The sequence below is a fragment of the Dermacentor andersoni genome, chromosome 1 (assembly GCF_023375885.2).
Source record: "Dermacentor andersoni chromosome 1, qqDerAnde1_hic_scaffold, whole genome shotgun sequence".
In the NCBI taxonomy this organism is placed as follows: Eukaryota; Metazoa; Arthropoda; class Arachnida; order Ixodida; family Ixodidae; genus Dermacentor; species Dermacentor andersoni.
In genome coordinates, this window is record NC_092814.1 from 113965433 (window position 1) to 114080191 (window position 114759).

The 114759-nt window shown below is 47.5% G+C and overlaps 1 protein-coding gene and 1 long non-coding RNA gene across 7 annotated transcripts; one reads left to right on the top strand and one right to left on the bottom strand.

Moving 5' to 3' along the window:
• Positions 1–8466: 8466 nt before the first annotated feature.
• LOC126545698 (calcitonin gene-related peptide type 1 receptor-like) lies at positions 8467–76831 on the top strand. 6 transcript variants are annotated; one of them, XM_050193646.3, is made up of 15 exons: positions 8469–8900; positions 31680–31948; positions 33012–33208; positions 40745–40962; positions 41601–41723; positions 51069–51172; positions 54762–54853; positions 56916–57066; positions 58397–58547; positions 59917–59977; positions 64451–64514; positions 68805–68890; positions 69226–69361; positions 73298–73339; positions 73413–73634. In XM_050193646.3, exons 2-15 carry the CDS (start codon positions 31880–31882, stop codon positions 73533–73535), a joined length of 1617 nt encoding a protein of 538 aa, XP_050049603.1. In that variant the 5' UTR covers positions 8469–8900; positions 31680–31879; the 3' UTR covers positions 73536–73634. The 6 variants fall into 6 exon arrangements, with proteins under 6 accessions (XP_050049605.1, XP_054917901.2, XP_050049603.1 ...); XM_050193647.3 differs by having other exon boundaries at positions 51069–51163; XM_055061926.2 differs by lacking the exon at positions 68805–68890 and having other exon boundaries at positions 8468–8900; positions 51069–51163; positions 73413–76831.
• Positions 76832–91773: 14942 nt separating this feature from the next.
• Positions 91774–95524, bottom strand: LOC129388221 (uncharacterized). The gene is made up of 3 exons (XR_011892186.1): positions 94534–95524; positions 93032–93268; positions 91774–91874 (listed from the first exon to the last, which is right to left on the bottom strand). It is a non-coding gene; the product is annotated as an uncharacterized lncRNA (long non-coding RNA).
• Positions 95525–114759: the final 19235 nt, after the last annotated feature.

The window sequence follows — 114759 nt, forward strand, 5'->3', positions numbered from 1 at the left end:
TTGAGTTAATAATGCGACTTTGGGTCCTCAATTCCCGAATTTGCGCTATAATTGCTAATTAAGCAGTTATTTAAGATATCCTAATGAATTATCTGCCATATTTTGCACGATGCCGAGTTCCTAGTGGTCACATAACCTGATAGAATATCGGGAAATATTATCACAAAATTCACGTTTCTTTAAAACTCCGTGCAGCTGAAACAAGGCACTGTATTTCTGATATGAAGCCAAACAACAACAACAAAATGATAAAGAGACGATTAGCTAGAACTAGGAGACAGTGTTTTTGTTCAACACCGCGAAACTGATTCAAAACCAATACAAACGATACAAAACTGATAAATGGAACACTGTATACATGGTGTCCCAGCTAACTTTAGGCAGAGCTTTAAAATATGCAAACGCCACGTAGCTGGACAGAATCAAGCTAATATTGTAACGGTAATATGTGAATTCCACGTAGTTGGACAGAACCAAGCTAATATTGTAACGATTAATTGTAATGGTAACGTAGTGTTGTAAGGTAACGCAAAGTGCATCGAGCGGCCAGTCGCGCGGCAATTTTGCTTGTATTCGCGGGCTTCTTTCACGCTCGGATAAACGCTTTTATGTAGCACGTATTGAGCAACAGAAAGCTATATCGAGATTTTTTCTGTTTGCTCTACAATTTTCTCATTGACACTTTTCATATAATCATAATATTTAAGAAGTTGATTAATTAACCAGACTAACTGTCTAATTAGGCGGAATTAATATAATAATTTGAGTATCTCCAAGCGACGGCAAACATTACCTTGATTCTGTCCAGCTACGTGGCATTCGCATATTTTTTAAACTCTGGCTAAAGTTAGCTGGGACACCCTGTATATACTGACGACACACAAACCATGAGTGCACCGCACGAGCACATGAAGCGTTCCGCGAAGGCGAGTAGTGTAGCGACCACTAAGCCAATTAAGATTTTTAGCCCGCACATTCGTGCAGCTATTACGTAGAATGTCAATAAAGCTGCAGCCGACAATTCAGCGTCACTACACATCTGGTACACGAGCTCGGGATGCTTGTTACTGGAGAATGCTTTACCATTTATGTGTAGTCAAGCTGGCTGAAAGAGGGTCGTCTTGAGACATATGTGACACCCCCCCCCCCCCCAAACTGGTACCCGGCATCCCCATCCCACCCCCCTGTTACTACGCCCTAGGAGATAACGAAACTCCGAATGACGGTAAGCTTGCCTTAAAGTGTGGCTTCACGGCAGTGTGACACGCGTTGCCGTGAAGCCATACTTCAATGTGAATTGCGCATATAACTCGCACCCCCACTTTACTGTTAATCTTTCGGAAAATTGAGTGCGAGTTATACGCGCAAAAATACGGTACGTTGTGCAGCTAGGTGAATGCTTCGCATTAGCATAGACTCCAAGATGGCGTGGGATCTCTATAATTACGGTATAAAGCGTCGATACCTCGACAGTGAAACAAATAATTATATCGCATTTTAATGCGACTCTTGCAACGCCAAGTGCAACAAAGTTCGGTATGGTGCACCTCCGCTCGGGCAGGACACGACGAAGATCATTCAGGCATTCAGGTATGATGGACGCCGCTTCTCCTACAAGTGGTAAGAGTGATCCTATACAAGCGCGTTGATGGAAGAATGCCGAGGTATGCGACGAAGAGTCAAGCATGACTCAACATTCCGCGCACAACGGGAACGCACGAAAGGGGCGACATAGGGGAAAGCTAATGTTAACGCATTACTATCATATGAATCCCATTGATTTCCAAACATTTTCTTTAAAAAGCCTACAAATTTTATCTGAATTCTCTCAAGGTGGTCTTCCAAAAGCCCTCAAGGTATCTAATAGGGAGGAGTTCAGCATTCTTAGGAAATATATCAAATTCAACGCTTACAGTAAGAGCCGGTACATATGAGAAAACAACGCCACGGTTTAATAACCGTAAAGTTTCCGAGATCCTCTGCACAATAATTACCTGGGGACAATGTAGCACAGACCACTGATTCTAAAAAAAAAAGAAAGAAAGAATGCGGCCAGTTCACAAATGAACACATAGTAAGAGCGTCTCGGGGTAGAATCATAGATGTTCCGAAATATTTGGACAGTCGCTTTACGAAACCGAGTTTGAAGAGACGGCAAGCGTGTTTCATGATAGATAATTTTATTGGCTGGAAATTTTAAAAGGGCAAAGCCCTTTCCTAGATCCGCTTGTACCCAACATCATCCTCCTTCTCCTCGCTAAAGGCATACAAAGCGTTAGAGAGAGATTTTATTTGGAGGAAGGCACGGAGGTCAGCCTCAGCTAGCGCTCTAGCCTGTTACTCTGCACAGGCGGAGGAGGAACGGGGACATAAAGGTGTGTGAGGGAAGATGACACAGAAAGAGGGATGCACAAGGATGAAGGCAAGGACCGATTCCTACGGTTATCAACAAAGTACAAAAAAGTCATTTAGAAATGTCATCCGCCTTCCAGAGCATAGATGGTATCACTAATCGCATTGAAACTTCATAAAAACGCGTAACGAAGGAGCTTGTGTGTGGGCTTCCCGTGCGTGAGCAGTGCAGGTATCAAGCAAGGTCTGTGCAGTATGTAAAGAGCTGCGATAAGCGGCTCCTGAGAGAGAGAGAGAGAGAGAGAGAATAATTTTATTGATTGTCCAGAATGGGGTCGGGGGGGGGGGGGGAAGGTTGGAAGTCCGTTCCCTTCCCTCTCAGCCATCGGCCAGGAGCGCCTGCTCCTTGACGGCGGCCTCGGCCATCCGTATAGCCGGGACTGAGTCTCGGCGTCCAAGCTGCGCAGTATTGTCTCCCACTGCTCCGTCGTAGTTATCATTCTTTTTTTTTTCTTTGTCTGCGGTGATGATTGCAGGGCAGGTCCACAGCATGTGTTTGAGGTCCGCCCTTGCTGTGCAGTTTTTACATCTGTCGCTGCGTAGTTCTGGGTAGTAATGACTATATAGTACCGGGTTGTGGTACATCCCTGTCTGTAGTGGTCTCCATGCAACGGATTGTCTTGTGTCTAGTGTTCTGTGTGCCTCTCCAATCGATAATAATCTATGAGCTCTCTGTAAGTCACCGTACGGTCACTACCGGTTCTTCGCGACGACGGCTGCTCTGGTGTATTTCTCACGCTAGCTCGGTCGGTTAATTCCCGAACTAGGTTGTGAGCGTCCCCGTCACCGCGTAGGGCTGTGTGAGCTAGTTCCCATATTATTTGTACACTTCCGAGCCTTGCTCCACTAAACCCCTTCATGATCTTCAGTGCTTCAGTCTAGATGCGTCCTCTCGCGAAGTTTCTGACTGTCGTATTGGAGTCGCTTATTATATGTCTTGCTTGGGCTGGTGCTAACGCCATGGCAATGGCATCTTCTTCCCCAGTCTCAGATGTATACTTGTACGAACCGCGCCTGAGGTTGTCAGGCGGACGTGTTGATTAAAAGTGGCTCCAGGGCCGCTATCTTGTACACGTTCGAAAAGCCGACGTTCAATTTCGCCTCACGCTATTGGACTAGATTGGCCTATAGGCGGAGATATCGGCACAGCCTGGACAATCGCGCGAGGCGAAATCGAACGTCGGCTTTTCGAACGTGTACAAGATAGCGGCCCAGTATACTGCGACGACCTGCACGGCGCTTTTAGCGGCCGGAGCCTGGAGACCACAGAGAATCACGCGGATTGATTCTAGCAGTAGCTTCAGCGTTTTCTCAACGCTTTTAATTCTTTTCACCTCCCTGCTTGTCCGGCTTTAGAAGCACTAGAATTTGCTCCTTGACGTAGAGGAACACTATGGCACAGGGGTCTAGAGGACAGCAAAGAACACACTGTCTTTGCCAGGGGCGACGAATATTTTCCCTATGCTCTGAGCGACCCTGAATTTGCAGTAAGCGTGGTTATCGTCCTCGATGCCGACGCAGGCAGAGGTTGACCACACATTGAGCAGCCTCTCTATGGGTTTGTCTTGCTATTTTTCGGAGAATACGAACTCCCTGTTGCCTCTTCGGGCAATCCTTCGACGTTGCTTCGTGAGAGCCAGGACAGTTGGGACATTTAAACGAAGGTGCCTCACAGTCGGCGGTATTATGTTGTCCGCCGCAACGCTGGCAGGTCGCTTGATTTCTGCACACAGCGCTTACAACCTTGTACTTGTACTTGACTTGTACTTTCTGCACAACGACTGTACATGAAGTACAGTCGCTCTCTTGAGACACATCCGACACTGCAGAGACCTCGGGACGAATGGTCGGACGCGGTGTATCACGTACTCCACTTTGACAGACGCTGGCAAAGCGAATATTAACTTGATGCACTAAGATTTTTTCAAGCGGTGAATCTCAAGAATGCGCACCGATGAACTCGGTAGATTCTTGAGGTCCGCATACTTGATTTCAAGGTCGACATTAAAAATTACACCAGTCGTTGACTCCTTCCCGTAAGTATTAAAGGAACGAACATGAATTGTGCTTAATGTCGGAATAGTTCTTAACAAAATTCTTAACAAAACATCGTTTTATGCATTCGAGCACAAAAGTAGCTGGAACGCCAATGCATTTCACCGCAAAGTTCGGGAATTAATATCTTGAAACTGGTGTCATCCTGAGAATTCGTCCCATGTGGATCCGCCTTGCAAACTCCACGGCTAGAATTTGTAAATTGCTATAGGGGCCATAAGGTAATTAACTATAAAATCAATTAGTGAATTGCTGTTAATTAGTCCATTATGCATTTCATTTTTTTGTGCAAGTAGTGTCCGCCGCTTCAAGTAGGTCAGCTCATGAACTAGAATTGTGCTATCTGCCACAGGCAACCTTTAAGAATTTTTGAAAGTGTTCGCTGAAACATTTTGTATGTCAAACGATGATCTTACGCGTTCTGCCCATTCTGCCGATTCACTTCTAAGGCAGATGTAACAAAAGTTACAGAGCAACCTTTTCTGTTCATGCACTGCGTTGTGGTGGAGTAGCCTGGGTCATTCGTCTTTATAATGTTCTCAACTTGGGAGTCTTGGTTAAGGTGTTTGGGGAAAGCAAGTCATTCGTCTTATGACTACAGCCGGGTTACGACTAAACAGAAAAGGAAGGGGGTAGGGGAGGTTACCGAAATCCGATGCTCTTGGGTGGGATTCCCTCCCCCCTGCCCGAAACTGAACAGGGCTCAGGCTGTTACTTTCAAGCTTTTACAGACGAGATCGTACCTCACCCCGAGAGCGCTTAGTTGGATAGACCCGAACTTTCCGCAATCGTGCTCCAAATGCGGTCACGCGTGCTGCTCCTTCGACCACATGCTCTGGCTGTGCGCGTACAACGCGAGCTCCGACTTTCATAACAAGTCCAAGTGGGACGCCTTGCTGAAGAGCTCGGATTTCCCAAATCAACTACAGGCCGTCCAGAGGGCCCGCGACGTCGCGGAGAGTCACCATCTCCCTGTCCCGTCGTGGGCGGAGCCACCAACTTGATCGGGGAGCCTTCGGTTCCCCCCAATCAAGTTCCTCAGGACACTCTAATAAAGTTCTTGTCACTGTCTTGGGTGGGATAGCAAGCACTGACAGTGATGGGATTTTCGGCGTCCCGAGGAAAGGGGGAGGGAGGGGAGGGGACGGTATTCTTTATGTGGAGCATCCATACTTACAGTCACTCGTGAACCGGTTACCAGTTCCATCGTCCGAAATATTACCAGGTTTCTGTGCAGGCGACTGTCACTCCACTTCAAATTTCCGGAAAATGATAGCATATCGACTGTACGAAACGTTTAAGGACGTCAAGCGCTGTCCCTTTTCAGTAGTTGTCTTTACAGCTATGTGGATTCTTCACAACAGCCCACTTGGTGGTACGGCATACGGGATATTTTAGGGCAGAACACAAAAGCTAAGCACGAAAAAGACAGAAAGTAATCAGCGCATACAGTCGCTAATTAGCAACACATTTTCCTGCCGAGGATAGCTTATGCTTGTTAGCTGTCGCTATACTCATAAAACAAGACACACATTATTTACACAGTATAGCGCAAAAAGCGCACATGTCGATGGAACTTTCGCTACCGCTAGCTAGGCAGACACAGCCACGGCTCTAGCTGATGAGGTATATGCGGTTTCTTTTCAGCAGAATACGACATCCCGTACTGATATGGTGCGTAGTATGCAACAACTGCTCGGATCCATAGTGCATGCGGGGTCAGAAAGGCTTCAATCGACCTGAACAGCCAAATGACGGCCAGAGAAATTCAAGGTTTGTCGGCAGCACGTATGACCGGGTTTGAACAAGAAGACAAGCTCTCTTGTGGGACCCGAAATGTCTCTTTAGTCTTGCGTTACTTATGGTCTGCACGTACGTTATTTTTTAATTATTATTCTTGCCTCCAGAAAGAGCGCAGATTATGTGGATCGCGTGTTCGCATAGTTTTCCGACAGCTCCACGAAGCGCGACCAGTTACGCCTCCATTGTAAGACAGCACCCACAAAACTGGTAACGTGTACTTTGTTAGCCTTCAAGGGAAAGTCTTTTTTCGGTACGAGTAGCGTAGGACATGGCTTTTCTGTTCCTTGAAGAAAGCAGAAGTCAAGGCTAAGGGAAAGCAGAATCTGTCTTTTCACTTATATGGAAGTGTACCGGTGTTACACTCACGTGAAGGGGGGGGGGGGGGGGGGGGGTGCACTATAGATTAAGAAAATTCACGATATTCGTATATTCAGAGCACACATAGAGTTTGCTCGCTACACTTGGTGCTTACATCGCATTTGCCTGGAATGCGATTAATGTGCTTATAAAGTTAGCTAATTATGCAGTAATTTAATATGTATTGTACTATACGCAATGCTAATTTCAGTTATCCTATACTGGGTGATCATTTTTATGTTTTACGGAATTTTTAAAAATAGCCTGTTGCAGCTAACATAATTCTAGTACTTGAGCTGGATTATTTAGAGAGACGGACATTACTCGCACGAGAACTCGAGACACCCATTCAACTAATGAACAAAAATTCACTAATTATCTTCTGAATTCATTATCTTACTGCGCATATTGCAATTGAAGAACTGTAACCAGCGAGTTTGCAAGGCGCATCCACTTGGAATAAACTTTCAGAATGATGCCAGTTGGGAAATATGCGCCATCAAACTCGCCAGTAAAAATGCACTATTGTTCCATTTACTTTTTTAACAAAACGCTCGTTTATGCATTGAAGCACAAAAGTAACTGGAACGCCCATGTATTTCATCCCACGCTTTGAGAAATAATATCTCGAGACTGGTGTCATCCTGGAAATTCATTTTAAGTGGATACGTCCTGAAAGCTCAACGGCTACAATTTGTAAATTGCAATATGGCCCGTAAGGTAATTAATAAAGCGGTTAATTATTGAGTTTTTGTTAATTGGTTGAATATGTGATTCGATTTCTCGTGCCAGTAGTGTCCTTAAATGATCCAGCTCATGGACAAGAATTATGCTACCTACCATAGGAGACTTTTCAAGATGCCATGAAACATAAAAATGATCTCCCCCGTATATCGTATGTATCTTCGAAGCATACGCACGCAGGACGCGTTCCGGCATGACTGACTGCAACTTTCTGAGCAAGTGCTTTTTTAGAAGCCCCGAACGGAGAGCGTCTTTATAAAACGGGCCTTAATTACGTATTGCAATCCATTCTTGAAAGCACAGGCACATACTACGAGTAGGTTCCGTGACTTGGTGCATGGGAGAAAAGCACAATTGTCTTGTCCCTACTTCGGTTGGGTATGTACTATCGAAGCTTGCGTTCCTTCTTTTCAGTTCAGAGTGCTGCCAGACGCTTGTTTTCCTGCTAGTTTTTTCTTGTGTGATAGATGCAACGCCTCTTGACGTTCACCCTATACATTTTGCGTTTCCTCTTGGTAATTGTAGGCTCTGTAGTGCAAGTTGAGAAGTAAGAAGCTAACAAACTCCTTTGTGAAGTTCGTTGCTGCAGTTCACTAAGCGCGTGAAATCGGGGAAAAGCGGGCCCAAATTTCCAATTGTGCCCCCTCGAATTAGTCATCGTGCTGCCTGTCTTGCGAGTGATTACCGTTTCGATTAATGTCCGCAGCAACGCTGAACGACGCCCAGCGTTCAGTTTGTGTCATTTATTTTTCGCTACTCGCCACGTTATACACACGCACCGCATTCGGAGCCTTCGAGCGCGGTGAGGCTTCATGCCACTGCACGCGGTGTTCCAATCCATTGATATTTCCGTGTTTCTTCGCTGCATTAGCCGTAATCACGTAATTCGCGACTCTGCCAGCGATCTCGATGCGTCGTGGTTCTGATGATCACTCGCGTGAGGGATTTGATGTACGTCTTCTCAACGATGGATGCCGTGTCGGTGCTAAAACACCGTTCCTTATCGTTCTTAAGAGTTGCAAGACGCCGGTGCGTACCGGCCCGGCGCCGTACCTCTATCGGCGCGCTATCGTCGGGCAAGAGCTTATCGCAGACCGTGGCAAGGTGCGTGTCGCGGGCGAATCCGGCCGAGCCCAGCGAGGACTCCCGAAGCTGGTCCCGCACCTGCGTCAGCGTGGGAGCGTCCAAACGACGTTCCCGGACGCCGGCTAGTCTCCTCGCGCGTAGCCCCGGCGACTGTGTGCCTCAACGGTGAGCTGCGGCTTTCTCAGTCATCGACGCAACGTCCGCACGTAATCTTTAACTGCTGTAGTAGCGTTCGCTGGAGCGAAGTCAGTCGACGTCCAAAAGAGCGCCTACCGCGATCCACTGCGGCTCGAAGGCACAGAGCCCCTCGCCGACTGACAAGACTCGACCTCTTTGTAACCGCACAGGGTGACCCACAATCGGGAAACAACCAGGAAGCAGCAGTCGGCCCCGACGACCTGACTGACACCGTTAAACCGCCACGGTATAACAAGGACGTAGAGGTGAGCGCGTTATTTTCTCCCCGCTTTCGGTGGCATCGAGAAGCGTTGAACCTAACTGCGCACAATGAATTTGGAAAAGCCCCAACCTTTATTTGGCCCTCCAACGTTGCTCTCATACCGCCGCATTATACTCAAGTCGGGTTTTAGTTTTCGCGGTTTAATAGCTGTGCCGCGGCGGTATAATCATATACCTTCAAGTTTGAGAGCACGCTTGTATTATAGTATATACGAAGGAGCCGACGCACCAGGACATCCACCATCTCCCAGTACTTGCTGCGTATGGAAGCAGCCCAGTGAGCGATCCGCCACAATAGTGTTGCAATGTTTACCTCGGAAAGGCCCGAGTGTCTCGTTGTAAGGATAGCCCGTCCAGGGCGCAGTTGACACAGGCGAATGTAACTGCACCGTGAACCGCATCCTATCAGTAAACCTATCAGCGGTTAGCGAAAGCCAGAGGAAATCGCGAGATTCTCTTCGTACGCTCTCGTACAACGTTAAACATGAAAGTTGGCGACTCTAGGCGCTCACAATGATAAGTTGGTGAGGTCTTCATTGACCCAAGAAACCCATCTTTGATTTTTGTGTCGTAACTATCCCAAACTCGGCACTCGTCCATCTGTGATTATTCTGAAAAAAGAAAAAGAAAGCGTATATTCAAGCGTATACTGTACAAATATGCTACTCAATAATGTATTTGGCGAAAAAAAAAAATTGGCAGTTTCGCCTGAAGGGCGAAGCACTGACTGCGATAGCAAGGTTTGCTTGGTCGCGGCATCGAATCCCGGCCACGGCGGCCGCATTTCGATGTGATCGAAAAGCGAAAACACCCGTGTACTTACATTTAGGTGCACGTTAAAGAACCCCAGGTGGTCCAAATTTCCGGAGTCCCCCACTACGGCGTGCCTCACAATCAGAAAGTGGTTTTGGCACGTAAAACCCCATATTTTTCATTTAATTAAGGTTTGCTTGAACTTCTCAGACGGTGTTCTAACTATACGCGGGTCCCTATAACGCGGACGCGACAAACGCGCGTGCGGCAAAATTTATTGCACCCCGAAAAGCTTTAACGCGTAAGGCCTGTAATATCTGGGCACAGGCGCTCCTACGTTGCCCGTAAAGAGCCAAACCAGCAAAACTACATCAATTTCAGGTTTGAGCACTGATATTGCTTTGCCCTGTTAGTATGTATAGCCCGAGAAGACTTGATAAAAGGCGCTCTTTGTGATTGTTACGTTTTAAGGCATGTGTTTGTGGGCTGGCATCCTCAAAATTCTGAGGAATAATTTAGTAAATAATAATAATAATAATAATAATAATAATAATCTTTATTACATCCAGTCATGTCATGGTTACAGATCCAGCCCGCATAAGCAACATTGCTTGTGTGCGAGGCTGGGCAGTCAGCTGGTAGTACTGATATGTGTACAAATAAATAAATTAATAAAAAGAATATAGGAAAAAAATGATATTGCAAAAGTGAACAAAAGATATTATTTGAACAAAAGATATTATTGCATCAACAGGGAAAAAAAATACACATTGACATTAGAGATGACTTCGCAATCAGGTTCGCACGCTTCAAATCCCGAAGAAAACATCAAAGAATATGGACATTACGTATCACCCATGACCTTAAATGTGATTTTATCTGTTTAAATGTTCCCGCGATATCATTCTCATTCAATTTATTGAAATTAGCCGGCACGTAGAAAGCACGAGTTCTCTTGCCGTAGTTTGTGTACACACGAGGTACCACATATTTTTTCTGTCTGACGTAAGCTGCGAGATTTCACGTTCAAGTCTTTGAATTTAGTAGAAAAATAACTTTTACACATGGCGTCGAACAAAACTTGTTGCTCTACAAACAACATGTCTGACTGGTACATGCTCAGCAAGAGATCTTCCCCGTGACCAAGTGTGCCATACGAGAGGCTGTAGGCAATTTTTTTTAGGATGCGGTTAATTATCTTAAGTCTACTAGAGGAAGCAAAGCCATAAATTGTTATTCCGTACTTTATGATCGATTCCCCAAGTGCCTTGTAAACCATTTTACGAATATTTACATCACAGAAAGATTTTAGGGCATACAAATGAGCGCACACAGCACGTAAGCGCTTTGCGAGCTCTTGAATGTGGACATTCCATGACAATGTGTCGTCGAAGTGTAGCCCCAGGTATTTTGTGCTATTTACCAGAGCTACCGGAGGACATGAGCATGCAAGACAGTCACTGGTGTGGAGATAAACAGGGGAAATATCCGTGACTGCTTTATATGGGCTGTGAAAACACATATTAGTCTTCGATTTATTAATGAACATTTTGTTATCAATGAACCAATCAAGTAGTTTACAGACATCATACTGTAACACTCTAGCGGCTTCGTAAGAAGCCGCTAGAGTGCTAAAGCACGCTCTAATGCGAAGACGTGGGATCGTTCCTCATCTGCGGCAAGTTGTTTTTTCATCCACTTTCATCGCCATTAATTTATAATTTCTTTAATTCAATTAGTAAGTACAAGTAATATCCCCTATGTTCTCCTTGGTGTCTTTATCTGTTGGCTTCTCTCGGTGAGGGAGCCATTACTTCTACGAGAAATAGAAAGGTCTAATTTAGTAATTAACATAATCACGCTAATTAACTGTATAATTAATTACTTTACGGCACATATTTCATTTACGAAACGTAGCCGGTGAGTTCGGAAGGCGTATGCACTTGGAATGAATACTCAGGAATGCACCAGTTTCGAGATATTAATTTTCAAAGTGTCCGGCGAAATTCATTGGCGTTCCAGTTACTTTTGTGCTTTAATGCATAAAACAGCTTTCTCCTAAAAGAATTTAGTGGAACAACACCGCATTTTTACCACACCTTTGACGACGCACATCTCGAAACCCGATGCTATCCTCACAATTCGTTATAAGTCGACAAGCCTTACATACTCACTAGCTATATACTATTCGAAGTATATGTGCCGTAAAGTAATTAATCAGAAAGTTCATTAGTGCAATTGTGCTAATTATTCAATTGTGCATTTTGACTTCTCTTAAATGTAATGGCCCCATCAACTAGTAATTTAGATCAAGGAAGGGGTAAACAGCACGTAAGACGAGGACAAGTGAAAGAACGACAACATAAGCGCTGACTTATTTAAAAACGTTGTCTTTATTGCAACAAGGCAATATATAGAAACCAGGCACAGCTATCCCGCATGCACCAAGCATATCGTGAATGATAAAAGGTATTGATTAAACTTTTTGTGTAGAAAGGATGAATCATCATCATTGTGGAAAATGTGGCTGCGAACCGAATTTCCGTGCGTGTAGGTTATCGGCAGATACCGACAGACTCACGCCCGTTCGATAGCCCAAGCACACGCTGTTCACAAATAAGGCAATGTATGCGTGAGCACTGCTTCGATAGCTTTACGCAAAATAGAAATCGCATTTTTAGACCACTCCCGAGGAACAATGACCTTTCTAAATTGATTATTCATGCTTTCTATAGGCACAAAAACTTTAATCAATGCCTTTTTGGCAATATGCTCGGCGCATGCGGGGCAGCTGTGCCTGGTTTCACCTGCTTGTCCTTTCCTTCTTTTTTTAATAAATGTTTTTCCTCCTCCTGCTCTATATATTTCCTTGTTTCAATAAACACAACGTTGACAGTCAGCACTTGTGTTGTCGTTCCTTCAAGTATAATCGTCTTACGCGCTGTTTACCACGTCCAAATATGCAACACCAACTAGCCCAACGTCGATCCCTCATTTAGATCAAGGGTTAGAATTTCGCTATCTGCTGCAGACCATTTTTAAAAATTCGGTGCAACTAAAAAAAAAAAAAAGAGAACACCCTGTATAAGACATTCCAAAATTTCCACGTAGAAAGCTGCAGTGACAGTTCGACCTTCGATTATGAATTCGTGGTGCACAATTATGTGGCAGTCAAAAAACAAGATCAACATGACTGATTTTGCTTTGCTTATCTTCGCTTTCTTTCATTAATTCTTTGCGGGGCGTCCTGACATATTGCGTCATTACTGTAGCCTTCTCGGCCTTCCCGAAAACGCTGGACCCATTTGAACACATTTATTTCGTTTAGGGCTTCTTTTTCACACGCCTTTCGCAACATTTGATTAATTTCTGCACCATTCGTGATTAATTTCACTAGAAACTTGATATCAATCCTGTGTTCCGTCTGTTTGTCGATCTGCGTTACGACAAGACCAAAAATGGGCTGCACAAAAAAAAAAAAAATGCGTGCATAAAATTCTGGCTTACAGTTAGTACAGCTTGCACAGAAGGTCACTGGGGTATTCTCGAGTGGGTAGATCGAGAAAGCAGAGCACCCACCCATTTTCCCCAATTCTTTGCTGACTCACTGCAAGAATTTTTGGGACGACCTATAGTCTGTATAGGGTCCTCAATGATTCGTAAATTCGATTTTTCATATTTCGCAATTATGGTGTACGCTTATATTAGAAACTTGATTTGACACTTCTAAGGCGTTTTTTTTTTTCTTTAATTCTGGGATTTCACGTGCCAGAACCACGATTTGATTATGAGGCACGCTGTAGTGGGGGACTCCGGATTAACCTTGACCACCAAGGGATCTTTAACGTGCCCCCCAATGCACGGGACACGGGCGTTTTTGCATTTCGCCCCCATCGAAATGCGGCCGCCGCGGCCTGGATTTGATCCAGCCACCACGGCGGGCCTCTAAAGTGGTCGTGCTCGGAGATATTCACCATCAAATTTAACGCTCAGTACGGTAATTTCGCACTGAGCGACGAGAGTCTCGATACAAAGACGAAACTCCAACATGTGACGTAGCCGATTGAGGGATAAATGGAGAAGTCAGTCTTCTTTTCGCCAGCTGAGAGCAGCACCGCAGTTGGTACCAGCTCCGCCCGATCTCTAGAAGTATACTTTACATGGGCTGATGAGGGGGTCATTGTTGAGGGGGTTATAGATTGTTGTCGAGGGCCTTGACATAAAAGAAAATGATGCGTGACTAAGTGTCAAGAACCCTTACAACAACATGACAACGCTCAGAGGGTGGCACAAGAGAAGGGAGAAATAATAGCCATAAACAAACCAATAAACAAACCAATCATCATCCAGAATCGGAAGGCACACCTTCATTTTCTCCTTCTCCCTTCTTTCACTTTTTTTTTACTTTTTACCTCATTATAATATTGGAGAAGTTGATTAATTCAAACTAACTATGTAAATAGGCGGAATGCAAAAAATAATCTGAGTATCTCCAAGCGACGGCAAACAACATTACCTTGTTCATCTTGTAAAACGGGGTTTACTCCGCTATAAACACACGGACAACAGAAGTAGAAATGGACACGACGCGCGCAGACTCACAGCTGAATTTTATTGGATGAAAGATGACATACATCTACAATGATCAAAATCAAGACATGATGATGATGATGATGATGATGATGATGAAACAAACCAATTGCCAACACAAACAATTGGAGAGTGATGACAATACACGAGTGAATGAAAGGGCAGTGCGATCAAAGGAATCTGAGAATGAGAAAAAAAACGCGACATGCAGTACATAAGAAAGCTTAGCGCTAGCCAAGGACCAGCAGTTATGTATTCAGATGCTTGCTGAAAGAATCAAGTGATACACTTTTCTTAATCAATGACATAATTGTAGGGCGGCGATTAAGAAGATCGGGAATTTGGTAATTTAGCCTTTGAGTGCCATAATTTGTGCGTTTTTTTTTTGTTTTGTTTTTTTCAGGAACATGGTGTGTCGCAAGTGATAGCTCTAATCTCTTTGAAGATAACTCCAGAAAAGTATATCCAATTCAGTTTTTGTTTGTTGAAAGATATAAACCTGCCAATTTTTTCCTAGTGATGTCTTCAATGCGCAGTACAGGATTTTTGCAAAAATAGGTGTAGTATGGTTTAGATATGGTGCATTCTTAATCAGACGGACAACTTTTTTTTTTTAATAGAAACAAATTTGACATGTTAGTTCGTGTTGTGAATACCCAAACAAACAGGAAGTAATGAATGGAGGAGTGTATCGAATACTGTCTACGTGTGGCGACCAGCTTAGATTTTCCTGGAACAGGACACCAAGAAAGCTGTGTGTGGAAACGCACTCAATAGTGTCGATCGATCTCTATGAAATGGTATGAGCATATTATGCTTAAGGGACTCTTTTCGCGGATGGAAAATGACGTACTTGGTTTTTTCATGTTTATTTCCATTTCATTCGCCTGTACCCATAACGCAAGACCTTGCAGCGAGTCATTAGTTTCTTTTTGGAGAATAACCAAATTTGTACTAGAGAAGAATACATTATTGTGTCATCGGCATATAGTATAATCGATGGTGCGTTGGGTATGTTAACAATGTCATTAATATACAGGGTGTCCCACCTATCACGCACCGATAATTAAAAATATGCAAACGTCACGTAGCTGGACAGAAACAAGGTAATGTTGTAGAGCAGTAGAGCGGCAGGTTGGGCTAGTTGGTAGAAGTTCATCTTATAAAACGGGGTTTACTGCGGACGGGGTTTACTGTGGTATAAACACACGGACAACAGAAGTGAAAAGTGAAAAAGAGACAAAGAAGGTGTGCCTTCCGCTTCTGGAAAAAAACAAAAATTTTATACCGTCATAGGGATCGTCGTACACGGGAGCTGTTCGAGGCCTATGTTATAAAGAAGAAAGCGCGTGTACGTGTTAGCGATCCTTTCATTGTGCTTGCTGATTGTGAGGTGCAATTTCTGGACGCAAGATTGTGACGGCAGCGATTTTGGATGGCCTATCAGCATGATGACGTCATTTTGATAATTTTATATATATGTCATCTTTCACCCAATAAAATTCAGTTGTGAGTCTGCGCGCGTCCTGTCCATATTTACTTCTCTTGTCCGTGTGTTTATAGCGAAGTAAATTAACCCTGTCTTACAAGATTAACAAAGTAATGTTGTTTACCGGCGCTTGGAGATAATCGGATTATTTTTTGCATTCCGCCTATTTACATAAATAGTCTTAATTAATCAACTTCGCAAATATTATAATGAGGTGAAAAGTGTCAAAGAGAAAATTGTAGAGCAACATGAAAAACTCCCGATACAGCTTTCTGTTGCTCAGCTCGTGCTACATAAAAGTGTTTTTCCGAGCGCGAAAGAAGTCCGCAAATACACGCAAAGTGTCTCGATCGGCCAGTGGCGCGGCTATTGTAAGTAAACGTTGTGTATAATATGTGGCTCTTGCCTGTTTAGTATCTCAACCTAGTTTCTTAAATTCTGCCAAATAATCTGGACATTTAGTTTCGACAAATGTGGCCAACAGCTTGTTCCTATACCTCATTCTCTTTAATAGGGAATTGTCGATCCATTGTTTCCGGCATTTACTGTTTTTAATTACTTAGATAGGTAACGCATTCATATACGTTTCTGTAATTTTGTGCGTAAATAACGCATATGCAGTGGTCGAGTCATTAGATTGAAGTAGATCCTCCTAGTCAACTGTCGCGATCAAGTTTAGAAGAACTGCAATTGTGTCTGGATTAATTTGGGGGTATGTCACCGTTTGTAGATGCACACATACTTTTGGGGGCAAAATTAAAGATGAGTAAGTGGTCACTAGCTAATGACACTTGTTAGAACACCGGCGGATCCGCCGCGGTGGCTTAGCGGCTATGGTGCTGCGATGCTAAGCACGAGGTCGCCCGTGTTCCGTGCGTTGGGGGGGCACGTTAACGATCCCACCTGGTGGTCACAATTATTCCGGCGTCCGCCATTACGGCGTGCCTCGTAATCAAATCGTGGTGTTTGCACGTAAAACCCCAGAATTCAATTCATGACACATGGTTAACATCTTGGTTCGTAAAACACAGGTCAAGCAAAGTCTTGCTAGTTTCCGTTACTCCTGTCGGTACACGCATTTCGTTCTCGTAATCAAATGACTCAAAAAGATCAAGGAGCTTTTGCTTGTTTGGGCTCAGTGACATCATATCCATGTTCCAATCACCACAAAAGAAAACAGGAATATGAAGCAAAGCACAATATTCTAATACATGTTCTAAAGATTCCAAAGCATCGCATTGCTCAGCAATGTTAGTTCAGCATAGCTCAGCATAGTTTCCAGCCCGCTGCACTTTCATAGTTACCTTTCTTTTTTGTCGCTTTTCATTGTTGTGGCGCGACACGTACAAAAAAGGAACAAAATGGGAAGTGAGCGCACGCCCACCTCGCGAGCGGTACAGCAACGAAAGGAATTTCGAACTGATTTGTCCAAATGGCTCACTTTAGCTCGAAGTCGCGGTTTTGATACTCATGGTGGCGGCCGCATTCGGACGGCGACGGTATGCGCTCGTGTACCGCGCATCGGGTGCACGTTGAAGAACCCCGGGTGGCCGAAATCAACCCGGTATCTCTCGCTACGCCGTGCCTCATGATCACGTCATGGTTTTGGCGTGCAAAACCCCAGGATTACTAGTTTATAAGGTTGACCTGGAGAACATGTAAAAGCGACAAGGCGTTGTTGTAATCATTGGGTGTTGCTAAAGGGAAACAGCCGTGTGACACTGTATAAGCTAGACCAGTGCCTCCCAGCTTAGCACAGTGATAAACAGTAGGATTTCTCTTGGCAGCTTTTAACAACTGAGCTGACGGCTTGTCGCTTTCGCTCGGTCGCCGAGTCCGTTATAGACAAGTTTGTTTGAGGCACCCTTGGAGATTGCTGCTACCGCGCAGGCGTGAAGCGCGAGCACGCGCTCATTTGGCTCTTGCGCATCGCCGCAGAAATAATTATTTGCGCTAATTATATTCGGATAATTATCCGACTAAACAATAGAAATAAATGCTAAATTTGCGGAAGACGACGGCAAACAGAAATACGCCAGTCCTGCAAGCAGCGGGTCTGCACATGGCATAGCCCTGTCGAGAACCGCTACACAATGACTTACAAGAAATCAATAAAAACCCAAGCCGGAAAAGTCTAAGCGTTGGTTTGAGGATTATTATGCAAAACACTAAACTAATGTTAAATAGCCCGGAATAGCCTGGCAAGGGAACAACCAGTTCGCAATTCGAAATCAACCTCGCGAAGGTGAGAAAGATTGCATTTATCTACGTATATAAGCCAAGTAGCCAACGGAGACCCGGATACGTCTTTACAATTGCTAGGCAGCACAGCGGGGCGTGGCACGAGACGGTCATTTCAGGAAGCGGCCGACATTTGTGCGCAGCTAGCTAGTTCGAGTAAGAGCGGGTGCGAGCGAGAAAATGTGGCGGCTTTTGCTCCTTGAATATCTGACTTAGACTATAGGTTTTTTTATTGGGTTTTACGTGCCGAAACCACTTTCTGATCATGAGGCACGCCGTAGTGGAGGACTCCGGAAATTTGGACCACCTGGGGTTCCTTAACGTGCACCTGAATCTAAGTACATGGGTGTTTTCGCATTTCACACCCATCGAAATGCGGCCGCCGTGGCCAGGATTCGATCCCGCGACCTCGTGCTTAGCAGCCCAACACCATAGCCACTAAGCAACTACGGCGGGCACTTAGCCTATAGGTACTACGGAGAAGTTCCGTTACTCGTTTTGTATGCGTTTGACCCTATAGGCGTGCCGGTATTGCGGCGTAAGGTCGCGCGCTGGCCATGTCCATGGGGCGCGAGTTTGTTTACGCTCCGACACTGGTTGCCGGAGCAGCGAACCAGGTGAAGCAGTGGCGCGGACACCCCATGTGGTTATCGCTGTGTCTAAAGGTACGTCGAATGGACGCGAATCCCAGAAGCTAAAGGTACACCGGGCAGACTTTCGAGCGCCGCTCGTGCTGAGTCATTCATGCCGTATAATACCATTCTCGCGCCCAACAGCGCTCCCTACTTTCTAAATAACATCACTGATTTTCCCGGGGGAGCAGTAGCGGCCGTACTAAACACCGGGCCTGATCTGAAGAACGCTTTTCAAAATTCACGGAAAGCAGCATACGAAACGCCTGGCACGGGCTAAGATACTGCTCCAGGAGAGCAGGCCCTGTCTCTACTACGGCTCCTACTGCTCCCCCGGGAAAATCACTGATGTTATTTTAAAGGTACAGCGCCGTATGGCACTAGAAAGATTTAATCAGGCATGACAGACTCAGCACCAGCGCCACAGGCGCGAGAGAGTCTGTCAGGTATACCTTTAGCTTCTGGGAGTCGCGTACGTGCGACGCACCTTTCGACATAGCGATCACCAAATGGGGCGTCCGTGCCCACTGATTAGCCTGCTTCACCGCGCCAGCAGCCAGCGTCGGAGCGTAAACAAACTCGACCTCACTCCGCAGTGCCGGCACGCCTAGGCGCAAACTCGTACAAAACGAGCAAAGAAACCTCTCCTAGGCTAACAAGGAGCAAAAGCCCCCACATTTTCTCTCTCGCACCCGCTCTTACTCGTGCTTGCGCACAAACGTCGGGCGATTACTGAAATGCCCGTCTCGTGCACGCCCCGCTGCGCTGCCTAGCGATTGTAAAGTCCCGACCCGGATCACGAGAAGGAAGTTTGCAGACGAACAGCATTGAGTGTGAACACATATGACACCAGGCCATGTCCTGCAGCTTACCGATATTCTTCAAAATAAAAGTATACGTTTACGCTTAACGAAGCCCACATCTATATATATACTCACAGCCTCATCGCAGTTAAGAATCTCAAACAAGCAACGAAAACGTTGCGTATTCGTGAGCAGACACACAAAATTCATAATTCTACACGTATTAACGTTACTGTCCACTGGGTGCAGGCGCGTGGTCATGACCACAGCAATGATCTTGTGGACCGCGCTGCTCGCTCTTTCTAGACACCCGTAACTCCTCCTCTTTCCCTTCCGTTTGACACCCGCTCTGTTTTCATGGCCCGAAAATCCATCCTCTGGCGTGACACATGTTGGCGTGACACGCGTGCCCTCATCCCCCCAGCGTGTCTGCTCCCTCCCCCACAATCTTTCTCGGATGGAGCAAGGCTCTCTCCGGAGACTTCTGGCCGGGGCGCTCCTCACACCAGCCTGCGTCTGCAGTGGACGCCCGCCATCAACTTTGGACGTGTCCTGGGAGAAAGACAATTCGCGAAAGTGTGCTCGAAAATGTAAAATTGAACAGGGATCAAGCTGAAGACTATATGAAACATGGACTATGGACAACACATTTTATAAGCCATTGTAGCAGTATCTCTAAAAACGGGCCTGCACGCTTATGTCTAGCTTTATTATGACGTTATGCCGCGTGGGAAAACAAGCGCAAAAAAATCATAAATAAATAAATGAATAAACGTATTAAATTCAATTCAGCTTTATTCAACGTCCGTCAGATGTTTGGAGCACGGACAAAAGCCTGAAAAGGTTTGACTTGGTCTATAATCGGTGCATCCTATACCAGTACCCGTCCAAGCATGCAGCCGTCGTCCCGACATCGTTATGACATCAGGCCACCTTCAGAGCTTCACCCTCACCATATGGGGAAAGAAAGATAACCGCCACTGGGGATAGAACTTACGTTCCTGCGACAATGTACAGCTGGGAGACAGACGCGCTGACTGTGCGTGAGATATTGCGTAATAATGTTCTTGGCCATTGGTGCGGGGTTTTGTGCGCCATGTAGATTCTGACAGTGGTGGCCGTCTGTGCGTGTATTGCAAATTCCGCAGTAGGCTATACTACTGCGGATGAATACGACATTGTGCACATCGCAACGAACTTGTCCTCGGGATATATATATATATATATATATATATATATATATATATATATATATATATATATATATATATATATGTATATAATACTGCCGACGCAATACATGAGGTCGGATCCGGAGGTATACAGCTGATTGCTGATTTAGCACGTTATAGGAAATTTATAGTATACTATAGCATATTTATAGCATATCTTTATATTTGTGACATTCCGCGTATTATGGCTTGACGGTCGGATGCGCTGCTCTGAGCAGCTTTTTTGCCCCAGGAAAAGCGCCGCCTTGCAGATCCATATCGTACCAAGCGTTAGATCGGAAACAGTCAGGTAAGTAGAAGGAAATGCTCTGATATGCGGAGCCGACAGATAATTCCGGCTCGACGGTCCGGTAGATCGCAGCGCACGCGGCCGTGCCGACACCGCGGGGCGCGCCTTGCACGCTCTCCCATGACGGACGGTCACGCGCGTGGTTGCAACTCGCCTGAAACAACATCGACAGACGAGCCGTCGTTAAGAGGAGCGTGGCTATCACTTTTTTCTCACAGCTGCGTCCGCTCACATATACATTCGGCTTATTTTTTTTAACTTCGGGCACCGAACTTCGTCGGCTGCCTGGCATTTATAGTTGTTTTTGTCGCGTCTTCTTTAGCGTGTCCTTCAAGTTTGCATGGGGATACAATGTGTTGCATTTTGCTGTTTAGCGAGTCTGCTCGAGCCTTACTGTACGAAAATGTGCACTAGTGCGGTGTTTTGCCGTTGTTCTATATTCCTTGCAAATTCGAGAGACTGTAGCTGCTGCTCAAGTTATTCGAGGTCGGGGTTGAAGTCGGGGGTCTCGCAAAAAAGGGGTCACTATAAGTGGCCCACGCCGCTACATGAGCCATACACAGGGACACGCCAACGCGTCTCAAAAGGGTAGCTGGCCTATACTCGCAACTTTTCAGGCGACTCAAAGGTCTTTAGCTGGTCCTCGCCATCGTCGTCCATCTCTTCGTGTTGAGAATGGACTACTGATAAGGAGTTGCTGGGTGCTAGGGGGAACGAAAAGCAAAGGAAGGATATATTTACATCATTACAGGAGTTCTGAGCTTCAACTAAGCTATCATGGTGGCTACTAGAATCGCGTCGTTGTCGCTGTGTCACGCTATAAAGCTTCGTCAACTAGTCTGCGCTTGGAGAACTGCCCTTGTAACACTTCCTTAGGTTAAATAAAGCTCATGAGGTCAATGTCAGAATGACTGGATATTTCAGCCAGACATCAAGCTGAAATAAAGAGTGCCTAGTGGTGACAGTGTGGCGATTTCTTTGTGCGGATAGCCTATAAAACTGAGCGGCCGAACAGAAGTGTCGCGGAGAAAGGTTATATGCCGCGTGCACTAAGAAACAGAGCAAAAAGATAAAAAAAGAAAACAGTGTGGAGTGACATAAGTGGATGAAATGGTGGCAGAATAAAAGAAAGCGATAACAATTGATCGTTTTTTTTATTTATTTATTTGTTATACCCTCAAGGTACATAGTTGAACATTGCAGAGGGAAGGGGCGAGAACACATTCCAAGAGTAAAAAATACAGAATTAGTTCTAGGAAATAATTCACAGTGCAAGGAACAAAATATATATGAAAAAACTAGTAATGTATTCATAACAACCAAAAAGAGACTTATATGATATGAAAAGTACAGAAATAGTACACTTTACCAAGCAGACAATGTTCACGAATAAGCACGTAATTATGCCATTTGCCGCCATACATTATTTTATGTTGATTAGTGCGTTCTTAAATATAGTGGGGTCACTGATGCTTACTAATGATGTAGGTAGATTATTCCAGTCGATTGAAGCCCTAGGAAGGAATGATTGTGAGCACGCGACGGTGTTATGGCGGGGTACGTTAACTTTATGTACGTGATCACGACGAGCCGAATAATAAAGCGATCGGTTCTGAAATACTTGGGCCACACCTAAACCGTGAGAGACACAGCTAGTAAGTAGTACAGTGCTGTGAATAAAGCTTGACCACCTGGAGTGCTTTAACGTGCACCTAAATAGGCATGGACGTTCTGCTATAAGCAGCGCCGTCCACTGTATATTTTGAACACTATACACTTTGACTTTTTGGGCACTTTCGGCGATTTTCGTTTTGGACTCATTAGGGTGTCTCGAAAAATAGAACTTCGAGAGAGAGAGAGAGAGAGAGAGGGAGGGAGGGAGGGAGGGAGGGAAGAAGGAAAGGCAGGGAGGTTAACCAGACTGAGTCCAGTTTGCTACCCTACACGTGGGGAGGGGAATGGGGAGTGAAAGAGAGAGGGAGAGAGAGAACTTAAGCGTAGGATGTCTATAGTCGGGCACTCAAGTCTGTTGCCTTCAGGTTGTGAAAAAGCGCTCGAACTGCTTTCTGGGCTAACGAACTGTGAGGCCAGGCTCCCAAGATCTTCGCTTCCGTAAATGGCCTGTCATCCAGTCTATTCAAGGCACACTGGAGAGTCTCACGTTGATTATCGAAGCCAGAACAGTGGCACAGAAGATGACTGATGGTCTCTTCACAGTTGCACTTAGCGCACATTGGAGAAACCGCCATTCCAATACGATAGCTGTAGGAGTTGGTGAATGCTACTCCTACCCACAGCCGACACAGCAGTGTTGCATCACGTCGTGGAAGGTTCGCTGGTAATTTAAGTTGCAGTGATGGGTCGAGGCTGCATAAACGACACTTGGAGTTCTGTGGTGTATGCCAGTAACTTAACGTGATGGTACGAGCGAGACTGCGAAGCTCTCTTGCAGCGTCGACTCTCGATAAAGGTATAAGGAGTGTCGGTGCGCCAGCCTGGGCACGTCGGGCAGCGTCATCGGCGAGGTGATTACCAACGACGCCACAATATCTCGGCAGCCACTGAAATATGATATCATGTCCTCGTTCAGAAGTGCAATGGCAGGTTTCGTTGATTTGTGACACCAGCTGTTCGAGAGAAGTTACTGTCGAAATTGGCCTCTAGTTTCAAATCGAACAATACAATTTGGGCCCACTTGTCTGCACAAATTTTAGATGACAGCTGTAGCGAAAATTCAAGCGTATTGTGTCCGGTTGCATGATTTTATGCTCCGACTGCCAGGAGGGGGATTCTTCGCCGAGGCAACGAACTTTGGTACCTGCTCTAGAGCGCGCGTTGCTTTGATTCTCATGGTTCAGTAGTGCCAAGTGCCATTTCAATTTCGTTTAGTTCACTCCATTTTATTAGTATTTTGACAATGTGTTTTCAACGTATTATCGGAAATCCTTCCCGTCGTGTGAAATGTTTATACTCAGGCGTCAGCGCATGCAGTCAGCTTCAGTCCGGCCGTCCGCAGTCATTTGTCTAGCGATTTGATCCCTTTGGCTCCGTAACAAACCCCGTGCACCCAGCCCTAGCCTTTATGAGACATGTCGAACACAACACCCGGAAGCTCTGACACTACAACTCAATGCGCCTTGCTAGCCCAGCTTTCTTTCAGGGAGAGGCTGATGAAGCACGTTCACTTAAGCACGAGAAAGTTAGCGTTCCCCGCGTCGACAGCGATTGCTTCGAAAGCCTAATCTGAATGCAGAAAATCGGGAACCAGGAGATTGCTACAAGGAGTCAACAGAAATGTTTTCTGCGCTGCTTTCCCATATGACATCAATCCAAGAAGTCCGCATACATTATTTTTCTGCAAGAAAAATAATGTATGCCAAAGCAAGAAACCACGGGCAATGTATGCCAAAGCAAGAAACCACGGGCAAGGACTATGTTTTATGCCGTGTGTTTCAGCGACGACTCTCTCTAATTATAAAAATAGCGGCTTCGAGACACAATAATACTTTTTGCAGCAGAATTTTCGCAACAAAGGCGCACAAAGGAAACTCCCTGTAGGATCACATGGCAACTTAATTGACTAATATTCGTTAATCAACTTTTTTATTTATCATCGTATAAGGCCGGGAATGCCGACTGGATGTTTATAGTAAATGGCGAACTCATGAGGAATCAGCTTTTCAAACGAATGTAGTGTCCTTATCACTTTTGCACGAAGAGTTCAGACTCGTGTTCTGCGCTAAACCAAAACCGAGCGCGTCAGAAACACGCATCATCACACCCTTAAGGCACGTCACGCGGTTTCTGCTTGTCACCCAGAAAAGGAAACGAGCAGTAATTGGTGCTGGTCGTCAGGAGGCAGGAATGTTTTCCAGCCAACGGTATCGAGCCGAAATGTTTTCTTGCTTTTGTTTTTGTGGCGTTCGGTTTCGGCTTCAGGCTGAAAATGAGTCGGAACTGTTCATTCGTACCGGCGTGCTTTAAAAAATGGATTTTGATTCGTCGATATTAAAAGCCGTTTTGTTATGAGCTCGCCATTACCTATATAAACGTCCAAATGGTATTGTCGGCTTACAACGTTGATACGTGGAAAGCTATAGATAATCAGCGAACTTTGGTTAAATTGACAGCTATATGACCAGAGAGGGAGTTTTATTATGTCCGTCTTTGTTGCGAAGCTTGTTCTGCAAAAAAGTATCATTATGTCTCGTTTCCCATATCTTTAATGCTTAGAGGCGGTCATCGTTGAAACGCCCGGTATATTAATTGGATATATTCTGTCCGAATGTGACATTCTGGCTTCTTCCTTTGTGCGTTTGCGGCTAACGCAGTGCGACTGAAACGCAGTCGTGGGCTCTGCTAGGATGGAGGTCCGCTTACCTCCTACACCATTCAGCTCATTCTGCAAACACCGGTGGCACAGGGGGCAAAGGGACTGTGTTATCGGCGCCGCGAGAGCAGGTCTCCGTACCGACAGTTGAAAAACCCATTAGCACCGCAAGGGATAAGATTTGCCGAGTAAACCCCACGCATGTTTCAGTGCAGAGTATCATTGTCCTTTAACAGCGCCTTCCAACTGCTGGAAGCGTGAAAACAAAATAAATGTAACCCAGAGAATGTGTCCGAGCTCCTGGCACATCTGCAAGGGGGATCGGCTTTGCAAGAAGTGCCGGTTGACGCCGGATTTCCCCTGAAGTTCGTTAAGGGCGTAGCGATTTTTCAACGACCCCTTCCGCTCGTTTCTGCGCCACTGTTGTCAGCCACCGTTCAAAGCCGCCTGATCCCATTGATAACGTGGGCGGGGCGTCGCCCTGACCACTGACAAAGCGCGAAGGGCGGCGCGAGAAGGAACAGCACCTGATAAGGTATTGCTATACAAAAATCACAGCCCCGTGGCCCTGCATTCTATCGGCCCGTGCTATCGTAAGTGTAGCAAGATTTTTTCCTTTTTCGTTTCTTTATGCTTGAGTTATTCATATAGACAGCAGTGCTTCATTTGTTAGACAGCAAGATTTGTGCACGCAGGGCCTTAAATAAATTTAGAAGCCGATATCACAAAGTCCCGTTACGTAACGCAAGCGCAGATTTGCTTGTCATCCGTACAACTGGAAGGAAAGCTTTAGTGCTTAGAATGTGTTGGCTTGCTTCAGCATGCTTTTTCTTGTTCTTTGTTTACTGATTGTTCTCAAATGTTCTGTCTCCCAACTTTAGATGCACGACCTTTAGAACAGCGGTATGTGCTCGGAAAGAATAGAGTGTACGTTTAAATATTGGAGGGACTTGCGTATGCTTAAAACGGTAGCGGAACATTACAATACACGAACTGCGTACGTGAGCAGCACCGGTGCAGGCCTCACGACGGTCCGGTGTACTCATCGTCACGCGATAAGAACTCTGAGGACAACGCTCTCTGGCTGGCACTCAGAACTACCGCGCACTATATTTACGAAATGTTCGTTGCAAGATGATATGATGCTAAGCCTTACACTAAAAGAAAGCCGGTTGTGAACGGTAATAATAAGAGTGGTATGCCACTCGCGGAAGGCATCGCTACAAAATCGCCACCATGTACATAGCTTCCATCGTGCCTCGCTTGTAATAATATCTGCAAACCTTTCACCGCATCCGTCGCGGGCAATATAGTCGCTCCTGCATTTAAAGCCATGATAAATATTAGGTTATAAACGTTTTATACTCGTATCTACATATACACTACTTATAACATTGACAGTATTCAGACGAACGAGCGAGCGAACGAACCTCTCGCAGCGTCTGGTCACTCATTGATGAGAACCAAGGAACAAGGCGCCCAAGCCCTAAACGTGATGTCACTGCTCTTTTCGAAATCTTCCGTGAGAACATGGCCCACGAGTGCACTGCAAGCACTGTAAGCGCCCTCGAGGAGCTTTCTAGAAATACCTTCACTGTTACACGATGCGCGAGAGCCCGCGTTGGTTAGCGTTATGGCTTGTGTATGTATGTATATAGTGCAAGCGCGGGCGACGACGATGTACTACACGCTTATCAAAAATTGTGTACGAATTCCGCATAAATTCGTATACAGGGAGATGTGCTTCCTGTTTTGAGAAGCCAACTCTTACCAGCTCCACACGTGCACTGCACTTGTGCCTGATCTTTCTGTCTTGTGTCGCATCGCATGAAGAAAAATAAACCGTGGTTTAATCTTGAACTGCGTTCTTGAATCTTGAAATCCGGAAAGCTAGAAGCGCGTACAAAAAATGCTGTAATAATAACGCTTCACTCAACCGCCAACACTTAAAGAATGCAAACTGGACGCTGAAACTGGGAATCAAGAAAGCGAAGTCAAATATTTTTCGCCCGATTAAACGCAAACCTGAAATAAAAAAAAACCTAAAGCTTTTTGTAAATATATAAAAACAAGTAGAACCCATGACATTTCAGTTCCCGCCTTAAAGTCGAACGGCATTACTATAACGACAGACGCTGAAAAGGTAGATTTGTTTAATCTATATTTTAAATCGTTGTTTTCGGAGCAACCAGTGACTGACGCGACCACATCACTTTCTCCGAACTAAGACTCTGACCATTTCATGCCTGAAATAAACATCGATGTACATGGTATCGACTGTCTTCTGCGGGAATTGGACACCTCTAAATCAATAGGTCCTGATAGAATTCCATCCTGTATTCTAAAGAAATGTCACGGCATTGTTGCACAATAACTCTGTATCATATTTTAAATCTCGTACGGGACTGGTCTGGTTCCACAGGACTGGAAAATTGCGGCTGTTAATCTCATCTTTAAATCAGGAGACAAGAAACTGGTCAAAAATTACAGGCCTATATATCTTTAACTTCAGTATCCTGCATTGCAAGGTTTCTGAGCGTATATTGTATAGTCAGTTATTCCAATGCCTTGAACCTACTAACTTTTTTACTCCCTCACAGCATAGTTTTCGTAACGGTTACTCGTGTAACACACTGTTAGTTGAATTCCAACACTTTATAGCTAACTCTCTTGATTAGAATAAACACGTAGATGCGCTATTTTTTTACTTTAAAAAAGCGTTTGACACAGTATCTCATCACTTGCTGAATATTAAGTTAACGTCTTTGGACTTACATAATGAAACGCGAAACTGTATTTGTAACTATCTAAATGGTCGTAAACAGTACGTGGTTCTTAATGGGTGTACTTCATCACACATAACAGTATATTCAGGAGTGCCCCAGGGCAGCGTTCTTGGACCACTATTATTTTTCACATATATTTATGACATTGTAGATGACATACAGTCCCCCTTGAAATTATTTGCAGATGACTGTGTCCTTTACAGAGAAATAAATTCACCATCAGATCTAACGATCTTGCAGAGGGACCTTGATAAAATAGCAAATTGGTGTCTACGCTGGCAAATGAATCTGAATATTAAGAAGTGCAATCACGTCCGTTTTTCCAATAAAAAATTCGAACCTCAAACACCGTACAAAGCTGAAAATACAACAATAAAGACTGTCTCAGAGTGCAAGTACCGTGGCGTTTGCTTCACGCCGAAACTTAAATGGAACGTACACATCCAGCAGTCAGTATCTAAGGCAAGTAAAACGTGGTTCTTCATTCGTAGAAATTTCAAATCAGCGTCCAAGGAAGTTAAAGAAACACTTTGCTTTTTGCATGTCAGTTCTATCTTCGATCATGCCTCTATGATTTGGGACCCATATCAGGACTATTTCATGCAAGTAATAGAAAAACTTCAAAATCAGGCTGCATGCTTCGTCTCCAATAATTACAACCCTTTCGAAAGTATCACTGAAATAAAAGCAATGCTGATCTGGGAAAAGTTAATCCCCGGAAGAAAAAATGCTAAACTGAAATTCTCCCACCGTATTTTCTACAATCAGACGGGTATTTATAGCCGCAACTTCCTGTTGAAGCCAACTTATGTCTCGAATCGACTCGACCACTCAAAGGAGGTGCGAGAATACAGCTGTAATACGCACCGTTTTGCCAAATCCCTTTTTTCCACAAACTGTGACAGGCTGAAATTCGTTACCGGAGGAATGTGTTTCAATATCTGATAATCACGATTTTTATTCTTACCTGTGTTTGTGACAATGCATTACTGTCTTAATTTTGTTTTAATATTTTGTTGCGCTTGAAAATGTTCACTTATTGTGTGCTCCCATCTTGATGTTACATTATACATTCTTTACTTATTTCTGTGAATGCTTTACTACATCTTTATTTTTTTACTGTCCCCCCTGCGATAATGCCTTCGAGGCGACGCAGGTATTCTGTAAATAAATAAAATAAATAACCAAAACGAGCGCATGATCAATGTCGCCTATAAGCAGCCAGCAAAACCTCTTATTTACGTTTAAATAAAGATTAGTCATTGCAAGTGTTGCATTCCCAATGATGGAGGTTGCCGGCATGTTGCTATATCTATATATATACGCGTATATCTACCTAAATTTTGTGCTTTATTGGGACCCGGTGAGCATCCGGCGATCTATTCTTTTTTTTTTTGTCACGTCCGCCCGAGTTTAGTGATAAAACAAATGCTTATGCGTAAATTTATGACAGTTCGAAAGGCGACATGCCAACAGCATCCTCTAAAGTGACATTGTCTGCGAGAGTTCAAAATTCAGCAACTCATGCAATAATAATCCAGTGTCATTGAGCATAAGCGCTGTGCTGCTGCTATGCGGGCAGCTTAAGTGCTGATGTCGCTAGTTCTGATAAAACAAAAACTCTTCCTGAGGGCCGCCCCCATCGAAGGTTTCGTATTCCGGACCATGATACGCTCTGCGTGTGCCTGTGAAACAAAATGAGCGCCCAGTGGAAGCGTGCATTGCTGCATATCGAGGACACAGCGAAAGGTGCGGGCCCAATGGAGGCCCGCCAAGCGCAGAGCAATCTGATTCCGCCAGCCCTCAGGCGGGATCCCCTCGGTTGCACTCGGCCCGCAGACGCGTCTGCGTGTGTACCCTCGCGATCTTTATCTTTGTAGCTCACTTTTCTTTCTTCGACCCTGTCAATTAGTACTGTATAAGCTCGCCTCTCCTTGATATGCTGCAAGCTTTCCCATGGCCGTTCTGTCCAAGCGGCATTACCACAATTAGGGCAAGAATCTTATGCACCATAGCTCGACTCACAGTCCCTCTCTTCAGGTGTAAATGAAGTTGTGTTTGCGCTGTTTAGCTCGTGTGCGTAGTTGAAATAGTGTAGCTGACCTCCAGATAAATACTGTTGCGGCTGGGGTGGCGTTCAGGGCATGGAATCCACCAAGCCCATCGACTACTACTACGCCATGTTGTGGAAAATGAAGGAAAAGGGGTTTATTTAGCTTAGTTACACGGCTCCAGTACGGAAGCCCACTCCATGCAGGAAGGAGCAAGTTAAACGTCCAAGTTCGCATCAGGACCCTCTGTCCTCACTCTAGAAAAGTCTCCGCTTTAATTACTGTCGTTTTCCCTAGGTTAGTCGACTAGTGAATCTGAAGACTGTCCAGCAGCAAATCACCTTCGTCGACTCCGGGTGATACCACGCCCATGCTCACAATAAACCCGCAGTAACTCCGCCTCCGAAGAGGAGCCTCCTTCGATACGCCGCAGCTCCGTCTTTACGACCATCATCATCGCCCCCACGCCTTCCAAACGGGTCCTTGCGATAATTAGCTTCAGCTTGGGGAATAAAGAAATAGTTACAGGGGACAGGACCAGGAGAATAGGGAGATTCTTTTTGGATGGCGATGTTTCTTTCGGCCAGGATCAGCTGGGTACCGAAGGCGTTGTGACTTGTCTTGTCCCGATGCAGCAGCCGCGATTTGTTCTGCCCCAACACCCGCCTCTTCTCACCCACTGACCAACGCAAACGCCGAGGGATCTTGTTGTCGACTTGCTGGATTATTGGCTGCCCCTTTGGCAAGAACTCACTGCGTATGATACCTTGCTCGTTCGAGGTTACCAACAACTCTGTTTGTTGAAGGTTTCCCGCTCCTGGAGTCATTTTCCACTTCCTCGCGCCCCTCTCTGAACCTCTTGTGTTGCTCAAACACATGTGTGCTTGACATGGCATAATATCTATGCACTTGCCGAGACATGTGAAGTACATGTGATGGAGTCTTCCTCAACCGGACAACAAATTTTAGGTTGATTTGTTGCTTCATATTCATGGTTCATTTCTCATTCCTCGCAGCGGAACACCGTGCAAAGACGAGGCTGTAAATGAATGTATCTTATAAACATATAACGGTTTCCAGCAAGTACGGACACGATCACAAGAAGTAGAAACGGACAGGACAACGCTGGACTTACAACTGAAGTCCTGTCCGTGTCTACTTCTCGTGCTCGCGTCCGTACTTGCTGGAAACCGTTATATGTTCACCATGCACCAACTGGCCCAGCAAACTACTCTACTAAACTACGTATCTTATAAAATGACGAATGGTTGCAGAAGGCTGAAATTATACACTACCAAGACATCATATTACTATAGGTTACATAAGAATCGTACGATTATTTTACACATAGTTCACAAAACAGACCTCGTTTTTTGTTTTCGTTTTTCAGACAGACCTCGTAGCATCAATCCGCTTGTGGTGTTTCACGGTGTTTATGGTCTAGCTGTCCGGTTGAGGCAGGGTTCGATCAGTTAGTCTCCGTCACAAACGGCTGGTGTCTAATTTCCGACTGTTTTATGTGCACATTGATCTCTTTCTGACTACTGCAATTACCTCGTCATTGCAGTGCGGGCAAGGTATCTCCGCTCAGGATCCAGTGGCCGAGGAAGACACGTCATACCTTGGTGCACAGCGTCGAACAAAGCTACGCGCCAAAGGCAACCATGAACGCGTGGCATCAGAGACCGGCGTGGACGTTTTGGTTCCGTTTGCCCTGATGCGCAGCATCACTGGCCGACCACGGGCCATCCTTTCACTTGTGCCGACATGTCTTACCACTCGTCGCGTTGGTGGGCGTACTGCCTCATCTTCGCGTTCGCCTGCCAGGTGTTCCTTGTGAGTATACCAGCGCCATTTTACAAGCACTGCACTACAACGGTTTCCGAATATGTTATTTAGTATTTATATATAGTATCACCGCAAACGTGTTTGGAAAGGAAGGGCCATCTACGCAACGCCCCTGCTTGCTAGTCGTACAACAACCTGATTTGAACGAACCCAAACAGTGCAATGACACGCAGAAAAGACGCATACTGCGCCGACTTCCAACCACACACACACACACACACACACACACACACACACACACACACACACACACACACGCGCGCGCACACACACACACACACACACACACACATATATATATATATATATATATATATATATATATATATATATATATATATATATGTATATGTATATCGGAAAGTATCTGTGCGTGCGCGTGCGCGCTCTTCTCGCATATCATAGTCGCACGCGCACACATTGTTACGTATTCGACGGCTAGACGCTAGACGCCCTCGGCGTCTAGCCGTCGAATACGTAACAACATACACGCATACAATACGGGAAAAGTGACTAGTCTGTGGTCATGTGGCATCCTTCCCACCATTTCCATATATATAGAGAAATAGTTGTTGGAAGTCAGCACTGCGCGTCGTTCTTTGTGTCCTATCCTATTTGGCGTTGTTCAATTCTAATATGTTCATTCAAAAGCCCGCAGTTCTTTATTCTGGTGATAAAGTGGTGCCATGGTTATCACTATATTTGCACCATCGGCTAAGCGAAAGAGACAGAAGCCGAATAAAAACACAGGAATGCGCGAGCTTTGCAATGATTTCCCGCAAAGGACAAGTGCATCTTGAGGTTACTGCACGAGGCTCTTCCAAACCTCGGGCAAAACACATATATCTGTAACACGTGCGTTATTCGCCCTCTACAACTACAACATACTTTTATTAATTAATTGAAACTATCGGCCTGTCTCCTGAAGTTTATTCTCTGTGAAGCTCTTTCTTGCCGCGCATGCTCCATGCGAAAGAACGTAGCGCCTCTGCATCCAGAAGCTGGGTGCTATGACGCTTTGTGACTCCTCGTTCCATTGGCGCGCCTACAGGCGCTGCCCGGTACGCCGCTGGAGTTTCAGGGTCTCCACCTGGCCCACGCGCCAGTGGGCGAGCGCAGTGAGAAGCACGAGAACAATGGGACGTGCACCTTCCGCGGAGACCCCTACGCTGTGGACAAGTTCATCGAGAAGGCCGCCGTGGAATGCTACATGTATACCAACGGACTCCGCGAAGAGTACCAAAAAAAGTAAGACTTCCCGAGCCAGCGCTAGCTAGTACGCAGCGGGAAAATGCCCTATAAACGCGTGCACATACCGCGCGAGGAGACACGCGGTGTGACACGCGCGCTGCGTAGCGTCAATACGTGTGCGTTTTTCATTGCACTTGCATATCATTACACCAGGTAGAACGACATGTAGCAGATGTACATGCAGCGGTACAAGGCAGTTAAGGAAGGTTTGAGGAAGAAAAAGAAGTTTAAGGAGATGTATACACACAAGAATGCTAGAAAAAATATACATTATGTACCTGATTAAATCAAGCTGGCTAGGTGACTGTGTCACCGCCGCGTTCCACAGGGGATGACAATAAATCAACATCATCATCATGAGCATCGTAACATACCACTTGCCTTACAATGTGAGATTCGAGGCGCGTAGCGTCGATACGTGCGCCTTTTGCATTGCAGTTGCATATTATTACATCAGGTAGCACGCCATGTAGCAGCTGCATAGGTAGCGGTGCAAGGTACATAGAGAAGTCTCTAGGAGGGAGAAGAAGAAAAGAAGAACGTACCGTGCCACGGGTCAAGGGATGTGGTATGTGCATCATGTAGTCTAGATACCTGTGTTTACTCTTCGGTACGCGTTATGGCGTCTTCTCGAAAAGGACTAACCTGAAGAAACGATTCGTAGAGCTACGCGCATGGCTGCAGCCAGGCAACATCGGACTCAGTATACCGCTGTGCAGCGTATACGCCGGGCGGACAGTTAGATCGCTCTCGGGAAAACGATGCGAGGGTACTTCGCCGCGAAGACCAGTAGTGCGTGGTGCCGAAAATGGAGCTCCAATGTAGCCGCGCCTCCAGCTTATACGCTGTGACTGTGCTGCGTGTGCCGTGCAGGCGTGCGACGTTTTATTTCATTATTTATTGGGATAGCAATTATATGGACACTCGATACAGACGCATTTCTGCCGTCACCGTGACGTTCCGTATAATGTACGTGGGCGATAAAACCGTCGCCACGGGCCGCGTATTCTGTCTTTGCAAGTGGATGCGTGCGAGGGTGAGCCGGCGATCGCAGCACAATCTCCTGCACGCAAGCGAGAAAAGCGGGGAGGAAGCGCCTCTTCTTCCGTCGCGCGCAAGGCTCCCGGGCGGTATCTTGAAAGCCATCTGCGACCGGGACACAGTCCGCCGCGCGCTTTGTTTTCGTGGTTTGGTTCGCGTTGATGCGAGACGCCGCACGAAGGTCAGTTCGCTCGCTGCTGCTGCCGCGCTTCCTCCAGCGTTTTGACTGAGAGTTTCCGCGGTCATCGAGTGAGATGTGTGCATGTTTACTTGTGCGCGCGTGACACAAGCTTGTTAATTTAGTAAGTATGCCTATGCTTACAAGTTTATACGGCCGATAAACTGCTATCCTTACTTCGTATAGCTAGCTATCCCCTAATTTGCTATCGCAATCGATGCACACTGCCAGGGGAAGTTATAATGCGCTGGAACAAAGCAAAGTGCGCCTGTACGACTCCTTGGCTGTTAGTGGACTGCCATCCACACAACCGTCGCGTAAAGAAGCGCCATTCGCCAACTGGGAGGCATGGCGTTCGGCGAAGATGTTGTACTGCTGAAGCGACCGAGTGCAGCAAGAAGCTGCACACTACATACAGTGCTAATAACTTGGAGTACAAGTCACTTGAGGTGAAGGGCTTTCGCATTTGCCTGTTATCGCATTTGAGCGCGCTTCCTTGAATACACGGAGCACTGCGCGAAAAACGTGGTGGAGAAAGCGTTGAAAGCCGTGGGGAGGCTATGGCCGTTCAAGCTATCTCGTCGCAATGTGGGCCCGTGTGTTTGTTTGCGAACCCTGAGACGTCATACACCTTTAAGTGAAAGTTGCAGTCGTTTCTGGTTCTTATTGACGTCGCTACATGCTTGACGTCTCTGTTGCAGTTTAAGAAGTGACATTTGCCATCGCCGCGTTTCGTGTAAGCGCGATGGGAATATTTATCCTTCACAAGTAAACGCGTCTTTGGATACTATGGAAAGGGCTCGAGACATTTTAAGCACCGCACAGGCTGAGACAGAGCGTGAGCAAACAGTATGCTTGCGTGCATGTATCCAAAGGCAATTAAACATGACAGCTCTGTCGACGATGCTTAATTACGCTGTTGCAGTGAATGCACCATTGCTCGAACGCAGTTTCCCTGCATAACACATTTGCGCATGTCACCGTATATGGTGGTAGGTAAAGGTACGAGGGTGAATCAGAAAGTCTTTGTCCCTCTTTATTTTTTACCAAATTACGGCTGTAAATGCGAAGTCAACATATTGTAAGGATTGGGAGGTCAATCTCACCGTTCGTAACCAGTTGTCAAGATAGGAATCGGGCATGAATTAGATGGTAGCTGGCCCATGCCGTCGTCCAACTTATCCACGCCGAGGACGTTGTTGAAGGGAAGAACTGCTTCTCATCGAGAACGAGGAATATGGGTTTATTTACAGTATCTACATAAGTACGTTGCAGTTCATCAGTCTAGCAGGACTGCGAGAGAAAGTACACTGAACAGCCGCACAACAGCGGTTTATAAACACTCGGTCCTCCCTCGATCCCAAAGTGAGGGAAACGTTCGACCAGGCACCGTAGACGAGCCGCCTCTCTGCGGGAGGGCTTACACACACACACACTTCCGCACAGGTTCACGGTCCCCACCGACGTCAGACGGTCCTCGCAGAACTCGGGGCTTACGTCAGGAAAGGCGCATCTTATACCTCGAGCTGACCCCCGCAGCGCGGCCACCGGTTCTCCATTGTCTTACGTCTTGAAAGGCGCGTGGGAAGGGGCCTCCAAATACGTTCCCTCGGCAACTCCCCCGCTCGCGGCAGGCCAGGTCGGCGGTGGCGCGAGTCATAAAACCTGGTTCGTCGAACTCATCTCGGCAATCCCGCGACGCAGAGTGGCGGACGTGACGCATTGTCCTGCGGACACAGTAGACTTAGTGACGCCGTTTGGCTAGAGGGTGACGGTTGCTTTCCAAGAAAAGTTGACGCCGCTGTCGCAACTGGCTGGCAAAACTTGCACCTCAGCCAGCCGTTCTTGACAATATCCATTCCCAGCGGTGGACCTTTCTTGGACCGGCCATGCCTTATCTCCCGGTAGCGCCGCGGCACAGCGCTGCTGTCAGTTGTTGAAGATGTCGGTTGTGCTTCACACGTCCACGGCATACGAGCAACGAAGTGTGGTTCGTTTTCTATGAAGCAAGGGACGAACGTCCATCGAAATACGCAGAGAAGTGCAGCTCAAGGATGGGGAAAGGTGTCTCGCTTTGAGAAGTGTGTGATGGCGATGTTGTGAGTGGCATGACAATGGGCGTTCGGGGAGGCCGCGTGCATCGCCAACTGACGACAACATGGCACAGGGGTATCTCAAGTTTAGTGCTGCGATGTGACAGATGTCTGAACTGGTGTGGGGACCATGTGCAAAAATAGTGTACGGTAAGTGGTAAGTACGTATATTTGTAATTACCTGCGTGTACATTATTTTACCCAATAAAAAATGGGGGCATAGCCTTTATGATTCGCCTTCGTATAAAGTGCCAACGGCTTCAGCCCACCTTGTAGAAGCGGAGGGCGCAGACATTTTCGCAGACCTAAAGGCCCGAGTACATGGTAACTGAACAGTGCGTATGGGGAACGGGCATACGCTGTCGATGTTCAAGGCATTTCTGTAGACATTCCAGAAGGCCTTTTGACCAGTGCCGGGATGCTTTTATCAGTTCGAATAGCGAAAATCGCCATGATCTCCTCATCTACGGCATGACGAGAGAAAGAGCGCATGAGAGCAGGAATGGCAGGGAGGTCAGGCAGACACCAGATGCACTTCCGGTTTGCCATGCCCTTCAATGAGATGTGGTTTAAGGGAATAAAGAGCAAGATATAAAGAGCAAGGGAGGCGAGCACTAGGCGTCCGCCCACGCCTAGTGCTCTTCTGCAAACGGTCACTTAGGCCAGTCGATTTTAGAAATCAGAGCAATGCAAAAATGTCGGGGCTAGAATATACGAGCGCTGTGAACGCCGCCAGCGATTTGGTAAAGTTGTTATCCATTCACCAGCTGACTACTGTCCCCGTTATCTGCAGTAGACTCCCGTAAACACGAACTCGAAGTCACCATGAAAATGTGTTCCTTTTATCAGAAGTTCGTCTTAAAGAAGCGATCCACAGAAATCAAATTATACTACTGTATAAACTCGTGTAAAGGGGCCGCACCTCCACCTTTGCAGCTCAAATTTTGGGGAAAAAATTTCCAGCGAAGAAGCAATTGCGTTCGGTGCCCCATGCCACGCGGGCGCATTGGCGAATTTTCGCGCGCTGCGTACTTCCACGTGCCGCTACTAGATGGCGAGAGCTGCGCGTTCACCTCTGATGCAACGGTACGTCCGGCAATCCGGGCTGTGTACAAGTCGCCAGCTGCGACGGCACCATTTTGACCAAAAGGTTTGGTCCCGTGTAAGGACCAGAGCTCTTCAGAATTGTGGAAAAAAAAGTGCGGCCCTTACACGAGTGTATACAGCACTCCTTCTGCACCAAAATATCCACGACATAAAGCGAGAACTGACAACGAAACGGTACCAAAGCCAGAAGGCAGGCGCCAAAAATAGACATTTGTTAGGATTCCATCCTACAAACCACTGTTTTCTGCACTTTTACTTAAAGCCATTGAGTAAAGTGTTGCTTGCCTGCGCTGTGCATACCTGCGCGATGTCGCAAAAGCTAATATTTCACCTGGCTTATTTGCTTACAAATTGTTCAGTGCCCTCACCTTGTTGAAAAAACAATACAGCATTGTGATTAGTATACTATCAGCTGCATCAAATTTGAACTCAAGTTATTCTTGTGGCTCCTGAGCAGTGTCCCCAACATCATTACCAGCCTTCAGAGGCAACTCGAGGTCCTCCTCAATTAATGTTTCTATGTGAAGTCAGCCCCCGAGGTTCCTACGGTGTTTCCTTATGTTTATATGGTATCAGCCCCTTAATGCGTGCGTAATCTTTTATAATCACTGGTACTGTGTTTTTGGCAACATACTTTCGAGCAGTCTTGCTGGAACTTGTTAGCACTCACCTCATCCAGTATCTCGGCCGCTTTCGAATACTTGAGGGGCGGTCGTGTAAGAATGATAGCCATGGCCACACAGTGGTAAACGCAGGAGTATTCCAACAACGCCGACACATACATTTCGTATCCGCACAACTACACCGATCAGAACAATTGACCATGCAGACAATACAACTGCCTCTCGACAAAATGACGTGGTCAGATTTCGTTTTCCTTTTTTTTTTAAACCAGGAGCATGGCCATTCGATGAACAAAACGACAACAATGTCGCCAAACCACGGTGTGCGCCAAAAAAAAAAACAATGCACATGAACCGTTCGCCAGCGTCAACTACAAAAAGTCGCAGTTTCGCCCGAAATGCGAAGCATGGCTTGCGACAGCAAATTAATAGACAGCTATACGATAGTAGCTTTATCGGCCGTATAAGCTCGTAAACATTCGCTTACCAACGAAACATTAAGTGTCGACAGCTGGGCTAGTTGGTTGTGAATATCATTATGAAACATTTTTTCAACTGATTTTTATTCACGAGAACAGGGCTTTATGTAGATGTCCGTGTTTACTTGTGCGCTGGAACCATGTTCCATAATGATAAATTAACAAGCATGGTGTCACGCTTGCATAAGCAAACATGAACACATCTCACTCGATGGCCACGGAAACTCGCTGTCAAAACGCTGGAGTGTGAAAGCGCGGCAGCAGCAGCGAGCGAATTGGCCTTCGTGCTGCCTCTCGCTTCAACGCGAACTAAGCCGCGAAAGCAACGCACAAGAAGCTATCAGCATTCAGCACATTGTCTCAATTGCAGATCGCTCTCAATTGAGATAGAGCCAGTGCCGCCGCGCGCGGCCACGCCATAAGCATCATGCAACCGCCGGAGTATAACGCCCCGCCTCCACTCCCCCCGGTCCCTTGCGCGCGACGGAAGACGGCGCGCTTTCTCCTCGTTTTCCTCCCTTGAGCGCGCGAGATTGAGCCGCCATCGTAGGCTCACCCTCGCACGCTTTCACTAGCACATACAGCCTACGGCGCGCGGCGACGATGTTATCGCCTTTGTATCTTATACGGAACATCACGGTGACGACGCCGGTGGTGACGACGGCAGAAATGCGCCTGTAGTGTGCATATAATTTCTATCGCAATAATAGAACAAAAACGTCGCAGTTTCGATTGAAAGGCGAAGCACTGATTGAGATGGCAAATTAGTGGAAAGCTATAAGAAGTAAGGTTAGTAGTTATATCAGCCGTATAAACTTATAAGCATATGTAGGCATATTAACTAAATTAACAAGCATGGTGTCATGCGCCCACAAGCGAACATGAACACATCTCAATCGATAACCGCGTAAACTCGTTGTCAGAACGCTGGAGTGAGGAAGCGCGGCAGCAGCAGCGAGCGAATTGACATTCGTGTTGCGGCTCGCATCAACGCGAACTAAGCCGCGAAAAAACAGCGCGCGGCGGACTGTGTCTCCGTCGCAGATGACTTTCAAGATACAGCGGCCCGGCCTTAGGGTCGCTCGGAGTAGAGCGCCCCCCTCCCACCCGCCATCCTAACCTGCCCCCGGAGCGTCGCGCGTGACGGAAGACGGCGCGGCGCGCTTCCTTCCCGCTTCCCTCCCTTGCGTGCGCGAGATTGAGCCGCGAACGCCGGTTCACTCGCGCACGCTTTCACTGGCACATGCAGCGCGGTGCGCGGCGACGATTTTATCACCCTTGGACTTCATACGGAACCACGCGGCGACTGCGACGGCAGATATACGCCTGGAGTGTCCGTAGAATTCCTATCGCAATAAAATGGTGTGGAGGCGTCTGTTATCTCTTCTAAGCATGCAGCAGATTAGAAAGGCGCACGACCACCCAATATATCTGTCAGGTTACCAACGCCAAGACCGCATTATTGGCTCACTGTCCATGATTGAATCGAACACGCGCTTTCCCAATATGTTTGGGTTAAATGACCACTTGCACACTAAAGTGCGGCCCATGTGGCTCCACAAAAGTTGGTTTTTGTTCCCGCTAGCTTTGAGAGAGAGAGTGTGTGTGTGGGTGTGTGTTTGTGTAATGATACCTCGAGTGGTTATCCTCGCGGTAAGCCTTGCATGCTATTTCAGTTGATATGGTGAGGGATGAAATAAAAGGAGCGAGATGAAAAACACAGCGCACATAAACAACGCACACTTACATAAGCACGAATAAAAATGCACTAACACAAATTTACAGGTTTGTATTGAGGCCTGTATCCCGCAGGCCTTGAGCAGTTTTTGAATTGTGAAGCCTTGAAGGAAAGCGAACAAATAATCACAAATTGTTCGTCATATCCGAAAATTCCGCCTAACCGGGTTTGTATTAACGGAAGCCTACTGTGTTTGCCTCCGCTGTCTTAATGCGTGTATTTAACCGCTGGATTTGTGCCCTCGGTGAAATCAGAATAAGGCGCGACTGCGCAGGGTGTGCTACAAAGTCGGCTTCCCCAAGATCTGCTTGAACTGCACTACTGATGCGCGACCGCCGAACGAAGAGGACTGCCACTTACCCGACATCAATGACGAGAACAGCCCGCTCTTCTTGGCCTTCCGCACCAAAGCCATCGGACGACTCTGGGCAAACTGCGTCCGTGAGGCCATCGCCTGCTGTCATTACATGCTGGACACACCGCGGAGGACGGGTGAGCCTGCCTGCCGGCCTCCGTACGCGAGCTTTCGTGGTGGGCACGCGCTCGGTCGACTGCTATCGCACAGATGCGCGTGCTGAAAGGGTTTTTTGCGCGCTTTATTCGGGTCTTCTGGCGCACTATTTTCAGCTAAAGTCGGCGGGTAATAAGTGTTACATGCACTGCGAGTTGGTGACGCTCTAATCTAGCTTCGAATGTTTTACTCGCTTAATTCGGACCACCCGCGTTGTGCACATTGGAGCCATATGTAACAAGGTGGTTGTCGTGCGGTACAAAATGAACGCGCTTATGCCGGGCGGCACCGCGCTGGCCCACGAAAATACATTCCATGGTTTGCGCAGCAAATTCTGGAGCCGTCACGTCAACGTGCACCCTGGCGTCGTGTTTCGGGAGACGCGAGTTTCTTTATTTGCCGAACACTGCAGCCTAAAGCAAGCAAGGCTAGTTCGGAATTATGCATACGCCGCAGTGTACATATTAAAGGAATGGTGCCAGGAGACAGAGAAGCGCAGGTTTATATCAAAGTAATGGCGAGGTTACTTTAGTTTTCGATGGCCGACAGAAAGTAGCGTGCCACGTAGAAAATTATTGTAGGTGTTTTTCTGACTTCTATTTCTTTTCTTTTTTTCCAGACGGAATATTTTGCAATCGCACGTGGGATGGCCTCACGTGCTACGAAGATACCGACGTTAACAGGAACGTGTCAAAGGTCTGCCCACGGGTTCTCTACATCTACTCGAAACCTCACTGCGAATGTAAGTCCAAGCGTATAGAGGGCGCCTCACCCAGTACAACATAGTAATTCCCGTGGTGTTACTTCCCGAAACCACAGCTTGGCTATTAGGAACGCTGTAGTTGGGAGCTCTGAATTGAGTGTATTGGACGGCATTGGAACCGCAACTTTGCCTCACACAAACACACACACACGCACACACGCACACACACACACACACACACACACACACACACACACACACACACACACACACACACACACACACACACACACACACACACACGCACGCGCACGCACACACACAGTCGAGCCTCGATATAACGAAGTTATACTTGTAGCAAGAAATTTCTTTAAATCGCGAATTTCGTTAATTCAATGTTTTAATGTTTCAGCCGCGAATACAAGCAAAATTGCCGCGAGATTGGCCGCTTGAGGCACTTTGCGTGTATTCGCGCGTTTCTTTCGCGCTCGGAAAAACACTTTTATGTAGCACGTATTGGGCAACAGAAAGCTGCATCGGAATTATTTCATATTGTTCTACAATTCTTTCAGTGACACTTTTATGTAATTATAATAATTGAGAAGCTAATTAAGTAATTAAGACTAATTATGTAATTAGGCGGAACGTAAAAAATAATCTGAGTACCTTCAAGCGACGGCAAACAACGTTACCTTGGTTCAGTCCAGCTACGTGGCACTTGCGTGCTTTATGCGTTGCATATTGCAGTCACTCAGTTCAGCCCTTGGGCGCGGCCGGGCAGCCACCATTGGGGGTATGAGCCATCATAGTGGCTCATACCCCTACACTAGAGTTTTATGCGTTGCATATTGCAATCACTCAGTTCAGCCCTTGGGCGCGGCCGGGCAGCCACCATTGACCTTTAGCGCAACCACGTGACGTGACGTCACGACAGCCGGAGGAAAAGCTGGGCCCCAACTCGCGCGCAATATGCAACGCATTCTTGGCTTAACCAAGCTAAGCCTGGCCATTTTTTTTAAATCTTGATGCATGATAGTGGGGACACCCCGCATACAACCGTACAGCAGCCGCCGTAGACCTCTGGATGCACACCTCCGTTGGTACAAAGCGCGTGCTCGAGGTCTTCGACGGCTTGGCTGCCAACTTCACTATATTGCCACCTGGTGTTTTGAGCCAGCGTTGCGTGCCAAGCAAAAAACGGCGATTGAAGACGACGAAGTCAAGGATCTTGCGCCAGCTGGAGAACCGTCCTTCTTGTGTCTGACATTTCCGTGTCTGGCTGCTGATACTGCTGCTTACTCTTGCCTTAGCGCGTGACAAACTGGTGGAGGTGCGGGTTAATCCAATATATGCACCAAACCCCTCCGGGCAGCAGGAGCTCCAGCCCCGTACCGGTGGTTACGCCTGTACACCGCGCCAGCAGAAGGATCCGTGGACAAGCCCTTGAGTTTGGACTCCTTCCAGAGAAAATGGCAGCTCCGACCACCCCAACCGGTATGGAAGGCACAACGCCGATTCATTGTACGCTACTCAATCCGCGAACGCCGAATCCCTTCGACGGCGCCATACATGAGGACGTTGAAGATTGGCTGGTGCACTATGAACGTGTTGCCGCGTTCAACAAGTGGGATGACGCAGACAAACTGAAAAACGTATATGTCAGCCTTAACGATGGCGCACTTGTTTGTTATGAGAACCGTGCAGATGCCTTAACTTCATGGGCAGAATTCAAACGCCGGATTCTTGAGACGTATGCGAGCCCTGATCGCCGAGAGCGAGCTGAGCGTGATCTCCAGTCCCGTATACAAATGCCGAACGAGGGTGTCGCAATGTACGTTGAGGACATGACGCGTCTCTTTCGACGAGCCGACCCCAGCATGTCGGAAGAAAAGAAGGTGCGGTACCTGATGCGCGGAGTGAAAGAACAGCTGTTCGGCGGTCTCGTGCGCAGTCCTCCCAAGACTGTGTCAGAATTTCTTTCCGAGGCCATCACCATGGAGCAGACTCTTCGCCAGCGGACACCATCATACGAACGCCAAGTGAACACTGTCTCACCTACGGACTTCTTCGGAGCTCTCGGGGGTCACGTCGATTTCTTTCGAGAGCTCATTCGTTCCGTGATACGCGAAGAACTCCAGAAACTGTCGGTACCTTCACAGCCGACGCTCAGCTCCTTGTCCAGCGTTCTCCGTGACGAAGTCCAGCATGCGCTAAGAGAACCACCCTTCAACACAGAAGCTCGACCGCTAAGAAATGACAGCCCACATCTGTCATATTCGCAAGCCTTGAGGCAACCTGCCCCACCTCCCTCCCCGCTTCGCGCCGCGCGCCCGGCCATGCTAGAGCCCGTCCAAGCTGCCTCGTATTACCAGGACCACCGACAGGCCCCAAGGAAATCAGACGTGTGGCGGGCACCTGGTCGCCGTCCCCTTTGCTTTCACTGTGGCGAAGCTGGGCATGTCTACCGACAGTGCTCCTATCGAGAGCTCGGACTACGCGGATTCTCAGCGAACTCGCCGCGACCTCGGTTCGGCTAGCGTCCTCCTGAAATTGAAGAATACGTTGCCCAGCAGCGCGGATCTCCATCAGCTCGACACCAGTCACGCTCCCCTTCGCCGCGGCGGTTTTCTCCGACTCGCCGTACGTATTCAAGCGTGGTGCAGGGTCGGTCGCCCAGCCCACGACGGGAAAACTAACCACAGCGACCTTTGGGGGCGAGGCCGCTCAGTCTGGACGTGCTCAAGGGCCCCTACTGACGCGTACGCGTCAGTAGGGGTCCTTGAGCACGTCCAGACTGAGCGAGCCGGTCCTGAGAACGTCGGTCCGCGTACGTACGCGGACCGACGATACATCGACGACGACAGTACCTCCTGATTACGGAAGAATTTCTTTGGACATTCCTGTACTGCTTGACGGTCGTGAATTGACTGCTTTAGTGGACACTGGAGCGGATTATTCTATAATCAGCGAAAAACTGGCCACCCTTCTGAAGAAAGTGACCACGCCTTGGAATCAAACGCCAGTTCGTACAGCTGGCGGGCACATCGTCACGCCACTCGGCATGTGCACGGCACGAATACAGATTCGCGGCTCTACGTTTGTTGCCAGTTTGAGCATTCTCCCTCAGTGTTCTCGAGACCTAATCATCGGCATGGACTTTCTCAGGGAGCACGGAGCTATCATCAACGTTCGACAACGCCTCGTCACTTTCTCGACAAAGAGCGCCACAGCGACGACCAACACCATCCACCCTCGAGCATCTCTTCGTGTCATCGATGACGCTGTCACGTTACCACCGCGTGCAAGTGTCGTGGTTAAAGTGGCATGTGACAGGCTCATACACGGTGAAGCGGTCGCAGAAAGCAATCGCTCTCTCCTGCTTTCTCATGGTGTTTGCGTAGCAAGAAGCCTTGTCGATCTCCACGATGGCCACTGTGAGGTTCTTGTCACAAACTTCAGCTACGAACACCGGCACCTTTTCCCCGGTACTGTCATCGCCTACGCCGACCCGATCGCCGATGTCACTGAGTGTTTTGTTTCCGAGGCAATCGGCACTGCTGAAGCACCTCTACGCAACGTCGATATTAGTCCAACGCTTCCTGAAGAGAACACACAACCCCTGCGCGAGCTGTTGCTTGAGTTCCACTCTTGCTTTGCACGGTCGTCGAAGGTTCGTCAAACATTGATTACTAAACACCGTATCATCACCTATGACGACGTGCCCCCCATACGGCAACAGCCTTATCGTGTTTCCCCGACCGAACGAAGCGATTCAAACGCAGGTGAAGGAAATGCTTCAAGACGGCGTAATCCAGCCTTCATGCAGTCCCTGGTCATCGCCAGTCGTTCTTGTTAAAAAGAAAGATGGCACGCTTCGATTTTGTGTTGACTACCGGAAGCTAAACAACGTCACAAAGAAAGACGTGTACCCGTTGCCTCGTGTCGACGATTCTCTGGACAGCCTGAGGCACGCGAAGTATTTCTCCTCTATCGATCTGAAAAGTGGCTACTGGCAAATTGAAGTAGATGAGCGTGACCGCGAGAAAACTGCTTTCGTAACTCCGGACGGCCTTTACGAATTTAGAGTACTCCCTTTCGGCCTCTGTTCCGCTCCAGCCACATTCCAGCGAATGATGGATACCGTTCTCGGTGACCTCAAATGGAAAAGCTGCCTCGTCTATCTCGATGATGTCGTTGTCTTTTCAGAAACTTTTGACGAGCACCTTCGACGCCTTCGGAATGTACTCGAAGCCATTCGATCGGCTGACCTTACACTCAAGCCAGAGAAATGCCATTTCGGTTACGAGGAACTGAAGTTCCTTGATCACGTCGTAAGCGCGGCAGGTGTTCGGCCCGATCCCGAGAAGACTACTGCCGTAGCAGCTTTCCCCGCTCCAACCGATAAGAAAAGTGTGCGACGATTTTTGGGCTTGTGTGCATATTATCGGCGCTTCATTGAAAATTTTTCGAAGATTGCAGATCCTGTATTTCGCCTTACGCGTGACGACACGCCATTCCTCTGGACTGATGAACAACAGACCGCCTTTGCGGAGCTACAACGTCGATTGTCTTCTCCTCCCGTGCTCGGTCATTTTGATGAGGACGCTGACACAGAAGTACGCACTGACGCCAGCAATATCGGTCTCGGAGCTATCCTGGTGCAACGGCAAGACGGGACTGAACGAGTTACCGCCTACGCGAGCCGCACTCTGTCACGCGCAGAGTCCAATTGTTCCACCACAGAGAAGGAGTGCCTCGCGGTTATTTGGGCTACCACAAAGTTTAGGCCGTATCCCTACGGGCGGCCATTTAATGTTGTGACCGACCATCACGCTTTGTGCTGGTTAACCAATCTCCGAGACCCTTCTGGACGATTGGCACGTTGGAGTCTGCGACTCCAGGAATTTAACATCACCATCGTGTACAAGTCAGGCAGGAAACATGAAGATGCTGGCACGTTATCACGGGCACCTGTTGAATCTCAGAATCCTGACGAGGAAGACGACAGCGCCTTTCTGGGAGCCCTCAGCGGGCCGGATCTTCTCGCTAAACAGCGATCGGACGCTGAGTTAAGACCCGTCATCGATCACTTAGAAGGCGGCATCACGTCCATTCCTCGCCCATTCCTCGCCCTATTTTGCCTACGAGGGGGCATCTTATACAAAAGAAACACAGATGCCGGCGACAGACCACTTCTGCTAGTAGTACCTCAAGCCCTTCGCGACGACATCCTATTAGCCTGCCACGACGAGCCGACATCTGGTCACTTGGGCTACTCAAGGACTCTGGACAGGGTACGGCAACTGTACTACTGGCCTAGACTGACTGCTTGCGTCAAATGCTACGTGAAAGGATGCCGTGAATGTCAGCGCCGCAAGTCACCACCCTTCAAGCCTGCAGGCCTTCTACAACCCTTCGACCCTCCGCGTACGCCGTTTGATCAAGTTGGAATGGACCTTCTTGGACCATTTCCCTTGTCTTCCTCCGGCAATAAGTGGATCATTGTCGCAACCGACTACTTGACGCGTTACGCTGAGACGAAGGCACTACCACGCGGGACAGCATCTGAAGTTGCCCAGTTTTTTATGCATAACATTGTGCTTCGGCATGGCGCACCGTCATTCATCATCACTGACCGGGGGACGGCATTTACGGCGAAGCTTCTGGACGACATCTTCAAGCTGAGTTACACGAGTCATCGAAAGGCCACTGCATACCACCCTCAGACTAACGGCTTGACAGAAAGACTAAACAAAACACTGGCAGACATGATCGCTATGTACGTGGATGTGCAGCCCAAAACGTGGGACGAAATCCTACCGTACGTAACGTTTGCGTACAACACTGCCACGCAAGAAACTACACGCTTCACGCCATTCCGCCTCGTTTATGGTCGAGATGTCCAAACTATGCTAGACGCCGTGATTCCATATGAAGATACCGACCAGCTCGACCAGTTAGCTCCTGACGTCGAGGAGTACATTCAGCACTCCGGGAAAGCGCGTCAACCGGCCCGCGTGCACATAAGACAGCAGCAGTGTACAGATGCAATAAGGTACAATCTTCACCATCGACAAGTTACCTATGAGGCTGGTGACCAAGTTTGCGTTTGGACACCCATTTGACGGCGATGCATCAGCGAGAAACTCCTCAGCAAGTACTTCGGACCATACACAGTACTAAGGCGTGTAAGCGACGTGAACTATGAAGTGATTCCAGACGGAGACCTGCCATCGCCCAAACGCTGTTTACCACGCGCAGAGACTGTACATGTCGTCCGCCTCAAGCCGTATTTTACACGGTGAAGTGTACTAGTGAAACAACCTTTTTTTTTTTTTTTGCTGTCGTCGCGTCTTCCTCCAAAGAACTGCGAAGCGTTTTTTTTTTTTTGTTCCCGACCACAGAACACATTTTTCCGTGTGCATTTCCGTATGTGTGCTAGCGCGTTCCCCCCCCCCCCCTTTCTTCTTGTCTTACCTAATTTGTGTAGTTTCCATGTACGTTTTGTGTTTGAGCATCGAGTCGATGCTCCATTGGGAGGGGGAATAATGCCACCTGGTGTTTTGAGCCAGCGTTGCATGCCCAGCAAAAAGCGGCGATTGAAGACGACGAAGTCGGATCTTGCGCCATCTGGAGAACCGTCCTCCTTGTGTCTGACATTTTCGTGTCTGGCTGCTGATACTGCTGCTTACTCTTGCCTTAGCGCGTGACAAACGCTAGCCACCAAGTATGCCAGCGACACAAAGGAAAGGAAGCTATTTTTCCACCCGCCGCGGTGGCTTAGCGGCTATATAGTGTTGCGCTGCTAAGCGTGAGGTCGCGAGATCAAATCCCAGCCGCGGCGGTAGCATTTCAATGGGGACGAAGTGCAAGAACGTCCGTGTTCCGTGCGTTGGTGGCACGTTAAAGATCCCTTGGTGGTCAAAATTAACCTGGAGACCCCCACTACTGCGTGCCTCATAATCAAATCGTGATGTTGGCTCGTAAAATCCCAGAATTAAATTCAGGGACGGTTCTTTAGGGCTCTCCTTCACCGCTACCGCCATGCCCCGCTTGCCACACAATTAGCCCTCTACTGAGGGTTGTGTAATAATCTAACGAGCGCTGAACACGCATTACAAGCGCTGCGTCCCACGTTTCGAAGCATTTCATGCAAGGCGAACACAGACGTTCGATGTCCTGTTAATGCAATTGGTTTAGCGCCGATCTCAGAATGGAGAGGCCCCTCGTTCGATCCCGACTCAGGCACCGCGTTTGTTTTTTAACCACACTTGCCGTTTCTGTGGTAACCTTCTAGGCTACGCGCACATACGCGCACATGTGATCGCCTGTACATTCAATGCACAGACGATCGAAGGTGTACAATGAAAGAGGGATAAATGAAGTGTACTTCTCACGACTCTTGCTGTGCAAAGGCCGACTTATCGACGCGTTCTTTCAGCGAACTGGGAACAAGTTCACGCGATGACAACTGTGTAGGGGCGTCATAAGTATGATAAACAAGGGAACAGAATAAAAGACGGGATAAGCGAGAGGCAAACACACACACACCAGAACGCTGTTCCCTTGCACCGTTCCCACCAAAAGATTCCGCCTTGCTATAGAGCTAGCTCGGATTGAGACCTTAATGCTTTCCTCGCGCACCTGTAAGAAATGAATAACATATAGAAACCACTAAGCGCGTGAACATAACTTTAAAGGTTCGGAAGCGGAATTGTGAAGGTGTTCACATGCATGTACGTTATGCAGACTCTTCAGAGAAGCGCCATAGCAGCTGCGCAAAATGCATCTGTGCCGCTACATTCTTCTGGATCGTGAGAATAACTACAAGTTTCATTGTGATGGTTCCAGCAGGTAGAGAACCGAGCACTTAGAAAAAAGGAGCGCACAGGACAACGTGATGACATCACACTGTCATCATGTACCAAATGGCCCCGAAACACCACCCTACTCAACTACAAGTGTAAGCGTCACAAAAAATATGAATAAGTACCTAAACTGCAACAGTAATCATTATTTAGAGACTTGGGACCAATTGGCTGACCAAAGGCGAGGACCATGCAAAAGGGCAGAGGATATTCGGTGAGGCCCGGCTAGCGCAGTGAAAGTAGATAACCGGATGAGGAAAGTGGTGCCGGTGTCTCCGACTGCATGGCCCGCTTCTTGGTTAGCTTTCGGTGTCTCGTAGAAACTCGCGGAGGCGTGCAACGGTAGGGTAAAACTGCAGCTAAAACGGATACTCAACGAAGAAGAGTTGGCAGAGCGATGTCGTGTACGTGCTAAAAGGGCTCGACAACGTTATACTGCCACGCAAAAATGTTTATTATACGCAAATAAATCCATTCTTCCTGGTAGATCCGAGTAGTCAGTGCCTGAGCAATCGGCGGGCAGCCATCTTCTATTCATTTCGGAACGGGCTATTCCGAAAAAATAAATCAGTTATGTTCGGCATATTAATGCATCTTTACTGCGTACACGTCACTTTGACGCGGTGAGCTTTCACGGTTTTGTGACGCTGCGGGACAGACAGGCGAAGTGGGCGCAGCCCGAAAGGTTTTGACCATTTGCGGATAGCTGGTGGCGAAAGAGGCGTAGAATCAAAAAGAATTATTTTTATTTTGTTCGGTCTAATAATGCATAATCAGAAAGTCATATCAGATGTGGAGCTCTGGCGGTTTTCCTGACGTCGCGTGACAGACAAGCGAAGTGGGGGTGGCTCGACAAAATTTGGACCAATCGTGGAAGGCTGATTGCAGAAATGATGGAATAGAAAAGTTTGGAATAGCTTTACGTTATAGCGCCCCTGGTCTGACCATGCCAAGAATGCGATTCGCATTAAAGGGTTAAGGGGTTTAATGCCCCAAAGCAACACACGGGCTGAGAGACGCCGTAGTGGGAGAGGGGGGAGGAATATTAATTTCGACCCGACTGTGGTTCTTTCACTTGCTCCCAATGCACGGTATACGCGGTTATCGGGGAGCACGCACGCCTATACGCCAGCGCTTGAGCGCATATATGCACGCATGAAGGCTCCCTAACGAGCATTTTTATAACATCTCGAGGTGTCACCATCTGTCAACATTTAGCATGGAGACACTGTGTATACATTCTGTTCCCTACATTACAGATTGCTACTCACTGCTGACTTATACGCAGTCTATAGGAATAAAAGAAAATGTACTGGGCCTGGATAACATAGAACTATCCCACTCTGTTTTTATTCCCGTTGTGCCATTAGACCTCCGTAATTCCTCAAAATGGCTCGGGCCCCGCCTGGAATATTTTTACGTTATCCCGGCCCTAGAGGCAAGTCTCTCTCTCTCCCTTTCTTCTTTCTTCACATTTTTTTTTTTTTCCTGACGCATGCTTTACGTTTTCGTGCAGACTACTCGACAAGGTGGTGCCATGAAAACGGCTCCTGGTACCGGTTGATGAACGTTCAGCGGACCTTCTACACAAGCTGTGCCCCCAAGCCGTGGGTCAGTGGGGTCTGTGGCCAGTTTGGTTCCTCCGCCTACACACACTGTAATTACACGACGCTGCTCTAGACGCTGGCATGCCCGCAGGCTATTGCGTGGCTTTCTTCATTTCGTGTGTTTGTTTGTTTGTTTTTTGTTTGTTTGTTTGTTTGTTTGTTTGTTTGTTTGTTTGTTTGTTTGTTTGTTTGTTTGTTTGTTTGTTTGTTTGTTTGTTTGTTTGTTTGTTTGTTTGTTTGTTTGTTTGTTTGTTTGTCAATATGTGCAGTCGTTTCTCCGACATGTGGAACTCACGATCAGCTCACGTGTGAAATCGTGGAAGTTGTCCACCACTTGAGAGAAAAAGGCCATGACATCTTATTTCAATGGATACCAGGTCATTGCGGTATCATTGGAAATGATGACGCAGATAAGGTCGCTCGGACGTCAAACAAAGAAGACCGCTGCGTCCCCATTCCTCTCTCAAGGACCAACGCTGCGAGACAACTTCGCATCGTAGCACACACGCTCTCCTTAGCGGAGAGCGTGTGTGCTACGATGCACATACAATACAATACCGCACATACAAGGCGCACCAGACTGCACAGACTAAACCCTTCACTGCAACTCAGACCTCCGGCCGGACTACACCGACGCGATGCATCTCTTCTGTGTCGGTTGTGGGTGAGAGTTGCCTTCACGAAAGCTTACTCAGCATTAATTAGAATAACTGATAGTCCTGCATGTGATGTTTGCGGATGCGAGGAGAACATTGACCACTTATTGTGCCACTGTCCCCGATTTCAAGCACAAAGACAATCTTTGTCCAACAGATTAAGGAAACGAGATGGTCGTCCTCTGAGTGAACGGACAGTACTAGAGCACAGTCCCCACCGATCATCGGCTCAGAAGGCAATGAAGGCACTTTTGTGCTTTCTGAGAACGTCTGGTTTGCACGAGTGGATTTGACTCAATGACTGTCTGTGCGCCTCTCTATACCCTCTCTCTATCTTCCTTCTCTCTCTTCCCCTTCTCCCTTCCCCCAGCGTAGGGTAGCCAACAACTCTTGACGTGTTAACATCCATGCCTTCCTTATATTCCTCTCTCCCTTTCTCTCTCTATCTTGTTTGCTTGTTTGTTTGTTTGTTTGTTTGTTTGTTTGTTTGTTTGTTTGTTTGTTTGTTTGTTTGTTTGTTTCAGCTGCGTATTTTGTCGCACGGAAATTCGTTATGACACCCCACTCTTGGTTAAGTATTGCGTGCTTCGGTTGTGCACCCAACGCATGTCTGTCTGGTAACACGTATCACCATCGTGGTGTTTACGTTTTTGCTTGTAAATAATTTCAAGTCAACGCGCGATGTCTGTGCTTCGGTTGATACACATACTTTTACCGACTACAACGTGCACGCAGGCCAGATGAATCAAGAGCGAGTGCAAGGACACCAACCGCGGGACGTGCATTAGCCAATACTTCTTGACGAGGAACATTCCCTTTTTGTGGCAGCTATCCAAGCCCTTCAACATATTATACATGTATAACAGCGTCATTTTTCCTCCCCCCTTCAAGCTCCTCCAAACGCCACAGTTACTATAACGAACGCCAACTTGCAAACGCATCACACAGCTGTCGATGGAGATAAGCATGAGTTGTTGAACTTGCTGTGCAAGTACGTGAGTAACATGTGTGAACTATTCGAAATTTCTAGTGCCTAGTCTTTGCATTCGTTTCAATTCGTTTTTATTTGTCCGGTTGTTTTCTTCCTCGTTCGCGTGGGCAATACGAAGTGTTCACATCTCTTCTGCCCGCGCTTCCTCTTTCTTTCAGTTTGCGCATCATTTTGCGTATCATCGCGTTTCATCGTCTTATTGAACTTCCTGTTCTACTTCCATGTTCACAGTTATACGCTGATTTCGCTGCGCACGCTTCTGTTTATTCTGGCCAGCCTTTGTCGTTGCAATGAGCCCGAGCACTATCAGCCCGAATCACCTGCATGTCCGTTTAAAAGCGGCGATGGCGCGTGGATCTTCACATCCGCCTACTTTGCATGCCACGCGCTACACTTCAGTCCCGTCATCCCGAAAAAATGCCTCGGCGCGGCGCACTCTTCAAATGTGCAGTGACGTCACGGGCTGTCCGGCAGAAGCACACCCTCTATAAACAGCTGAAGTTGTGGAAGAAAAAAATCAATCAAGAGAGTCATCTAAAAAGAACGATACCTTATCGATATGCTACAACAAAGACATGCTATCGCTTTACCTTTTACTCCTTCGACTGATGTGAAACGCCCTATATATAAGAACCAGCTCAATGCTGTTCTTCGCTCTTACGATAAACTGGGTCAGGAGAAATAGCACCCGGAGTCATTAAACGCGCGGCCACGAGGCAGTCATAAGTACCATCATGGACAAATGAAACGAAAACAGGGAAATACAAAGTAGAACAGCTCTTACGAATGATAACTCTTAGGGTGCGAGTGCTCACCGTGACGTATCCGGCACACCTGCTCTTCTTGCACCGTTTGCAGACGCCATTCGACACGAACGAACGGAAGAGCAAATAGCGCGAATCAAGATTTTGCTTGTGTTTGACGACGCCCCTTATCGCCTCAAGTCTGACCAAAGTGTTCAGTGGTGCCGTCATGCAAGCGTGACAATAAATATCTTCGATGCTGGAATCAGGCGTCGGCCAACGTCGGCGCGGTAGCTCCAAGCATGTCTTTTGCTCAAGTACACTGTACTTTTTCCAGGCTCTAGAGGTTTAACTTAAAATTCTCTCGTGGAAGATAGCGTACCTAGGCAATATTTCTCAGAGGTAGATATTAATTATCAAGCAGGTCACAATGAGCCATTGAATTCATCAGATTAAAAAAAAAAAGATATTTTACTTTTTGGATGATCTGCTGCAACTGCGGAATCGAATTCTAGCTGTAATGAACTTAATTAAGTCTGCTAAAATGCGATCTTGAGGCTTAGAACCAGTTTGGAGATATTCGCCCACGATGCGTGCGGCAAAGTACACTTATGGCGGACAAGTGAAGGTCAGGGAGCCAATGCTGACAACGGCCGACTGGCGTTCACATTTTCTTTTTTTTTTTCTTTTTTTTTTTTCTATAGAGTGTGCATTCGTGTACCACGTTATTACATTGCCGAGACGCTTTCCTAGCCACCGTGGGATAAGACTCAGTGTCACGCCAACGTATTTCGTTGCAGATTTCATGGAAATAATATCTGGAAACTGATGCTAGACGGTATTCCTATTGCATAGACATGACTTGAGTACTCCTCGGCATCAGTGGTGTAATTGCAATACGGGTGCTACAGTAATGAACTAAACTAACTAGTGTGGTGGGATTTTGTTATTGAGCTAATCGCAAGTAGTGGTTTGTCGTCAAAGTGATGTCCGCTTTTTCAATAATGCCATTTGAAATGCCTGCCATAGGTTATCTTCTCCAGTTCGCATTGGCAAGGATAACAGGAAAAAGAAAAGCTGAAGTAGTGCACTATTGTTATTCTGTTGTATAGTTGCTCGAGATGTGCCGTTAAATCCTAATCAACTTTGCATGTGTACAGAAAGTCCGTTAAAATGACCGCGCACGCCAGCTGCCTCATCGTCTGATTGCAGGAGTACGTCGGCGTGTACCACTACTCCATCGGTCTTTTCACGCTGTCGGTGTTGTCACTGATACCGGCATTGTTCATCTTCAACTGGTACAAGTGAGTCCACTTTACGCATGCAAAATTAGCTCGGGCCGTCGTGCTTGAGCCGTTTCCCAAACTGTTGCAGAGTTCTCAACCGGGGTTAGTTTGTTAGAAATGTGCGCAGATCCTGTGGTGATTCACATGCAGGGTCTTTCGGTTTGCCGACTTCCCCATTCTTCGACGGAGTTTTAAATCTATACGGTCCGTTAGCTGGTAGTTCTTAGGACTAACATTTAATTTAAAATGGATTGATATTGTTAACCTACATGGCGTACGTACAGGGCCAGATGCTTGTTTCATAAAATTATACGGGCCACTCCTCTACAAGCGTCACAGACGTGACACCAAATTTGCTCGATGGCATGACGTGGCACATCCTCTAAAGAAGGACAGCGGTGCTAAAACGTTTCGCCAAATAAGCCGCCCGCTAGACGCGCCTGTTCACACATCGACTACTTCTGGAGGTCAAAGCCTCCAGCTATCTCGGTTCACGAGGTGTCGACGTGTCGTTGGCTGAAATAACTACAGGCGGTGGTGCGGGGTATTTTGCTGCTCGGTGACGACGGTACACAACACCGGCGCCCTATTGGCCTGCTTCGAGCCGCTCCGCTTAACCTTGACACTGCCTGTCGAGAGGCCGTCGTATCGTGTCGCTGGTTATCAGAAATTGATTTTTAATGCCCTCGAGCGCAAACAAGTCGAGCCTCGCAACTTGTCGAGGGAGATAAGCCGCGCGGAACGCAGGCCCGGCGTCTTGAAAGACGTCGGGAGGCTGCCTCGCCTCCCCACATCGGCTCGAGCAAGTATTCACTGGAGAAGTGTGGCCCAGACTGCACGGAGCATTTTTATCTCTGGCCGACGCCGCGGCCCCGATCGACGATAAAGGGCGTCCTCGTAAACGCCAGCTCGACCATCGCGCCGTGATAAGCCTCCCGCATGTAAAGTGACCCTGCTCGCTTCACCGCCGACAGTTGGAGGTGCGTGACTGCCTTGACATTTCGCGCACCTGCATAAACTGTCAAACCACTAACGACATGTGGCCGCGTTCGCGCGAGAAGAATAAAATAAACCCCAGTCTTCCAGTCTCCACTTTGTAATCTAAATCTCTATTAACCTCAACGCAATCAAGCGTTGGAAGGAAGCAGTAACCCTATACTAGTTTTCCTGATATTCCTCATGAATAATAATGGATAAGCCGGTTTCGCCGTTAGGCACTCTGCCAACCTAGAGCCAATTTCTTGAGGCGCGTACTACGCGCTAAACTGTAGTGAGTTTTATGTGATTGAAGACGTGACTCCCACGGTGAAATTGCACGCAGCAGCCGAGTGCTAGCACTCGCCATTCGTGCTTCGTCTGAACAACGTCCAAAGCCCACACCGAGTGCAATGTGGAGAAGCGCACTTGCGAAATTAAAAAGATGAGCCTGTTGCACCCGCGGTACATCTTAGAGGTTATGCGGGTGTACATGGTTCTAAGAAATGTCATTTAGCTTTCTTTCATTTTTAAAGGACTATTTATGGATTCCTCCTAGTCGCGCACCAACTTCCTGCGCCGCAAATGTCCGTCAAGCGCATATGGTCACACAACTTTTCTGAGCGCGTATTCACAAAAAAAAAAAAAAAAAGTTATTCCACTAGAGCTATTCGTAATAGCAGACTCGGACATATCATTGGCGAAGGCGACCTGCAGCTAATGGCAAGGCGCACTTAAATACGCACAGCTTCGTGAATTTAGCCCTCCCTAGGGCCGAATAAAGATGTTCGTTAGTAAGTGTTGTTTGTCATTGAACGGCCCCTTTCGCTAAAATATCCAGCATCAGTATTGGCTAGAATTTGCTCTAACGAGTAATTCTAGCGTAAGAGCATTTTTTTTTTTTTAAACACGAGCTTTCTTTCTATGAACGTTCGAACGTTCAATCTGCTAGTACTTGGTGCTAACGATTATACTATAGAACACGGCTCAAAGATAACCAAGACATTTTCTTCGGCGCTTAACAGTTGAGAAGCACCCGCGATACCTGTCGATATGTCTCTGTGTATCCAATGCCATTCCTCTAAAAAAGCGAACGACCTTTCAGATCATTACAGGTACCTCGCATTATGATCCACAAGCATCTCTGCCTTGCGGTTATGATGTGTGGAGTTATGTATATCATCGACCATTCGGTCTTCACGCTGGATGACGTCAAGCCGACCAAGTACACCAAGAACCTTACTCACTCGAACACGGTGCGTATGTCCGCGAAATTCTGGCTCTATTTGTGCCTCAAGAAGCTGAAAGTGAGCCTTCGTTCTGCATTTGATTAAACGTGCGCGTAAAATGTAGGATGTACGATCCTCGCGCAAGCCACTGCCATCCGCTATTAACAAAAATAAGAAATCAGAATAAGCACAGAGGCGATGAGTACAATCTTCTCATGGAAATGCCCCATAAAAATTAAAAAAAAAGATACAGGGTTGGTGAATTTGCATGACTTGCTCGATTACCCTCCCCCTGTCCCAATCCATCATATTACGAAATTTGTCTCTGTTGTACAGTGTTATCAGTGAGGTCCTCAGTTTATCCAAAAATCGCGTTACTTTGCCGGTGCGCAGCTGGAGGTGGAAGGGCGAAATAGTAGTAGTAGTAATAATAATAATAATAATAATAATAATAATAAATAAGAGTCATGTGTAAACAGAGTCTAGCGACTGAACTTGCAAAAATATATATAAAAGAAAAACGATTAATTTTGCTTTGATTTACTTTCGGGTCTTTTTTTCAGAAGGCATTCAGATAGCACTTCAGCCTGTAACGTGCAACTTTTGCGAGTTCAAAGCACACCATGCGCGGAACTAAGCTTGAGGGGGACGGGGGGTGGGGAAGGCCTCACTGCAGGTCCCCCGTTCCTGCAATTCCCCTTTCAGTGCTCGCTTTCTCTCTTTATCAGCTAGGTGAAAAGCTATCAAACCTGTTTGAGCAAGCCACTTCTTTCTAGAATACTTGTTCCATGGCATCACGCTGACGACACTGGCGCCGCCGTTTGGGCGCGAAATTCGAAGAGGAAAATTTGGTGTTCGTTTTCTACGCTAGTAATATTCTCGTTCTTTATTAGTGTTTTTTGCACGGTATTAGATTTAAGAAAAAAAATTGTCTACCAGTTTAAACTGACCTACTGTTCCTATTTAGTGTATCTTGAACTGCGCCGATACACAATGAACCGTACCGCACTAATTCCATTTTCTTTCTCCGTAAACGTTTATGGCTATCAAACGCTACAAGTTCGAGGAACAACGCCCTCCCTTCTTTTTTTCGCCGATGCGTCTATGTTTTAGTATAATAGGGAATTCGAATTGTGGCTATAGGAGAGCATCATGCATCAGGAGAGCAATCGTGCATGCGAATGGTCAGTGTCCTCTGCTCATTTCCGTGCGCCAGACGAAGTCTCGCGTACTACAGTGCCACACTATCTCGAAATGAAGCGCGCACACGCGCATGTTGCCACGGCGCCAGAGGCTGCGCGTCATCAATTATATACGCTATTTTCGTTCTGACTCGACGCTCGGCGCTCCGACGCAGTGGTGGTGCAAGCTGCTGTCGGTGCTCAACCGCTACTTCATGGTGAGCCAGTACACCTGGATGCTCTGCGAAGGCTACTACCTACACCGACTCGTGGCCCAGGCCTTCTCCAAACAGATGAATCTCAAATTTTGCTACACCTTCGGCTGGGGTAAGCGGGCCAGCATGCCGCCGGGTGCATGCAGACACGGCGTCGCGGAGTGCTGGCACACGCCTCGCAGATCGACCGTCCGGCAGGGGGCGCCGCAGTGCCGCTCCCGTTGAGCAATAGACATTAGTAAGAGGCGACTGGAGGATTGGTGGAAGAAAAGTAGGGAAACGACAAAAGACGGAGACGTACAAAAGCACAGTTCGCAATAGGGGATCAGAAAATTTGGGCGTGGTAATTCAGAGTGTTTTTTTTTCTTTTTTCATTGTTTAACTTAGGTAGGATATTAGGCAGTATAATAGCAAGAGCTTGGTGGCGCAACCCACCGCCCCGTTCCAAAGGGGACGCTCATAATATCCATCCGTTGAGCGACAGTTTTGCAGCAGCGGTCTGGGGCCGTGCGCCGCCATCAGCAAACGTGTGATATCCGGCACATGGCCTACGCAGTCCACTTTGTAACGTTTAATAAACGCGTGAAATAATAGTTTCGCATTATATGGGCAAAATCGGGACGTCTATACGCTACAAACCTAATACGCAAGAACATACCTGCCTCTTGCACAAAACGAGCTTTCTTTTAACAACAGCTCAGTGGACGAGGAAGTCACGCTAGGTCAAATTTATATTTATTTGCGACTGGCGGGCTTGCCAGTCGCAAATAAATAAAAGCTGCGCAGGTGAGACGCCTGTGTCGGAACCGCGAGAACGCGAAGCTTTCGAGGCGCGTCCGCGGACGTTGTTTCCTGACGCTGATGCTTGACGTTGTTTGCTGCAAAGCGCTGACGTTCTCTTCCGGCTTTCCGCTTCTTCGGAGCTAGGTCAGCCTATGGGCATCTTTGGTGGTCTCGTCCCACCACCACAACTCGAATTTATGCCACTTGACTGCCCCGTAAACACTTCCATGTGAGTGCATGCTGCTTGGCGTGATCGATGCGTTGATGCTAGAAGCCTATTGTGTTTGACTTGGCGCTTTGCGCGATGAGTGAGCAGTGTGCGCTGTGTGCGCTCGAGCCAACGTTTCGACAACGGACTTGTGTTCGTCTGACGAACGCAGGGTCCCTTGTGGAGACGTTGGCTCCGGCCTGATGTGCGTCCCTCATTCGGCCACTCTTCAAGTCTCTCCATCTTCCTGTGAAACCAGAGCCGCTTCGTTGTAACTTGCCTTCCGAAGTTACCGAACAGTAATGCGCAATTTTAACTAGAAGGGTAATCTTTCTAAGACTAGGGGACTCGCGGCCACTCTTCTTCAGTGCCTTCACATCGCGTTGAACTGTTTCTACGATGCGGTCATCGTGCGTTCAGCGCGATTTGTCTCGTACTATAAAGCTCTCAGCGCTGCATTCGCGCTAAGTCGTTCTTGTCTTCTACGCAGGCCTGCCAGCTCTTCTTGTCATTATTTACAGCATACTTCGTGCCACGCAGTCTGACGACAGGTGAGCCGACTCCTCGTGTTCGACTAAATAAGGAAAACTGGTGACGGCATTAAAGTGGGTGACAAGTCCAAGATGAAGGAGGCCTCTCCCCCCCCCCCCCCCCTAAAAAAAAAAAAAAAACATAACGCGTATGCCCGGCGTCCCTCCGCGCTTCAAAAAAAAAAAAATAGTTCATTCGTAGCTGCCACTGGCGCGAAAAGGCGGTGCCCCGCTTGTTCAGCAGCAAAGAGCACGCCGCGGGCACGCATCAGATGCACGAACGTTTAATATCTTCAGGTGTGGGGACGAAGAACACAGCTCGCAGGACAAACGGGCAGTTTGAAAAGGGATTAGTAGAGACACTTCTGTGACCTGCCGTATAGAGTGCTTCTTCGCCAACACTATGTCGGAAATTGCAAATTATTTGGGACATAGTATAGCAGTGTTCAACTTCATTTATAAGCAATCTAAGCATCCCCTGCCCCCCTCCTGCTCCTCAGTCTTGCCGCCCTCATTGTTAGCGCGCGAAATAAAAAATTTTGTGCGCGAATGTAAGCAAGAGTTTTCTTTCGAAGGATGGCTGTCGATATTCTATTCGATGTCATGGCAAAATCATTTAGCTCTTTGAATGTAGCCACCGTTCCGTAGCTGGCTCTTTATCGGTTTTTTTTTTTTTTTTTTTTTTTTTTAGTGTGCGTGTGCGTGCGCGCGTGTGGGAGGGTTGGGGCAATGACTTTCTTTTTTTGTAATCAATGCGCGGTATTTCTTTAATCTTGTTCCTTCCACTTATCAACGGCCATAACATTCGTTCTTAAGGAATGTTTGTCATTGGCTGGCCACATTCTGCAGCGATTATATGCTTACGAACAATTTTTGTGTATGAAACGCTTTTTAATTACAAGCCCTATTTTACAGTGTTTAACTAGGACTTTAGGGAACCATTCCAGCATGGCAGTTACATGCGTTCAACACCTTCGTTCCAATCATAAACTTCGACTGTATTTTTTAGGATATCCACTTTTTTCATAGAAGCAAGCTGGTGTGCCGGAAAGAATCAACGCTACATGACAAGGAGCTTATTGTGAAATCATTTACAGTTCGTTATCCGATACCGCGAGCAGCGGAATCAAAACTAGAACGTCAGCACGGAGCACTAATATGTCGATTGAAAGCGCCTGTTGGCAAACATAAAGAAATACGTTGATGACCAGTAGTCATTTAGGCTAATCGATAATCATATTTCCTGCGTTTGATCGAAGTAAACAGGATTTGTTTAGTTTTTGAGTTTTTGCATAACATCACAATAATTATTGAGTATAGAGATCTTTCGTGCTGGAAATATTTTAGTAGGTTTCAGCGTTCTCAATTTCTATTTTCGCAAAATTTGACATATTTTTTCGGTGAATATATTCTTCTGTGTAAACTTTCACTGGCCTTTTTCGGTGGTTGATAATCTTTCGCGGCAAGCTTACCGTTTTTCTTCTTCTTTTTTCTTCTGTTTTTTTTTTCTTTTTTTTTTCAGTGAGTGTTTGGTTCAATAACTTTCTTGACGCTGAAACGTGCTGTACGACTGCAGATTTAACCAGTAATCACTGCAGTTACATCCAATACACGGGGTAACAAAGTTTTTGAGAAGCAGCCTCTCGTAAGGCCGCACCTTCACACGGCGATGTGACTGTGCAGAAATTAAAAGTGAGTGCATTTGATATTCGGGCACAAATAGAACGATACTTATCTTGTAACATTACGTGGGCATAAAGCTCCACTGAATAATGCACACACACACACACACACACACACACACGCACACGCACACGCACACACACACACACACACACACACACACACACACACACACACACACAATGAACTTGGTAGATAGGACCCCGCGTCGGAATCAGTGAACTTGCCCAGTTTATCCACCGCACTTCATCCACCCACCAGCCTCTCGTTTTCGTTGCAGTGACAGGCAAAACGGAAGCAAATAAGGAGAGAGAAAAAAAGTAGTAAAGATTGCTGGTGCGGCCAGGTGTATTGATGTATTCGGGTTATTTGCATCGGAGCGGATGTTGCCTCGAAGCTGTGCGCGTACCGCCGTCTAACAGCTCTCTGGTAAGCTTGCTTCCGCTAACCCTTTTCGGTAAAAACCGAATTCCCGAACAAAAGAAAAATATCGGCGTGCTCTTTGCACATTCGTCCCCCCCCCCCCCCCCCCCCGCCTCCCAGGGTTAAAACCGAAAACGCTCAACCCTATATCTATAAGGTGTTAATGTCTCGAAACTGTGCACTCGCCCTCACATCGATCGTGATTTACTTAAAAAACTGTGCTATAGATTTCAGAAAATACAGTAATTCCTAATTTCAGTTATACACCATCGGCACACTAAAAGCAACACATACTGTTGTAATGTGCTGAATCCGCTAGATTCCGTGAAGGAAGTTCGCAATTAATTGAACCACAAGATAAAGTCATAAGTAGCTAATTAACTGTACATAATTAGTCATAGATGGACAATTAGTTATTGACTACATATTCCTGGATTTTCAAGAAGAGTTCGACGCGGTATCTCATAGTATTCTGGTATCGAAACTACACAGATATAAACTCAATGGGAATGTAATTGCATGTATAGCAGAATAGCCAACCTTAAGAGAACAGCCAGTGGTGCTCAATGGCCATTCGTCAGAATATGCTGGAATTACATGTGGAGTACCGCAAAGGTTCTCTGCTGAGGCCACTGATGTTCCTGCTATAGATTTGTGATATTACCACAGGCATAGAGTCCATTTTCCGAATATTCGCAGATGATTGCGTAATATATAGAATTATGAATAATGTGCATCATTCTGAGAACTTACGTAGTCATTTGGATTTAGTTGTTGATTAGTATACACGATGGGATATGTCGCTGAACGTAAAAAAAAAAATCTGCACACGTCCCATTTGAAATAAAACGTTCATTTAGTAAGTTTACATACAGCATAGAAAAATAAATGTCTAGGTACAGTCCGTAAATTCAAATACTTGGGTATAGTTCTCACACCATATTTTAGGTAGAATACTGATGTTGATTACATTTCTAGCAAAGTGGCTTCCACTCTTAAGTTCTTGCAGAAAAACTTTAAACACTTCCCAAGTAGCCTTAAGCAACAGCTGTACTTTACGCACGTCCGTTCAATCCTTGAATATGCCTGCAAATGTTGGGACTCGCACACATCTAGACTTCTAAACAAGTTAGAGAAAATTCAAAACAGCCCTGTGCGCTTCTTAACTGGTAACTATAACAGGACATTGAGCATGACAGCTAGTAAACAACAATTGCAATGGAAACCGCTTAACTATCGCAGAAGGAACCTGAGGTTGAAGTTGTTTCCCAGCATTTATCGCTCTGAGACAGAAATAGACCGTGAAGAGTGCATTGGGCCGCCACATTACGTGTCAAGTACCAGCCTTTGACATTTCGTGAAATTCCTTTTAGAGGTGATGCTTTTCGTTATTATATTCTTCGTACCATTCAAGACTGGAACTTTCTTGCCCAAGATTTTGTTTGTAATACACCAAATCAGATCGGCTTAAAAGGCGATGCAGGTAACTAATACACAAAATAATAAATAATAAACATCAATAGTCTCACAGCCGGTTACTGCTGTTGATTGCAAACTTTCTTGGGCAACTGCCATCTAAAACCTATTTCTAAATTTCAGTAAATTCAACTTCATAAGGTTGTGTTATGTGGTGTCTCATATATAACCTCAACCGAACTTTTTTTAATAAGAAAGAGTAGTTATTCGTAGACTGGTGATGGACTGGTAGACAGGCGAAGAAAGGTTTTTTCAATCACTTTGCTTCTCAGCACGCTTTACAATTTTGTTTTGTTTCTTGAAGTACAACTTATGTCATGAAACGTGTGTGTGTGTTTTCATAATTCATTTTTACTAACTAGACAACGACTAAGCATGCTCAGAACGAGTGCGAAAAACGTACTGTCGGTCTCAAATGTGTAGTAGTATAGCGTTTCTCTTTTACTTATGTTCTAGAGCTTGGTTCAAGTTGAGCACACATTATACTTCTCAAACCCTTATTCTTATACTTAGCCTTCGTTATCAATTTGTTACTTTTTCTATAGTTAATAATTTCCTAGATGCATTTTTTTTTTCGGTTTCGTCAAAATGGGGTGCACTACGGATAACATAGTAGAGCTGCTGTACTCAACCGCCGCAGTGGTCCAGTTGCAATGGCGTTCTGCTGCTGCGCACAAGGTCGCGGGTTCGACTCCCGGCCGCGGCAGCCGCATTCCGAAAGGGGCGAAATGCATTAAAAAAAGAGAAAAGCTCGTGTAATGAGTACATGGGTGTACGTCAGAGAACCCCACGAGGTCATAACTGATGTGGAGCACCCGCTAGACGGCGTGGCTGGGTGTGCAGTATCCGCGGGACGTGATAAGCCCCGCAGTTACTCTTGCTGACAACCAACATTCTGCCGTGCGTCCACAGGTGCTGGCGGAACATCGTGGTCTACGACTACGCGTTCACCGGTCCCATACTGACTTGCCTTGCTGTAAGTTGCATGCGAGCAATACCCTCCGAACGAGCTTGCCCTGCTTGTGTCAACCGCATTCGTTTGATACTTCAATGTTTTACTGTGAACAGCATAATCACAAGCTAGGAAACCGGCTGGTCGAGTTCGTCCATTCGTCGCACTTTGGTTCAGCCACGGCGCGACGTAACCTAAAGAGAGAGAGAGAGCAGAGATCTTCAAGCCATACAGTTTCATACAATGACTAGAGGGAACTGCAGCGCTAGTGTCTACGGGAGCTGCATGCAGGGCGGTGCAATCAGCGTGGGAATGATAGTCAGTATACGTGGATTTGCCTAAACCTCGTGCATCTGGCTTTATCTTAGATTTGTCTGATCCTCGTGTTTGTGTCTGATCCTCGTGGCTTCGTGGCTTTGTAAATTGGTTATTTTCGAGAAAGTTCTGCGTTATAAATGATAAAATAAACATTACTAAAATTGTCCGACGGCAGGATTCGAAGACAGGATCTCTAGCGCAGCAGTCCGGTTATTGAAACCATTACGCCACTGGCACATGGACAAGCGGAACCACTGAAATTAGCAGCGATTAGGCGTATTCGAAGAGTCTCATTGCTTTCTGATTAAAAAAAAAGTTTGCTTTGATGGCATTGAAGTTTAGGCCAATCAGGGCGGATAAAACGTAATACACGAAGCCACAAACACGAGGATCAGACAAATCTATGTACTAACCATCATTCCCACGGTAGCTGAACGATCGCAGCGCCATAGCTTCCTCTAGTAACTATTCTAGAAAACTCTATGTACCAACCCGAGCGTTCCAACCACTACGCCGATTTACGCAAGCGAGCCGCTTTGTAGCACTTACATCGTTAGATCGTGCTCCCACCTACGAAGTATGTCCAGAAGGACCAACGTTTATAGTAGAGAGTTTTGGATTAGGGGGACGCAAGCGTTGGGGCCCCAAGCGCTAGGGGCCCCCCTAATCTAAAACTCTCTAGTGTCCTGAGTTTAATCTGCATGCAAGTCGCGTGCTTCTTAATCCGAACTAACAGTTGGGCGAGATTGCGTAACTTCTTGAAGGACACAGCGCAATAAAACGGAGACCAACAATGAAAAAATTGACGCGACCGGGCGCTGGACTCGCGAATTCGGGACATTACAGGAAGCAATCGAATATTTATGCGCACAATCAAGCTGTGTCACTCTGTGTCAATCGAACTGTGTCAAACTCGAAGCGAAAAAAAATGCGCACAGTGCACTCGGAATTATCGTGCTAGAACCAAAAGCATCGAAATACGAGTATAAAATATACCCTTCATGGACGCGTGTGCATACAATGGACGTCACAAACAAACACACAAGGTAAGGTCGGGTCTGATCTTTTAAAGCAATGTCGAGACATTTCCTTGTTGTTGTCGTTTCCGCGCTGTGTTACTCAGGATGGTGCTTCTTTAGATCACACGGAAGCCTGATAGCGTTGTCCAAGGTTTCTTTGACCTATTCGGGAAGCACTAGAGCTCTCTTAGCTATATTCAAGGAGTACCACGCGTGTTACTTTCAAGATCACGTTGGGAGTCTCTAAAACGTTTAGAGCCTCATAACTGGTACCTGCAGTAACTCAGTTAAATAAATCAGAGGCACTGGAGTGCGCGGACTATTTTTTTTTTTTTTTTTTTTAGATTTAGGTGCGCGCTAAAGAACCCCAGGTGGTCGAAATTTCCAGAGACCTCCACTACGGCGTGCCTCATAATCAGAAAGTGGTTTTGGCACGTTAAAACCTCTAATTTAATTTAGTTGGGGGATTTTTATTTCTTTTAGCTAGCGAAGTTATCAAATAAGCTATAGCTAATGTGTAGTGAACCACTTAAGATGAGCATAGTTAAAGCCGTATCGAAGCTGCCTCTGCCATCTCCAGTCGCGAAAAATAAAATTTATGCGCGTGCTTGACCACCTTTACGCGGATCGCCTCTGCTTCTTTTCTCCTACGCCAAGTTTCGGCTGAGTTGGGTGGTTGTTTTCGATCCAACGGAAATCAGCGGCACCGACGGAGCTTGCAGCGCCTGTGCTCCGTTTGCCGCCCTTTAGTCTGTTCGGTCGTGCGCGGCCACGCAGTATCTCGTATGTAAGAGAGCATGGAGTGCTTCTACTTGCAGCTTAAGCATTTCCTGTATGGCAGTCGAGGACGGCGGTGCACATGACAAGCGAAAAGGAAGCACCGCGTTCGGACAGAAGGGCTCAGCAAGTGTAGCATACTCACCGCGAAGGAATGAGCACGCTTCGTTAGTGGACTTGCGAATACGTGACACCGGGATCAGGGCTGAATCTGAACGCTGACAAGAGTTTTCGCATACAGGCCACAACCGCTGAGTAACCACTCAAACAGCTATTAAATGGTATTACAGGTGTTCGCACAGCGCACCACACCGAGCACGGAAGCGATCAACATAATTTACGCGCTCCATCAGGGGACGCGCCGGAGCGTACAGGCAGTCAGAAATGGGGCAAATACGCGTACTAGAAATGGCAAACGCAAGAGCCATAGGCCTGCTCGCTGAGCCCATTCTCAGCTCACTTGGCGAATACGAACACACGGCTCTATAGCGATTGAGGGAATCGTCTCTCGGCGTGGCCATTTTTGTTTGCAGTCTGCACCGACTCAGCGAAACGTTTGCTACGATGGGGTAAGATGCGGAGGAGAGGCTTGGGTAAAGATTCTGTAGCGAACAGAATAAACCGCCAGTAGAGACCAGGGCCTGCATTCACAAAATGCTTTCACGCTAGAATTGCTCATAAGAACAAATTCCAACGAACCGTGATGTGGCACATATTATTGGCGAAGGTGGCGCCGGCTAATGGCAAGAAGAAGAAGTAGTTTAATGATTGGAAAACGTAGAGAGGTCGGCGGGAAAACTGAGCATCTGGCCTGCTACTTACGTAAGGGAAGGGGAAGAAGGGAAGACTAAGGGTCACAATGGGGGATGATAATGGGAGGAACGAGGTGAAGAACATATTGCGTAACTGTTATCACAAGCGTGAGTCCAGGCCCGTGTCGCCTAAGAAACGTGAAAGAGCACGCATTGTCTCTATCATCTGCCAACTCTGTGGCCATGCGCCTAGCAAGAGGTCCTCCGACAGTGGTCTATTGTATAAATGTATCAAATACGAACGTAAAGCTTTGTGAATAGGGGCCCAGAGTAGCATGAGTGCGAATATATGCGATGCTGATGTCCGGAGGTCTCCATCTGGTCGAGGTTGATTGTGAGGCGAAAAAGGGTCTGCTTTGCTGCCTCATTACGTTGAGCAACCTCCTCGCTAGGCCGCCAGCGTGTCGGCGCTTGTATTCACTCATATATGTCACTACTGCACAATGTGTTTCCCCATCTCATGTTTGACTATTCGGCATCGTAGAACACAGGACATATCTGGCTATGTGCAAGGTGGTATTAGGTGCGTAGAAGTGTTGATGGTCTCAATCTGCTGACAATTAAATGTTTCTCTCTGCGTCTTCGCGGTAAAGCAAGACTACAGCAACTGACCAATTCAGAGATGACAGTGAGACCTAAAGGTCCCATTTTTATTCCTAACTCGCAAACCTATAGGCTTCTTTTTTTCTTCTTTTCTTGCAGTAAAGCGGACATGACCTGTTGGTATTTACGAGTTGACGTAACGAGCACGACTAAGGGGCTGGACTCAAATGCATTTACCGTCAAATTTATTTATAAAGAAGCGCATGGTGCCTCCAAATTCCTTCGTTATATACGCCACTTCGTTGTAAAGATCGCACACCGCACCACTCGCAACAGAGCAGGCTAAGCACGCTCGACAAAAGAAATCTTTTATTTAGCACAGATTCAACTTCGCTAGACTTCGTCAGACGGAGTGTGCGACTGCGGCGAAGTTCGTGCTATTGCCGTTCGTCAGTGTTCGCCGTTTTATTATTTGTTTAAGATTATTTTATTTTATTTTTATTTATTTTTTTGTCAGAGATGAAAGCTGCACAGGTGCTGCGGAGTCCGTACCTTTCCTGGGTGTGTCTTGTGGTGTCGACCGGCGCCCCCTATACATGCGCACAGTGGCGCTTGCGGCGCCGCCGTTACGTGCGTTCATTGTTCAGGCCGTTAAAGACGCCTGAGTCCTTTCGCTGTAGAGGCGTTCACAATAAGAACGAAAGATCCCAATTCGGCCAAGACGTAAAGAATTCCTTCGTCATACGGGACATTTCATTGTACAGGTGTGCGACTGTATGAACATATCCAGTCCCGCAGCAAAACCGTTTTTTTTCGCATCTCGTTCTTGTCTTTTTCTCTCGCAGATTAATATTTTTTTCATGATCCACGTCATCTACATCCTGGTAACCAAGCTCCGACAGCGGAATGTCAACGACAGCGAAAACTTTAGGTAAAGTACGTATAGCCCCCATATTTGATGTTCTGTTTCTTTTCAGTGACATAAAAGAGATCCACGCTGGTCACAGAAATAGCGGTTATTAAAAGGCTTGCAGGAAGACCTCATGTATGCATAAACATGTAAGAGCTACATGATCGCACGCTTTGCTCGTGCCGTAGGAGAGAGGGAACGATAGCACGTCGGTAGATTCGAAAGTTGATAGTTTTAACATGTAAGATTGTATCGTTCGTGATCTTAGAATAAGAATATATTGCAGAGTGCGTCTGATCGGTTTCATAAAGCACCGAGCTTGGTGAACGCCACGGCAAACTCTGTTCTGTTTGCAGGAAGATTCTGCGCGCCGTGGTGATACTGATCCCTGTTTTCGGTGTCCACTTCGTGTTGACTACGTTTGTGAGCCCAGCATCATGCAGCGCTTACATCAAGAAGCTCTACGCAGAATGGAGCATCGTTGGCTTGCAGGTATACGTAGAAGAGCGCTACAGCGCAGACAATTTGTTAACAAATTGCTGTAACATCAATCATGAGCACTCCTCATTAAACTCACCAACAAACACTGACGCCAAGGACAACATAGGGGAAATTACTTGTGCGTAATAAATGAAATGTTTATTTCATTCATTTCAATTTATTTCATTTATTACGCACAAGTAATTTCCCCTATGTTGTCCTTGGTGTCAGTATTTGTTGGCTTCTTATGATATGACTAATAAAAACAGGCCCCTCGGTTAACCCCCTTCCTTTTTTTTTATTACATCACGAGGGTCTTTAATAACTGGTTGCCTTGGTGCCTTGCCTCCCACTTGAATTGCTGCCTCTGGGGCTAGCCTAGTTACGGTTTCATTCGTTACCTCTATGTCATCTTCATCTTTCTCTTCTAAGGTTACATATTTATTTGCAAGTACCAACCTGAATTTGTCTGCTTGTACCCTTACTGACTCTAGGTTGGCCTGTTTCTTCTTGACCAATTTTACTTTTTCTCTCTTCAAATTGAGGTGAATCCTAGCCCTCACTAACCTATGATCACTGCACTTTAGCCTACCTAACAGTTCTACATCCTGCACTGTGCTGGAATCGGCAGAAAGTATGAAATCAATTTCATCTCTTGTTTCATCATTAGGGCTTTTCCAGGTCTACTTTCTGTTGCTACGCTTCCTGAAGAAAGTGTTCATTATTCGCAGATTATTCCTTTCTGCGAATTCTACCAGCATCTCTCCTCTAGCGTTCCTAGAATCGGCGCCGTAGTTGCCAATTGCTTGTTCACCAGCCTGCTTTTTCCCCACTTTTACATTGAAGTCGCCCATTAATACAGTTTACTGAGTTTGAACTTTTCTCATCGCTAATTCAACATATCCATAAATCTGATCTACTTCATCATCGTGACCGGACGTTGGAGCGTAGGCTTGTACTACCTTTAATCTATACCTCTTATTAAGTTTGATTACAACTACTGCTACCCTCTCTCTCGCTAATGCTGTAGAATTTGTCAATGTTGCCCACTATGTCCTTATGGATTAGGAATCCTACCCCATATTGCTTCTTATCTGGGAGACCTCTACAGCAGAGGACATGGCCGTTAGTCAGCATTGTGTAAGCCTCTCCAGTTCTTCTAATCTGACTAAGGCCGATGACATCCCAAACAATGTCTGATAGTTCCTCGAAGAGTCCTGCTAAGCTAGCCTCACTCGACGGAGTTCGGGTGTTAAAGGTTGACAGGGTCAGTTTCCATTGGCGGCCTGTCCGGACCCAGATATTCTTAGCACCCTCTGCTGCGTTACAAGTCTTACCGCCGTCTTGGTCAGGTGCTCGGCAGCTTCTGGGCACTGAGGGCCATGACTTAATTGTAGGAATCATTCGGGAGGTAGTGGTCGAATGCTGCACCAGGGAGGCCAATTCCTGTTCTGGTGAGGGAGTGTCTTGTTGAATCTTAGTGGGCGTTCCTAATCTGGTTTTAGCTGGCTAAGTATAGCCCCACTCGCTCTCGGCATCTTCTGCCGGTGTCAGGCGCCACTCCAAGCCTGGATATATATATATATGCAGGGCGTCCCAACTATCAAGCATCAAGATTTAAAGATATGATGGAAATGCCACGTAGCTGCACAGAACCAAGGTAATGTTGTTTGCCGTCGCTTGGAGACACTCAGATTACTTTTCTTGCATTCTTCCTCATTACATAATTAATCTTAATTAATTAATTAACTCCACAAATATTATAATTAGATTAGAAGTGTCAATTCTGTTGCCCAAGACTTGCTACATAAAAGTGTTTTTCCGAGCCTGAAAGAAGCCCTCGAATACAAGCAAAATTGCCGAGCGACTGGCTGCTCGAGGCACTTGATTAATTAATTATTTGGGCTATTTATGACTAAATATTTATTAAGAGTAATTGTCTAATTAGGCAGAATGCACAAAAATATAATCTGAGCATCCCTAAGGAACGGCAAACAACATTACCTTTGTTCTCTCCGGCTACGTGACATTTGCATATCTTTAAATCTTGGTGCATGAGGTGCTCGATGTTTGTTAATCATGACCACACAAAGCCAACAGACAATGAAGCCAAGGAAAGCATCGGGGAAATTACCTGTGGTTGAAACTGAAATGTCGAAAATGATCAAGAAAAGGGAAAGCGGACGAAAATATAACGTGGTCGCCGGTGGGAGCCGAACCCACAACCTCCGCATTACGCGTGCGTTTCGCTTCCAGTTGTGCTACGGCGACGGCTACAAATACGTCCACTAACTTGGGGCATTTGTGTTTACTATGTCTAGCACTGAGAGTGTTAGCCAGCGCCACTCAAGCCATCGTGGGCGGATGTGAAATAACATTGTTTGCCCGATGGCGCCGCCACGTAACACGTGAACTTAGGAGGGCAGGCACGTGGCTAAAATGCCCTTCGTATGCCACCTAATGACATCAAAGCTGCAAGATTCGAGGCCCAGATCGGGATCTCGAATCTTGCAATTGCCGCGCGACTGGCCGCTCGAGGTACTTTGTGTGTATTCGCGGGCTTCGTTCACGCTCAGAAAAACACTTTTATGTAGCGAGTATTGAGCAACAAAAAGCTGTATCGGGAGTTTTTCATGTCGCTGTACAATTTTCTCATTGACACTTTTCATCTAATTATGATAATTGAGAAGTTTATTAATTATTTAAAACTAATTATTTAAGTAGGCGGAATGAAAAAAGTAGTTTGGGTATCTCCAAGCGACGGCAAACAACATTACCTTCGATCTCTCTAGCTAGGTCGCATTTGCATATTTTAAAACTCTGGCTAAATTTAGCAGGGAAACCTACTCTTTCTCTCTCTCTCTCTCTCTCTCTCTCTCTATATATATATATATATATATATATATATATATATATATATAGTCAGATCATAAGAACGTTCGTGTTATCTGACTAATAATTTTCTTCGGTGCGGGTCGCTATCTGATTGTTTATTTTCTGCCTAATTGCTCGCTGGTGTGCATGCTCACATGCGATAGATGTATTCTTGCCGCGCATAAGGACTTGGAACGTAGATGTTCTGAACCTTGTAATAGCTGGCAGCAAAGACGTGTTATCGCTAGTGAGTCACTTACTCCTGTGGACCGTAGCAAAACGTTCAGCTTCTAACATTTGTGTGCTGTCAGGGTAGTCCGTCACCAATGCTTCGGCGCATTGATTCAAGAGTACGCCCATTCACTTATTCCCGATAGGTTGGCGAAAGCGCAAATTTGAGTGTGAGTTGGGGTGGATGTGTGCAATAACGTGCGAGAAACTTACTATGCCAGGAAGCGGCACTACTGCCTTTGTCGCTCTGTATAACGAGCGGTGCTCTCTTGCCGACGTTCCGGGGTTGCAGTCCCTTCTTTGGAGGTTAGAAATACAATAGTGGCGGATGAGTAATTTTTTTTTATCCTCGAGGTAAGCCGTTCATACGTAACGAAGGGCCCGCAACACAGGCAGTGCCTGTTTACAGCAGCGATCCGTGAACTTAGCCACACAGATTCATTCCATTCCTAATATGCCAGTTACTATTTTTACAGCCAACTACTGGACACGTCTTCCCTCTACTGTTCCATATGTTGCAGCATAAATGGAGCACAGTGCGTTAGCGATCACCCAGTTGCATTTCCGACAATTAATCAGACCGTAGCAGTTTATAGAAGCGGTAAATGGCGCGACATTTGTGCGCATTCCCTTGTGGCAACATGCGGCTCTCCGCCGAAAGTACCATCTCTTTCCTCTAGAACATTTTGCTCCGTGAGAAGGGTATACAGTGTTTTCTGTGTAGGACCCTTACAAGTGCGAGCGTCGGCTTCTCTTTCACATAACTGCACTTTTTTTTCCTTTCCCTTTCGATGAGCACAGTGAAACAAAATGGTCTTTTCACCGTTCTTTCCTTCCACGCAGGGATTCTTCGTCTCCCTCATATTCTGCTACCTCAACGGCGAAGTAAGTACACACGAGATCACTGGAGCCCAGTGCCTGCGCACCCAGTACACGCTCCGTTTTGCTGCTTACGCAGATACAGAGCCTGGTGAGACGCTCGTACAGCCGCTACAAGAACGACCGCAGCATAAGCAGGAGGCATCGGCCGAGCGTGCCGCAGACCACCACTACCACGACGACGGCCACAACTCCCATGTGATGCGCTTGATGCAGCGCGCACAGAGAGCACCTTTGCGGCTCCTCGTGCGCTCTATCTTGACAAACAAAGAAAGGACGCTTCCAAGGCACAAAGTCTGGTATCGTCGTATGGACTTCCTTCGATATACTTCCCGGTTCTGTGTGCACCAACGCCCTGCGCCAGGATTTCAACCACGAGTGCTTCCGCCTGGAACTGTTCCTTCTTTCGTGTGTGTGCGTGCCCTCCATATGCTCTGCAAGCAATTTCGGTTAACATTGTGGTGCAGTGTACCCCACCGCTGCCATAAACGCTGCACAATGGCTGTCGTATTCCGCTTCCAACCAATGGGGAGGAGGGCGGGGAGAAACTACTGCGCCGAAACCGTACGATTGCTTAAAGTGCAGACATAAAAGCCACGGGTGTGCTATTCTGGACTGTCAAATTCCGCCCGACGGCGTTTTGAGCCAACCAGAGAGGCCGCAGCAGCCTTGTGGGCCAATCAGAGCTGGCAAGATGGCGAAGTCGACAATATGGTGAAATTTAATAGTATCCAGAATAGCACCCGGGGTGTGGGAGAGATATATTTAATTGTGTTCCCAGTCCCAGAACCATGGAGGAAAGAAAAAAAGCTTAGGAATGAGCAATAACGTCAGGCACTCAGCCTTCTCAAGGCAGCCTCCTTTGAAGTCATTCTCTCCATGCGTCGGTACCGCGCGGCTTGCCAACACGTGTTCTTCCCATGGAACCTCCTTAGTAAGGTTTTCTGTATTTATGACGAGGCTTCAAGGTTGTCATCACGTGACGACTCCCCCCTCCAAACATTTCTTATTCTTTCCTGCACGCCTAGAGCTACCGTAACTAAGGGCATGGGCACGTTTGCCTAAAGAGCTATAACGGCTCATCCGAGTTCTAGCTCGCTGTATCCGAGCGCAGGGTAGCCAGCCGGTTCTTGCAGTGGCTAAATCCCCTGCGTGTCTTCTCTCATTTTTCTCTCACGCAGAGAGCCGTTCTCACGCTGTGTAGAAGGAATATTATAGTCTCAACGTATCTGTGATATATCAAATTGTAGCTTGATTATTCGCGCTTTGAAAGAAAGCGACGCCGAACTAGGAAACCAAATATTGTTAACTATTTATCTGTGAAATCTGTAGCAATCGCAAAGAAAAGTACACACCAGAAGAATCGTTCGTAGTTTTACCGAAATCTACAGCAATAACACAGAAAGCAAGGCTGCATATTGATGGTTTCACCATCTATACTTTAAACATGCTAAAACGTTCCTAACTTTAGGTGAGTAGCGAAGTTTCATGTTGTGATGGCCGTGCCTTGCAATGAAGGATGTGGCTCTACGAAGGCGACAAAGAGATATATGCATTTCTGATCGCGCAGAATACGTTTGACTCAACTGTTACCCTTCCGCTTTCCATGGCTTGTACCACCTTTTAACAGGTTTTTCAAACGGCTGTAACAGATAGTGATGTTGCGTTTATTCAGGTGCATTTATTAAAGAGGCGAAAATTATCTGCATAAGATATCGGAATGTGTTAGATTAGTAAAGATATTTACTAATTTACTTTTCAATGATCCACTTTAGGGCATTTGGTTGAATTTGGGAGACTGACACCGAGCTGTAGTGAAGGCCATGTTTGCTTAGCAGAAATCGTTAAGACTAGCCCCACTTTCGAGATAGCCGGCCTTAAAGTGTGCTACGTAATTCATTGGCGTTCCTGCTAACAGTTTCCTAAACGCGTTCGTCAATGGTGATCTTAGCTGTAACGCCACCGTATATTGCCGCACACGTGGTTTTTGTCGAGGTCCACCGCAGACATCCGTTGCGTGGTTGCAACGAATATTACGTCATACTCTGACATAGCGGCAGCTGGCCTGTCTAGGCCTGCCTGGTTCAGGCCGAACGAGTAGCCGCTCCTAACCGCCGTTCGAGGCAAGTGAATGATGCTGCAGACTTTCGCTACGCATTATCTCACCTCGGCAACAAAGTTCGGGCGTCATATCGGCTCTCTTCTTGAGAGTGTGTCCCTATATCGATCAATGAAAGCCTGCCCTACAGTCACACACAGGCAGCGCGCGATGTCACTGCAACGGAACAGTGGCGCGATCTATCACCGCTACGGCAAGACAAGCCGAGCGGTGACAGATGGCGCCATCGGTCACCGCTCGGCCGATTTCTATGCCGATTTCTCTGCATGTTGCAGAGAAATCGGCATCTATTTAGCCACGCCGCCGATAGGTGCTAGCCATTGCCTTGGATAGGCGTTGCTTCAAGCAGCATACGCCAGAGTATATGCTCCCTTTGCTCGTGCATCAAAGCTCGGACACGTCAAATCGGTTTTATAAACATCTCGTATGACTCGTAAACGCATCCTACATGCGTGAGCTTCTCGAGGATATACCTCACTTTATGCTTCAATGATATGGGTGGCAACCCTGCACATCTCCGTCAGGAGTGATGGCTGCATCGGCGGCAAAGAATTCGACGGATCGCTCTTTAGGCGGCTCCTTCAGAAGCGTGTGTATGAGTAGGACCTTCCAAACGAGCAAGAAACGCTGGGACACAAACGGCACAATGCGCTTGTTCCAACATTTAGTATCATGAGGGCGGTTCTGTGAAGCGACTCTGGATTGCAATACCCAAAGACAAAGCCCGACTCCTTCCTAAAGCTTAAACTTATTTTATGGGTAATACACGTTTCAACGCCGTATATTTGCAAACCTATCTTCAACTGCTTTCACTATTCCTATGGTACTCGGCGGCCACAGCTTCTGCGGTAACCTGCTTGGGTTCAGAAATCAAACAATTCAAAAATCTTTAGCAGATGTTGTGGACGGATATCTCGAAAGGGTGCGCTAGTTTTATAAGATGCCTGCTAAGCAGACATGGCATCGCTACTGCTCGGCTTCAATTTCGCAATTGGAGCATGTGCCATAAAGTGAATAACTAAAGGTTTAATTAGTGCGTGCATATTTTAAGTACCTGGATATCGCGATTTCTCGCACCTCTTCAAGTAGCCCGCATCAACAGGCCGAATTGTGTTATATGCCCCCTGCGATTTTCTGAAGTTTTCTTCGAAAAGAGAAACGATGATCTAGATGACAGTTCGTTTTGTCCTTTAGAAATTTATACCTTACTTTTTGTGACGCTGTGTTTATGAGAGCAGAAAACGTGGACAACCTTTCACGTGACTGAAGCATATGGGACCTTGCGAGAACAGGCCGATCTGGTGAAGTGCTTTGAGTCTGTGGAAGAGTTTCCCCGCCCGGTGTCTAGCGCGTCTAATAAAGGTTAAGGTTCCTTGTTACATGGTCAGTGTGCACGCACATAGACAACATATAGGTCTCCTCCGATTTCACTTAATCGCTACGTTTTTGTCTTTGAATGAACCGCAGAAGTGCACAGACGGGGCGTTTAAAGCAGAAAGGCGGGTACAATATTTCCCAGCGGTAGAAATATTGAGAGAAAGACTCTGCAAGAGCCCAGGAAAGGACACCATGTACTATAAAGTACCGTATTAATGCGTTCGCATTCTTACGGTACTTGACGCACTTTCCGGGGGCTGTATATCGATGTTTTTTATAGGTGTGCACCGCTCTTCAAAGAGCGTATTTGACGCCAACTTGAGTGGGTGCCACTGAACATGTGCCGCTCTACAATGACGATTTTTCCCGGCGCTGAGCGGAATCGAACCCACGTCACAGGGCCTTCTCAAGGACAGCAACCCGACGCTTTAGCAGGCTGCGACACAAATGCGCTCTGTATATGCGCTGCTTTTTCAATGAACGTCTTTCACGCCAACGCTTTAGCGAGCTGCGCCGTGAATGCACTACTATGTGCCGCACTTGAATGTACGTCTCGCCAACTTGGGTCGCTGAGTATGTGCCACTGAATAAGAATAGCGATGTGGGCGAGTTGGTTTAGGTCCACGGTGAAATTTCTGCAGCGCGAAGCACTGAAGTACGAAAAGAAAGGTAAAAAAAAAAACGACGAAGGAATGCAAGATGACAAACACCTTCCTTCTTCCTTCGTTCTTTCTTGCCTTTCTTTCCGCACTTCAGTGCTTCGTGATGCAGAAATTTACACCATTGAGCATGTGCCAGTATTGCCCGCCACCATAAATTGCTCTACCCGGGCCCGACCCGCGGCCCATGTCCAAGCAGTACTCTACTGTGTATGTGACACTAGGTCTATTAGATTCAGCCAAGTTTCTCTGCACCTTCTGCACCTATTCACGGTGCACTGCACCTAGGCTTTCGATTCCCCGAGGTGCAGCGGTGCACCCTGCACCCCCCCGTGCTTTATTGAACGTGGTGCAATGCAAGGTGCCGCCGCGGTGCAGTGCACCCTTGAACCTTGCAGCGAGTGGGTGCAGCCCGGCACACTATAACTGGCACACTCTGTACCCTTTCGTTTGTGGTGCCGTTCACCTTTTTCTGAATCGAACAAACCTACTTGGTGTGCGGCAAGAAAGGGAACGATGCTAAGCGATACCGGCGCGCCGCGCTTCTCGTCCCGGAGGCCATGTGCGGACTTCTCGGCAGCGCCACTAGATTTCGCGGCGTGTCCAGAAAGACGCAGCGTGCCCGGTGCCAGAGGTTGAAAGGTAGGGGTATGCAATTGAAAGGGTAGTGCTTGCAGAAAACAAGAAAATTTGGATGCTATAGCTAAGGCAATGGATTTTACGGTCACTGACATCAACCGAGATGTCCACTAAGAAGGCCGCGAAGGCGCTTTTGTGCGTTACGGGATACATTTTAGCGATAGTGTAGCAACACCGGTTGGACGTCGATTCGCGGCACGGGCAGTGGCTTTTTTATGCAGGCCCCAGGCAATCAGGAAGGAAGATAAAGTAGTTAATGTAGCGACACACCAGCAAGGAGCAGAATTAGGCCACAAAGAGTAAAGAAAAGACGCACAAAGGATACGTATAGAGAGACTAAAATTTGTTACACAAACATGCAGGGTGGTCGCAAGCAGTAAAAGTGGCTGAAAATGAAAACGCAGCTGAACGACGAAGCTTTTACGAGATTTGGAGCAGCCGCTTGTTATTTACAATTTTGTATGGGAGGGGTGCAACAGAATGACTGGGTAAAGGAAAGGCGGAAGCATAGGCATGCTAATAAGGCGACGTATGAAGTTGCACAGGGTAAAACAGACATGTAAGGAGGATTTATGGAATATAGCGGCACGTGGGAAGGCAAAAAGACGTGACTTGGAATCGCTTGCCTATGGACAGGTAACGATAGCAGTGATAAAAGCAAAGAATTGATTGATTGCATTAAAAGCGATATTAAGGAGTTCAAGAAACCGGACCAGGTGGTATTAGCAGATGATATGAATGCGCACATGGATGATTTAAACAAATATATGGATTATAACGGTTCTCTAGTGCTGGATCTGTGTGATGAACAGAACCTTATAGTAGTTAACAGGAAGAATAAGTATCATGGACAGGTAACATGGCAATGCTGAAACAGGCAATGATGTATCGAGCACGCCTTTGTCTCAGAAATAGTGTAACGTTTAACCTGAAAATTGGGGGGGGGGGGGGGAATAGATACTAACGCACACACAAACCAGTAGCATCAGAATTTCTAAAAATTAAAAAAAAATCAAATAACAGAGCCTTCATAAAACAGAGAAGGAAATGGTGGTGTTCCTACAACAGTCTGGAAATATAAGGAACTGGTAGACGTTATGCAGCAGGAGATAAGACGACATGGCAAAAGAATTGTTGGTTTGGAAAGAGGAAACCAGTTAAAGGGACACTAAAGGTTACTATAAAGTCAACGTGGACTGTTGAAATACCATCCCAAAAACCTCGAAACGCTTGTTTCGTGCCAAGGAGAGACTTATTTTAAGAGAAAATGCGTTCTGAAGCGTCCGCGTACCTCTAGCACAGTTCAAATCGCCCGCCCTCCGATCGAGGAGTACTGACATCATGGTCTCATAGTGACGTTGCGCCATCGGTGAGTAGAACGGCGTCCGCGGACGGCGCTACGGCTTTTCTGTGCAAAACGCAAACGCGCGGCCAGAAACAGAGTCAAGACAGAGCCGACAGCAGAGCGAAAGCGGGACTATGGTGGCTAGCGGAAGGAGAAACGCGCGACCATGAGCTGCTACTTCATTCTATGACGCAAACTTCGACGCTCGTCGCAATGGACCCTGACAACCACAGATTGACTCGCGACGCTGGGCTCAACTTCAGCGATTTGAGCACTGACGAGCGCGACCTGCTGCTGAGGGCTCGCGCTGCCGGCGTAGTTGCGTACTCCGGAGCGGGAAAGCAACGAGGGCTTCCCACGACATCACATGGACGTGGCATTATCGCTGCTTGTTTCAAATGAAAGTTTCGCGAGCCAGCAGAACCTGCACAGCACGACGCGATAACGAAACTATTGAAACTCCAAAGCGTGCGCGGCGCAGAGTCGAGCGTGCAGAGTCGAGCGAAAACGAAACCTTTCGACCACCCATACTACTGAAGGGTAACGTCAAAATGTTATTTTTTCTTAGAATCGAATAGACGTTGACAAGTAGCATTTTCTTCCGTCTTATAATCGAATGAAATAATATTTTTATTACGAGTAGTTGAGTATTAGTAACACAAATTATGAGGAGTGCTTTCGTCATCGGGATAGTACCGGAATGTCGCTGGGGGGTCTCAAATCGTGTCATGCATTTACCTCAATTTCTCGGTTACTAAAGCTCTGTTCGCGATTATATTGACGCCTTAGACGTTCTAGAACATTGCTCTACCACTTTAACTTGACTTTCTGGTAACCTTTAGTGTCCCTTTAAGTCAAGGAAATAAGGCAAGCTATGGAAAAGCATAAGCAGGCGTCTAGGTATCATCAAGAAGCCAAAAAGTCGGGTTTACACGATGAGGTGCTCCTTAGATGGAACAACTGAGTGCCGAGGAAAGGGTGTCGAGTGAGCTTGTGCAAGAGAAAATTAAATGCGCAAGTTAACGTTGGGTGCATAACATTCGCAAAATAGATAAAGGCGACCCCAAAAGGTTCTGAAACCATGTAAGAGCATCCGGAGCCCCAACTAAAAATCGCAAACGGCTATAAAGGATGAAGACGGTGACATCTTCGAAGGAGACGATGTGCTGCGGTACATCACAGACGTTATTTAGGATAACTTCGGCACGAAAGAAAGTGAAGGTCGGACTCGCACAGATCCAGCAACAACAGAGAAGCCTGAGAGATCAAAATTTATCATAGAAAACTTTTACTGGGAAAAAGCAGAAAATGTTCCTAATAATATGGCAGCAAGGACTGATGAAATCCCATAAAGCTAATCGAAAACCTCGGTTCAAAGAGCAAGGATCTGCTTACTAATGACATGGAACAAGTGATTAGAACGAAGAAAATTCCGGCTGGATGGCGCAAAAGCAAGATGAACCTCACATAGAAAGGCAAAGGTGATAAGGATAAGACGAGTTCGTACAGACCAGTTATGGTAACATCGGTGATATATAGAACGACAGTGCAAGCCATAAAATTAGAACTGTTGAAGTGAGTGGAGAAAAATGGTCTACTAGAGGAGCTATAAAATGGGTTCAGACCAGGCAGATGCTTAGATGATAAGATGTTAGTACTAAAACAGTGCACAGAGATTTCAGTAGCTCAGAATAGACCTTTATGGGTGGAATTTCTAGATATTAAAGGAGCCTACGACAATGTAACAGGCAATTGTTATGGGATATTCTTAAGCACGAAGACACAGATGACGATTTCGTGGAGCTGCTCAGGGGGACAACCGAACCGAGTACAAGTTGAGTGGGAAGGCCTAAAATGTAATGAAGTGGCGGACATTTCCCGAACGCCCTTCTGGGCCCTGAGGGTACTGTAAATAAATAAATAAATAAATAAATAAAAGGATGGCCATTGTTGTTCACGTTTTATGTTAGGGGCGTAGCAAGACTACTGGAAAACAGTGAATTAGGGTTTGGTTTATCCTACATGCGTAATGGACAAATGGTGCAACAGAAGGTCCCCGGACCGATGTGTGCGTACGACATAGTGTTACTAGCGGAAAATGCAAGAGATTTTAAACACTTGCGAATATCTGTGGCAACGCAGCGACAAATTTAGGCCTTAAGTTTAGCACAGATAAATCGGGAATTATGATGTTTAATTAAGAAACGAGTAAGTAGGTGGTGTTAATTTAACAGCAAGTCATCCTCATAGTCAAGCAATATAAATACATCGGCGTATACATAAATAAAGGAAAGCCTTACTCAAACACCCACCAAGATAACCTGAAAAGGGGGAAGCGGAATCCAACAATAATGAAACATAGAGCACTTCGATACCACAATAAGTATAAGGTGGTGCGTGGAATCTGTAAATGAGTAATGGTACCAACGCTAACGTTCGCAAATGCCATTCTGTGCTTAGAATCGAATATCTTGTCGAGGTTGGAAAACTAAAGATCGGGAGCCCACGGTAAAACTATAAATGAGGCAGTGCAGGGTGACGTGGGTTGGGCCTCTTTTGAAGTCAGAGAAGCGCAGAGTAAAATTAGTTTTGAAGAAAGACTAATGAACATGGATGAAAATAAATGGGTGACAGAAGTGGCACGAATATCTGCACTTGAAAAGCGTAAGCATAGAATAGAGGAAGAGGTCAAGAAAGTTGGAATCCAAGTACAGGGTAATTGAAAGTGTAAATAGACAACCAGTAGTCATCAGAAAGAAAGTGAGAGAAACAGAGACAGCGAATTGGATGCAAAGAGTGGAAACAAGAATGACCATGGAGAATTACAAGAATGGGAAGAAAGAAATTAGAAGGGAAAACGTACGATAACACAAAGAGCAGTGTCTTGCTATTTGAGTCTCGAGCTAGTTGCCTAAGGGCAAAAACATGCCGGAGCATATATTCACCACAAGATGAGGCATGTGTATGCTGCAGCAAAAATACGGACACCACTCAGCACATCCTAATGGAATGCGAAGGGATTCACCCAGTGAGACGCGCAGGTAACGTGCACCTTCCAGAAGCGCTTGGCTTTAAAGTGGGCGGAAGCATCAAACGGTCAGCAGTAGAGATAATCAAGAGACGTTTAGAGTATTGGTGAAAAAAATAAAGCGGGGAAGAAATTGATACAACCGGATCCGTTACAGGCATGTAGCGATGCAAGGTAAATAGAGAAGTTTTAAAGAAAAAAAAAAGATTCAGGAGATTTATACAAAAATAATAGAATGAAATCAACGCCCAAGCACTCCGTACAGATGGTTAACCAGGGGCGCGATCGGAGATATTTTGTTCGATACGCGTTCTGTTCAGTTGCTGCAACGTCACAAAGTTGCAGTATGCAAAATTTGTGACAGCGGGGCGGAGAGAGCAGCCAATCAGGAAGCGGTGACCTCCCCGGAAGTTTACTTCCGTCGTTTGTCGTCTGCTTGCAGACAGTATACTACAAAACGAAATGTTTCTCGTCTTCCAAATGAATGAAATCGTTACCTAAAAAAACGTATTTTATCTTCTCAAGCCCAAACACGTTTTCAAATAGTAGTACGTGTGACTACTGCAATTTATAACTACTAGGTTCTTTGCGTCGTCCCTAGGTGGTGTCGCGCACAGCGAGAAGAAAAAAGAAAAAGAAAACGACGGGAGGAGTGGCGCACTTTTCAAGGGGCAGCGACAACATTCCAGTGGCTCGCTGGCACCAATGATGTTGTCGATTTATCTGTACAACCAACGAATTATTTGTTTCGAGAAACAAAAACGACGCCGGAATTCACTTTCTGCCATTTCTTCAAACGCGTTTCGCACCGCCACCCGCTCTCCTTCCTCTAGAAACGCCAGCGCAACAACCTAAGTTCCCAACGGAAGCGCCATTTTCTCGAATTAAACTATGGATTGGATTCAAACGGGCTATTCCGCAGCCGAGAAGGCCGCCTGTTGGATCCAATCCAATCCACCAGACGCGCCATGCGAAGCCGTATGATCGCTCCAAACTTCTCAACTCCCGTCGCGTTCGGATGAAATGCTCGGTGGGCGGATGATTGACAGGAGCGTGTCGTCATTTTGACGTCACCAAAAACGGGGCGGCGCCCCGCGGCTGGCGACGTCGGCGCGGAGTAGGCCAATCGCGCGCGCCGGTAACCGAACGAACGCGCCGAACAACCATCTCCGATCGCACCCCAGCGAAGCTGAAACGTGCGGCCCCGTGTGTACATCATGGGTTAATCCCGACGGTTCATTAAACGACGGCTTGGTAGGCTGCCGGATCCTCGGTACGCAGTTGCTGCTTGCGCTCGGCTGCACGAGCCTGTTCTTGAGCCCGGGCTGCAGCATCGGCACGGCGTAGACGGGCTCGTTCCCGGTTCTGCTCACAGCGTTGCCGATCGAAAGATGCCTGCTCTTAAGAGGAAGCTTTAGCTCGGGCCCAACTCCGACGCGGCCTATTCAAATACATGTAAAACGCAAAAACGTTTTTATGAGATAACCCCTGGACCGATTTTGATGAAATTTGTTGCATTTGAAAGAGAAAGTTAAATTCTAGTGACTGTTGGAAGCGGAATTTCGATTTAGGGCTTGAAGTTTTTTAAATCCATTTTCAAATATTTGACCGTTTGAAAAAAATGGAAGCACGAAGTTTACAAATTCATAGCTCTGCATCAAGAACTTATATCGCGGTTCTGTAAACGGCATCCATTAGATCATTCAAAGCGGACAAATTCAATATGTCATTTTACATCTTACGTGAATTTGTTACGTCGGTTACAACGGTTTTGCAAAAGTTGTATTTCCCTATGATTGAGTATTTTTTATATTCATGTGTAACACATCAATTTTGTCCGCTTTAGATGTACTATTAGATGCAATTCACAGAATCGTATTATCATGTTTAGTGGTTGAGTTACAGAGTTGTAAACTTGATAGTTTCGTTTTTTGAAAATTTTCGATTTTTGGCAATTTTTTATAAAAAATTCACAACCTAACTCAAAAATTCGAAACCAACAGTCACTAGATTTTAAGTTTGTCTTTTAAATGCAACAAACCTCGTCAAATTTGGTGCAGTGGTTGCCGAGAAAAACGAATTCTCCTTTTACATGTATTTAGATAGGAGCACTCGAGCTAAAGCTTCCTCTTAAGAGGAAGCTTTAGCTCGGGCCCAACTCCGACGCGGCCTATTGAAATACATGTAAAACGCAAAAACGTTTTTCTTAGATAACCCCTGGACCGATTTTAATGAAACTTGTTGCATTTGAAAGAGAAAGTTAAATTCTAGTGACTGTTGGAAGCGGAATTTCTATTTAGGGCTTGAATTTTCTTAAAACGATTTTCAAATATTTGACCGTTTGAAAAAAATAGAAGCACGAAGTTTACAAATTCATAGCTCTGCATCAAGAACTGATATCGCGGTTCTGTAAAGAGCATCCATTAGATCATTCAAAGCGGACAAATTCAATATGTCATTTTACATATTACGTGAATTTGTTACGTTGGTTAGAAGGGTTTTGCAAAAGTATTATTTCCCTATTACTAAATTTTTTTATATTCATGTGTAACGTATCAATTTTGTCCGTTTTAGATGTACTATTAGATGCAATTCACAGAATTGTATTATCATTTTTCGTTGCTGAGTTACAACGTTGTAAACTTGATAGTTTCGTTTTTGCAAAATTTTCGATTTTTGCCAATGTTTAATTAAAATTGACGTCTTAACTGAAAAATTTGAAACCAACAGTCACTAGATTTTAAGTTTTTCTTTTAAATGCAACAAATCTCGTCAAGTTTGGTGCAGTGGTTGCCGAGAAAAACGAATTCTCCTTTTACATGTATTTGGATAGGAGCACCCGAGCTAAAGCTTCCTCTTAAGGAGTACGTATGGTGCGTGCCCTACCCATTCCGGAGCTGGAGAGAAACTGCTGCGCGCTGTTAGGTATCGCACCGCTGGCACGAGTTGTTGGAACCTCAGTGCTGACGCCCGTTATTGCAAATGGGTCGCAAGCCCCAAGGGTAGCGTTGGCCTGGCGGCCTGGGGCACTGGAAGCATCCGAAGGTCCCGGCAAAGCATGAGTCGACTGGTAACAGAACAACTGGTTTATTCTAACATCGCAAAAGAGCGGGCGGTCAGGTCGACCGAAGTGAGAGACGGGAGAGCACGTAACTCGACAGAAGAAATCGGAGCCTCTCTCGGCGTCCGGGGGCAGCTGCTTTTATAGTCTCGCAGCTGAGGGCAAGAAGGAAGGCCTCGTGACGAGACCACGTGACGGCGGGTACGGACAAGCTGAGAGACATGTTGAGACGAGTGTAGTGACGCATCGCCGAGCTGGCGCCTGTAAGACCTCCTCGCTTCACACTTGGGGAGCTCCTCTCCCCGGCTGCCGCGCTTTGACAAGCGTGGGCACACACACACACACGCACACACGAAGACACGTGGCACTGAAACACGCCTGGACGCGCTTGGCGGGGAGACTGCGGGAGCTCCGAACGGGCCAAAATGTCCGCCGCTTTTAACGAAGCTCCGGCGTCCGTTGCATCCGCGCCGGTTATACCGCGCGTTGTAGGCGAAACGTAACAGACCGCCCCGCCGGGGGAAGGAGATCCCGATGGTCAGGGGACTGCATCCGCTGTCCGGAGGGATGTCGCTTGATGATGCTCATAACCGAAGTCGGTCGTCCTTCGGCGTTTCTTGAGCGCAGCGCAGAGAAGGCCTCGTTCTCTCGTTCAGGTTCACCCAGGACACTGCAAAGTGACTTCGGGAGAGTTGACATTTTTGTTCTCGTTCCCGGCAAGCGTTAGAACTACGCCGAAAGTCAACCGCTCAGTCAGCAAGCACGGCACAACCCTCACTAAGCCCTGCCAGGCTCTTTCCCCTTTTATACTACTGCCTAGTTCCTTACAGTAGTTTAGCAGCACTCAGAACGCGTCCACAAATCGGAAAATTGCACTAGAAAGCACATCATCACTTTGAAACACTACACAAAAGCAATATGTTAAAAATCCTGCCTCAGGAAGAAAAACATCAGTAACAAACAATTTTGAGGCTGATTCCCACGTTAGGGGCTTCGACTTAAGCCATCGGCGTTACCGTTGAGACTCCCCTTTTTGTAACGCACCTCAAAGGAATGTTGTTGCAAAGCGAGGCTCCAGCGCAGGAGGCGGCCATTTGTGGAAGAGATAGTCTGCAGCCATTGGAGAGGGCAGTGATCCGTCTCGAAACATGCGAAGCGGAGATCGCAGCGAGCGACCGTACACTAGCTCAGCTGGCGAAAACCCCGTAGCCGCATGCGGCGCGGTCCTTAATGCAAACTTCACCCCAGGCAGACACAGCTCCCAGTCACTTTGTTGTTCAAAACACAATGCTCTCAACACGCGCTTCATGACGGAGTGGAGCTTCTCAACGGAATTCGACTGGGGGTGGTGCACTGAGCTGTGTAACAGCTTTACCCCGCACCTTTCGAGAAAGGCTGTCGTCAAAGCGCTCGTAAACACCGTGCCCTGATCTGACTGGATTTCCGCAGGAAAACCAACTCGCGCAAATATGGACAGTAGTGCATTGACTATCTCAACTGAGCTTAGTTCTTTAAGCGGCACTGCTTCAGGGAACTTTGTCGCTGGGCAGATCACAGTCAAAATGTGTCTGTACCCCGTGGTTGTTACCGGCAGAGGTCCCACTGTATCAATAACGAGCCGTCTGAAAGGCTCCGTAATGATAGGTACCAACTTCAACGGCGCCCTCGATTTGTCCCCTGGTTTGCCCACCCGCTGACAGGTGTCACATGTCTTCACAAAGTGGTCTGCGTCCCGAAAACACCCTGGCCAATAGTACTCTTGCAAGAGACGGTCCTTAGTTTTCTTAACTCCTAGGTGTCCGGACCACGAACCCCCATGCGACAAGCGCAACAGATCCTGACGATAGCATTGAGGCACGATCAGCTGATCGAACTCCACTCCCCTGCGGTCTAGATACTTCCGGTACAGGACGCCACCTCTTTCCACAAAGCGAGCATTTTTCTTGGCGATACCTTCCTTGACAATGCAGCGTATGTTTTCTAGGCTGCCATCCTTCTTTTGCTCGGCTATCAAAGCCGACCGGCTGACTTTTAGCAACCTGTTAAGTCCATCTGACGTAGGCGCGATGAGCAAATCTGCAGATAGCTCTTCTAACTTTCCCGTGTCGGGCATTTCCTCTCCAGTATCTGCTGCCTTTAACGCTACAGGCGCAATTTTATTCAGTTCGGGCGTGCTCTGAATATCAGCTTGCTGCACCTCTGACCCTTTCTCATTGTTTGACAACGTCGGTCCCGCAACTACCGCCTTTGCAGCGAGCTCCCGAACCTTCGATCTGGTTAAGGCCTGAACGCTAGCCTCACCAAACAAAAGCCCCTTCTCGCGCAGGAGGTGATCGGACCTGTTCGAAAATAGGTACGGGTACTGGGGGGGCAGCATAGATGACACTGCCGCCTCCGTCTCAAGCGCTCCGAAAGGTCCTTCAATCAGCACTTTTGCTACGGGCAGACACACGCTGTGAGCTTCCACGGCTTGCTTGATCCATGCGCACTCGCCCGTGAACATATCGGGTTCTACGTAGGAGGGGTGAACTACATCCATCGTAGCTGCTGAATCGCGAAGCACTCGGCACTCTTTCCCGTTCACGAGGAGGTCTCGCATGTAAGGCTCGAGAAGCTTCATGTTCTCGTCAGTGCTGCATAAGGACAAAAACACGACTTTTGTTTTTGTTTCTGGACACTGCGCCGAAAAGTGACCCGGCTTCTGGCACGTATAACAAACGCGCGCTTGCCTCGTCTCGAACCGCTTTCTGCGTTCGGCTTCGGCTGCCGCCGTCTCCTTACGTTCGGTCGGACTGCTTTCACTCGCATCCGAACTACGTGTTTCCCCCTTTGCTCTCATGGGCGTGAACTTCGGCCTCTCAAACTTGGAGCCAAATTCACCCTTTTGACCGTCCTTAGCTCCGCGAGCCCGACGCGTCACAAACTCCTCGGCTAGCTCAGCGGCTCGAGCCACCGTACTAACGTCTGGCCTATCCAAGACCCAGTACCGCACGTTCTCAGGTAACCGACTATAAAACTGTTCCAGCCCGAAACACTGCAGAACTTTCTCGTGGTCACCAAACGCTTTCTCTTCTTTGAGCCACTCCTGCATGTTTGACATTAGCCTGTAGGCAAACTCTGTATATGACTCACTTCTGCCTTTCTCATTTTCCCGAAACTTCCGACGGAACGCCTCCGCTGACAGCCTGTACTTTTTTAGCAGACTCGATTTCACTTGGTCGAAATCCTCTGCCTCCTCTCTCTTCAAGCGAGCGACTACGTCGGCCGCCTCGCCGGGTAACAAAGTGAGCAAGCGCTGTGGCCACGTTTCCCGAGAGAACCCCTGCTTCTCGCACGTTCGCTCAAAGTTAACCAGGAACAAACCAATGTCCTCTCCAAGCTTAAACGGCCGCATCAGGTCAGTCATTTTGAACAATACTCGTTCTCCTGCACCGTGTGCCTGACTTCCATTACGAGCGCGTTCCATCTCTACCTCGAGACGCTTCATTTCCAAAGCGTGTTGACGGTCGCGCTCTTTTTCTTGTTGCTCTCGCTCTATCTGTTCTTTACGTTCACGCTCTTCTTTTTCTTTCTGTTCTTTAAGTTCACGCTCCTGTCGTTTTGCCCGCTCCTCAATGGTCTCAAGGCATTCCGACAGCTCGTCATCCTCAGCTTCTAACTCAAGAATAGCCCTTAGCAGTTCTGGTTTTCTGAGTTTGTCTGAGACATCCAGACCCAACTCTCTTGCAAGCTCCAGCAATTTCGGTTTGCGCAACGACTTCAAATCCATGGCTGCTCTGAATGCTGCTTTCTCTACTGCCTACTATTGTCTTGCCGCAAACTAACCCGGCAGCAACGACAACCACAATTACCAGCTCTGTTTCTGACACTAACAAAAGCCTGGCAAAACTCAGAAGAAGAAAGTCCCGCACTCACCAAACCTCGCAGCCAAGAATTCAGCGCAGTCGTTCCGCTGCAGGCAACCAGTCATCACACAGGGCTCGTTGCACTGCTCCCGGATGGTCGTTGTGCTGCTCAGCATACAGTCAACCGCATCTCTTCGCTGCTGGCCTCCGTTGTCGCGATCTCACCGCTGGCAACCAGCTGTTATAAATCGCACCGCTGGCACGAGTTGTTGGAACCTCAGTGCTGACGCCCGTTATTGCAAATGGGTCGCAAGCCCCAAGGGTAGCGTTGGCCTGGCGGCCTGGGGCACTGGAAGCATCCGAAGGTCCCGGCAAAGCATGAGTCGACTGGTAACAGAACAACTGGTTTATTCTAACATCGCAAAAGAGCGGGCGGTCAGGTCGACCGAAGTGAGAGACGGGAGAGCACGTAACTCGACAGAAGAAATCGGAGCCTCTCTCGGCGTCCGGGGGCAGCTGCTTTTATAGTCTCGCAGCTGAGGGCAAGAAGGAAGGCCTCGTGACGAGACCACGTGACGGCGGGTACGGACAAGCTGAGAGACATGTTGAGACGAGTGTAGTGACGCATCGCCGAGCTGGCGCCTGTCAGACCTCCTCGCTTCACACTTGGGGAGCTCCTCTCCCCGGCTGCCGCGCTTTGACAAGCGTGGGCACACACACACACACGCACACACGAAGACACGTGGCACTGAAACACGCCTGGACGCGCTTGGCGGGGAGACTGCGGGAGCTCCGAACGGGCCAAAATGTCCGCCGCTTTTAACGAAGCTCCGGCGTCCGTTGCATCCGCGCCGGTTATACCGCGCGTTGTAGGCGAAACGTAACAGCGCGCGCTCGGCTGCGACGGAGAGCAACGACGTCACTACTGCGGCAGCTAATCCAGCACCACCTAGATAGCACAAGGCCTTTTCACTCCAATCCATGACGTCATGTTACCTGGCCCGACTGCCATAGAGTCTAATGGGGATGCTCCCGAGTAGGAAACAGTGATTTTGGCGTCACCGCTCTCATCACGCCAGACTTGTCAATGGAAATTTCGGGCCAGGTAGCGTCACGTCGTGGAACGGAGTAAGCAGGCCTTGTGCTGTCTAGGTGGTGTTGGCTAATCGCAAGCTTCTCTTCCCCTGGATTCTTTCTTTCGCGCATGCGCATGGGGTTGCGCCGGAGGAGTTTTCGGCGCATGGGCCGACAGACGGATGGACGGACGAATCGGCTAGCCATATACAATTCGCTGTAAAAAAAACATTTACAGCATACCTGAATAAATCAAGCAGGCTAGGTGACTATGTGTCACCGCCCCGCTTCAAAGGAGATGCCAATAAATCATCATCGACTCACGAAAGAGGAGTCCGGTTGCCGAATGACGCGTCTCTAAGCATTAGCGCGCACCGGTGCTCGATGCATTTCGGAGGCCACGCGCAGGCTTTGTGGATGCGGCGATAGATGGCGCCGAGTGTTCTTATGGAATAGTGTCCCTGTATATGCTCCCGCAGGGAGCAGAGTTGCACATAGGTCCGCCATTATGTTCCAGCTCTGCAGTGAAGCAACTCCTCGAGCGCGCAGGAGTCAATGCCTCGCGGTGTTCCAATTGCTTTTTTTTTATTTTTGTTCTGCTCGTCGCGAGCAACACGCGACGATTGTTCGCAAGCGCTGAGCAAGATGACACTTTTTACTGCAGGCTAAGCCGAACGATTGGCGTAGCCGGAAGGGTGCCAACTCCCCGAAACGTTTAGTTTGTATGTATACATATATACACGCATATACAAACACACGCACGAACGTACATATAAAGAGTAGGACACCCCTCGATCGCTCGAAATGAAATCCTGAACACGCCTGTGGCTCGAACGGCTCAAAAGTTCGCGTGCAAACGCGCATTACCGTGCAACAAAAACCGGTGCAATGTATTTCAACATGCATATGAAGTTTTCTCGCGGAGGCCGGAAGGCAAGAAATGTTTAAAAGGGTGTTTAGAGAAAACTTCGCACACGTGTGGTGGACAATTATGTGAGCATATTCTGGCTGCCGAAAGCAGACGAATAATGATCGTGGCCAAGAGAACTATGGTGCCTGCAGTTATATCGGTGACGCGTTAACCGTGACCGTCATTCATCACTAACCGTCATTCACAGCTGCTGCACGTTTTTTATATATGCAGTACAGATACGTAGATTTAAACGCATTTCAAATGTTCACATGCGGACATTTTATGCAAAGGTTATTTTTACGATTCATACCGAAAACTTAACAGCTGCTTCGCAGCAGCAAATCTGCGACTGGAAAAAGATTCACGATGCACGAGCTTCTAGATCAAATTTATTACGTACAAGGGAATGGATGAGCAATGGCTGGTGGCAGCAGGGGATGAGTGCTGGTTCTTGGAGCCTTTGGGGCAGAATTCAAAGCCACTGGAAAGGCAATAAGTTGTTAACAGTAGCAACACGTTATCTTTATTGCATTAATCACATAAGATGGCAAACTTGCAAAGTAATGATTCACACATTGCAGACTGTAATATGACACTTAAGGAAGGGAACTGCGCTAAAAAAAAAGACACGGACGAGTAATGACATGGACGGGCGTGTCTTTTTTTTAGCGCAGTTCCCTTCCTTAAGTATGTACGACCGACTCGCCCAACAACGTGCTCTCCTGTAATATGACACATTCTTTTCTTTATCTCTTCATACTACTGAGGTTAATTTACTGAGGTTAATTTTAGGCGTTTAGCACTCCACATACCTGGGCCGATCCCGAAGATAGTGCCATGCTGGGCGGACCCGCAACAGAGGTGAAGCAGGCGTCAATCACTCCCCATACGTGAGCCGATCCCGAAGATAGTGTCATGCAGGGCAGACCCGCGGCGCAGGTGAAGCAGGCGTTAAGCTCTCCCAGTACATGGGCCGATACCGAAGACAGTGTCATGCGGGCGGACCCGCAGCGGAGGTGAAGCAGGCGTAAAGCACTCCCAGTACGTGCGCCGAACCCGAAGATAGTGCCATGCCTGGCAGACCCGCAGCGGAGGTGAAGCAGACGATAAACGCTCCCCGTACGTGGGCCGATCCCGAAGATAGTGCGATGCCGGGCGGACCCACAGCGGAGGTGAAGCAGGCGTTAAGCACTCCCCGTACGTGGGCCGATCCCGAAGCTAGTACGATGCCGGGCTGACCCACGGCGGAGGTGAAGCAGGCGTTAAGCACTCCCCGTACGTGGGCCGATCCCGAAGATAGTGCAATGCCCGGCTGACCCACGGCGGAGGTGAAGCAGGCGTTAAATTTTCCGCACACGTGGGCCCACTCCCGAACATAGTGCAATGCCGGGCCGATGTAGCTGAGGCGGAAGTGAAGCAGGCGTAAAGCACTCCCCATACGTGGGCCGATCCCGAAGTTAGTGCCATGGCGGGCGGACCCGCGGCGGAGGCGAAGCAGGCGTTAAGCCCTCCCTACACGTGGGCCGATACCGAAGATAGTGAAATGCCGGACCGACCCGCGGCGGAGGTGAAGCAGGCGTTATGCACTCCCCACACTGAGGCCGATCCCGAAGATAGTGAATTGCGGGGCCGACGTACCTGCGGCGGAGGTGAAGCAGGCGTAAGTGCTCCCCGTACGTGGGCCGATCCCGAAGGTAGTGCTATGCCGGGCGGACCCACAGTGGAGATGAAGGAGGCGTTAAGCACTCCCCATACGTGGGGCGATCCCGAAGATTGTGCCATGCCGGACCGACCCGCGGCGGAGATGAAGCCGGCGTTAAGCATTCCCCACACGTTGGCCGATCCCGAAGATAGTGAAATGCCGGTCCGACGTACCTGCGTCGGAGGTGAAGCAGGCGTTAAGCACTCCCCGTACGTGGGCCGCTTCTTCCTACCTCGTTTGACAACTCGGACGCGATTTGACTCGAAACATTGCGAAGGACAAACACGCCTTTCTAAATCTTTCTCTGCGCTCCCCACAGGGTTTAGTTTCTTTCGATTGATTCGGCTGCGTTGCCTTCCCGGCCGCATTACTGAATTTGCGACGTCTTTTTCTCTTATCACTGTTTCTGGTGCCCATTTCCGAGTGGCTTTTCTTTCTTCCCGTGGGTGGTTCCTCAGCCTGACCAACTTCCTGAATTTCTGTCGGGAGAATCAGAAAGATTTCCTCCTTGGGCTTAACTACGCCTCCCGAGCTAGCTGCTTCATCCTCCTCTGTAATGTGTTCAGCCTCGCAGCACAGCGCCTGATCTTCTTTCTGAATTTCTGTCGAGGAAATCGGATTTGCTCCTCCGGCTTAACTACGCCTCCCTAGCTAGCTACTCCATCCTCCTTCTCTGCACTGCGTTCAGCGTCGCAACACAGCGCCAGACCTTCTTCTAAATTTCGGTCGAGGAAATCCGTTCCTCCCGAAATTCCTCTGCAGATTGCTTGTATTTTGTGAGCAAACCTGCTTCACATGCGTGCTCGGCTGCGCTCAGTCGGGCTACGACATGCGCATCTTCTCCCGGAATCAACTCCAACAACCGCTGTGGCCATACGTCCTGTTGAAATGATGGGTTCTCACAAATCCGTTCAAAATTAATCAGGTAGAGGCCGACGTCATCGCCTGTTTCGTACGGCTGAAGCAAACTCGTCATTTTCACGCTTTGCTTTTGTGGAGGCGCCGCATTCACCATGCGCTCTAATCTCGCTCGCTCTACTCTTAATTTCGCGAGCTCGATTTCATGCTGCCTCTTCTCGTGCTCAATTTCTACCTGCCTTTCCTTCTCTTCCTTCTCGCGCTCCTTCTCTTTCGCTTTTTCTTTCCTTTCGCGATATATCTTTACCCAGGCGTCCGCGAGCTCGTCTTCATCGAAAGCCACTTCGTCAATCGCAGTACGAATTTCGGGCTTCCCCAACTTACGGTCAATGTCCATACCGTGCTCTGCTGCCAAGAGCAACAGCTCCTCTTTCTTTAACACTGTTATATCCATGCTTTTCTAGAGCTGACTACAACTTTCCCTGTATTGACCGCACACCCGGTGGCGATCAACACAGCCAATTTCTAGATAGAACCCTATCCTTATCGTCCGCCAAAACGTAGTCACTCGAGCACTCACCCAACGTTGAACTTGCGAAGGTCGTGTCTCCCGGAGCCAACTTCCCAGGTCCGCCGATCCCAGATCGTGGAACGGCCTTCTGCCGCTCTTCCTTCCAGATTTCTCGAGTCGTCCAAGACTCCACTCGGTTACTGCGACGGTTGTGCATCCCTGAGCTACGAAGAGGAGGTCTGCTGATCCCGGATGCGCAGAAGCCGCTCTTCCGTCCGTAGCTTTCCACGACATTGCGAAGTTCGTGTCTCCCGGAGCCACGTTCACAGGTTCGCCGATCCCAGATCGCGAGGACTGCCTTCTTGATCTCACCGCTGTCAACCAGTTTTCTGCGGCTTAGGGTGGCTTTAGGGCAAGGAGTCCACCACGCCCATTGACGAATACGTCAGGTAGTAGAAATGAAGGAAAAAGAGTTTAATGGCTTAGTTACACGGCTCTAGTTACGGAAGCCCACTCCATGCAGCAGCAAGTTAAACGTCCGAGTTCACATCAGGACCCTCTGTCCTACTGCACGAAAAGTCTCTGATTTTAATATCGTCGCCTTCCCTAGGCGAGTCGATTAGGGAGTCTGAAGACTGTCTAGCAACAAATTACAATCGTTGAATCCGTTGCGATACCACGCCCATGCTGTCACAACGCTCCGCAGTAACCCCGCCTCCGAAGCTCGATGGTATGGAATGTGCGGCAGGATAGCAACCTGCAAATCCAAGGTCGCCGTCGTTTTTCGGTAGAATTTGATGTTGTCCCTCCCTCATCATTAGTTCAGGCTGTCAGGTAGTGGTGGGGGTAGTGACCTTTTCTAGATCCGTCAAGAGTCGGTGTCCACGCTGCGTTGACGTCTGGATAGGCGCTGATGGATGGGTGGGGTTTTGCCTCGGGGTAAAGGTCTAATTAAGTGCTTTTGTGGTGTTGAGACGTAACAGTTTCTACTGAAACAAAACAAAATTCAATACAATCAAAGAAGGGCAACTAAACCGTCGCGCTATCCTCTGCATAAAGCCTCTCAGGAGGCATGCCCCAACACGGAGTTGGATCGTTCGCGAGGATTTCATTGCTCGCGTGGAGTTCATCAAAAGACTCTAGCTGACGCAGCGACACTTTGGTGATTTTTTGCTGTCGCCGTGGGTAGCCGCTGTGGGAGATCGGGGCAGCGTCTCTCGCGAGGTGCTCCCCTTGAGTTGCCTCTCCACTGAAGGGAGGAACAATTACTTTTAACGCGATAGCTTTCTTTGGCTACTTCACCCACTTTAGATTGACGTTGGCCGATCTCACACAATAAAAACCCGGAGGAGAATCAACTTGGGTCACTACGTATGTGCTGGCTGCTGTCTTCACTATCAGACGTGGGTCACTGAATATGTGCCCGGACAGATATTTGCTGCTGGCTAGCCTAGTAGATAACGTCGGTCACTGGGTGCGTGCCACTTGATATGCGCCCGAACAGACTTCGACACTGCGCACGTTGTATTGGCATGTGCCCATTCTTGGCCCATTCCCCAGAATGGATGTGCCGATGTGACACAGGGGGTGGCACAAGGGGTCACACAAATGGTGGCACAAAGGGCGACACCAGAGTACTGCGATTGCAATAAGATATACTGTGTCGTGGTATCATTTGTCATTGAGGTTGGCAGCGCGATTGCCAGTTGTATGTGTACTGATGTGTTCGTGATTCACGGATGGCATGGGGATATGCAGCAGGTTACACAATAAGACAAATAGCTGACTTCTACAATCATCGTCGATGATTTCTGCCACATCTTTTTAATGTGATTAACAGTACTTGACGCAATTTCCGGACGCCGACTGTCCGTCTATTTGTCTCTAACAGTTTTCCAGCGAACTTGGGTCATTGGAAGTCGGTAAAATATGGTCCTCTACTGCGCTTCTCTAAGGAGACTAGGTGGTGCGACGAAATTATGAAATTTGCAGGTGCTAGTTGGAATCGATTGGCGCAGGACAGGGGTAATTGGAGATCGCAGGACATAAAATAGGATGATGATGATCATGATGATGATGATGATGATTTGGTCTAATGGGTAGCACATGGGGCTGCTGCGCTGAGGTAACAGGGTTCGAAACCAACCGTCAGACAAACGACGGCTGAGCACCAAACAGCTTAGCCGAATAGAACCCGTGCCTTGAGCGTACTTCGCTCTTTCGCAGATGGTGTTTCGCTGCTCGGGCATTTCTTCACCTTCTTCAGCAAGATGAGTCATACGACGCGACAGTCGAAACCGCAAGCCGCCGCCTCCAATTAATTTTCGACAACCAGCGCGTTCCTCGCCGGCTTCCTACAACATCGTTTCCCCAGCGGAAGCGGCTCGTTTCGACACAGGCTCCACGAGGCATCGGCGCTACTTTGTCTCCGCTGCAGTGTAGCGGCCTGGCCGTGGTGCTTTCGATGTGGCCACTATTTACATGTTTAGGAAAGCGGTTGAGGACACAGGGAACGCAAAAGAGTGCGGGAAAAACAGCCGGAGACAGATTTTTTATGCGATGGCAATTATATGGATACTCCAGGCGCATTTCCGCCGTCGTCGTCGGCGTGATGTTCCGTATATAGCCCAAGTGCGATAACATTAGATAATATCGCTGCCGCGCGCCGAATGCTGTGGGCGCGAGTGAAAGCGTGCGAGTGTGAGCCGAGGAAGATGATGGTTCGATCTCGCGCGAGAAAGGAAGGAAGCGCGCCGTCTTCCATCGCGCGCAAGGCAGCAGTGGGGAAGGGCGGCATTCTACTCCAGCGTGGCTGCGCATGGCGCGGCTGTGCACTTCGGCGTGGCCATTATGTTGAAAGCCATCTGCGGTGGGTACAGAGCTAGGCGCGCCGAGAGTTGGAGGCTTCGTGTGCGATTTGTTGTCGCCGCTTAGTTCGCATTGAAGCGAGAGGCAGCACGAAGGGCAATTCGTTCGCTGCTGCTGCCGCTCTTCCTAGGGCCAGCGTTTTGACAGCGTGTCCGTTGTCATCGAATGAGTTGCGTTCATGTTTGCCTGTGCGTGTGACACCATACCAGTTAATTTAGTTAGTTAACGAATGTTTACAACTTTACACAGCCGATAAAACTACTGTTTACTTCTCATAGCTGTCTAATAATTTGCTATCGCAATCGATGTTTCGCCTTTCGGGCGAGACTGCGAAATTGTTTTTTTAATCGCCGCTAGCTAAATAGGGAGGCGCCGTGTGCGACCGGACGGACTGGGCAACTAAGAAAACGAGTAAATGTGTTTAGTAACAGCTGGGATTCGTTTGTCAGGCGGTTGATTTGGTTTTGTATTTACCTTGATGACTCGTCAGATGTATATGTAGTGGAGGAACAGTTCTACTGAGCGCGTTGACCTGGCTTTAGCAGTTTTTGACGCCAACACTGTCACGGGACGCATAGAGGTATTATTTGTCCTGTGATAGGGGAGCTAATGGGACTCGGGATGGTGCTGCAATTCTCGCGGCCGTCGTAACATGCACGCCCGCCGTGGCACGTCTCTGGCCCAAAGCCAAGTTCGCTTCTCAGCAGGATGGACAGCTCGCAAGAACCATAACGGCAAATACCGACTTACAATCAACAATATTATATAATCAAGGTCAGCTTCTTGTTATACTTTCTGCGAAAGCAATTAAATGTCTTCTACTTTGTTTCATGCTTGACCAAAAAAAAGACACATTTCACAGCTCACTGGCCAATTATAATGATGTTTGTCTGCCACTAGACGAAGGTTTGATCACGTCTTCACTGAGCACGTCTCCCCACCGCCTTAAATTTTGCCCTTGCGGGCCATTGCACCGATGTGCGCAGATTTCCGCATTAAAGGGGCATAAGTTCAAGTTGTTAGGATCGGCCTGCAGGGTACAGCTCTGCAAAGCTATTTCAGCCTGCTGCACGTGCTTCGATCGACCCGCGGTGCTGGCGCCCTTCGGAGAACCAGTGAGGACGACAGCGCTAATCAACCATGCGCCTCGTTCGGAGAATCGGTGACGACAGCAGGGCGGGCCACGTTTGGCACCCAACGTATTGTTGGTTGATTTGCCGGGTCGTCATGGTCTCTCAGCTGCAAGAAGAGCTTTCCCTAAAAAAGGGGGAGCTTTGCGGTACGGGGCCCCCAGGATTCGTCACAGTCTGCTGACACTCGTGGCGACTACAGGAGAAAGGCAGCTCTGGAATTTAGAGGCGCAAGACAATGGGCAACCGGCAGCCGCGCTGCGGGGGTCAGCTCGGGGAACCGACGCGCCTTTCAAGACTCAAGATAATGGACAACCGGCGGATCAACTTCGATGACTGGTCGAACGGTTTGGGAGTCACGCTAGACTGTGTAAATATATCTCTTGTTTAAAATGTAAATAGTGTAAATAAACCCTGTACGCCTAGTTCCTCCCAAGTTCCTCTCTACCCTTCAACCCTTACAAATGGTGGCAGCGGCGAGATCGTCCGAATTATCTTACAACGTCAAGATAACGACGCGTAAAATATGCAGATCCAACGGGCACGCTGAAATCTATGTGAAGAGGTTAAATATAGATATTATAAAGCAATATGCGATGTGTACAATCTATGTGAAGCGGTCAATTAGATGTTGTAAAGCAAAATGCGATGCCTACAATTGTCTTTATCATCATCTCATGCAATGTTTAAGTTTATGCACCGCGCACGACAGAACTTTAGTGCCATACAGTGTTTACGTTCATGCATTCTACAACTCACAAGCTATGCCAAAATGCAAACAGCAGTTCATGGGAATGCACATGCCAGACGTCGACGCAGTGATGCCACGAGGACGAAGACGATAGGACGCCATTATAGGCGAGCAGGTTCTCTGCGCACAACCGTTACGAGCTAGAAGCACCAGAGAAAGAACACATAGACGTGGCGTGCAACGGGTTTAGGAACATGAAATTGTCACAATTACTTAACAATAACAAAATATCACGGAGAACTTAAGTTACAAGCACTAAACCTAATTAGGACACAATTCGCAACTATAGTAGGATACAACGTTAAAAACAAAGAGCAGTTGGCAACCAAGGCACACAAACAGCGCGGGGTTGTGTAAGTCCGCCAGCCAATCACAGAAGCAAATAAAATCGTCATGCATTTTCAAAATGGCGTCGTACTTGATACCTCCGGAGCGTCTGCTGTTCTTGAAGAGTCTTTTCATCGGCGGGAGCGATGAGGTGTGCAACAGACATGGACAAAGTGTATAGAATCGGAGCATTTCACTCTTCAAAAGGCCGCAGTGCAGTTCATCTTATTGCTGAGCCAGTATTACTCAGGAAACTTCACTGCCAACTGAAGTGAAACTTGATAATAAATAGTTACAGCGAAGCAAGCGTTTTATTGCAGTTCAATAAAGAATTAGGTTTTCACCGTTCCACTATAATATACGAGCGAAAACGTATAAAATTACGCGCTAATAATCTTATTTTTGTTGTTACCGCCTTATTTAGGTAACAGGGAAAGTTTGAAGTACGAGCTATTTGCAGCCTCGGCGAGGAACAGTGGCTGGTGGTAGATTATACAATTTCAAACCAAAACGACAATCCACACTCTTAATTACCTCCTACAATCAAACCAACTTTTTTTTTGTCAGGATTACTTTTTCCATTCGATAGTTACCTACCAGAGGTACCTGTCACAGTGAAAAAGTTCAGAAGTACAGATACTAACGAACAAGTTCTTAGCACGCCACCAGCGTAGAATTTTCTGCGGGAGGCGTGCCTTTAGGTTGCTGTGTATTTCTCACCATTATATCAAATGAATTTAGGCGTTTTTGAAGCACCAATCAACGGCGACTCGCCGTGGTGGCGTAGTGGCTTTGGTGCTGCGCTGCAAAGCCGAGGTTGCGGGATAGACTCCCAGCCGCGGCGGCCGCGTTTCGATGGGGGCGAAATGCAAAAACACCCATGCATTGGGTGCACGTTAAAGAACTCCAGGTCTTCAAAATTAACCATTTTTGCATTTTTGCAATTGCTAGTAGGTATAGCGGTGCGTGGCGTTTCTCGCTGCGCTCGATGTTTCTGCGCAGGCGCGAGCAAGAGCGGGTGCGAGAAAGAAAATCTGGGGGCCTTTGCTCCTTGAATATGTGACTCTGCCTAGGCACTACGGAGGAGGTTTCTTAGCGCGTGTTGTATGCGTTTGTCCCCTAGACATGCCGGCATTGCGGAGTGAGGTCGAGTTTGTTTACGTTCTGCTGCTGGCTGCCCGCGCGGTTAGGCAGTGGACACAGATGCCCCATTTGCTGATTGCTGTGTCTGAAGGGGCAAGGTTCTGACTGGTGTTGTATAAGTCGCGGGTTGCTTTTTTCGTCGCGACGATAGATTGCATTTTTTACAAGCACTGCACCAGGAGGGCACATGTAACTGGCAAACGGAAGCCTCAGGAGAGCACATGAGGTTATAATAAAGCAGGTGACGCAGGATCTCCAGGGCACCCAAGGGGTAGCGGGGGAGATCAAAGCTGGAAGCAGGGCGGCCCGTGGGTTGAGGTTGCGGAGGCCGAAGCGTTCCAGGGGGTGTTCGCCTAAAAAAATTGGCTGTCCGCGATATCGGACGGCCGATCTTATACACCCCTGGCACGCGCAGGCCTCGGCGAGACCCTAGCCCACAGACCAGTCCGGGTTCTAGATTTGGTGTCCCCGTTGCCGCTTTGGTGTCCTGAATGCGCCGCCAATAATGCGAAATAATGACACGCTGCTTCAATTAGTAAAAAACACGATTGAATAAGTATAATTACGTCCAGCCGCAGACTTGCGACGCTATGTTCAGCACTACCGCGCCCCGCGACTTCTGCCGGCACGCCTAAGGTCAAACGCGCGTAGTGCCTAGGCAGAGTCATATATTCAAGGAGCAAAAGTCCCCACATTTCCTCTCTCGCACCAGCTCTTACTAGCGCACGCGCGCAAACGTTCGGCTCCTCCGCAAGTGCCACGCCCCGCTGTACCTACTAGCAATTGTAAATACGCGCCCGGGTTCCGTACGAGGTACAGCCACCTGAAAGGCGCACCGAACCCGTCCTTGTTCAATGTTCCGCGGGCAGTGGCGTAGCAACAGGGGGGGCCGGGGGGCCGTGGGCCCCGGGTGCAAGGGGACAGTGGGGGGGGGGGGGGGGGGGCGGTGTCATTTACGCCTGAATGCACCCCTCTTTCCGCCGGCTTGACTGGGCGCAAATCGCAAAGAATGCTCCGGTATCCAGTAGCCCGAGCTCAGGCACCCGATGCGTTGCGCCGCAGAATTGTCGACTGCAGCTCTATCAACACCCCACGAAATAATTGCACGAATGTGCGGGCTAACAAATTTAATTCGCGAAATGGTCGCTAAACTACTCGCCTTTGCGGAACGTTTCATGTGGGGTGCGCTCGTGCTGTGCGTTCATGCTGGGAGCAGGAGTCGCGAAACATACAGTGAGGCGTTGTAAGGCGTTGGGGCTCTTGGGTCCCTCTTCCGTTCAGAACGCGCAGCGAAGACGAACAAAGACAGCAGCAAGAGGGCGTTCAACCAGCTCGCCCGGCGCTCGCGTTTACGGCGAAGCGTTCGTTGAGAGCGACGTTGCATAAGTGGGGCCGTCAAAAGTCGCGAATGGGATTCTCTGGATCGTCTTCAGACTCGGTTCGGCCGAAGAGTTTGGCGGCGTATGACTCGACAGGCTGTAGTCGCGGGCCAGCCGCGATGTCCGGCTCGCTTTTACTTCCCCTCTCCCGCTCCCTCCGATAAGCCGCTGCGAAACCTGCCGTTATGTTTCACGCTTTCCTTCTTACCCTCGAAAGTCTCAGAAAACTGTTGTTGTGCGACTTCATGTCACAAGTACAGTGTCTGTATCAGCTGCACAGAATTTTATAAAAAAAAAAGGTGAATCTTGTAAGGATATTTCCCGATCGAGATTCTATGAAGTTATGTCTTTTTGTGATTACTAGGAACTCGGTAGCGCGAAAAATATGGCAGATAAGTAATAACCATATCCTTAATAATCCCGTAATTAGTACTTATAGAGGAAGCACTTCAATTCGAGAATTGAGGACTCAAATTCATATTATTAACTTAACAAAAACTTCTTAAACAAAATCGTTTTGGGTGCTACAACCTACAGTACTTTGGCACTGCGGGCGGCGCCCAGTATATGGCAACAGCGAAAGAAATATGAAATGGTGCACCAGTGACGTTGATCCCTTAATCCTCTCCATTGCGAGTGCAGACCAACAGTAGTGCAAGCTTTCGCTGGCACGGGCTTCATCGCGGCCTTTTCTTTCTTTTTTTATGGTGACGCCAAGAATCGACGCGAAGCGTGCTCTATTTTGTTCCCAATCTTGCGGTGGTACCGCAGCTCGGATAATCACGTTTGTACGTATAGCAGCAAATGAAAACAAGGCTTTATTGATCAGAATGAAGAGAACTCGTAATTGTCATAGCATTGGCGCCCGCGCAGCGGGGAGGCAGGTAGCGTTTTCTAATGGGGTGGGGAGATCAGCGTCACTGACAAACAATTTAATTTTCGTTTTCGTTCAGGGCTCAGCACAGACAAAATACTGCGTGCCATAGTACCTACGACGATTTTTGTAAAGTTGTTGTTGGCCAAGATATGAATGTCGGGCTTAAATCTTGCAAATGCAATATTGACGCTAAAATTGGTAATTAAAGCTTTATTATAAAGATATTTTTGTTACTTGTGACGTGAGTCATGTTTTCCACGACGCCGCATTTGTATTGGCTGCCAAGCCTTACAGTCTGACAGAGGATTTGCACATGGACTTATCACACGTTATCAGTGCAGCACCCTGTGTTATTTGGCGCAGGAAAAACAGCGTGTATATTTGCTGCATTCGCGATCTCTGGGAAAGAAAGCGAAGAAGAGGGGGACCCGGGGAACGTGCGCGGTATCCAAGGTGGCTGTACTGGAGCTGAAACCCGAAAATTGTCGATGTCCTCGCCTTCCTCGACGACATCAAGGGGGGGGGGGGGGGGTGACAGAAGACCTATGGGCCCCGAGTGCCAGACGACCTAGCTACGCCACTGTCCGCGGGACTAGTGTAGCGAGACGAAGAACGAAGAAAGCAGTGGGAACGGAATTTGCACCGTGCAGATAAAGTATTGGAGTTAGATTTCGAGCCGCGATACAGAATCAGAGGCTATGTGCATGTAATTGATTGCAAGGGAACACGTATGCCTCGCGGAAGGCCCCTGCTATCGGAAGACGCCATCCCCACGATTCTCCCGAACCTGCCAGACCTCTTCCCATGACCACAATTCCAGCACATTGAGAAGATCGACTCGCGGTTAACATATGTCGCTGGTTGTGTGGTGGACCTCAAGCGTATCGGAATCTTGGAAGAACGCCAACATAATCCTAATCCATAAGAAAGGGGACGCCAAGGACTTGAAAAACTATAGACCCATCAGCTTACTGTCCGTTGCCTACAAAGTATTTACTAAGGTAATCGCAAATAGAATCCTTGACACCTTAGACTTCTGTCAACCAAAGGACCAGGCAAGATTTCGTGACGGCTACTCAACCAGAGACCACATTCACACTGTCATTCAGGTGATAGAGAAATGTGCGGAATATAACCAACCCTTATATATAGCTTTCATTGATTACGAGAAAGCGTTTGATTCAGCCGAAATCTCAGCAGTCATGGAGACATTACGGAATCAGGGTGTAGGTGAGCCGTATGTAAAAATACTGAAAGATATCGATAGCAGCTCCACAGCCACCGTAGCCCTCCATAAAAAAAGCAACAAAATCCCAATAAAGAAAGGCGTCAGACAGGGAGATACGATCTCTCCAATGATATTCACAGCGTGTTTACAGGAGGTATTCAGAGACCTGGATTGGGGAGAATTGGCGATAAGAGTTAATGGAGAATACCTTAGTAACTTGCGATTCACTGATGATATTGCCTTGCTTAGTAACTGTGGAGACCAATTGCAATGCATGCTCACTGACCTGGAGAGGCAAAGCAGAAGGGTGGGTCTAAAGATTAATCTGCAGAAAACTAAAGTAATGTTTAACAGTCTCAGAAGACAACAGCAGTTTATGATAGGTAGCGAGGCACTGGAAGTGGTAAGGGAATACATCTACTTAGGACAGGTAGTGACTGCGGATCCGGATCATGAGACTGAAATAATCAGAAGAATAAGATTGGGCTGGGGTGCGTTTGGCAGGCATTCTCAGATCATGAACAGCAGGTTGCCATTATCCCTCAAGACAAAAGTGTATAACAGCTGTGTCTTACCAGTACTCACGTACGGGGCAGACACCTGGAGGCTTACGAAAAGGGTTCTACTTAAATTGAGGACGACGCAGCGAGCTATGGAAAGAAGAATGATGGGTGTAACATTAAGGGATAAGAAAAGAGCAGATTGGGTGAGGGAACAAACGCGATGTTAATGACATCTTAGTTGAAATCAAGAAAAAGAAATGGGGATGGGCAGGACATGTAATGAGGAGGGAAGATAACCGATGGTCATTAAGGGTTACGGACTGGATTCCAACGGAAAGGAAGCGTAGCAAGGGGCGGCAGAAAGTTAGGTGGGCGGATGAGATTAAGATGTTTGCAGGGACAACATGGCCACAATTAGCACATGACCGAGGTAGTTGGAGAAGTATAGGAGAGGCCTTTGCCCTGCATTGGGCGTAACCAGGCTGATGATGATGATGATGTGTGTGTGTGTAAAAGACTAAGTGTGAAGTTTGCAAGAAAACTTGACAACGCCAGCCAGTAGCCGCGTTTACATGAATGCGACAGTGTCGCATCGCATCGCATTTCTAGCGCATCGCATTCATGTAAACAGCGGTAATGCGCTAGGAAGGCGCATTGCATTAATGCACCAGGCGAGGGTAGATTTACGGGCGCGAGCCGACTGTCGCGGAGCATGTAAACGCAGGATCGTCGCATTAGGAATTATGGGAAGGAATTAGCTGCGGGACTGCCGCGCTGGTGAAGCTGCGAGACAGCAACGCCCGAAGCAGAAGCAAAATGGCATCCCCCACGGCAACTTCGCTCGCCGCAGCGTGCTCTACGCGAACCTATTTCTCCGCAGAGGAAACCACTGCTTTTCTTGCCATCATATCTGAATTAAATCTTTAAAATTGCATGACAACCAAATCGTTGACGGCAGAGCACGTCGCCAAGCGTCTTGCGCGCAAAAGTGCTTTCATGTAGGCGGACCGTATCCGACGACGTCGCTGCTGATGCTGCATGCAGGCGACAGCGTACAAGATGATGTGGAGGTTAGTCATTGCCGACAAAAGTAGCATAAGGTGGAGACGGAACGCTGCATTCCCAAGCGTTTTGCACAAGCGTCAGGCTCTCGGTAGTCGGTACAGTCGGCACTCAGCCACCAACATGCACTCGGCCCACTACCGGAAACCAGTTACAGCGGAAGTCGGCTGCACTTCCCTTATACGACACCATGTGGCGCTACGTTCTCGCGAGAGTTAATATAGAATAGAGAGAATAGGTACGAGGTCCTCCGAGGTATGTGGAAAGGTGTAATGGTTCCAGGACTTACTTTTGGTAATGCGGTTGTTTGCTTTAAATCAGGGGTACAATCAGGACTCGACGGGAACCAAAGGTCAGTGGGTCGCCTCGCATTGGGCGCTCACGGGAAGACTACAAATGAAGCTGTGAAGGGTGATATGGGCTGGACTAGTTTTGAACTGAGGGAAGCTCGCAGTAAAATTGAGTATGAAGAACAGCTGAGGAATATGGAAGAAAGTGAATGGGCTGGGAGAGTGTTCAGGCATCTGTACAGGAAAAACATTGATTCACAGTGGAGGAAAAGAACTAGGAAGCTTACCAGCAAGTATGCGGCCTGTAGGGTGGGCAACACAGCAACAAAGAAGGTCAAGCGGAAAGTCAGAGGCTGAAATAATCTCATGGGTGGCGGCAATGGAAAAGAAATCTGCCATGAGTAACTACTTAAGAGGAAAAAACGAAATCAGGAAAGAAACCATTTATGATAACTCAAATGGAAGCTCATTACTTTTCGAAGCGAGATCGGGATGCCTTAGAACACGCACCTATAAAGCAAGATATAAGAAGGAAGAAGAAGCACGTGCTTGCTGCGGTAAAGCTAGGGAAACGACACAGCATGTTTTATTAGAATGTGAAGACGTCTACTCAGCGGTCGATTTAGGCACCACTGGCCTCCTTGAAGCCTTTGGGTTCAGCGGGAGCAGTGGTAAAGCAAACATGTCCGCAATAGGCATTAGTAAGAGGCGATTGGAGGATTGGTGGAAGAAAAGTAGGGAAACGACAAAAGATGGAGACGTACAAAAGCACAGTTCGCAATAGGGGATCAGAAAATTTGGGCGTGGTAGTTCATAGTGTATTTTTTTTCATTATTTAACCTAGGTAGGACATTAAGCAGTATAATAGCAAGAGCTTGGTGGCGCAACCCACCGCCCCGTTCCAAAGGGGACGCTCATAACATCCATCCGGTTAATGCGCTACATGTAAACGGCGTCCCATCGCCTTTCCCAAATGCGCATGGAAATGCGATGCGCCACTGTCGCATTCATGTAAACGCGGCTAGTGAGGAGTGCTCAGAAATCGCATACTTTGCGCGGCTCAGGGATAAGAGAGGGCTATTGTATCCACGGGGCACTGTCCTGTTTAGTTTTGTTGAAAAACTTGAGAACTTGTTCACGAAATGCTTTAGCAAAAGCAAGCTGCACTCTGAAAGCATCCTGGGTGCACTGAGTTTGGCAAAGGCCAATTGCACGAACACGATTGGTTGCAGCGAACGCGCGGATGAAGTAACAACCAAGGTGGTCACTTTCTACCTGACTACCCGGCTGCACTTCTTCGTGAAAGGAGAATGCAGAGAAGCGAGGAGGAGACATTGAAACTCCGAAAGATGAATAGGTGCGCCTAAACTTAAAATGCAACATAAGGAGTTGAGAGGGCGGGGGGGTAGGGGGTCGTTTGGGATGCTGCTTGGCTTCTGCAATGTTTTTGCAAGATGTGCCTGACAATTGTATTATATTTATTACTGTAAATAAAGTGTTTGTACATGCTCTGCAAAATGCTTCTTTGTTTCGGCGAATTTACTCATGCTTCGTATTGTAAGGGAATGGTATTGTAAAGGCGAGCATGCACGAGTGCCGTAGACAAACCATCTGAGATTGCATATCCCTAATTACTGAACAACTTAGTCTCCGAGCCTACACTCTTAGGCAAAGTTACACCCTTTGGGGTGTATCTCGGCCACACAACAATAATCGTCATCTGCCTTGCTTGCGTTTCCTTTCTTGAAAACACCGCGCCCGCTACTTTCCTGTCGGGAATGCTATGTCATGCTGATAAAGCACATGCAGTTCGTTACTGGGAAGTACCGGAATCGCCGCGTTAAAGAAAGGAAATGCGGACAAGACAGATGATGATAATCGTTGTGTGGCAAAAGGGTGTAATTTTGCTTACACTCTTAAAACGGTTGCACCCTTTGGGGTGTATATTTGTCCCACAACAATAATCGTCATCTGCCTTGCTTGCGTTTCCTTTCCTGAAAACTCGGCGCTCGCTAATTTCCTGTCGAGAATGCTGCGACACACTGATAACGCGCATGCCGTTCGTGACTGAGAAGTACCGGGCTCGCAGCGTTAAAGAAAGGAAATGCAGGCAAGACAGATGACGATTATTGTTGTGTGGCAAATATACACGCCAGGCACGTACGCAGGATTTTTTTTTTCGGGGGGGGGGGGCAACCCAAGGTAACTTTTCTATGTAAATGAGGTGGAGGGTACTTTTACTAGTACAAATGTGAATAATGCCCACCATTTGCCATAAAGACGCGTAAAGCCGCAAAAGAGAATTGAAATAACGTGTATCTCACAGGTACGCCTGTGAGACACACTTCTTCTTTACTTGGCAAACAAAGAACCACATCAAATGGACTCGCGAATGAAAGGTGCGCGGGAAGAACATTGCCAAGAGCAAGTTAACAAGCGAGAGTGCAAAATAAAGATTTCTAGCAACGCTTTTTGATTTAGCCCTGGAAGAACTTCAGATAGATGTATATTTGCGCAATGGTCAGTTCTTTTGCATCCCTCGTTTACTGCTCTACCAAGTAGTAAAACCGACTGGTGTCGTTGGGAAGTTGCGTACCGATGCGTGGCCGCCAGTCCCGTACAACCGCGTAGAGCGCAGGAGGCTGCGGTTCTAGACGTACTGCGCCCACCACGGAAGGTTATAACCCCCCCCCCCCCCTTTAGCACAGCAGTGAAGTGGCTACGTCAGGTGGATCGATTGATAACTGTAGAAGCGTAATTCAAAACACACGGAATTATTCTCCAGTTCCGGCGGCGTTTTCTCTGCTTCCTTTTTAAATAAGATGTTGATCCATAAATATTTTCACAAACAATTTTCGCTTTTTCTCCCTGTTTGGCTGTTGCCTTGGCTTTCTTGCTTATTAGATCGCTTAATTTCTCATCTCCTTGCGACTCTTGTATCCAGTTGCCAATTTTGCCCGAAACGTGCTGTACAAAAAGGGAAAAACCACACGGGGTAACGGGTGACAGTCATATTGCTTATGGGTTTAAGGGTTATTGCAGGGTCTGATAATGAACGCTTTTTCGCAATATCTTATTTTCCACCTTATCTAAGCCATATCGTGGATATATGGTTCCGAGGATCTGCCAGCGTCGTGGCGAGGTGTCACTCGAGGAAATAATGAAGCAAAAGGAAAAGTTAAAAGCAACTGGCTTTTTCTCCGGCCACAACTCGTTCCACGAGCTTACAGACCAGCCGACTCTGAACCGAATCCCTTTCCTGGCCCCTGGATTAGTATAAACAAAGAACATTGAACTAACGAAGCAACAGGGATGCGCGTGATCGTTGAATCGATGGTGACATAAAAATTGTGTTGGCCATTATAAATAAATAAAAATATTATAATTAAAACAATAAATAAATGGTGCAATAGATGGTGACGACTGAATTCATCTTGAGTTCATCGTGCAGGCACCGAATCGATGACGGCGGGGGTGAAGCAGCCGTTAAGTGCTTCCCACTTGTGGATCCATCCCGAAGGTAGTGCAATGCCTGGCCGACCCGCAGTGGAGGTGAAGCAGGCATTAAGAACTCCCCATACGTAGGCCGATCCCGAAGATATTGCAATACCGGGCCCACCCCCGGCGGGAGTGAAGCAGGCGTTAAGCGCTCCCCACTTGTGGGTCCATCCCGAAGGTAATGCAATGCCTGGCCGACCCGCAGTGGAGGTGAAGCAGGCATTAAGAACTCCCCATACGTAGGCCGATCCCGAAGATATTGCAATACTGGGCCCACCCGCGGCGGGGGTGAAGCAGGCGTTAAGCGCTCCCCACACATGGGTCAACCCCGAAGGTAGTGTAATGCCGGGCCAACCCGTGGTGGAGGCGAAGCAGGCATTAAGAACTCCCCATATGTAGGCCGATCCCGAAGATATTGCAATACCGGGCCCACCCGCGGCGGGGGTGAAGCAGGCGTTAAGCACTCCCCATACGTGGGCCCCTCCCGAAGATTCCGAAGGGCGCGTTATAGGTTCCCGAGTCCACAGGGGTATGTGCCATTGATCTTGAACCCTTCTTGGACTATCACCAGGATCGGCCCACATCATGATTTTTTCTGTTAACGGACGCCGAAAAAAACTACGGAACTTAGTCATACACTGATTTCGCTGTAAAAGGCAGCAAAGTGTTGACCGCCGTGTAGATTGATTTGTCAAAGCTTTAGGAATGTGTGTGAGGAGTGGTGCCTTGGGCAAATAGGGGGGGGGGGGGGGGGGGTATGCCGCTTAATTTCGGGGGAGGCCCGGGCCCCCACGGGCCCCCCGTTGGGTACGTGCCTGATACACCCCAAGGGGTGCATCTGTTTTTAGAGTGTACACTCCAAAAAAAAAAGAAGTTTACGCCCTTTGGGGCTTATCTTGCTCCCAAACAATAATCGCCATCTGCCTTGCTTGCGTTTCCTCTCTTAAAAACTCGGCGCTCGCTACTTTCCTGTCGAGAATGCTGTGTCAAGCTGATAACACGCATGCCGTTCGTGACTTGTAATTACCGGGCTCGCAGCGTTAAAGAAAGGAAATGCAGGCAAGACAGATGACGATTATTGTTGTGTGGCAAATACACACCCCAAGGGGCGCCACTGTTTTTAGAGTGTATACTCCAAAAAAGGTTTACACCCTTTGGGGTTTATCTTGTTCCCAAACAATAATCGCCATCTGCCTTGCTTGCGTTTCCTCTCTTAAAAACTCGGCGCTCGCTACTTTACTGTCGAGAATGCTGTGTCAAGCTGATAACGCGCAAGCCGTTCGTGACTAGGAAGTACCAGGCTCGCATCGTCAAAGAAAGGGCAAGACAGGACGATTATTGTTTGGGGACAAAATGCAACCCAAAGGGTCTAAACTTTTTTTAGTGCAAGCGAGCCCATGGCAAGTTTACTTCCCTGCAGCCGCGTAATGTACCACGGTAGTTCAACAATCAAACTCGATGCGGTTAGAGCAAACGGCATGACGAAGGTGACGGGTCAACCCTTTGCGTATGATTAGGCTATGGCAGTGACATAGGCAAATTAAGTTTCCCGCGGAAGAGTAACGATTGTAAGAACAAATTGGGCAGACATTCAACATTATCGCGGGAACAACGTGCGATCTCACCCGAGCCGTCCGCAGTGGTCCAGAGAATCACACTTATTTATTCCTGCCAAAGTGTCGGGTTACCCTACAAATAATTGCCCGGTCGGCAGCGCAGAAACCGGCAGTCTACTTCGATGTGAAATGGTATAAGTAACACCGCCCGCTAGGCAGCCGCCGTGTCCCGGAGCTACCGGAGCGAAGCTTCAGAATGCATATATAGATGGATGGATGTTATGAGCGTCCCCTTTGGAATGGGGCGGTGGGTTGCGCCACCAAGCTCTTTCTATTATACTGCCTAATGTCCTACCTAGGTTAAAGAAGGGAAAAAAACCACGACAAATTCTCATAACCAAATTTTCTGAATCCCTATTGTGAACTTTGTTTTTGTACGTCTCCGTTTTTTGTCGTTTCCCTACTTTTCTTCCACCAAACTTCCAATCGCACCTACTATAATCTCTATTGCCGACATGTTTACTTTCCCCTTGCTCTCGCTGAACCCAAGGGCGTCAAGGAGGCCAGTGGTGCCTAAATCGACCGCTGGGCAGATATCTTCACATTCCAATAAAACATGCTTCATTTACTTTCTTCCATATTCCTTAGTCGTTCTTCATAGTCAATTTTACTGTGAGCTTCCCTCACTTCAAAACATGTCCAGCCCATATCACCCTGCACAGCTTCATTTGTAGTCTTCCTGTGAGCGCCCAATGCGAGGCGTCCCATTGACCCTTGGTTGCCATCGAGTCCTGATTGTACCCCTGATTTCAAGCAAACAGCAGCATTTCCAAAAGTAAGTCCTGGAACGATTACACCTTTCCACATACCCCGGAGCACCTCGTACCTATTGTATCCCCATAAGCGCTCTGTGCTTCATTATGGCTGCATTTCTCTTCCCCTTTACTGTTATTGTTTTTTCGTGTTTTTCCATATATCTATTGCATTCGTTTATCCATATACCAAGGTACTTATATTCTTTTATCCGAGGTATTTCCTGGCCCTGTATTGCCACTGTCCACTGTTTTCATTGAATACCACAACACCTGATTTTCTAACACTAAATTTCAAACCTAAATTGTTGTCTTCCTGTCCACAGATATTACCCAGACGTTGCAAATCACTTTGCTTGTTAGCAACACAATGTCGTCCGCATAATATAAACCTGGGAGCTGCTGGTCTACTACTGTACCCGCCTGTTTGTATGAGAGATTAAACCCGATATTACTTCCTTCTAGTGCACTCTCCATCCTCACCATGCACAGTCACGTGCAATATGACTTGCAACAGCCTTGTTCATGGTCGAAAGGGCTCCAGGGCTGCGCGGCGGTTCTGACATGCGAACTAGCGGTTTAATAAATATCTAAATTGAAGCTGTGCTTAAGAAGGAACTTAGCCTGTGTCTGCGCAGCCGTACAGTCTTGAAGCCCCTTCTACCACGGGCACCGGTGTTGTAAGTCATATTGCACGTGACTGTACATCATAAACAGCAGTGGGGATAAAGGGCACCCGTGTCTCAGTCCCTTGTTGATATCAACTTCCTCCTCGCTCCTCATCCCTTCCCATTCGAAGCAAACGGTATTTTCTAGGTAAATATCTCTCAAAGGATGTAGACAATAATCACCTAAGCCTTCCCCTTCCAGAAAATCCCACGAAATGTTGCGGCCTACGTTGTCATACGCTCCTGTAATGTCTAAAAAGGCCACATATAACGGTCTGCTTTCTACTCTTGATATTTCAATGCACTGAGTAAGAACAAATAAGTTATCATCTAAACGCCTACCTATTCTGAAGCCATTCTGAAGTTCTCCCAAAATGACATTATTCTCTGCCCACGCTTGCAGCTTTGATTGCCCGCATTGCTAGCCTGTATATTACCGATGTCAACGGTCTATATGAGTGAATTCTCTTTCTCCCCCTTACCTTTAAATTAAATTCATTCTACTTTGTCGCCAACTGTCTGGTATTCGTCTATCTTTTCAACTTTTTTCTACTGCTTTCAACAGAGCTTCCTTACTTTTTGGTCCTAGTTCATTAATCAGCCTAACGGGAACCTCGTCTAGCCCTGTGGATGTACGCTTAGGAATTTTCTCTTCGGCTTTCCTCCAATTGAAATTTCTCAGCACCAGCTTCTTTTCCATCTGGTTCTCTTTCATGACATCAGGGGTGTTCCATGCAGAGCACGCCGGGATCATGCAGACGACAGCGACGAGAGCGTCGAGGAGTCGACGATCGTGAGCTAGTGCATGGCGTGAGAAGTTGCTGTTGCGAAAAGTTGCGTTCCCTGTAGGGGGGCGGGAGATGGGAGGCAAGTGGTGCTGCGTTGTTGACTGCACGAACTTCATCCCTCGCCATCCGCACACAGTTTGAGCCGTTGCCGATCGCGTACAGCCGAGGTTAAGCCTATATGTCACAGTCGCATAGTTCATGCGTCTACTGCTGGTGGACCCGAGCGACTGACCTGAATTAAGCCGTCAGGATGAAGAATACTGCTTCTGTAGTTTAGTTTTGACCATACAGATTTGAAATAAACCATTTGTCATTTCGTACAGTGCACACGCAAAAAGCGAGACGTGACGACGCGGAGCATATCGTCATCGGTACGTTGCCGTTTTTGACGGAAAGCCAGCCGCACTCACCGGCACTTCCCTAAATTAAATGCGACTACCAACATGGGTGAATTTTGACGTATTGTCATGCACTCATTATTTAGCTTCCAAGGTGCACTCCGAACCACGCGTTCTCTAAATGAACGATAACAAGCGCAAAATCTTCATCTATGTCCACTCTACGGAACATATTGTGCGCATGAACAGAATACTAAGAATGACAAGTAGGCAGCATAACGATACCGTACTACGGTCTCCCGCTCGCTGTTTTCGAAAGTGCGTGGTCGCTTATATCAGTGCGATTCAGAGTGACGCAATGGCGCTTACATGCACAAAATCTGCCTGTTTTTTATATGTTCCTACATTATTTGATGTCAACGATGAGCGGCTAGTATCATATCTGAAGCGAACGACGATCGGTCGCTGCACCTGCCGATGTAAACAAATACACTGTTCGGTGCTTTGGACTGTCAGCGGCGTTTTTGCGAGATACAAATACGGAAAGTCGGGCTCCACATCTTACAGTGAGCATGCGAAGCGCTTCCCTGAGAAAGGGTGAAACACCTCAAAAAGCAAGCAGAGTATAAAATCATGGTTAGAGCTACCCTTGGTCTTCATGTTCCAGCATGATATGTAGCGCATGGGTACCGGCTCTCGTGGTGGCGTGTCGAATAAGAACGGCGATTTCTGGCTATTCGTCAGAATCATAACTCTCAATATTTGACAGATCTGAAGAGCTCGTGCAGTTGACATTGTCACCCGAAGGTCCGACGCGCTCAGGAATCAGCTGTCTGCTCTTCGCTGGTTTCGTTCGCCCGGCGGGCGAAACCGGCATGCCTTGCGCGCCTTCCCTACTGGGGACACTCGTGACGTCACACGAAGATGTTCACTCGGCTGTAAGCTTGGTGAGGTTTCGGTTTCGTTTTCGCGCTTTTTAAAAATTAATTTCGAATTTGCGGTACAATTCTACTATCAGACACGCGAAAGGTTACCGTGACACGGTCTCGGGAACCTAAATATACCATTACCTTCACA

What these genes read in the sequence shown, in the direction of transcription:
- LOC126545698 (XM_055061923.2), top strand. Translation starts at nt 31,880, where the DNA reads ATGTCTTACCACTCGTCGCGTTGGTGGGCGTACTGCCTCATCTTCGCG. An exon ending in ACCTTACTCACTCGAACACG is followed by an intron (nt 57,067 to 58,396) that starts GTGCGTATGTCC and finishes GCTCCGACGCAG; the next exon opens with TGGTGGTGCAAGCTGCTGTC. An exon ending in GCCACGCAGTCTGACGACAG is followed by an intron (nt 59,978 to 64,450) that starts GTGAGCCGACTC and finishes GTGCGTCCACAG; the next exon opens with GTGCTGGCGGAACATCGTGG.